We start from the raw sequence: 121896 nt of genomic DNA, 5'->3' as shown, positions 1-121896 counted from the left end.
GGCGTCCATCCTGTTGCAGCCCTGGGATCGCCGCAGCCCTGGCTCACAAATAAGGCCTGCCCATGTGTAGGCAAACACCAACAGCTGGGCTAGATAACATGCAGATTATAAAGTTACTCTGTGGTGGCCCTAAGCCAATGGAAAGAAGGCCTTAAGCTATCAGACATGAGGCTGAAGTTGGGCTTGGCAGGAATACCCGAGATCCTCCAAGTTATTTTCATAAGGTTTGTATATGTCCCCTTTTGAACAGCTTATTTGTTGAGCGCCCGACCCAAGCATATACACAGAGTATTTTCACATTAATGCCAAGAAAAATGAAGCCTGGAAAGTGCCCTTTTAATTCTGTGGAGTATAAGCAGTAACAAGGCCTTCTGCATGGCCAGATCCATTGCAATATTTGCTAGTATTTCTACTGTTGTATAAATACTTGTCCAGATTTTCTCACTGCCCTGAGAAGTCTCCAATATATATTAGACAAGGAAATACCTTACTCATTTGTTACTGTTGTGAGCGTGAGGAGAGGTACAAGTGTGTGTGAAAATGAAGAGAGCCATATTTAGGAAGAAAAATAATAATGATGAAACCTAATAAAGGTTATTTCTTACATTAATTTAGGATCAGATGGGGAAATAGTATTATTCCCCGTGTAACAGGGCTTTATCGATAAGCACCAGCCTATGATGAAAAGTAGAGGCAAAAGCAGCCATCAATGGGAGAGAACACAGGAAATGAAATGTGAAATTTCACTGAGTAAAGTATTGATGATGCGTGAGGAGGAGGAAGCAGCAAGTCTGTACTTCTTGACGAGACTGAAGGGATTTAAAAAACAAACAAACAAACAATGAGTTGATCCAGGACTGGGCAATCCAAGAATGGTGAAAACCCCGTAAGACTGAAATTGGAAGACAACAAAAGCCACATTCATAGACATGGAGGGGGAACAATGGGTTCTTGATCGGTGGGCGTAGGACCTTTTCCAGACTGAGCACCACCTTCCCTTCTAGGCAACATGTCTATGGTGGGCTAGGCAAGAAGCAAAAGTGAGGGGAACAACAAATGTTCAATTTTTGGACAGCAGACTTATTTCTGCACACTCGTCTCTGTCCTGCATCCAAGCAAGGAAGAAGCTTTGACGGAGCTCAAGGGCACATTCAAACCAGGGAAACGCAATCAAAGTGGGGCCAGTGAGGAGAGCCTTGAGGGCCAGAGAGAGAAGCCTAGAGGGCCACATTCCCCATCCCTGCTCTAGATTAAGAGCTGCAGTACTATGACAGCATACGGTAAACATAAATCAGAGGGCGGTGAAAGTGAAGCTATTGTAAAATACACAATTCTGGAGTGTTGTGAAGTAGTATTAGAGGTCAAAAAGGTAGTAAGAACGCACAGAGAGAAAAACTTACACCAAAAAACAGTTCACTTATTGGCATTCATCTGTCTCGAAAAACTATTGAGTTTATAAAGGGATTGTTACAAATAAAATAAAGTAGATGGATTTCTGCATTCTCTCAGAATGGATGGGTTTGAGGAGACCCACAGCCATGCTTACATAAGAAGGGGCTTTTCGAGCTTTTTATGTTGATTGGTTGACCATATCTAACTGCTGTATTTTAAGTAATGTTGAAAAAGATATTATCTTGAAATATGATTGCAGGGGAGGAGATACAGAATACAGCCTTTTACTTCACAGCTTGTTTTCCGTTGCTTTCAAAAGCTCCCAGATTCGCCTGCTCACTTCTTCACAAGTACAACTCAGACCCAAAAGAAAAATCAACAGGTTGTATCCAATACTAGTCCTATACAAAGTAGGCCCAATGAAGTTAACAGATGTATCTAACTTAAGCTTCATTAATTACAGCAGGTGTGTTCTGAGAAGAGCTTTGCTTAAGGAGAAGGGGGTTAATTATAAGAAGTTTTTTTTAAGGGCAAGCTACAAATTCAGTTAAGGGACGCGGGTGGCACTGTGGGTAAAACCTCAGCGCCTAGGACTTGCCGATCGCATGGTCGGCGGTTTGAATCCCCGCGGCGGGGTGCGCTCCCGTTGTTCGGTCCCAGCGCCTGCCAACCTAGCAGTTTGAAAGCACCTCCGGGTGCAAGTAGATAAATAGGGACCGCTTACCAGCGGGAAGGTAAACGGCGTTCCGTGTGCTGCGCTGGCTCGCCAGATGCAGCTTGTCACGCTGGCCACGTGACCTGGAAGTGTCTGCGGACAGCGCTGGCTCCCGGCCTATAGAGTGAGATGAGCGCACAACCCTAGAGTCTGGCAAGACTGGCCCGTACGGGCAGGGGTACCTTTACCTTTACCTTTACAAATTCAGTTGGGTGGAGCCAGCCACTGATGTCATAAAGCCAGTGGCAAGAATGTTCTAGAAGTGTGCTTGGCAGGCCAAACATCAGATCTCTTTAAGCTCTCTGCCCTCTTATCTCAAGGAACCCTTTCAGTTCCCATTTACCTGCTTCCACAAACGGCAAGAACCAAGGGAGCCCTCCACCCCACCAAACCAGAAATAGGCAGGTGAAGAAAACTGACAAAGAAACGGGGAAGAGCCGTGAGCCCAAAAGTGATGAAGCAACAGTTTTTCTAATCGAACGAACTGAGGCCTTCATCCTGCAAACCCCAAGTGTGAGTGCTCCCCATTATCAACCTCAATCTGGACATGGGCATGAGGGTGGGTAGAGTTGGAGGGGAAAGGGGGTGTTGTTGCTGTAGAAACGGGGAGAAAGCGATGCAGGGGAAAGGAAAGGGCCTCCGGTTTAGAGATAGTGTCTTCTGGTGCCGTGCTGATTCATGAGCTTTAATCAGATCTCTGTTTTCTTTCCCCACCCGTATCTTTTGTGGGTGTCTGTTGCTGTTTTTTAAAGAATTTATCTTTCATGTCTGAGCTGGGTTTCCCCACCTTGTTGCTCTGCTGTATTGGAAGGGGGGAAAATACATATTTAAAAGCAAAGTACTCTCCTATGAAACCTGTCTTTGCTCTCTTTTCAGTGATAAGTGTCAATCTGTGCAAAATTCTCTGTCCCAACCCCAAATTAAAGTTCCACATAGAGCCTTGTTCCCACATTAACATTTTGCATTCTGTGCCCGCCCCCTTGATTCCTTCTTGTGCCACACAGCCCTGGTGTTGTTATGCAGGCCAACAACATTCATGCTTAAAAATACCGTGTGTCGTAAGGATAACTTCCCTCAGCAGGCCAACCATAGAGTTCACTACTTGATGGCTCTTTTCTGGTTCTTAGCTGGCATAGGCTCCAACATTTCTCCCGATGAAAATAGGGACATCGTAAGGAAAAGCAGGGCATTCCAGTATCAAATCTGAAACCGAGACGGCTTCTGTAAATTTGGGACTGTCCTTGCAATATAGGGACACTTGGAGGGTCTGAACTGGCGGCTTGCCACATAAAGTTATGTGGCCTTGAAATGACCACTTGGGCAAGTTTTGTTTGACTTCTCCTCAAGAGGCAAATATCTGACCAACTCACAAAGGCCAGACGCTTGCCCTTTATGCTCCTGCAGCCTCATCTGATCAGAATAAAACTCGTATGGACGTGAGTTGGTAGGAGTTTTGTGACCCATAGCAGCCTCTGTCGACTGCCAAGCATTCCAAGTGGAAAATGGGCTCCAGTATTAAGAATTTATTTGCTGGCTGTGGGCCCCTCTCTCTGATTCTTGTCCTACAGGCACTTTTAACAATGCAGAGGAGCTGCTTGATCATTGGGAAGTTTGTGTGCTGAAGGTGCTGAGCTGTGCACAGCTCCTTTGGCTAAGCTTCTGTGTAAACATCATCTGTTGTTAATTCAGTCCAGAATTTTTGCAAACAAAATTTTCATTTCTCTTTCCCTCTCAACACAACCTCCCCTCCATCCACAAACCTGCCTTTTTCTTTTTCGTCTTCTCTCTCAATTATTATTTACATTCTTAGAAGGGAAGATTTTCATATGCAAATGACAAGAGCTATTTGAACAAGGTGCAAAGATTCCCTTTATGGTATAATATTATATCCTGGCAGCATATATTGGAGGAGCTCCACAATGCTGGATGTGGACATAAGAGATGCCGACCAGTCCAATAGGTACTTCAGAAAAGAAGCAAAGTGGAAAATGAGAGAGAGGGGTGGACAGCCAGGAAGTAACACTGAGCTGATTTGGATTTAACATTGCCCCCCCTTTCCCATGTTATTTCATATGTGAATGTAAGGATCCAAACCTGCGTATTGTGAATTGTGGCTTGAAGCACAGCAGGGACTATTTGGACCTCAAAATAATTGTTTATAATTTGATATCTAAAGGATAGGGTGGGTGTTTGGGTTCCAAAGATGGCATGAAAGATTCCAAATGAAGGTGTGGTTGCTGGAAAAATCAGCTTCCAAAGCTAATGTACTATTTTGTTTAGCTGGTTGGATTGTATTGTTGGTTTAACAAGATAGATTTTAAAAAAGAGTTAGCACTTCCTAGTAAAACTGCCTGAATGTGATGCAAAGACGTTTGGGTCATAATTTTGAGATGTTGAACCAAGCTGAACATAATGGGTATCTAAATCAAAAGCCTACCAGCGGGCTCATCAAACCCCCTGGTTCTGCTGCATACAAACAAGGTGGTGGTGGGTTGTCAAGGCCAACTGGAGGACTCTCAGGAAGAATGGATGGATCACAGGTTGTACAGTGCCTGAGCTAAGCCATAACCTTTCTCCTTCCTTGATGTGCTTGGTTTCTAAAGCCAGAAAATGTATATGTGTCGGGGTGGGGAGCAGTCAAACCTAATCGTACACCAGTATAGCCTGAACTAGCACACCATAGCAAGAGTTGAACCATGTGATTCTGTGGATCATGTTGCTTAGCTCTTAGAGAAGGTCCTGAGGAGTAGGACTCTTAATAAGAAAAAAATAAAACTTGCAAGATTTAGGAAATAACAAGCAGAATGACCGTGAGATCACATTGCCGTGTCCATCTTCTCTTCTAGAAGGGCTTTAACATCCCTTATCAAGATATGTCAGAATTTGGACTGCAGGTTCTCCAGGGTAGGATAGAACTTATTTCTAATCAGTGCACAGTGCATAACTATGGTACCCTCTAATTAGTAAAGCACTTATCTCCTTAAGCCAAATGAAATACAGCAAGCACCAGCTCTATTGGGGTTATACCATTGTGCTGCATTCTGTTATGTGTGTGAATCTGGCCAGAGTGACCTGTTGCGATGCGAGGGTTTCTGCTTATTTTTGCACTAGAGGTCTGCTGGAGCAGGCTTCAAGGTACAGAACAGGCTATAGCTTTTCAGTGACAAACTGCTCCCCAAAAAACTTCAGTGGCAGAATATTCAGGGCGGTCTGAAGAGTATAGCTCTTCACACAACCCAGTACTAATGTGTGGAGTTCACGGCCACAAGGTGTGATGATGGTCACCAGTTAAATGAATAGATGGTTAGGGAAATTTGCAGAAGATAGGTCTGGCGAAGACCATGACGGCTATATGGAATCTCCATGAACAGAGGCAGCATGATACTGAATTCCCATTGCAGGTGGGAAGGTGGGGAACAACAGTGAAGGACAGCTATTTATTACCCTCATGCTCTGCTCAAAGACTTCCTGATAGTATCCCTACTATGTGAAGTGGGATGCTGAGCTTGATGGACATCTAACCTGGCAAAGTTGTCCCTATTTTCTTATCCACTTAATGCAACAGAAGCATTAGGACAGAGGCGGCCAACCTGTTGTTGAGTTCCAAGTCCCATCCTACCAGGCCATAAACCATATTGGCTGGGGTTGATAGGAGCTGGAGCCTAACAGGTTAGCCACCCATGATTTAGGTGGGACTTTCATGAGGCATTGGCCTGCAATGGATGATATCCAGTGTTTGCTTGAAGGAGTGTTGTATCCTTGCTTTGTAGGACTGGCTGCGCACCTAAGGTCTGGAGCATCTCAGCACACCAAAGGGCCAGTTTCGCACATGTGCCTTCATGAGGGATCTTGCTACAGCTGGCTTTGCAAGGAAAATATAAACCTTTCACCAATCAGAATGCTCATTTGCATCACAAATGCCTGTCCCCCCTTATGCACAATTAGGTGGCATTGGCATAAATAGGAGGAATTGGGCACAAAATCAGTTTAAGCCTAATGTGTGAAAGGCTTGAAGTGCACACAATTCAGGATAGACAATTATGTTTCATTCTGGATCGTTTTATCTGGTGTTTTAATGTGTTGCTAAACACTTTGAGGTTTTTTTCTTAAAAATATAAAGCAGTATAGAAATGAAATGAATAATAAAAATAAAATAAAATAAAAAGTTGATGATTATAATAAGTTGATGATTATAATATATAGACGGAGTCATATAGAATGGGGATTGGCCCAGAGAGCACTAGTTGATTTGTTCATTGCATTGAAACCAGAAGTCAGAGTGATCCAGAAATTCAGCAAATGTTTCAGAACCTGTTACTTGTTCCAGTTGTTGCAAAGTAATTTTTCCAAGATTGGTTGTGTGCTTTCCCAGACGTACAAAACAATACCATTGGGCAAATGACACTGTGCCCAAATAGCTCAGGAAGTGGCCGGTTTGAGCTGTGTACTCGGAAAAATGATGCAGAGGGGGGCCTCAGAAATAATTAGTTGGCGCTAATCAGTATGACAGGCCTGGGTTGTTGTTTTTAACATCATATGGAAGATAAGTCTCTGATGCCTGATTCTGTTCAGTTCTCTTCGAGGCTGTGATAAGAAGGTGGTTGCTTTGTCAGGGTTACTCACTCTCTTCTGAGCAGTTTACTCAGCCCTGAGCTCGTTTAGATAAGACAAACATCTAAACGCCATTTCCGGAGATCCACGCCATGCTTTGCACTCAGGCAATGCTTAAACCTTGTGGTTGGTTACCAGAGACTGAAGCCAGTGATCTCGAAAACAGTCTTTTAAAGGCTCTGCCGTAACCCTTTCTGAATCTATATAAAAATCCTCCCTTCCAGAGAATCCCACCACCTCCGGTTCAGAGGAGCAGAAACAATTAGTGCCTGCTTTAATGTGCCTTGCATTACTGGTTCCCTGCCTCAAACACTTACACAGACTTTCTTCGGGGCAGTGAGGGGTCTAGCAAAATACTGTGCGTCATGCAGGAATCTTCCTCTTATTCTGTTTTATCCAGATCAGTGCGGAACCTAAGAACATGAGTTTGCGACATTGCTGATACAGATACCATAAAAAACATCTAAAAATAGTTTAAAGAACAGTGCAAATTAAGCATCTAAGGCAGAGAGCTTTTCATCCAGCTGGAAAATCCACTTTAATTGCCTAAGCCTAAGGTTCTGGTATGTGCTTGAATCCTTCCTGGAAAATGGTGACTGTCTGAGGGCACTCTAAGACTTATGGAGGAGGAAGCTGACAGGCAGTGCCACCCTCTGGACTGGTTGTAAGATAGGGGGCAGGCAGGTGGGGCAGGTGGCTGATGTGGGCAGGCTGAGACCCCAATGGGCCTCCCCTAAGTTCCACCATGACAGGGAGTGTTAGCACTTGCCTAGGTGCTGAAGAACGAATCTCTCTCTCTCTCTCTCTCTCTCTCTCTCTCTCTCTCTCTCTCTCTCTCTCTCTCTCTTGTCAAAGTCAGGTTGACCTAGCTGCTGCATTGCACCCACTCTCGCACAGAGCATCCACTGCCTCCGTCTCACATGAGGGAGCTGCAGTCAAATATTAAAAAGGCAGCAGGAGCATTAAATTATTCGCCAACAGAACACTGTCATCCCTCCCATAAAACTATTTTGACCTGTAGTTTTCTGTGGAGTCTATTGCTCTTAAATGTGCAATGAGAAAGGAAATTAAAAATTAATCTTTATTTCCATCTCAGCAGAAAAACCTTAATTCTCTGCATTGAAATTATACTCATAGTCCAGGACAATAAATTATAGTTTTAATTGCAGCTAGTCACGGCCAATCAAACTGGCAACCCCCACCTCTGCCTGCCTTCTCTTTCTAGATTTCACTCCTCTATCCTAAAAAAATTCATGTAGTGATGGAGAGAGAGAAATACAAAAACCTAAGAAACCAGGACACCTGGCTTCAAAAGTAACTTTTTTTTTAATCCTCTTTCCCTCCTTGTCCCCCACCCCACCCCCAGGAAATTAGTCTGAGAGCTACAGGTCACAAGTTGCTCACAGTTTATTCAGTGTTGCATGCAGATATAACATATATAGGTACTACTAAAGCACAATTTAGTGTGATGTTCTGAACTCTGCTCTCAGAGAGTGTATATTGGGAGACATCAACAAGTACTTCTTCAGCAGCTTTCCAGCAGATAAGTGACCTAACCTCAGTGCAAATGTACCGCTTATCCATACATGGTGGATACAAACCATCATTCTTCCATCCACTTTAAACTATAGTTTCATACTTGTAACAAATACTTAACCATGGTTTCCATAGCTAGATTAACCATGGTTAATGAAAACATTATAGCTGCGTATGACCTTAGCACGGCCATTTAGATTGGTGTCAAATCTTGGATTCAGTTTCTGCTTTTTATGATAGTGGTTGATGTTGTCTCTTCTAGGCTGTGTTGATTCTGGCATTTTGTGTGTGTTCCCCATCTTTACAGGCTCTTGCATATGCACAGCTCACAGGCAGAGCCAGGGAAAGTCTCTTGTGTATTTTGCCCCACATATTATGGAGATTTCCTCTCCTTACTCCCCACTTCTCTCTCTCCCTCTCCCACCCACCCTCTCTTTCCCCCCATATCAATCATTCCCCACCTTGAAAGCTTCCTTGGTTAACTGCTTATTTCAAAATCATTATTAATGAATTTGCTCAGGGATTTTGGAATTTAATTAGCCTCTTTTGAACCGCTCTCTTACCGTGTTTGACTAGAGAAACAGAAAATCCCTCCATGACTTGTTTGCTTTCCTCCTCCTTTTTATTCTCCGTCTAGAAGTGCAAAAATATAACCAGGGAGGGTGGGCTGTGTATGTGTGTATGTGTCATTGGTTGCTTGGAGCAGTTCATTTGGTTCAGTTTGGTGTTACTTTTCAGGATATAAATTAGAAGGATCCCTGGAAGCAAGCTACTTGCTTTCTGAGATGAAGAGGCAAGATAACATTGCTTTTGGTAGAAGGCACAGAAACCTCATTTTGCACCTCTATATAGCATTTGTCAAGCTGATGACATGTTGGGACAGCCCCATGGTTATTATGGCAGCCATGAAGTCCCAAGCCATCCCAGAGCTAACCACTTTGGCTGCATTGGCTGAGCAAGAGGGATACTGCAGCTGCAGTCCAAGCCTGTGCCTTCGCTTAGTTGTTCCTCTTCCCACCCCACCCCACCCTCTTCGATTCCCCTTGACAAAGGTATCTGTCAGGAAGAGTCTCTTGCAAAGACAATGGACACCCTTGAAAAACAATGCACACCCTTCAGGTAGATTACCAGTGATTGCTCTTTTCAGGTGTGTTGCCTTTCCTTTAGCTTGGTGCGTAAGGAAAGTGGGTAAATGCAGGTTCTCGAGTTCTGGTGGATTTATGTTATATATCTTTGGCAGGGTACTTCCAGACAGGTGCATATTGTGAGATCAGTGCTGCTCATCCACACAAGCTTTCCATTTATTTATTGCATTTATATTTGACCTTTCTCCAAGGAGCTCAAGGTGCTGTATATGATTCTCCCTCTCCTCACTTAAACCCCACAATAACCCTATGAAGTAGGTTAAGCCGAGAGACAGTGGCTGGCCCAAGGCCATGAGAAGAGCCTGCCAGATCAGACCAATGGCCCATTCAGTCCAGCATCCTGGATTTACGCAGAGGTCAACCAGATGAGCTTCATGGCTGAGGGGAGATGTGAACCCTGGTCTCCCTGGTTGGTCCTAATCCAACACTGACCACTGCGTAACACTGGCTCTCAGTATCCACGTAACATTGTTGGCATCAAAATGCCAACCATTTACCTGTTCCCTGGAAAATCTAGTAAGTTAGGGGGAAAAACAATACCAAAAGTCTCTTGCTAAGGATCCATTCCTGTAGCTCTCTTAGTTAAAGTTTTTTCATATGCTGCGTTTTAGCTATTTGGGCTCTGCCCCCAAAACAGCCTGCATACAGTTCAAATATAGTCAAAGCAAAATGAAAATCAGAGGTACAGTACTCAAAATTCAATAAATTGCAACACAGGTGTCTGCTACAGGTGCTGCTTGCAACAAAACAGAGTTAGTCCATAAGTAGCAGAAGCGATGAAAAGTCCTCATTGCTTAAAACCCTTGCTGTTGTTAGTGATACCTACCACTTTCAATAGCCTTACATCTTTCCCTACAAACTTCTGATATTACTGTAAGCCTTACAACAAAGGGAACAGTAAGAAAGGCTAGTACTGTTCCTCTAACAGTATACAGATGCTTGTATACTAAGACTGATGGCCTTTTAAGACTGCCCACTGAGATCTCAGTGACTCAGGCTAGAGCCACTCATGGTGCAGAGGAGGGAGAAAAACTGTACTTACATGACACTCTGAGTTAGGGACAATTTCTTTCCAACCCCATATATGGCAGCAACACAAATATGATAACAAAATTAACTCACTGAGACTGTCAAGGGGAATTCTTCTTTTCTCTCTGGCCCGAGTCCACCCAAATCTGGTGTTTCGGCCCCAGTTGTAGGGCTGATACTCTACTTCCCAATCAGAAAAATTGGCAGAAGAAGCTTGTCTTTCCCCAGGAGGGGCAATGAGGTGGATTTCGCACTTAAGTGCTTCCAGGTATTTGGGTGTCAAGAGCTGTACAACCAGGAGCACACACTGTTAATTGTTCCGCCTCATTTTGCTGAGTGGCCGTGTGCCAGAGTGCCTGTGTGTCCCTGGTGAGTGCTTTAAATGGCACAGTGTTTACTTGGAGATTTGCCTAGGACATGCAGATTGCTTCGGCATTTGATGTCCCCATCTCTGCGGCTGCAAATTTCAGCTTCAGGTTAGGTGCTCTGCCTTCTTTGAACTGAAGCAGACGGACACCCTTTCTCACTCCAGCCCATTCCTCAACAGACACTGAAGAGCCAGAGACAAAGTGCTTGTGCGGCTGCCATTATTGTTGTCCAATTTACTTTATTGGATTATCTTTCTGACGGACGTTTATGAGTCACTGATGTTTTCCCCTGCCTCTGTAACTGAAAGGAAGACTGGCCAAGGGAAAGAAGAAAGCATAAGGGGAGGTTGATCTTAACCGAGATTTCTCTAGAAACATGCATTTGTTTTCACTGCCAGTCAGCACCACGCATCAGCATCGTGGCGCACCTGCTGTTTGAGTCCCAGGCCACAGTCGGGGACCCACTGCCAATATTTGGAGCCCCTGGTTCCCTCTACTCCTCTTCCTCCACTCCGTACTCTTTGTCCATTGCATCTTTCATGCTCCCTCGTCACAAGAAACAACAGTCCATGTTCCCAACTGCAGGAAATGCTAGAATGCAATGGGAGGCTATGCCAGCATGAAGAGTAAAACTCCCGACACTGTGCAAGATTTGAAGATGGGATGCAATGGACAAAGAGTACGGAGTGCTATGTCTATTGTGTAGAAGCATGCCTGGTCCCACAATGTAATAAATATAAATATGCATCGGCCTATAAGCTCCTCTGCCTTTAACACTGGCCACTCGCTGGGTGTGCTATGTGAAACCACAATTAATCAACCCTGCAACGGTTTCAATAGGGACTGACTTCCTCACATCAGAAATGGGTGCAGATAAAAATTTAACCGGAAACAGGATGTCACGAAGAACATGCAGCAGGTGCTTTCTATTATGCTGTTGCTTTGTTTATAAAATTTATATATCCCCTTTCTTCCATACTTCCCTCCCCACAATTTCCAAGGCAGTGTTGCCTTTATTTGGCCAGAGTTACAGATGCTGGAAGATCATTTTAATAAAACAAAACACAAAACCTCAGAGTTGGAGTTTAGTGTTTAGTGCGGGAGGATGCTCTTTCAAACGTTGTGGCCGTGGTCTTATGGTGCAAAACATCTGGAGTGGGAGGTATAGCAAGTCAGGCAGCTGTAGTTTTACCTTTACAGTATTATTAAAAGTCCAGATGAGGATGTGCTTTTCCTGCTGACTACAAGACTTGCAACAGTGAGGTTCCTGGTATGAACAGGTCTGGCCATTTGCTTTGGCTGAAAAAGCGACTTATCATCTGAAAGTGACCAGAGGACAAATGTGGTCCATGGCATAGTTTTATAATATGCACCCAATCAGGAGAGCATAGATGCATCTCCCGCAGACACATAGCAGGTTATGGAGAGACCCACTTGGGTGACTGGAAAAATGTACCACCATCACTGCCTAACTCTTGTTACTCACTGTAATATGCCAATGGTTTTTACAAGCCTAGTTTTGGTTTTGTTATATGTAAACAGAGATCTGTTTGTCACAAGGCTTTAAAATAAAATAATAATAAAGTTACTCTATACCAGGCAAAAGTGACTTAAGTTTCTTCCAAGTGCTGTAATAAAAGCAAAATTTTGTGGCTGGGACATTTGGCTACATTTCAATGCAAAATCTTCATGGTTGTTTTAAATCCTCTACGTTCTTCATGGATACTTCACTATGGAGGAAAATGTTGGGAATGTTACTAAGCCTTTTGCTTCTGTCACAAATTGCTTTGTGATTTTTTCAGCAGTGTCTGGAAGGAGAATCCATATAATCACAAGGATGCAAGGTTAATATCACTTGTATCCTGCTGCCCCAAGGGTAGCAGAGTGATACTGTAAAATACAAAGCAGTACGCCACTGATACACAGTATTGATTTTGTTAATACATTACATTTGTTATCAGGCAAAGGACAAGTGGTTTCTTCTAAATAATTAATATTGTGATCTAAAGCACTGGATAAAAGAGGCAAAAAATCTCTTAGAACCTCCTCCTAATGCTTTCCTTTTTTTTTTTTTTGCTTACTCATTTCACCCCCCTTCAGTTCCAGTGAGGAATGATTTAATGTTGAGGAGGAGGAGAGAAGGAAGAAGATTATTAAACAAGAAAAAATAACTGGCCAGGAGACCATCTGAGCAAAGGTAAGGAAGGCCATTGGGACAAATGTTTCACAGAAACTGGTGCAATTTAGGTATGGAACTGGGACTGACAAATCATAATTTCAAAAATGAAAGATGCTGTGGATTAGAACTTTGAGTAAGGTGTTCAGTTTTCAGAGTTCTTCGTGCTAGAAGACTGACACAGTTTGTGAACAAGAGATGTGTAAAAATCTATAGGAACAGGATAATGATAGGCTTATATCTCTACTTATTATTTAAGAATTGTGTTGTAATAATAATAATAATAATAATAATAATAATAATAATACCCCACCCATCTGGCTGAGTTTCCCCAGCCACTCTGGGCAGCTTACAACACATATAAAAACATAGTAAAGCGTCAAACATTAAAACAGGGCTGCCTTCAGATATCTCCTAAGAGTTGTGTAGAATAAGAATAATAATTTTATTATGTCTTGGAAACATAGTCATTATCCTAGCAAATGGGTGTAGAGTAATGGCTAAGGGACCTCTTAACAATGTGTTAAGTAAGAAGCCACCTGGTTTGAATTGTGCCTCTGCTCTGCTCTCACTAGGTGGCCTTAGCATCTCATTCTCATTTGCAGTATTGATATTGGCTTACCTTACAGGGTTGTTGTACGACAAGTTTATGTATATAGTACACCTAGGACCCCTGCCTTTGGCTGCTTGAATTACAGTGGTACCTCAGGTTACATATTCTTCAGGTTACAGACTCTGCTAACCCAGAAATAGTGCTTCAGGTTAAGAACTTTGCTTCAGGATGAGAACAGAAATCATGCTCGCGCGGCAGCAGCAGGAGGCCCCATTAGCTAAAGTGGTTTTCCATAGGGAAGGGATGTGCATAAAAGTTATGCTTGCCTGTACAGTGGTACCTCGGGTTAAGTACTTAATTCGTTCCGGAGGTCCGTTCTTAACCTGAAACTGTTCTTAACCTGAAGCACCACTTTAGCTAATGGGGCTTCAGGTTAAGAACAGTTTCAGGTTAAGTACGGACCTCTGGAACAAATTAAGTACTTAACCCGAGGTACCACTGTACAGGCAAAGAGTACCCACCACCATTACCTTTTTTGCCACCCATAAGACTATAAGCAGAGTCATGCTGGATCCTGTTCTCACCATGACCAACTAGATGCCCATGGGAAGCCCCCAAGCAGAACCTGAACAGCACTCGCCCCACTTTACAAGTGCTCCCCAGCAACCAGTGTTCAGAGGCACACTGCCTTCAGCAGTAGAGGTAGAACATAGCTGTTATGAAGGGTGTACCTGGGGGTTGGCCAGGCTGGCTCCTGCCAAGGGCACAAGCCCAGGAGGGCACAAAAATTGCATATCTCCACTCTGGCTCAGAGTGACTAGGAGCCCACCCACCCACTCATCCGCACACTCCCCGGGCTGCTCCTCCACTGCTCTGGGTGGCCAACATCTCCTTGCCAAGGGTGCAAGAGATGAGGGCGCCAATACGTCTTCCAAGGGTGCAAGAGAGCCTAGTTATGTCTCTGGCCATTATAGCTAGAAACCCTTGGTAGCTCCATCCGCTGTGAATTTGTCTTATCCTCTTCATTTAAACCCATCCAAGTTGGTGGCCATCACTCCATCTTTAATCCTATAGTTTAACTATGTGTTGGGTGAACAAGTGCTTTCTGGATCTTCCAAGCTTGAGCTCCATTGGATGTCCCCAAGTTCTAGTATTATGAGAGACAGAGAAAACCTTCTTTTCCCTATCCACTTTCTCCATACTGTTAGCTTAAATAGAGGGGGAGATCCATAGTGTGAGGTTTAGCAATTTCATTAAGGGCCCACCTGCCATTGCCCCCTTTACCACTGCTGCCATCCTGTGCATGCTTACTAGGAAGTAGGTCTGATTGAATTCAGTGGGATTTACTTCTGGGGCGCAACACATTCGCTGTCTCCCTGGCATCATCAGTTCCCTCCCATCCACATTCCCTCCTGTGACTTTGCAGCTGGACACACCACTGAGGAGTCACTCTCAGCAGGCTGTGAGTAATGAGGTGCTGAGGGGAGCTCTCATCCCACATCCCAGGTTCCTCAGCATCGGCTCCACTTCTGACCGGACCTCTGAGTCTTTCAAAGGGGCATTGCTACCGGCAACTCCAGCTCACTTTCCTCTGCCTACGTTCTTTGCTATGAGGACACATGCTCTGCAGCCTCCAGAGCTAAAAGGGGCTGCCCGCAACCAATAACTTAATTGAAAACATCAAAGGAGACCAAAAAAGAAAGAAAGGAAGAATTGCACAAGATGATGGGACACTGCTGTCGAGCTAAGCTTTAACCTTGCTGTTGTTTGCCAAGGTTTCCTCCTACCATCGTTGAAAAAACAACAGTGGCGGACGTGGGAGGCTACATAAGTACAATCAGAGCAGCAGGGAGCACTTAGCATCTAGCAAACGTCAGTAGCCTCAGCATGTGTGTCTTTGACCTGTGCCTAAACAGGCTGCTAAAGGCCTTTGCTCAAGGGCAGCGCTTCTCCATGGATAGATCAAACCCCTTTGGCAGCACAAACCCATAACACATCCGCTCAGAATAGAAGTAAGGCCCGTCAAGTTCAATGAGGAAATCAGGGCAACCTGCAGAGACCCCTGCCTAACCACCCACAAGTCTCTCCCCCCCCCCACTCCCTGGCTTTTAATGAAATCTGTCTGATAAGGTACCCAAGAGTAAATACAGTTAATAATAATAATAATAATAATAATAATAATAATAATAATAATTTATTATTTGTACCCCGCCCATCTGGCTGGGTTTCCCCAGCCACTCTGGGCGGCTTCCAACAAAGATGAAAAATACACTAAAATGTCACATATTAAAAACTTCCCTGAACAGGGCTGCCTTCAGATGTCTTCTGAATGTCAGGTAGATGTTTATCGCTTTGACATCTGATGGGAGGGCGTTCCACAGGGTGGGCGCCACTACCGAAAAGGCCCTCTGCCTGGTTCCCTGTAACTTGGCCTCTCGCAGTGAGGGAACCGCCAGAAGGCCCTCGGAGCTGGACCTCAGTGTCCGGGCAGAACGATGGGGGTGGAGACGCTCCTTCAGGTATACTGGACCGAGGCCGTTTAGGGCTTTAAAGGTCAGCACCAACACTTTGAATTGTGCTCGGAAACGTACTGGGAGCCAGTGTAGGTCTTTCAAGACCGGTGTTATATGGTCTCGGCGGCCGCTCCCAGTCACCAGTCTAGCTGCCGCATTCTGGATTAGTTGTAATTTCCGGGTCACCTTCAAAGGTAGCCCCACGTAGAGCGCATTGCAGTAGTCCAAGCGGGAGATAACCAGAGCATGTACCACTCTGGCGAGACAGTCTGCAGGCAGATATACCTCTTCTCCTCTCTGGGCTAAGTGCCCATCTCTGAAGTTTTCTTATTTTGGTGACCTGCCTTGTGCTGCCCCAGGCTCTCTGCCCATTGGTGGGCTTTCTCCCAATTTACTGCCCAACATTTTGGTCAGGTGATTTTTACTAGCTTTCACCTTCATCAGAACATCGTGAAGATTTGTGTATGCTCCAGGCATGTAAGTTGAACCTCATAACTTACATAAATAATAACTTAACTTGTGTTTGTGGCAATGGCACACACACACACACACAAACAGATACACACACTTTCATTTTTGGGTGGGGAAAGGGGGGTATTTTTGCCTGCCCACATTGCCTCACCCAGCATCAGAACGAGGCCCCTGGAAGGCTGGGCAAGTTCTAAGCCTCAGGCTGAAATAGGTTCCCTACCCCTGGGCAGATGCAACCAATTAAAAATGAAGAGGTGACATGAGTGTGTGCTGTATGGTGGGTCTCAGGTCTGAAAAAGACTGAAGTCTGTTGCTACTTTACATACAGAAGGTCTCAGTTTTGATCCCTGGCTTCTTTAGCTAAAAAGTGTAAAGGTAGCAGGTGAAGGGAAAGATATCCTCTGCCTGGGAGTTGCTGCCAGTCAGAGTAGAGTAGACCATACTGGCCTGCATCAGCAAATAGTCTTACCTGGTAAAAGCAACTTGCATATGCAGCCCATGTCGTTTGTGTGAACTGGCCCAGAATCAGTTATCACTTCTTTTGCTACCCTCCCTCTTTTTTTTTTTTTTTAAAAAAAGAAGAGGTTCTCTTTCTAAAGGGTTTCATTCACAGGGAGGAGACAAATATCATTCCTATCACAAATAATTAGAATGCTTTGCCATTCTATACACCCTTCCATCCAAATATCTTAAATAGGAATGTTTCACATCTAGGAAGCATCCTCATCAGTAATAGTACCATTCAGAAAAGATGGGCACCTACTTCAGGAGAGCTGCAGGAGTGAGGGGGGGGATCACTCCCTGCTGAGCTCTCTACCAGTCCATTTGTGGGTGCATCAAAACCTTGGGTTTTGTGAAAAGTTGTTAAATAAGCTCCTGGGCAAAAATAAAGGATCAAAGGGGATCTAATTAGCTGCAGTCTGCTTATGAATTGTGGATGTTCACCTAGCTTTATAAATTGACACATTTAACATTAAAACTCAAAGCAAAAAATGATGTAATTATTCCCCCCTCCTTTTTTCTGAGGCTTAGGTTTAATATCTTTATTGAAAATTGGGTGCTTCTATTGCATCTCAAGATGCTTTATTCTATGCAATCTGGAGCGAGTCATTTTTCATGTTGAATTGTAATATGGTTTAAATGATAAGGGCCTGATTCAGAAAGCTTTTTCCTCTGCTGGTAGTCTGACAAGAAAGCTCACAGCCCAGTAATAACCTGAAGATAATCTACAATTTGATTCTTTGTGCTCCTCTTCACTGTTTCGAGAGGGGTGGCGGGGTGGGAAGAAGGTGGGATTTAAGCTTGACACTGGGACATTATAAACCACAGGCTTTATTAATATTATCACTTCTTTTGCACTTACAGCATGACAGCGCTTTACAAACCTTTTTTATTTATTATTCCTCATTCAAAACAATCCTGTGAGGTAGATCGCTATTGTTCCCAAGCCTATGGCAAGGATAGGATTTGAACTCAGGTCTCCAAAATCCAAAACCCAACACTCTATTCATTGGTGGGGAGGGTAGAATTGAAGCAGATATGTTTAATTTCTTGTAGCTATAGTTTTATTTAAAAAATAATTTCCATTTTGGAACTTCATTTTTGGAAGTTGAGGAAGCAAAATTGTTATGTAACACCGCCCACCAAGACGAGTGGGACAGCTTGCAGTGTGAATGAAGAAAGACTGAAAGAATATAGCATCAGATACAGTAATAGCATTTAGCAGATAGATGGAGATGGGATATGGGCACTATGTACTGCTGACGTAGATTATCTGTGGTGTCTCCTCCTCAGTATGACTGGGTTGGGGGATTTTTTAAGATGAAAGCAATGGATGACCTAATATATTTTAGTTAAAAGAAGGAAGAAGAGCATTGAGCAGACAATTGTTTCAGAGATTTCTCCCATGTTTTTGTTTGCTGGACTTGGTTGTGTGTTTCATTTGTTGCTCTCTGATCATTTGCCTGCACTGTGTCTAATGAATTTTCATGGATTAAATCTTTCCTGTTGGCTGAATTTGGCACCAGAACCATGAGCAGTGCAGGGAATGAAAAAAGGAAACGTCACATTACTTTAATGCTGGTCAAGAGCAGTAGATGTTGATGATGATTTTACCCTGGAGAAGGAAATCCAATGGAATAAGAGATATTCTTATGCTTCCTTCCTTCCACAAATTTTAATCCCACTTTTCCATAAGTGGCAAAATTATAGAGCAAGTAATATAAATGTTACCTTTTTTACAGCAGGCTAGTTTCTACATACACTCATTCCTTTTTCCCTATCTGCCACCCAAGCAAGCAAGACGCATTATCAGATTTTAAGGAGACCTATCAGGCAAAAGGGACGCGGGTGGCGCTGTGGGTAAAACCTCAGTGCCTAGGACTTGCCGATCGTAGGGTCAGCGGTTCGAATCCCCGCGGCGGGGTGAGCTCCCGTCGTTTGGTCCCAGCTCCTGCCCACCTAGCAGTTCGAAAGCACCCCTAAGTGCAAGTAGATAAATAGGTACCGCTTTATAGTGGGAAGGTAAGCGGCGTTTCTGTGTGCTGGTGCTGGCTTGCCAGAGCAGCTTTGTCACGCTGGCCACGTGACCCAGAAGTGTCTGCGGACAGCGCTGGCTCCCGGCCTCTTAAGCGAGATGAGCACGCAACCCCAGAGTCGGTCACGACTGGCCCGTACGGGCAGGGGTACCTTTACCTTTACCTATCAGGCAAAAACCCTCAAGGAGGGTGTGAAGCAATGCCAATGAGGGGTGTGGACTGGAGAGGGGGGCTTGGCCTGGGGGATAGTCTCAAAGGCCAGATAGAGATATCTGGAGAATTGCATCTGGCCCCTAGGTCTGAAGCACTCTGTCATTACTTAGAACCACCCAAGGTCACCCAGGGAATTTCCTGGGGATTTGAACCCGCACCTCCCTTATCTGTGTCCAGTTCTTTCTCCATTTATCCCAGACTGGATTTCCCACGTTTGCCCATGTTTGGCACTAAGCACAGAATCATGCAAAATTCATGGTTGTCCTTGGGAGATAAATAAAAGTTTTTACGTAAAGAAGGTCACTTATTATTATGGGCTTCTCATGAATTGAACGTTTGCCCTCCTTGCTGTCAATTATTACCTTGGCTTTTCAAGGGTTCTGAAAAGTATGAGAACTTCTTAAGGCTATTCTGAAGTGATAATAATCAGGCAGAGGTCCAGAGAAGCAATTGGGTGATATTCCAGTAAGTGGCCAGACTTTCTCTCTCTCTAGAGAATACCCAGAGGTGCTGCTTAATGACCCGAGCTTAATGACTATGGGTATATTCAACAATAAGCAGTTTTAGGTCCCATTGATTTCAGCAAGCGTACAGTTTGCATGAGCAAAGACCAAGGCTCACAAATGTTTGATGCAGCAACACACACGATTTATCAGAGAAACATTTTAAAGCCTCGGAGAGCATAGAATGTGCTGCAACAGAGATCCATGGGTTACATGGATTCCCCTATCACCCAGCATCCAGGATCTGAGAGCTATTCTGCACACCCATTTTTCGGACAATCATTCCACTGAAACCTGAAGCAACGTGAAGGAGCATGAAGGTTGCACAGGAAATTTTATTTATGCATATATTTATACACTGCCAACTCATAGAAAACATCAAGTACTATGAAATGTAAAACACCACAAAAACATTACAAAATAATTGTGCAAACCACTGGCAACTCAAGAACATTTTAAACATTTTGGCACAAAAAGGCCTTCAAGAAGTACCTCAAAGTCAAAGGCCAAATCTCTGCTGGAAGAATGTCCCACTGCATGAGACAAGCACCCTACATACCCAGCTTCTAGTTGAAGACAGCTGGGCCTCTGAAATTCAGGGGACAACTAACAGTGGTCCTCCGTATGATCTTGGTGACTGAGCAGTGATATAAGGGCTCAGGTGGTCGTCAAGGTATCCTAGACCAAACGTGCTCAGGGCTTTATATATTAACACAAGAACCTTGAACCTGTTCATATGAGTAGCCAGTGCAGATGTTTTAGCAGAAGTGCTGTCAGCCATCTGCCCCATCTGCAGCCTTACATAGATAGAGCACATCACAGAAACCCATTACCAATGAATGGACTATAGTGGGCAGGTTTTCTAGATACAGCTGTGGCTGGCACACCAGGCGAAGCTGGTAAAAGGCACTCCAAGCCACAGAGGTCTCTTGGACCTCTAACAACAAAGATGTGTCCAGGAGTAGCTCTAAACTACATACATGCTCTTTTAGAGGGAATGCAACCCTATCCAGAACAGGCAATTGGTCTATATTCCAAGCACAGGAACCACTTTTGAGGATTTCCAGACCAATGAAGTTTCCTTCCTCATGGTGTGATGTCTGTTTATATAGCACTCTTTTTTCCTGTATGTCCACACCTGGGTCACCATGAGTACAAGTGAGTGTAGTGATGTAATTTGTGAGGTCATTTTGCTCTGTTTGTGTGTGTGTGTGAAGCCCATCCCGCTTTGCACGTTGCTTCCCTTTCATAATTTTGATGCTCTTTCATAAGCTTTTGCAACTATTTTCAAGAACTTTGACGTGTGTTTTGCAGTGCAAATTCCAGCCATGTAGCCCATAACACATTTTGGTTTATAAAATTTTACTACAAACATACAATATATGTGTATCTGAAAAGGGGATGGAAAGTGAAACTACTGCAGCAGGATTATTATGGGGGGGGGGGGAAGTTTTACAAAAATATATATTTTGAAAATAATACTGCCCAGGACATTGCAATCCCATGGTTGCAGAGTCTCAGTCAATGTATGCTTGCTTTTATGAGGGCACCAAATGCCGAATTAATGTGATATTTCATAAGCAATTTCAAAACACGGGAACCTTGCTCACGTGCCTAGGTGAGAGAGAGAGAAATAGATATTTTCCGGGGCTTGTTGCAGCAACACAGCAGACTTGTAATGGACTCATATTGTCCCTGTTGAGAGACATTGTGCTTGAAGTGGGGGCAGGAGAGGCAGGGAAGCCTGGCTGCGGCTGGGCTGCGAGGGCTGCCTTCAGGCAGGCATGACTGACTTGCCAATGTACATGTGTTACCAAAGGACAGCAGTTTTGCAGCCTGAAAAGGCAGCTCGTTGTTCCTTGGTCACTGAGCATGACCAGTCTTCAGGGTAACTCACTGGGGGTGGAGGAGCGGAGGTAGAGAATACGTTCTTGTCAGCAGAACTACAGGGTTACTATTTAATGAACCAGATAGGCAGGTAGAACGTTAAACAGCAGTTACACATCAAAAGTGAGCAACTTGTCCTTTGTTTTCTGCACGACAGTGTGTGTGTGTGTAATTATTTACATTGCAGGGGCTTTGAATCAGGTAGGTTGGTAGACAGACAGATAGATAGATATGCTTAGATTTCACTGTCAAGGCGACCACAATTGTTAGGATTCTTCCACAGCAAATAGCCATATGCTGAAACTCTGGAAATGTTTTTTTAGACTTGCTGAGTTTTATTTTAATGGGTTCCCCCTGCCCCATGCTAAAGCTTTATATTGCAGTGTTGTATTTTTAATGCACTTACGAGGCTGTTACTCAATTTTTTGAGTTACTGTGTGTGAAACACTTGAAATATTTGCCCTCTGTGTTGGCTCTGCAGTATTAAGAACTTACATTTCCCCCTTTTATGTTATTATTACATTTCTATCCCACCTTTCCTCCAAAGAACTCATGGTGGCCCACAATCCTCTCCTGCCCACCCCCCTTATCATCACACACCCCCCCCCCGTGAGGTGGCTTAGGCTCAGGAAGGTTTTGGGGTGTTTCCTTACCCTTGCCATAACTGATACGCAATCCTTCTGCTTTTCTGGACTTTTTACTCTGGTGTTTTTAATTGATGTACTGCTTGCTTGCAATCTATAATTTTCTTATAGCTTATGGCTTGTTTGTTAGCTTCCTTGAACTGTACCGTACAAGAAAAAGTGAGATATAAGGGCGAGATCCGTTATGGGATTCCCTTCCTCACCTGTAGTCACCTGTCTGCTCTGGACAGTTCCCCAACATAAGAAGAACTCTGCTGGATCAGGTCGATGGGCCATTCAGTCCAGCATCCTGTTCTCATAGAGGCCAACTTGATGGCCATGGGACCAGAATGCAACAGCCCTCTCCCCATTTGTGGTTCCCAGCAACTGGCAATCAGAGGCTGCCTCTGAGAGTAGAGGTAGAATATAATCATTACTGCTAGTAGCCATCAACCTACTGACCCTCTTTCAATGCCTGACCCTCTTTGAAAGCCAACTCAAGTTGGTGTCTATCGCTACACCTTATACTTAGAATTTAGGGCAGAGGGGCTGCAAGGGAAAGGGGAAGATTTTTTATTATTATTGTTACTTCATCTTCATCATCAGCATTCCTTTCAGAGTTGTATGGTTGATGGAGGTGCCCTATATAATGCAGTATGCTTTGCACACTTAAAAATGCACTCTATAAATTCCCCAACACAGCAAAAGTTGGCTGTGATGAAGACTGCAGCTCTTTGCACACAATCCATATTTTTCCGTATATAAGGCGAGCTTTTTTGACCCCAAAATGAGGTTCAAAATTTAGGGTCGTCTTATACACCAGTAGTGCTGAGAGGAGACGGGTGAATGGTTTTTTGGCGCGAGCCCAAAACTGTAAGCAGCGATTGGCTGCTTGATTGTTGGGGGGTGGGAATGCCGAAAATCGCTCACCCGCCAGAACGAAGCGCGATCCCAAGATTGGAAGCAGCAATTGTAAGCGACGTGAGCGGTTGTGTGCTGTGTTCTGGCGGGTGAGCGATTTTCGGCATCCCCCCAAATAATCCTCCCCCAAAGCTTAATCCCCCCATTTTCTAAAGTTTGAGGCCCCAAAAATAGGGGGCGTTCTATAGACAGAAGACTATGATTTGTGGAAGTAAGCCCCTTTGAATACAGTGGGGCTTACTTTTGAGTAAATGTGCACAGGACTGGGCTCTGTGTGAACAGCTCAAGCCATTGGAGTCAACGAGCTCTGCAGCTGAAACCTACGTATTTGTAATTGGGAGTAAGCAAGTATCACGGAATTCAGCTGAACCCATTCCCAAGAAAAGGTGCCCAGGAAAGGGCCTTGTGTCACAGATAACTTTTCCTGGACTGGGGCCAAAGGCTGAAATCCTGTGTGTCCCTCATGAGGTGCATGTTTCATTGAACTCAGTGAGTGGCATTCGGCTAGATTTTACTCGGACTAAGTTGGACCCATTAATTACAGTGGTCTACTCTGAATAAAACATCATTTAATTCTAACCAGTGGGATTTACTTACAATTAAACACATCATTTATTTATTTCATGGCATTTATATCCTACCTTTCCTCTGCCATGCAACCATTTGCATCAAAGTGGTTCCTATGTGGTCACTCATCCAGGCACTGACCTGAGCTGGACCTAGTTAGCTTCAGCAAGGCGGTGGCTTTCATCTGCCAGGATGGGGCTACAAGGCTGCTTGTTTTACTGTCTCATCTTGCTGTTAAACAGTGAAGCCTATCCTTCCCAGATACCCAGTTCCTATACCAGACAGTAACCCCCCTGCAAAATTCTGCATACATGGAATTGCAGAATATAAATACTCCAGCCACTTTGCCCCTCTCTCTCCTGCTGTTCTCTGCCCTTGCCCAGTGGCTCTGCTCCTCACTTTTCTATGACAAGCACCCAGCACTATCTCTTCCTCCTTCCAGCGTGTCTCCCTTTGCATTGACATAGTTCTCTTCTGTAGTTCTCCTTGCTGACTGTTTATGTCATCACCGTTTCATAATGTAGAAAGAACAAGAATCTCCGTGTTGCTTTTAGAGTGCATCTGAGCCATGGGTATCCAGCCCTGTTCATCGTGCAGGCTTTCAGAGTGCATGCACATTGGAAGTTTGACAGCACTGCGGTCGGTTTTTATTTAAGAACATTTTAACTTAATTTTTTATTTGCAAATTTAACAAAGAGGGGAAGGAAAAATAAAAGAATTATAAATAGGAAATAAGAAATGATAGAAAATAATAATACCAGTGACAGCAGCTCACATTAATGATACAACAACCATCAGTGCATCCGTGTTCTGTTAAACATATAAGTTAATGTAAGCCCTCCAAATGTCCAAATAGTTATCCCTACAAAACTGATGTCCCTAAGAAATGTGTTCAAATGTAGCCAGGGTGATGGTGTCCTCAGACCATTACTTGATAGACATAGTGAGGGTAGCCTGCGTTTTAGCAATCCAAAAGCATGAACCTAAAAAACAACAGCTGGCAGTGGCAGCTGGCAACATTGTACAAGAGACATGTACAGAAAGACAGCCAAAGAGTAGCAAAAGAAGTCCAAGTAGAATCAAAGGTGTGAGAATAGGTGGAGGAAGGAGATACAAGGGGATCAGAGGTGAAAAAACAAAGTATTGCAAACTTGATATCGATTCTGAGGTGTGATGGAAGCCAGCCTAGGGACTTGGGGAAAAATAGCTCTTGGGTTTGTATCCAACTAAGGTCTACTCAAAGAAGACCCACTATAATGAATGAACCAAGTTAGTTGTGTGTGTGACCTTTCATGGATCTACTCAAAGTAGGGCTAACATTGGATATAACCCATGGTCATTTGAAGATTGACTTGTCCTGCCCTCCCTATCCTGGTGTCCAGAGGCTGAAACTCCCATCATCCCTCACCACTGGCCATGCTGATTGGGCTGGTGGGAGTTGGGAGTCCAGAAACATCTTATTTGCCATAAGAATGTAAGATGAGCCTGCTGGATGAGGCCAAAGGCCCATCCAGTCCAGCATCCTGTTTTCACAGCGCCAGTGGTATTAAAGCATTACCTGCAATGCATATCTATTCCATTGCTGATGAACCCACAGCATCCTGAATACATGGTTCCATGGCAGGGGCATAGGAACCTTTGTTCACAGTTGTTTTCTCAGATGTGATGAGAGGGAAGGGATTTAGCTGTCCCACATGCCATCAGGGAATGTTGATTTTTCCAGCCCCCAGGCAAAGGACTTTAGGAAGCCTTCTTGGATGCCTCTACCTGGCAATCTCTACAATTAGGGGTGGTGACATATTTTGCCAGAGGTTCAGAGTGACAAATGCCAGTCCGGGACTCTCAGATTCTGATAAGCAGTGTGTGTGTGTGTGTGTGTTTATAGCTACACAACAAAGCAATCAAGACCAGACACGGAAGCAGGAACAGCAGCAACAAAGGGGAAAGGCTGAGAAATGTCACGTGGGAAAGAAAGAACAAATGTACCCCAAAGAGAAGCAGAAGAAGCAGCTGAAGCCAAGGCCAAATTACCAGCAGTCAAGCTGAAGGCATCAGAAGCCAGTACAGGGCCAAAGACGGAAACAGCAAAAGAGGCAAGGTCTGACGCAATAGGCAGAGCCGCAGAGAAGGTGGCAAGATCACAAATTGCATTGGTTTTGCAATCGGCAAAAGCAGAGGTAGAGCTTAGACCTTTATATATTATTGCTGTTGTAACTGTTGTGATTATTATGCCGTCAGTGTACAAAGTGCTTTTCAGATTAACAGCAAGCAGGTTCTGCCCTTGAGAAGTTTATAATCTTAATTTCAGCAGTGGGAGTCACAAAGCAGTTACATGTACTGAGGCTGTTTTGGCTGAGGAGTGAGCAAAAGGCTCAAAGGAAAAGGTGGATTTTGAGGAGGCGTTCTCGGTGGGGGGTTGGATTAATTATGGCGAGAGGACAGAAAGAAAGAGAAACCAAAGAACTCTTGAATGGCTGGGGAAGGACTGTAGCTCAGTGGCAGAACATCTGCCAAGCATGCAGAAGGTCCCAGGTTCAATCCCCAGCATATTCAGGTAGGGCTGGGAATGTCCCTGTTTGAAACCCTGGAGAACAGCTGCCACTCAGAGTAAGGTAAAGGTAAAGGACCCCTGGACCGTTAAGTCCAGTCAAGGCAACTATGGGGTGCGGCGCTCATCTCACTTCAGGCCGAGGGAGCTGGCATTTGTCCACAGACAGCTTTCCGGGTCATGTGGCCAGCATGATGTAGGCATTGCTGAGCTGGGTGGTATTAGTCAGGTAGCTCCTTACCCATACCTTCTCTTGCCTTGGACCGTGATGTCAGTGCAATATGAGCACGTACTTCAAAGCCAAACTCATTCTCCAACATCACTGTTTTGCCTAATAAGAGTAGACCGGAGAATCCCTTAGATTCCCCCAGAGCAAAGTTCTGATATTTGCATTCACAATTCTGATAAATCTGTTGCTGACTTTTTAGCTGAGGCACAGAAGAAGAAATCCAAGCTTGAGACAAAAGGATACTCTTCTGAACAACTTGGAGGAAAATGGAATAAATGAGACTGAAATGCAATGAAGGCAGAATGTGATCAGTAGATCCATGGTATGTAGTGGGAACAAGTGGACCTTCTTTGCGTAATAGCAAATCACACCCATTAATGGTGTGTCTTCCTTGGGAAACATCAATAAACATTGATCAATAAAGACGCACAGAATTCTGAATTTTATTGTCTAAGCGTTTGGAAGGCTGGTGCCATAGTACCTTTTTCAATGCAGGGAGAACATCAGAAGGATAATGGGGCAGATGAAACAAGCTTTTGTGATGGCAGCATGTTCCTGGATTCGCTGGTGCACCGCAACTTTGGACTTCTGTGTTCATGTGTTTACTGCAATACCAAAACCCTTTTCGCAACTTCCCTCCACATACAGAGGAAATGCATAGAGAGGGAAATGAGACCATACCCACTGAACTTTGCATGTAGAGCTGAAGGCCTGGAAAGGGCCACCTGGGTGCATACGGTTGTGTGTGCATAGGTGTCCACAGGAAACTCTGTGTCATCAGGATTTGCAATTGTTTGGCACATCCATGGACACCCATCTTTTATGTCCCCAGGTGCATCTTTTCAGACCTCCAACTCTAGGGTGCAAGGCCAGTGGGGCACAGCAGTCTTGGGGGCATAGCCCCATTTCCTTCCCTACATTTGGAGGGAGTCTATAAACAGCGATGACTTCAATGTGCAAAAGGACCACCAGAGATTCAGTTCTGCAGATAAATTGTTTGGATCACTTCAAACATGATTCCTTTCAGTGTAGCCTGTCCACACATTCAGCTGCCAGTCATCAAGGGTACAATAATTTTGTAGAGAAATCAAGTGACGTACCTGTAGGTGTGGCGGTCTGAAAAAAGCTGTTGTGATTTGTTATCAAGTCTGCAGCACACATTTTCCTTTACAAAGATCGTCCTCTTGTAGGAAAACTGTGATGAGGATATCAAATGACACTCAGTGGGCAGAGACCTCAGGGTCTTGCCTGAAATCCCCAGTCAGTACTGTGTACATAGTCACACACAAACTGAGCTCATAGGGACACTTTTGAAGGAGTGTTTCACCTGCATTAAAACCTGAAACTGGATGGATTCATCTTACATCTTGACATGCTGAAAGGGTCTTGTGAATGGAGTCCATGAGTGTATAACCAGGTCCCAGGGCATGTTGCAACAATAAAACACAACAATAAAAACAGTTTAAAACAACTTACAATAATAAAAATAAGGTTAGTGGTTATTGTTGGAGTAGGAGTAAGGAGACCCAGGTTCAGAGCCCATCTGAAGGTTGTTATGAGGATAAAATGAGTTGTGGGGGTGTACGATGTGTGCCTTGCAAACCTGTCTCTGTGTTCTGATAATCCTGACCTGCACTGGTCCTGTAAGCACTCAGAGTAGCCCTGCTGGGCAGCTGCCTGAGGATACAATGATGCCAGAGAAGTAAACTTTCTTCACTGCTGTCACTGCTACACTGTAGGCACGGCTGTGCACTCTAACCTGTGTTTGATCAGCTTCGGTATGAGACTTGTACCACTTGTGCTGTAGCCACCATCCAACTTATTGATCTAATTCAGGGGTGGCTAAGCCATAGCCCACATCCCCCCCTTAGGCACCCCCACCCTAATTTGTCATTTTTTAACTTAGAAAAAATATAGTGGTGTTTTTTTTTAAAAAAAGACTTCTCCTATGGGTCACCTGCTGTGATGCCATTATGGTAAAATATATTTTAATTAAATCAAACATTTTTTTAAATTAAAAGAAAAGCTAGTCCCCCTCTGTGATGTTAAGAGGTGATTTAGTTGGCACTGGAAGACCTTACCACCATTAGTCCGTTTTTTAAATTTAACAAATACATTTTACTGACTACTCTTGCAGGTCCATTGCTGTGAGGCCAAAAGGTTTTTGCAAATTGACACCTTCTCAAAGTCTGTCCTTCTAAGAGATAGACAGAGAAGGAGAGGACCTGAATTTAACAATGAATATTGAATGATTTTTTTAAAATAAAAAAAGTTAAAATAGTGAAGAATAAGGCTTTTCAAAAACTGTAATTCTCACCCCACCTGCTTTTGCAAGTATGCCCCAGGGCGTTGATCATGGGCCAGTGCTGCCCTTGGCCCCAAGAAAGTTAACCTCATGCACTGATCTAATATATTGATATGAGTTTGCAGTGGTGATAGGCTATATGTCTGGGCCCCTTCTAATTCCTGGGTCCACCATGAATTCAATTCCTGGAACAGCCAGGCTAGCTTCCTGGTGAGGTGATGGCCCTCTAAGTATGGGCCATTATGGTAACAAAGGAAGAGACTGTGTGCCTGATGGAAAATGGGTGGGCCTCTCTCCTTCAACTCACTGATAGTTAGAAAGACAAAGGCAGAGTTGGTGTGAGAGAGGTAGAAGCAAGAAACAAGGCTGTGGCTCTGGGAGAACCAAGACCTTTGTGAGGTGTTAATGCTGTAAGTGCCTCCATCATAAGCTCAGGTTGTGTATATGTGTAAATAAACCATATATCATAAAGACACCACCATTTCTGCTGTCCCTCATTGCATGGAAGCCGAACCCTGGTTGAGTGCCTGGAACCCCCTGGAATATGAGATTGGGGTGGTGCGAAACAGCATTGATCATATACATTCTTTTTTGTTTCAGTTTGCAGCTGCATAGAAATGGCCTCAAAGAACATTAATTACAGATTTCCTTAGGCAATGACCTAAGGCAAGTTGCCTATGTAGAGATGGTGGGCTTGGAGCATTCCTCACTCTCCCTCCTCTTCCCTTGAGCTTCAGATAATGGAATAAAGTTCCAACCTCACTAGCATCTCCAGTAGAGGTCTCTTTCATGGATTCCCACCAAATTTAGCCCTTCAGGCCAGGCTTCCCCTGTTAAAGAAAGCCAGATGGGAAACATCAACGGAAAATCTCATTTTTTTAGTAAAGTGATAATGTACTGCACTTCCCTTTCATTCGGTGCTGGATTAACACCCTTGCCTAGTGAGAGGTAATGCCTGGTGCCTTAATGACTCTGAGAGATTATTAATATGTTATGGTGTGTTGTACAAATACCCAGTGGGTATCCCTTAATGTGTGAACACTGAGAATGTGTTATGCAAATGGCAAAGGTAGGACTGTCCCAAGATTTCTGTTTGGGGCAGATATGAAACAGCTGCCCTGTTCTACCCAAGGCATGCCTCTATATTTCATTGCTGAGATCAATTCTAACAATGTACTTGGTAAAGCAATTTGGGACTTCTTATTTTGAATAGAAAAGGAGTACAGGGCTTGCTTATAAGATGAGCTTTCCTAAACAGGACAATTTCATAATTGACTTCATTTGTTGGCTACTTTACAGCAGCCTTCTTCAACTTGGCACCCTCTTGATGCTTTGGAATATAGTTCCCATCAACCCTAGCCAGGCTGCTGTGAGTTGTAGTCCAAAATATCTGGAGGGTACCAGGTTTCCAAAGGTTGGTTTACAGGATTAAGACGTTAGTCAAAGACTTGCCATGAGTAAATTTTGTGTAAGAGCCTCTGGATAATTAGAGGGCTCTTTGACTTTTCTGCTTCTTTTTGGGGTAAATGAGACCAGTGCATATGGCAGCCAGTTCATCATTTGTAGCGGGTGCAGAGGAACATAGGGTTCAGTAATGGAAGCTATGAGGAAATGAGCCAAAAAAAGGATAGCTGATGCCTGGGCATTCTCTGCTATCCATATCGACAGTTTTCACAGATTGAGTCCACCTCCAACAACTAAAGTCTCTCCTACCTATAAACAAGCCTACAGACCCAGTGGTGGCTGGCACCCATTGAGACTGGTAGGGCTGGTAGGGTGAAAGTCAGGGAGCCCAACATTAGGTGGCGCTAGAGCCCATGACAGGCAGAGCCAACCAATTCTGGTTTTATCCCAATCCTTCCTGGTAAAGAGATTAAAGAGACAACTGGCAGGCAGTGCTACCCACCAGATTAGTTGTAGGTCGGGGCTGGCTAAGGGCTGAGGTTGGTGGGACAGACCCCAAAGCATTCTTACTAGCTCCATTACTGACTTAGGAAAATCTGCGTCTTTCCATACTTATGGAGCCCCTGGCTCTGTTCTTTCAGAGAAGCCCAGGTGAGGGAGAACCTTGCACTCATCTTTATAGAACCATGTGCCCAGCTGCGACTGAAGTCATTCTTCCCCTGATATCCCACCCCCTGATGTGGCCAGAGTGGGCTCTGTCTATGTTAACTGGCAGGCACGGTTGGGGGGCAAGGGAGGAAGGCGGAACAGCAGCATTTGATTAAAACTCAGCCCCTCTGGCCTTAGATCTAAGCAGACACAGCCAGTCCAACCCCCTCTTTTTTTAACAAATGATTTTATTTTATTACAGAAAGGGCCAGTATTTAAAAAAAGAAAGAAAGAAAAAAGCAAGCTCTTGATTATGTTTTCTGTTCACCAAGACTTTTCCTGTATTTGACCTTTGGATAACCTCCAAGGCTTACAAACATTTGAAAGGAGTAAAGGAGCTCATTTTATTACGGGGCCTCAGCATACATTCTTTCCAGCCTATCTTTAACATCAGTTGACAAGAATTATATAATTGCAGTCTGTGATCCCTTTAAGGCTAAAACATATTCGTTTTCCCTCGCAGAACACTTCAGGTTTCAGACTTAGATGTATACATTTTCTCTCCAGCTAGGTCAGTATGTAAAAAGACGGTGTCCCTTGAAACCGGGCCATTCCCATTCTACAGAGATGCCCCGATTTAATCGCCCACCCCCTTTGAAGTCAGAAAGCAGAAGGGACAGCAGCACCCACCCATCTCGACTGTGTGTCTTTGTTTCCTGCGACTGTTATGAGCCACTTCACGCATGGGGTGCTCCTGCCATGAGCAGCACGGGAGGGCCTAGCTTGACCACCAAGCTTCTGCCCTTGTTTTTGCGAAGCAGTACTCTGTTTGGAGGGACACGGGTGGCGCTGTGAGTTAAACCACAGAGCCTAGGACTTGCCGATCAGAAGGTCGGCGGTTTGAATCCCCGCGACGGGGTGAGCTTCCGTTGCTCGGTCCCTGCTCCTGCCAACCTAGCAGTTCGAAAGCACGTCAAAGTGCAAGTAGATAAATAGGTACCACTCCGGCGGGAAGGTAAATGGCATTTCCGTGCGCTGCTCTGGTTCGCCAGAAGCGGCTTAGTCATGCTGGCCACATGACCCGGAAGCTGTACGCCAGCTCCCTCGGCCAATAAAGCAAGATGAGTGCCGCAACCCCAGAGTCGGCCACAACTGGACCTAATGGTCAGGGGTCCCTTTACCTTTACTACTCTATTTGGATGGTGTCTATGTATCCCACCATGTTTTCTGCAGTGGTGGTGGCTTGGGCTGGTCATGTGTTGTCTTGGGTTGGTTGTATCTCATCTAGAAATGTTGGTTCACAGGAAAAAAACAATCCACCTCCATATGAATTTATTCATGCATCTGCTTGTGGCCCCATAATGTGATTCTTAGGCCGCTTACACGTTACCAGCTTAAAACACAGCGAGGTTGTTCCATGCCCCTCCTCGAACACGGCATGTCGAATTGCATTTGCACATCAAAATCCTCCACTGTTTGCCCACTTCATCAAGTAGAAAAGGGGCAATAAAGTATCCATGGGCTTACATTTCCAAATTGGATTGAAGCTGGTTTAGGGGGATACACATCCAAACATAGTATTTCTCAAGAAACTACCAGACAGATGTGGATTGTGGTTCATGTTATGTGTGCACTGCTTCCGAAACTAGCGCTGGGAGGACACTGGATGCAGAGTAAATGGGAAACTCTGCCAGGCTGTCAGAGAACACATTTTCTCTTCCCCTGCCAATTTCATGTGGTTCCTTTTTAATATTTCCATTTTTATTGCATACATCAATGATGCCACGGCAACCCAATAATTTCCACAGTACAGTTTTTCTTTACTTCTGTGTCACTCCCCCGTGAACCTGCTCTGAGGCAGTGCAGGCACACTCCTTGCTCCCTCTGCTTCCATAGGCCTGGGCACGAGAATCTGCACTGCTAGGGGAGCCACCAAGACTTTCCTTTTGCTTTGGGGAGACTGAAATGAGATTTAGATTTAGAGAGGTTCTGAAGGACAATTAGAGCTCTCCAGGCCTATTATACCCAGTTCTTGGCTATAGAAGGATTCAGAATAGCGAAAATCACATGTTTCATGGAGCAAACATATCACCTCCTCAGGAGACAGTTCCTGGGCTCCTGTAGTAATTCCTTTTAACCATCACATTTTGGTCCATTCCACACCTAGGCTTGCCATTGAATGTACATAGATCCAGCAGGGCATGAAAACCTATCTCAAAGATACACAGGTAAGGCCTATTTGCTACAGCATCCAGGTGGAAGCCAAATGACATTATTCTGCTATGGTGGCCATTATCTCATATGATGGCCATTATCTCATATCTCATATATCTCATACACTGTTCACCATGCAGTTAGGCTGTCCTTGACTACACCAATACAATACCCTTCATTTATTCCTGGCATGGAGAAAACTGCTACAGGTGCATGGCAAATGACTCAAGAATAACAGCTTACTACATGATTTAAATAATATTTCATATAGCAACTCCCAGATTTGGGTTTGGGCAATTGTTTTTCAGAATTGGGGAGCAATCGCACCCTTGTAGTTAAGAGGGCGTAAGCAGTGTGTCGGATTAGTCGAAAGGACCGATGAGTCCAACATCTTCTCCCAGCAGCCAACCAGATGCCTATGATTCCTACCCAGCAACTGGTACCCAGAGGCATACTGCTTTCGACAGTGGCACTGATGGCTTTATATACCCTCTATGAATTTGTCTAATCTTTTAATGCCATCCGAGTTGGCACCCATCGCTACATCTTGTACAAGTTCAACCATAGTTTAACTGTCCTACAACCTGGCGCAGAAAGGGTTGGGGGAAGAGGGCTGAAAGTGATACGAAACAGTTACCATGAACAGCGGTGAGGACGCATAGACACCTTTCTTTTATCCCGCTGCCACATTTGGTCAAGCAGCTTTTACAGGCTTTTAGCGTGCGACACAAAAGTACAAAGCTGGCTTACCAAATGTGGGCTGATTGTACATGCTGTTGGCAACAATGCCTCTTTCATAGCACCTTCAACTTTTCAGTCCATAGCAAGCAAGATCTAAAGGTGTGTACTGTATATACACGATGCTAGGGATTGGTTGGCCAGGGGGGGGAGAGAGAGGGAGACATACCAATAAGCGATTACAGTATGGCTAAAGGGAAGTTCGCTCAGCTCATTGCTTTCATCAGCAGGGTTATTTATTTATTTTTTTTGCAGACAGGACACAGCTGTAATACCCTCTGCTGCTCTAAAAAAGGAAAATCTCAGGTTTGCTAAGCTCTTCCCCGCTTCCAGTGGTGTCTCTGTATCAGCTGCACACATTCTTGTTTCTGTTTCAAACCAGAGACAAGTTTACAAGGCAAGTTTCTCCTCCGCGATCGCAAGAGGCTTTCTTCCCTCTTTCTCTCTCTGCGAGACAGAGGATTAGGTCATCAGTAATACCATTTGCTTCTCTCTCTCACTTGCTCTCTTTTGGTTAATCTCCTCTCCAAGATGTCCGTGTTACAAGAGAAATAAAAGGTTTTAAGTGAGCACATGATCTCCCTCCCTCCCTCACCTCAGCACTCCAGCAGAGAGGGTGGCTTTAGAAAGAAATGGCCACATGGCAGCAATGCTTTAAAAACAGAATTTCAGGCGCTTGCGAGACAAAAGGTGGGGGAGGCAGCCACAGTGGCTTGCTTTGGAGAACACTGCCATTGTCAGACCATTGGCCCATCTAGATCAGGGCAGCCTCCTAGGTAGCGAGTGGCAGCTGCTCTCCAGGGTTTCAGACAGGACCCAGCATTGAACTTGTGGCCTCATAAATGAAAGGCAGACCCACTACCACTAGGCCACGACCCCTGCTCATAGCCTAGGTGTGGGGCAAGGTGCAGGAGGGATTGGCTCCTGCCTGCCACCCACCATTAAGGAAGGATAATGTGTGATGCATGGATAGGCATAGGCCCCCCATCATACGATCCCCACACCCCTTTCGAGTGGCGGTAGGTCACTGCTCTTGAGCCTATGTCTTTGGGCTGCGCCCCACATAAAGGGGGTGAGAAGGGTTTCCCCGTTCCCTTCCCTTTCTCATTTCTCTTTGCCCTGCACTCTTCTTTCTTCTGAATCTTGGTTTGATGTGAAGAATTTCTCACATTCATTCTAGCGCTGCAACATGTGCCATTTGACACTGTGTTCAAGTCCATCAGTTCACTGGCACACAGCCACATGCTTCACTACATTGCCATTGCAACACATGTGCATTGATAAAACGCAGCAAAAATAGCTGGGCAAATAAAGAAGCGGGTTTGAATAAATAATAAACAACTGCAAAGGCAATCTGGATGCGATTATACGTAGGAATCTTGGATTTTTCTCTAAAGTTGTGAGTGGCAAGAGCTGCTGTCCATTTTCACCTTTAAGTTGCTTGACTACATATGGTGTTGTCATTGCAAAAGTTATGATGCAGTTATACTGTTGGAAGATTGGGACAAAGGCATGAGAACTGAGGCTGCAGCTCCTACTGCATTTATCTGAATGCAACGGGACTCACTTGGCTAGGGTTGCAAGGAGACTCTTATATCCCAAGGCTTTCAAGCTGCTGGTTCTCAGAGAGGGGAGGCACCACTGTTGGGTTTTAGGGTTTTAGTTTTCTCAGCCATAACTTGGTTCCGGCACCTCTCAGGTGAGCGCCATTGCCATTATAAGAGAACGAGGGAGGTGTTCATGGTGAGCATCTTTTTTCCACAACAACAGGAACCAGGGAATGCATGAACCAGGAAGTGGCATTTGCATTTGCTTTTACCATGAACTCAGTCGGCAGCCTTGGCTTCAGTTCCTCTCTGTAGTATGGCCACAATGCTGACTTCCTTGCAGGAGTGCTGTAAGGATTCCTTAGATATTGTATGTCAGGTGCTTTGAACACTCTAAAATTACTATGTACTTGAAGAGTACTTACTGCAACTTAATTTTGAGAAGGCGTGCCTAAGATGGTACTGCAAGGCTGCAATACTATAGCTACTTACCTAGAAGTGACCAGCATTAACACATGAATATCAGGGTGCCAACTTGAATAAAATATTGGGAGGGCCAGGTAAGCCCCGCCCTATCAACTGCACCATTTCAGATGCTCATGATTTGAATGGCAATGCCCATCAACTTTGGGGGCCCCTGGCCCCCTCAAATATTGGGGGGCGTGTCCGGAGTGAGCTCAGCTCCTATGCATGCAACTGTAGATGTTAAACATTGCTACCATGACTAGTATTACTACTTCAGAACTCATATACACAAAACAATCCTGTTTATTTTGTAAGTCACTCCCACTGTATTCAGGGAGGCTTGTTCCTGGGTTAAGAGACTGGAGGCTCAATCCATCCCTGAAATACCTTAAGGGTTTTAATTTTTTATGTGGGGGGAGTAATTATGCAGCGCTTCTATCGGGTACAATCAATCACTGTTTTATTTAAAAGATGTTTAACAACTGAATGTGAACTAGGAGTGCCGCAGAACGCGAATACAACAGAGTTAGTGCCCAGTGGGCTTTCCGACGAAGAGAGATATGTATAAAATGTAAATACCTGGCCCAAGGTCATGCACAAAGGCAGTAGTAATAAGGGTGACAAGTAGATTTTTGGTCTCCCGACGCTCAACTCTTAACTAGATACAGGGGCTGCTGCAACTGTATCTATGTATCTCCCTCCATATACACAAAAGAGCCTTTGTAGGGTATGCTGTGCACACATTATTGATGGTTATATCATATCAGTGGAAAGATAATTGTTGCTGTTCTGTCTGTCTGTGTGTACTGTACAGCTTCAATTATCTATCCATAATAGGGAGAGAGGGCAGCACTGGAGAATTTTAGGTAATCAACCTCTCCGAAAACGGAGGGGAGTTTTCAAGGCAATTACGAGGCATTGCGGGAGGTGGCCCAGTTTTTGAAAGGCAGAGAGTTTCCGCTAACCGGTCAGCTGAGCTTCCTATCAAAATGTTCAGTACTTGATTTGGCTTCTTAATGCTTATACCGTAAATTAAAAATACAGATAAATAATCTCTAAATAAACACACACACACACACACACAGAGAGAGAGAGGGGGGGGGATGTTGTTCTGCATTATAGAAGCAATAACATCATATTGGGCCTCTCCGCCTTGTCCCCCTACATTCAGAGGCATACTTCCTCCTCTTAGCATGACAAGAAGCTGCCAATAGCCATTTCCTCCATGAATGTGTCCAATCTGCCTTTTTCTCCTGCCCTCAGCCATTTAGCTTTTAACGAGAATAAATCAACAAACATCCATTCAAAGCTAGACAACACTGATATCAGAAACTTTATTTCTGCTTCCCTTTTTCTATTTTTCTAGAAAAAGAGGTGTCAGAACCCACCATGAACACCTGCCTTGTTCTCACCTGAGAGGTGCTGGAACTGAATTCTGGTGAGTTCTAGCTGAATAAAAGCCCTGACTAACAAACTGACATTTCCATGCACATTGCACAGAATTGTCTGTTCGTGGTGGTCCTGAATGGCTTTTCACCAACTTCTTGGGAAATAAAGGTCAAAGCAGGAATGTTTGAATTGCTAGTTCTTGCTTGACACATGCAACTTCCTTGACACATGCAACCTGACTAGCCTGTCAGGTTTTAACTTGCTGTATCACCTGCCAATGAGTGGCTGAGCAACTGTCTTCTAAATGGATCTATGTGGGCAGAAGTATCAGGACTGCTGCCTATCATTGGCTTAGCTGCAGTGATGTCACAGAGAGGCATGGCGGCCTTGCCGTAGGCAACTGAGGTTTAAGGGGGACTTAGGAGGCCATTCCTAAAGCCAATCTGTAACTTAATTTACATTTTCTCATCATAAGTCCAACCAAAGCTAACCATGCTAAAGTCCCATTGATTCCAGAGGAAAAGGATGAATCACACATTTGATTCTCTTGCAGAAACAGCTGAGACTAATAGGGAGTGGCAGGATTGTGCCACAGCTGAAAGCAACTTACTACAAATTTTTAAAAAGAAAAACCAACGAGGAAAGGGAAGGTAAGAGTGGAGGGGAGAGAATAAGTAACTTAAAAAAAAAAATTAAAGGACATTAGGGATTTCAAATGATGCCTTATTGTTGTGGGCTGAGTAGCTGAGCAGCCTGTGACTAGGAGGCCATTGGTCACAGACAGCTGACTTTTCCTTTATAGGGTGTGAAGGATTTTTGGCTTTAACATGTGATCTGAGTGTCTCTAGGTGTTAATGAGCACCATGCCCTGAACCATACAAGCAAACAAACATAAGATCTTCGTGGCTGGCCAAAACAGTTTTAATTTACAGGGATAAATCTCATTAAGCCAGATCCATTACATTCTACCTTTTTTCTATTTATTTGTCGTGAATTCAAGCAGCTATCTCAAATAGCATGACCAAACTGAAAACACATTTCACGTTGCCACTCGGGGTCCCCATCCACGTCTCAGGCTCTCGCGGCCAGCACATTACAACTCCGAGCAGAATTGCTAGAATGTGTGAAAGAGATACAGATGTCCACGGCTGTGATTCTGGCGTGTGCTTGTGACAAGCCATCAAGGTTTATAACAGGGTCATAAAGGCAAAAGAGTTGAGAACTGTGTCTCCTTAACTTTATCTACTTTCCGAAAGTAATGAGGATCAGAGGGATTAAAATGCAGTTAAGGGGTTTGTTTTTAATTCAGGGTGTCCCCCCTTTCCCTCCATGAACTTTCTTTACATTACCAATGTGGCAAACTTTTGTTTTTGTGGGACAAAAACAACATCAACAAGCACCCCTCAATGTTCTTCCAACTCATAGGAACAATAGCTAAAAGGAATTGTGAACAGGAAAGATGTTCTGGAAGATGGAGCCATATTCCCCGAGCCACCTTCTTCCTCTTGAAAAAATCACAGAACTGTTGGGCTTCGCCAACTTTTTGCCTCTATGTAGTAATTGCTCACTGCCCTTTGGAGCCCATATATAAACTTCTTCCTGCTAGCAGACTTGTCTATACCACAAAGTATGCATGGAGCTTGGCTGCAAGATGTCCCCTTATGACTACTTTGCTAGTCCCCTCCCTCCATGTTTGGCCACACCTCTGGTTCTGCAGAGAAATGCTGGATCCATCAGAAGCAGGAAATGTTTTGAATTCTGTTAGCGTTTCCCCTCAGCCCAAACAGCAGTTTTAGGCAGGGCTCTTTTCCCCAGCCGGAACTCAGTTCCGACACATCTCAGGTGGGCACTGTTGCCATTATAAGAGAACAAGGGAGGCGTTCATGGTGAGTTCTGGCACCTCTTTTTCTAGAAAAATAGCAGTGGATTAAGGGTTTCTACCATCAACCTGCCTCAGTCACAGTCAGAGTAATATCGCAAACCTTCCAGGAAGGGATTGAGTGATGGTGCTTCAAACTAGGGCGATGGGGACCATGCAACTTACTCCCCATAAATAAATTGCAAGCCTGGCTCAAACAAGTGAAAGCTACCAGCCACACACTCTGCAGTCATGTGGATGGGCTCTGAAGACAAATGGGGGCATTTACCTTGCACAAGAAACACAGAGAACCCACGCTGCGTTCAGGTTTTTAAAACTTTTTAATTTTTTATTTGCAACAAGGCCATTCCAGCAAGCTGCCTGCAGCAATTCTGCACTGGTATTCCTGAGCTGTAACTCTTCCAATCTCTCCTTTTCCTCCCTGCTGCTCTCCTTCGGTTTCATTGAGCCCTGTATCTTTCGCCTGGCTTTTGAGCTTCTTTTGCATGAATTTCCTTCCCCGCTTCTCCGTTTCCTGGATAGGCTCTATCACTTATCTGGATCATTTCATAGCACATAAATAAAGTGGTGAGATAAAGCACAAAGGGTTCTTGATAAAGTCCAAGTTTTGTTTAACAGTTAAGATAGTGAAAGTTTACAAGAGTTGTTCTGGGAGAGATCTGTGTTGTGAATAGAGCTATTATTGCCATTATCACATTGTTTAGACTGCTGGGCAAAAAACACAGGCATTTTCATACTTGTTTAACAGCTTCATCAGGCTGTATATTTTCATTGTCCTTTGGACTCAGTTGTCATGGGGATGAAAATGACACAATAAAAAGAATCACTGATTCCTTCATGACAACTGATAGGTCCAAGAAGTCTTTAATTAGCAGGCAGTAGAGATTAAGGATGTCAGACCCCCTCATTCTCCGTAAACTTCTCTCCAGGAGTCTGATTTTCTCCCCACAGGCCAATAGAGGGCAGTGCTATCCTGTTTCTTTTGATGCTAGATATTGTGTGTGTGTGTGTGTGTGTGTGTGTGTGTGTGTGTGTGAGAGAGAGAGAGAGAGAGAGAGAGAGAGAGAGAGAGAGAGAGAGAGAGAGAATAATCCAAAAATAAAACTCCACTTTTGCTACACTGGCCTATAAGCTGGACATATGAGGTAATAATAATATATTTTTGCACAGAAGTAATATCTTTGCATTTACAATGTATTTATAGTTACAATTCATACCCAATTTTCAGGATGAAGTTCCCACAATTTCAATTTGTTATGTCACTGAGAAAAATGAAGGGAACGTATCACCCCCCCATGGACCATGCTACTCAACTTCTACCCAAATCACAGAGCAAATGGGTATGATGTTGTAACAGAATGATTCTTCCAGAAAGGTTTTGATTAATGAATAGAACACATAAACATAGATGTGTTCACTTAAGTCATAGAAATGGCTGTATGGGTGTGTGGGGGTGTAATTGATGGTGTTCCCCATTGTTAAGGTAAGATATACCATCTGTTGAAGATGTTCTGATTCATTTCATATAAATGAACACGTTTAAAAATAAAAGCTCTTGTATAATTATGATTGAAATGTTGATACACTTAGCAAACAAGTTAGTAGATGAGTTCTTGTTCCTAAGTTTTGTTTGTTTGTTTTTTAAATCCATAAACAGATATGAGAAGAGTCAAAAACTGTCAATACCAATGAGCATTTATTTGGCCAATTCCATCATTTTGCGTGCACAGACACACCTCTCACTCATTCACTCTCACACACCATTTTACTTCCTGTTATTTTTTTTAAGTAAACATCAAGGGTGGTCAGAATGAATTACTTTTAATGCTCAGTGTATAAATACACAGGAGCCTTCCTCTTCCTGTTCTTGAGTCACAATCCAAAGCAAAGGTTGGCATCTTACTCCTTTGGATTGTTTGATTATTGTTACTATTCATGCTTTTAAACCATTCCTTCCATAGCCAGGGCAATTTACCAGCTACCACTTTTTCAGACCATGTCGCCATTTAAAGTCTTGGGATTCTAGGAGCTATATAGCATTTTCATGGTTTGCGATTCAAGAAAAATGTTTTATGTCGTAGGCTGTTTTGTTAGACCAGCATCCTAAAGAGAAACTGAAGCAGTGGAATTATACTAGTTGTTTGAGTGCGTCACGTTCATACTATTATCATGCAACAGAAACAACAATTTCAGATCTTCAAAGGTCTTGCAGGTTTTTAATCTTCTCACAGGTCATAGCTGAAGCAATCAACAAACTGGTGATAATTGTTTTGCCTACACTTGAGCTGGCTTCACATCTTTTAATATGCATATCCAGGAGAACAACTATTTACTGAATAGTAAACATGACTTGTGCTAATTCAATATGCAGCGATTGCAGACCATCCTTTTTTAAAAGTCTTCAATATCTTCCAACCTAAGGCACCTAAAATTGTAATTCACTACCTGTGCATCGCTCTTCACAAGTCTTTGCTTTGTGAAGTTTGTTAGCTTTGACTTACGTGGCTAACTTTCAGCAGATACAGGTATGACAAGTCTCAACAGTACTCATTTTTACTTCACTGTGGTTTACATTAAATCAGAATGAATTGTTCAGAATGCATTAACTTTTGAAATTTAAAAACAGATATCTTAAAGTTTGGGGCAAACACCAGATGCTGGCACATTATGCATACGGTAAGGCCTATCAGACTTGGGATTGCTCACATGAGTAAAGGAGCAGGCTCTGAGAGGAAATACTCATCCTACAGAGTTTACAATCTCATTTCTCTCTGATATGACTATTTGGCCAATTCCTAACAGGTAGTGGTGAGGCCAAAGCCTGCAGTCTGTAGCAAGATTCCCATAAAACCAAATTTTTGCAGCCTTTGTGGAGTGCAAAGTTACCCCAATTAATTGCAGCCAGAATCGTAGACTCTGGGTCTGCAGGATTTGTTCTCTATTTATTTAGATGAAGGCGTTATCAGCAAAAGGAGCTGATCTTGAAGGCATGTTTACCGCCAAGATGATATATCCTGCATTACGTTATCTATAAGTATTTTTGCTATTATAGAAACTTTTCCTCCTGGCTGGAGCATTTTGCTGCAGCAAATTGCAAAGCCAAAAAAAAGGGGGGGGGAGGAAGGGACCTTCATTTGGCGGCACAGAAAATTTGCATAAAATATTGCTCTAAGCACTGGAGGATCTTATTACATAGGGTTTTGATGATAATCTTTGTTGAAATAATATTTAACACATGCTGCACTTTTAATTAAGTATCTGAATAATCTCAAATTAATACCAGAGGTTTAAAAATAAGTTTTCATTTTAGTGAACTGTAACATAATAGCAGGCACCATGGCCATTTCTCTCTCCCTTACCCTTTGATTTAATTAAATGCCCCTTTGTGTCTTTCTTGTCACTTCAGAAATGAGCATGAAGAAAACAGGGCCAGAAACAATTTTTAAATGCTTTTTTTGCTTTTTGCACACGTCTCATTATGGTTGTTGTTGTTGTTGTTGCTAATAATAATGATGGTGACGATGATGATACATTTTGCTTCTGGAATTCAGTGTTCTTTGATGAGGATGTTTAATTGGAATCAACTGGATTGGTGCTTTGCAATTTGCCTGCACACTCAAAGGGCAATTACAACATGTTGTTACCTTTGTGAAGATGTTTCGGTATATTGGTGCTGAGACAAAAGTCAGTGTTTGGGAGCAGCAGTCTGTGGCGGTGAAGTTGGTTCTGGTGCGCGGGTGCGTGCACACACACACACACACACACACACACACACAACTGCAGACTGTTCAGTCTCAGCAGTTTGCACAACATAGGCATACTCTGAAGATTATTATGCTGTTGAAGTTGGAATGCAAAGTAAAAGGGAGGGCTTAATATTTCCTGAGAGGAATCAAGCGGTTGCAAATAAATTCGCGTTTATTCTATTTATTTTTTCAAATTAAAAAGCCCTGATCTGGCAGATTTGTTTGCCTTCCACTTGGGCATATTTGACAATCAGTGCTTCATTATTTCATCTTAAGAAATTCCATTTGAATAAAGGTTCGTGGGAGTGAGAGTTTTCTATTGCAGCCACTTTGGTCTCTCTCACGTCTCTCTCACACACAGGGAAGCACATTGTTTGCTCTGCATAAGGCGGTGGGGGCGGGTGGGTGGGGGGAAAGAATATTCACCATTTGGAACAGAGAGGATGTAATCAGACAGGCTTTGAAGGTTTTCTGTTAGATTCCCCCTTTATCCCATCCCATCTATCATTGTAAAGGAGACATATATAACTGCTGCAGTTTGTATATTGAGGGGAGCTGCCTGCTTTTTTCCCTTTGCTGAGATAATGACACTGTGGGTTGTTGACTGCTGTTATCTCTGATGACAGCCTTATCTGCATGGCTCTGATTCTAGCGCACAGAGTCGGGAGATATACAGTACTTATGAAACTGACCAGTGCTCCAATTATATGGGAGAAAAAGAAAAAAGAAAAATTCAGAACCCATTTCGACAGAGCAGGAAAATGTTCATGATTTGTACCTCCTAAATTTTCATTTCCTTTTTAAAAAAAACAAAATTAAATATAGAATCCTTCTGGGATAGGAAGCAGCGATCAAGGTCAGACCAAAGAGAGGCAGTGGCCCCCATCCCAGTGACAGCAATCCACGTGGCACGTGCGGGTGACACATGCAGACCTGTTACAACTCTGTAAGTCAGTTGTGGGGATCAAACTTTCAGCCTGCCCAAAGAAGGAGGTACATGTGAGTACAAAGTGGTACCCCGATTCTGCCTGCCAGGCAGGTGAGCACCACTGCCTCCCTGATCACTCCACTGAATCAGGACTAAATCGCTTCAGTCAATTCATTCAGCCAAAATGATCTCTCTGTTGGCCAACGCTAATGCAGCACAGTAGAGTTGTAAACAGAAATCTTCACAAGGCCCTGCCATGCTGCACCCCTTCCTTTTCTCCAGATCTCCAGGCACCTTAATAAGCAGTTATGATACAGCTTGACTCCATTCCCATGCTGGAAATCAACCACTTTGGTTCATCTGTACATAAAATCTTTGTTTCTGATTTAATCTGTTGAAGGCTTGGCGTACTTGAACCGCTTTATTTCTCATTTGTGAGGTAACATTTAAACATGGTTCGTATTGCAGTGATGAGGTGAACCAGATGATTAAGTCTAATTTGCAGTTACCTGCCTGCACAATAAGAGGCAGCTGCCGGAGACCCTGTAAGCCGTACAAGTTACCAGCATGCATTAGTCCTTTCAGATAAGTAGGGTCTCAGATAACCAGGGATAACACAGGTTTGGCATTACAAAATTACAGTGCATTAGAAACCTGAAGTGGCAAGCCTTGCTCCCTCTCTCAAAACTTGCTTCGTGTACAAACTTTTGTCCCGGGTACTAAGCGAAGTTCCAAAACGAGGAATGTGTGTCACCATCTGAGGGTGTGTGGTCCAAAGTCCAGAATGTCAGATGGGCAAACGTTAGGTACCACGGTATAAATGTACTTCAGAGACTCGTTTGCATTATCTCTGCAAGGAATTAGCATAACTTGGATGAATATAGTAAGCAGAAGATGTTGCAATTAATAAGGGCCCAAGCTTGCTATCTGTGCATGGTGATTCAGCTCCTTTCATCACAGAGATGAATTTACAGATCCTGCAAGCCAGCAACAAATATAAGACTCTTGTTATCTGCCATCCAGCCACTAAGCTTCTAAAGCAAATGACATTCCTGGTTTTGAGGTACTTGTATTGACTTACAAAGCTGTATACAGCTTTGGGCCCAGATCCCTGAATGCCTTCTCTCATGTTGATGGGGCTCCAGCTCTGGAATTTTGTCTTCTCTGAGATATGCAATGGCTGGTACTTACTCTTTGAAGCTGTTGATGCCAGCCTTTTGTTGGGTGCCAGAACTTAAGTCTATTTTAATGTTGGCTGGTTAGAATTTATCTGCCCCCCACCCCGGTGATGATGATGATTATGTATGTTGATCTGTTTTAATTGTAACCTACTCTAGAACTGCACTGGCAATGAAGAGTGGGTTGGAAATGTCATTCATTCATAAATAAAGCAAGCTTATAAAATAAAGTTGCAATTAATGAAGAAAGGAAGTTGAGATTCCCAACACGAAACCGAAAACTGCAGCAACAGCAGCTTGTTTCAAGGAAGTGTGTGATGTGCAATGCTTTTCTTGACACAATCTCTGCCATTTCACCAGGATCATTGGTGTTATGCAGTGAAAAATTACCAGAAATGAGAGGCTGCATCCAATGTTGCAGTTCAGCTGGCACAACAGACTGCTGTGCAGCCAACAGAGCTCCCTCTTCCTTTCCTGTCCCCTGTGCAGACTTAAAATCAGCACTAAGTGGTTTGGGGGCCCTCTGGAGCAGATTTGGGGTTCATGCAACAGAAGAAGCCCCACTGCACCAGCGGAACACTATGCAAAAAGACACTGGTTACAACCCTAGACCTGGGAGAATGGCCTGTATTGTACGCTATGAAAATGACTGTATTTTCCTGAAAATCGGTGTGAACAATCTGCAGGGCACCAAAGAAGGACAGAGCCAAAGCCTCAACATCTCTTTTGACCCACTGCTTTCTTTTCGGAGCAACAGGTTTATTGTCTAGCAACTGGCTGGAGCATTTCAGTTTCAAACAATAGAGCTGGGTTTGCAATGGTTATTAAGCCAGTTTTGCTGTAGGATGGAAACTTTCCCCTCTGCAGCCTCAAAACACATGCTCCCCCCCCCATTCCAGCACGTGCCCTCCCTGACCACAAATGGTCACTTTTCAGCAAGATTGCTTAGAAATGATGTCAGTAATTAAAACCATTCTCCCCTAATAGACTTCGACGTTCCTTCATGAGGGAGAAAGCTGGTCTCTCACGTCACGACGCCTCAGCCATGGTGGGGCTGCTCTTTCCTTTCGCCTGGCCTATAGGCACTAGGAGCAGCCTGTATCTGCAGACCATGGGAGCCGCGTCCATTTTGGGTTGTAAACCTAGGCAGGCAAAGTGAAGTCAGCTGTCCTTTCTGGAACAGTGAAGGAAATGTATTCCAGCAAAGGGCAGTTTGAAATGAAGCATACTAACATCATGCTCTAGGGAAAAACTTAAGGGAAATGGGGGGGGGGAGGCATGGCACGCAGAGGGATTGTTGTTTGGATACCAAAAACATGCAACTACCCCCAAAATGGCCTTGTTTGTTTGCAGGCTATGAAATATAGGCTTTCCCAGCATTTTACTGACTTCCACACTACTCCTGCCTGATCTGGATGGTCTATTTTCTAGACAGCAGATTGAAACTATGCAACAGGCATCTAAATATCATCATATACCAGAGGCAGCAATGCTCGCCTAAACGCTTCCAGCTACCACACAAAAGCACACTACATGATCCATCATCTGCAGCCACAATAGCTGATGAAAGTCTCTGCCACAGGACTCGGATGACTAGAAGCAGAAGGGGTCTGGTACCGTTGCCAGAGTATGGTTTAGTTCAGACTGGGAAACAAGTCCAGAGAAGTCACACTTGTCCAGAAAAGAATGTTATTGGCCCTACCGCTTGCACATATCTGTCATCAGAGACCCAGATGACAAAAAGAATACAACTTACTTGCAGCAAGCAGTTTACAGGTGTGCAATGGGCACAAATCAAAGTGCTATTTTTTACTTTAGAAGCATCAGGGAAACAGAATTGCCTGCTCTTTTACTAGCATCCCTGGTGGCCCTCCTTCAGGTGGGCTTATACTTTCTACGGCCTGATGAACTCTTCATGCAGAGGTCCAGCTGGTACCTTCCCAATTTTGTTTTAGGTGTCAGATAGTCCCATTTACCTTGGCTTTATGGAGTTTTGCTCAAGCTCAGTTTGTTCCTTCTGTTTTTTTTAATTGGAGCCAGTTTGATTTGGTAGATGGGCTGCTGGAGCTGTTTCAGTTTGTAGTGGCCTGCTTTTTCTGCAGCTTAGTTGGCCCATTGGCTATAGAATTGGTTTGGGATGGTTGTTTTCCTACCTATTTTTATGCTCCCCTCATAGGAACATAGGAAATTGCCTTGGACTCAGACCATTCATCCATCTAAGCCATGGGTTGGCAAACTAAGGCCCGGGGGCTGGATCTGGCCCAATCGCCTTCTAAATCTGCCCCGCAGACGGTCCAGGAATCAGTGTGTTTTTACCTGAGTAGAATGTGTCCTTTTATTTAAAATGCATCTCTGGGTTATTTGTGGGGCATAGGAATTTGTTCATTCCCCCCCAAAAAATATAGTCCGGCCCCCACAAGGTATGAGGAACAGTGGACCGGCCCCCTGCTGAAAAAGTTTGCTGACCCTAATTCTAAGCTCAGCATTGTCCGCACTGACCAGCAGCAAACTAGGATTTCAGGTAGGAGACATTCCCATCTCTAACTGGAGATGCCAGGGACTGAACATGGGAACTTCTCCAGGCAATGCAAGATGTTCTTTCACTGAACTACAGCCATTCTCTGTATGCTGTTGACACTTTATCGTGTTTTATCTGTTAATGGAGCCCACCCCCGCTCCCAACTGGACTCTTTGCAGTAAGTAAATGTGCTGCAAAGTGTGGGATAACAATCACCTGACATGATGTCATACAATCGCTGCTAAACAAAAGTGCAGAATGAATGGATAAACGTATAAACTTCATGCAAACTTTGTAAAAACAAATCGGGATGAATGCTCCATAAACAAGTTGTCTGGAAGAGTTTTAGGTGACCCCGGCTCTCTTAGCCTCAGCCCCCCCACTTGCAAAATTGGGGGGGGGTGAATAATACAGGCTAACATGGCTTCTTAACAACAACAACAACAACAGGGAGGTTGTAAGGAGCACTGTATAAATATAAAGTATGTGTTAATGATGATGAAAATAATGCGATTATCCACCTTGAATGACATCCGGATAGTGAAAATAAATAAGAAAGAGAAAGACAAACTCGTGAATACTTCAAACATGGCACCAAAAGCTAGAATGGGCTTGAAGACTGCATTTCATTTTGAAGAAGTGTTTTAACCAGTTTTGTACTTTAATGTTGTTGTACTATGATGTCAAGCAGAAACAGTAGTGCACTTTCATCTACCTAGCCTAATACTCCTAAGCTTTGTAAAGCACTTTCCTTCCTCAGACCAAAGGTTTTAGACATGGCAAAAAATGTATCTGTAAAGGCTATATTCTTCTGCTATATGCCGAAATGTTCTTAAGTTCTGAAGAGATGCTCCATGTTTCCACATCCTTCTCTTGAATTTTTCCCTATATAGAAGAATTTTGTTGCCGGTTTGAACATATAATGATGGCAATCAAAGCAAACAAGGCAAACAATTTCCACAGCCAAATTTCTAGACAGAGACACAGTGAAAATAAGCAAGGTACACAAGGTGCTGCTGGGGGGGGGGCAAATCTGTCTGCCAGGACATATATATCCCCTTAGCAAATTATGATAAAACACTGAAAAATAGCACCTGCAAGTCCAGTAAAATTTTATGTAGGGTGCTTCCACACTGGTTTACTGTGGATTTGGTGCTGCTCATGAAATTTTTTCAGAGTTTCCAAATGGCATCTTCCTCACCAAAACATCTATACCCCGTCCCCCCATTTAATCCAAAATAACTATCAGATTTTCTGCAGTCTTGATTAAATGGGAAAATAATATGGAACAACATTTTGAGGTCATTGCACATAATATGAACAACGCCCCTGTGTGTGGAAGCGACGTTAGCTTATTAACGTTTTGTTTTATTATTTTCAGAATAATTTTAGGAAGTGGGATCAACTGGGTTAGGGAGAGATTCACATGATAGTGAGCAGGAACTTGAAATTCAACATATCCATTGTTTTATCCTGGAAGAAAATTCCTTAAGAAAGCAAATAGATTGGGGGGGAGGGGGATCCATCACTTATAGTAACTGGCAATCTAGTAACCCAAATAGGTTCAAATGCTGTAGCTCTTTTCTCCCCTTTTTTAAAAGAAAAGTTAAGAATGTGTTTATTTTAAACGATACTTCTTTCATGGCAATTTCTAATAATTGATGCAATCAATGCAATAAAACCAACAACACTTTATTGGCTATTTACAGCAGTGGGTCCGAATGCAGTACTTGCATGGCTTCAGACCAGCAACATTTGGCAGCAGGCGTTTTTGGAGGCCCAGGAATGCCCCCCCCCAGTACTTTTCTTTGAACTTTAGGCCAGCTTTTAGCCCTGGCCTGCCTGTATTTATCTGCGCTGACAGTGAATGGGAATTGGAAAATGGAAAGGAGAGAATGGCTGCTACTTTTTAAAAAGCTAATTTAAAAGCAGGCGCAGTCTTCTGTAAAGATGATTCTGATTGTCCCCAGCTCTTTTGAAGGGACAAGGTTAAATCCATTTGTATTCAGAATGTGGGATTAGACACTCACACAAAATGAACAACATTTTCCTTATTTATTCCATATTTAAATGGCCCCCGGAAGTATAATCCAGTCGATTCCCAGCTGTTTGGGAATGCCAAGGGATCTTCTCCACTCCCACTCCCCCTCTTCCAAAATACATCAGCAAAATTCCTAAAATCCCAGTAACTCTTTTCTGCCCAGTCCCCCAGCACAACCCTGAAGGAGGGGGATTGCATGTCATCCCTAAAGTTACATGTAAAGTAAGTGCAGCTTTATTCCAAAGTGGCTCGGTGGAGTGGAATGCAACCCAATATGGTGCATTGCCCTAATACCAGATGTCCTTGCATGACCTCATTCTGTTTGTTAGAAAAGATGGATTGTATGCATATGAGCAAATAACTACCGTTTTTTCCAAGCCTCTCGATTTTACAGGGAATCTTCCTGTAAAAGCACCGCTGCGGCCTGGAAATGTCTTGGGGGGAAAGGGTTAGAGCATTTTAGAATTTTCATTTATGTCCTGCTTCTGCTCCAGTGAGCACAAGGGCAGCATACATGGCTCTCCCCCCCCCCTTCATATTCACAACAACCCTGAGAGGTAGGCCTGGCTGAGAGATAGCAACTGGCTCAAGGTCACCCAAAGAGGTGTATGTTGAGCAGGGGATTTGAACCGTGGGTCTCCCCACTCCCAACTTCATCTTCAGAAAGTTTGCCTGCATGCGTTAAGAGGCTGATTGCTACTATGGGGTTATCAATTTGATCCTGCAAAGAACAATGGTACCTTGGGTTAAGTACTTACCGTATTTTTTGCACCATAACACTCAATTTTTTCCTCCTAAAAAGTAAAGGGAAATGTCTGTGCGTGTTATGGAGGGAATGCCTATGGGTGGCATGCCTACGGATTTTCCTCCTCTAAAAACTACGTGCGTGTTATGGTCGGGTGCGTGTTATAGAGCGAAAAATACGGTAATTCATTCCGGAGATCCGTTCTAACCTGAAACTGTTCTTAACCTGAAGCACCACTTTAGCTAATGGGGCCTCCTGCTGCCGCTGTGCCGCCAGAGCCCAATTTCTGTTCTTATCCTGAAGCAAAGTTCTTAACCTGAAGCACTATTTCTGGGTTAGCGGAGTGTGTAACCTGAAGCGTATGTAACCCGAGGTACCACTGTATATCCTCACTCCACCCTTAAAAAGCACATTTTAGCCATTATCACGCCTCCAGTGAGCTGTCCCATCTAATTATCCTGTCCTTCTGGATGGAGAATGGAGTATGAAGATAGTTTCATCTTTGTCAGTTTCACATAAGGTAAGGGAGGTAAGAACTGATTCTTTGGAAAGTTGAAATGGCCACTACAAAACCGGGGAGAGAGTCACCATCCTTATAAAAATTAATAATAAAGAGAAAAAGTCAAAATTCCATGGAATGGCAGGTGCACGGCTGTGGAGGAAGAGGGCATTTCATGTCACAAAATTACGTCTATTAACTGCTTTTCTGCTTCTTGTGCTCAGGGCAGGGTTCAATAGAAGCTCAACTGTTCAACACCACAATACAGTGGTACCTCAGTTTACAAACTTAATCTGTTCCGAAAGTCCGTTCTTAAACCGAGGCGCGCCTTCCCTAATGAGGCCTCCCACCACCAGTGCCCTTCCACTGTTCAGATTCCATTCGTAGACTGAGGTAAAGTTCTCAAACCAAGACACTATTTCCAGTTTTGCTGAGTTTGTAAACCAAATCGTTTTTAAACCGAACTGTTCTTAAACCGGGGTGTTGTTGTTTAGTCATTTAGTCGTGTCCGACTCTTCGTGACCCCATGGACCAGAGAACGCCAGGCACTCCTGTCTTCCACTGCCTCCCGCAGTTTGGTCAAACTAAACCGAGGTACCACTGTATATTAAAAACAAACTAACTAAACTAAACCAAAAAAAAAAAAAAAATACAGCAACAAAACTGAATTTTAAATGTCTTTGTAAACAGATTTAAAGTACAGAGTGGGGGCCCAGTACAGTGGTACCTCGGGTTACAGACTCTGCTAATACAGAAATATTACCTCAAGTTAAGAACTTTGCTTCGGGATGAGAACAGAAATTGTGCTCCTTGTGCAACTACTCTATTCCCAACTTGGAAATGGAAAGCAAAATACTGGTGGACAACAAAAGAGGTTTAAAGATGCTCTTAAGACAAACATTAAAAAATGTAGTACAGTTGTACCTTTGTTCTCGAACGTAATCTGTTCCGCAAGTCCATTCGACTTCCGAAAACATTTGAAAACCAAGGCATGGCTTCCGATTGAGTGCAGGAGCATCCTGCACTCAATCGGAAGCAGCGTCAGATGTTCGGTTTCCAAAAAATGTTCGCAAACTGGAACACTCACTTCTGGGTTTGGAGCATTTGGGAGCCAAAACATTCTAGTCGCAAGGCATTTGAGACCCAAGGTATGACTGTATAAGCACTGATAACTGGAAAACACTGGCCTGCGAACACTCCAACTGGAGAAAAGCCTTTACCAAAGGTGTCATGGACTTTGAAGAAGCACAAACTCAGGGTGAAAAGGAAAAATAAGCTAAGAGGAAGGCACGTTTGGCAAACCCTCACCGTGATCAACTCCCGCCCGGAAACCTGTATTCCCACTGTGGAAGGGCATGTGGATCCAGAATTGGCCTCCAGTCACTTATGGGCTCACTGTTAAGACCGTTTTCATGGAAGACAATCTCACTCAGCTAAGAATGATCGCCAAAGAAAGCCCACTTCTGCGTAACCCCTTGTATTATCCAGATTGTGCTGCCTTCACAAGCAGGCAATTGCTGGGCTCTGCAGTGTGGACCCTTGCCTCCAAACAGAACATCATAAAATCTCCGGGAGAAGTGCTCAAAGCATAATTAGATGCATTCTCAATCCTGCAAGAACTGTTCTGAGTGAATCCTCCTGAACTGAAGTAAGATTCTGTTATGCTGCTCTTGCCTCTCCCCACCCCACCAAAAAAGAAGCTGAAATCTAAATAAGCCTTCAATCCTTGTATCTTTATTTCAATTCTTTCTTGTTCCAGTCAAGCAGTAAATAAGGAAGCACGGATACTCCATGCCTACTGCAGTACAACTTGCCAATGCTTCTAAACTGCTCCTCTGAGCTCCTGCCAAGGCCCCTTATTCAGATACTGTGTAAAGCCTCTTGTTTTTTCTTGGGTATATTCCAGTTGTTCCTAGGTTCTTCTCAATTCCCCCACACTGGAGTTTCAGTTCTGGGATCCTATCTGATTGACTAATCATCCCTGGAGCATAAGGAGAACTACCCTAGAAAACATCTGGGTCTCTAAAATGAAGCAGCTCCCTGTGACATCAATCCTTAAACGTGTAGAAGCACTGCATAGACATCCTTTTAGGACGTCTCTCTTTCCAAGAGTTACAATGCATTTGGACACATTTTGGGTGGCAATGCACTGGAAACCCCACTTTGATATGACATGGTCTCTGAGGCCAAAGATCTCTTACTATTGCCGTTTCTGAGTTCTTACTAGATGGAATGGTAAGAATGGAAGAATTGTAGTTATTATTATTTTACTGAATTGTATTGTTTTGATGAATTTGTTGTTTGCTTTATTTATGTTACTATGTTTGATATTGTAGTGTTTACAATGGTTTCCCCCTCCACAATGCTATTGCAATTATTGTGAGCTGCTTTGAGCTCAACATTTGTTGTTCAAAAAGTGGAATAAAATATTAAATCAAATTGAATCAAAAGCTAACTGTACTGCTTTGACCTGGTTTTTGCTTTCTTAGGAATTATTCTGGTCATATGCAATTTTCATTTGAATAAGTTTTAGTCTTTGTAACCCATGCATGACCTACAAGTAACATTGTCCCTCATGCAGAGAGGGTCACAGATCACCAAGCTGTATGTCTATCGCTGCATGCAACAGGGTTCGGTCTTCAAAAATAACCAAAATAGTAAGTTAAAATGGATTATAACTCATGACAGTGTCTACATATCTGGATAGGCTTGCCTTAAAAGGGGGGTTTTTTTAGCAGGGGCCAGAAAAGAGTGCAAAGTGTGGGTGCCACCCACTTTTGTTGCACTGTAGTGCAAGAGTGCCCCTCCAGAGGGTAACCACATGGTAACACTGGAGAGGATGAAGAACAATAAATAAAGCAGGAGGATGTGTGGCGGGTTCACTATAAATCCACTACTAACTTTAACTGCATGACGTATGTATTGAGGAAAACAGCCACCATGAAATGCGCAAGTCTGGAGGGGCCCATAAACCCCACAGAAACAAATCGGAAGGAACGCGCACTGAGCAGCAGATACCCTTAGCCTTCGCGCAAACTTTGTGAAAACATTACCTAATCAGTATAAAGGTCGCCTGGGAAAGGGCGAACTGAGGGAGCTTTCGCTTTGCTATTTTGTTTTTGTTTAGGGAAACGGGCGCGCGGCCTGCCTCTGGCACTAGCTGGCTAACGAAGCTTAAGGGGTTTTGAAGGGCTTGAATGGGAGTAAAAAAACCAGCCGGGCGAGGAATTTGGGCTGAATGCTCCCACACGCTTCATTGTGCAGAGCGGGAGGGGGGCGGCGAGGGCTGCAGCATGCAAGGCCAGAAGGGCCGCCCAGCCTCCCTACGCGAGGAAGAGGCTCTGTCTGGAGCCCACGCGCGCCTCCCGCCAGGACGCGCCGAGCTGGGCCCGTCTCCTGCCCCAGACCTCCTTCCCCTTTGAAGTAAGCCACGTGCGTTGGCAGCGCCCGGCCGCCTCGGCCTGCGGGCCGCGGATCATCCAGGCATTGAAGAAGGGCAAGAAAAATGCAAAGCCCTGTCCCGAGCACCATTAGCCCCTTTGCAACTTGCCTCTCCCTTGCTAATTCCTGGCCTTGTGGCTCCACGACGGCAGCCGCCGCCTTGCAAACACCTGCAGCTTTCCCTTTCTTTCTTTCTTCTAAACCGTAGGGGTATTCAAAGTCTTTCCTTTTTCCTACCCCCTCCCCTCCCTCTCTCTGGCGAACTTCGCTTGCTTCCTTTTCTTTGGCCCTTTCACTAACTAAATACAGCTGATCCAGACCCGGCCCCTCCGCACGTGCCAGATGAATAAATCGCACGCCTCGCCCCCTCCCGGGTTTAAATCTTCCCCCTGCTGCTGTGTTTGCTCATTCTCATTGCAGCTGTGGGGTTGCTAGAGAGAGAGGAATGACCTATGGGCTGGCTTGCTATATTGCTGGTGTGCAATCCCGCAGCCCCTTTGAAAGCAAGGGTTGTAAACCCTCGCTTGCTGGCTTTTTCATGTATTGTGCTGTAGTACTTGCCTTTTGTTGCAAAGTGCAAACACAAACACGCCCGCTCTGCAAACCGGGAGGGGTGGCGAAGGAGAAGGCGCAGGAGCCCCTTTGCAATATATATTGCCCTGTCCAAAGCCTACGGGTTAAAACAAACATCAACAGTGCGTCAAATAGTTTGCCCGTAAGACTCTTTTGTTATGAAGATAAGCTTGTTATCTCTTTCATTCAGATTTTAATCTGACAGGTCATTTGCATACTGCCAGCTGACTTCAGGGTGTGCATTAGATCCACTTTGCATTTAAATCTTCTGTCACTCAGCAAAATTAAAAAGAGAGAGTAAAAAAAAGGCCTTCTTTCAGTTCCATTACTTTTTGTTTGGGTGTAATCGACTAAAAGGAAGTGCCCCCGCCTCCCCAGTATCTTGAACATCTCTTTTTATTTTCATGGCAAACCCAAAATAGAGATACTAGTTAGATTTAGATTTGAAATGGCTGCAGAGTGAGAAGTCTGCAAAGTGCATGATGTCTCCAACCTCACACTTGCAGAAGCAATAGACAATAAACTAAGTACAGTATCATAGGTGCACTGAAGGTAATGTGTCATCACACTGTGGCAAAAATAAGAGCAGTCAGATATTTGGGCAGCCAATGGAGGGAAGGTGTGCACTCCCCCTTCGGAAGTACAGTGGTACCTCAGGTTAAGTACTTAATTCGTTCTGGAGGTCCGTACTTAACCTGAAACTGTTCTTAACCTGAAGCACCACTTTAGCTAATGGGGCCTCCTGCTGCCGCCACGCCGCCAGAGCACGATTTCTGTTCTTATCCTGAAGCAAAGTTCTTAACCTGAAGCACTATTTCTGGGTTAGCGGAGTCTGTAACCTGAAGCGTATGTAATCTGAAGTGTATGTAACCTGAGGTACCACTGTACAGCCAGAGATCATAGCTCACCAATCTCTTTCTTTGTCATGTATGGAGGTTCCATTGTTAGGAGGTTGAAAAATGAGCTAAACATCAAACCTACTCTCTAAAAAAGAAGAGTTCTCTCCTAGATGCCTACCATTTTGCCTTGCCATGAAATTGCCTCTTCCTGGCTTCCAAACAGAGAGGACTTGCAGACAGCTGTCATTAAGCATGGGAACTTCCTCAAACTTCTTGAAAAAGTGTTTCTATCTCTATAAATTAATAGATCAGAATGTTCAAAGTCACATAAATCCAAACAAATGAAATGCATGCTGTTAAATTTATGCTCAATCTGGCCTCTGTGAGGAGCTTCACAAAATTTATTCTTCGTTTATTTATTTTATTTTATTTCTCCAAGGAACACAAGGTGATGTACATGGTTTCCCCCCTGCTCATTCAATCCCCACAACAACCCTTTGAGGTAAGTTAGGCTGAGACTTGGTGGGTGGCCCAAGGTTACCCAGTGACCTTCATAGCGGCGTTGCAGTTTGAACCTGAGAAATCATTTAAACAAACACTACAAAAACCATTTCATAATAACAGCAAAACAATAACATAGTAACACCATCTAGCTTCCCTACAAACAAATCTGGAAGCGATCAGGGACAATGCTGATCACCATCAGACCAAACTGAAGAAGGTACTTAAGAAGATAAATGCAGTGGCACAGTCCTGAAACATGACTTTTGTACAACGCAGGACTTCTCCACACTGGAGTTTACTGTGTGTTTGCAGATGTTTGCATTCCCATTCAGTTTGGTTAATCCACATGATGATACCCTCAAACAACAGCCATCTTAATGCTATTCCCCCTGTAAATTCAAGCTTGCCTGATATGGTGGTGTTCTAGTAAACTGGGGAAATTGGGTTCCAAACTACTCCACTCTGGGCTCTCACTAACATTCAGTGTTTTTGGGTGGGTGGATCAGTTGTCACTTTTTGCTACTCTCCTTTTTATGTTCACTGCTTCTCCAATGATTTCATTGCTTTTCCAGTTGAGATCTTGGAAGATTTTTGTTGTTGTTTGCACAAAACCAGAAAAACTGCTCAAGGAAATTTACAATTCCCTGTGTGCTTTTGCAAATTCGGGGGGGGGGGTAATTTTTCTTAAAAAGTAAGGTGTACACACAGCTGTCTGCACACATACCCTGTTGGTACTTAATCAATATAACGGAATCAACAAGATAGAAGGCAAGGACAAACACAAAAGGGAATGCCTGCTAGTATGAACCAGGCCTGCTATACGCCAGGAAAATTCCTGACACGTTCTGGTTTTCAGGTGTAAAAATGGCGCTTGGGGGGAAATTTTGCTGAATTGGCAAAATGTCAGGGAAAACCCGGATGTATGTCAACATGATGGAAAAAGCAACGGAAACAGTTCCAAAAGCTTAAAATCACTTTTAGGGGGAGACGTCCCAAGGTTTGTTTCCAAGAAAAGCTCAACAAATTTGCGGGTGTCAGGAATTTCACTTTTTGAAATATGGCAACCCCCCCTCGTATGAACAGGAAAGACTGAAGTTGCTCATCGTTTATACACTCAGATACATGCTGGTGTGGACTGTGCTGCTCTAATTTGAATGGGGTGGGAGAATGCATTAACGGCTAAATCATGCTCAAAGTTGGACACCCTTTGCCTTCTTCTGGTTCTTCTTCCCTCCCTTGCATCTGGCTTAGCACTCCAGTTGGAAAGCAGCACCTGGACAAGCAGAGTGAAAGTGAGGGGCCGTGTCGGCACCAACCAATTTCTGGCGCAAGGAGGGGTGGAAGGGGTTTTTTTTTGTCTTTCCTTGCCTGGGCGAGTTCCTGTGCAGCTCTTTCCACATGTGCAGCCCACATGCCCAAAGCTGTAGCACAGAAATTACGTGTTAAGAGGTCTGCTGGATCACTTACTCACAAGCAGATCTACTCATAAGGAAAGGTTATGGCTGGCTGGTAGGGCAGATGCCCATCGCTCTCAACAAACCTGTTCATAAGGAAAGCAGCTGCTATGACCAGCGATGAGAGCAGATTTCATATTTTGATGAAACTTGTATAGCATTGTACAGTGGTACCTCGGGTTAAGAATGTAATTCGTTCTGGAGGTCTGTTCTTAACCTGAAACTGTTCTTAACCTGAAGCACCACTTTAGCTAATGGGGCCTCCTGCTGTTGCTGCGCCGCCGGAGCATGATTTCTGTTCTCATCCTGAAGCAAAGTTCTTAACCCAAGGTAATATTTCTGGGTTAGTGGAGTCTGTAACCTGAAGCATCTGTAACCTGAAGCGTATGTATCCCGAGGTACCACTGTACTGGTATTCTAAGCTTAAGTTGGTGATCAATGAGGGCAAAATGTTGTGCCTGCCAGTATTGCATTGGGTGTGTGTTTTAATCAAAACTCTAAAACTCTGGCTGCTTTATGTGTCCAACTACAGAACTTCCTTGTCTGGTGGTGGAAGATATGGTGAAGCTTTGGAGGAACAGCTGCAGCTTACTTAGTGGCAGCAAGAAGCCCATGTTGTCTCCTCCTTGTGAGCAGGTAGAGGATGGAGCAATATCCATTGCTGTGTCTCTTCAAACCTTATGAGGAGCCTTGCAGGGCAGGGATGGTGAACCCACAGCCCTCCAGGCATTGCTGGTAGACTACAACTCCCATCATCCCTGTCCATTGGACATGGTAGTTGGAGCTGGAGGGATGTGGAGTACAATAACGCTTGGAGTTCTGCAGGTTCGGGTCTATATTAAGCAGTATAGAAATTAAACAATCATTCACAAGAAGAGCCTGTTGGATTAGGCCAATGGCCCATCTAGTCTAGCATCCTGTTCTCACAGAGGCTGCCCAGATGCCTGTAGGAATACCTCAATCAGGAGCCAGCTACAAGAATAGTCTCCCCTCCTGCAGTTTCCAGCAACTGGTATTGAGAAGCATTACTGCCTCTGACCATGGATCCAGCTATCGCAATCCCAAGCAAGTCACATAAAAGTTCATTGTGGTGGGAGCCCAAGCAGACAAAATTTTGGTGCTCGCTGGGTTACATTTATTTCTATCACCTTTATATTATTCAACTTCACTCATACTGAACTTAAGTTGAAATTTCTGATCCAGAGTTCCTGGCACCGCCTCTGGCTCATTCAGTGTTCATTCAGTCCTCTGGCATTTTAGGAAGTAGCCAGAATTATGATGATGATGATGATGATGATGAAGAAGAAGAAGGGCTGTTAATTTAGATGGCAAAGACTGCAACCCTCAGCCACCATGTGCACTCTCAGGAACTCACAGCATGGTTTTTCCTTGCAAACACATCTATAAAAGGGGGGAAAACTGTGGCTCTGTAAGTTTTGGCTTTCATAAGTTTTACTAAATTCATAACTATGGTATGATTATTTATCACAATAATATTTTGTTTTGTTTCTTAAAAAGGAAATAAATACTGAGCATTCCTTCTGATTTGTTTGCAGGGAAGTTCTGTGACATTTTGTCAAGCAAGTGTTATCCCACACTCTGCAGTGCATTTTCCCATCACCTTCCTGGTCACAAAATAATCTGGGTTTTTTATTTTCTCTTGCGGGTTGGGGTGCATAGATTTGCTGCTCGAGAATGCCAAATCAACTTTACCTGCACAACTGGAATTTAGCAACAGTCTGGAAGAGCCCTGATTCTTCAGCAGACTATGGCACTCTTTACTCAAGGAAACACAAATGGTCATTTCCCTGGTGAAATTTGGATGCTGGCTTAAAAGGGAATCCTTCCATTTCCTTTTGACTTAGCTGCTCTCTCTGTGTTTTTGATTGGTACTAAGCGAAACTCTCTTTGCTGTATATTAATGCCATGCTACTTAGATTATGTATTTTATTTTAACTTTGGTTGTTCGCAGCTCTAGGATTCTTGTTGTTGCAACATAATGTTGGGCTATAAATACTTTAACAAATAAACAAATATTTCCAAACTTCTAAACCTTTATTCTATAACTAGCATACGGGATAGAAAAGTGTGTGTGCGTATTCTCAAGATATCTCTATCTATTCAATATACACACAACACAGAACTGTTGAAGATGCACCAAATCTGTGCTGTCTAAGATAGGATGGGAATGGGAAAGGTCACTGGTAGTATGACTTTATGATTGATCGGATCCTAAGCCTTGGGACTCCTCTAAACATCTTTTTAATGGTGCATTCATAATGATTCATGCTCATGATGCTATCAGGGTGGTCACACCTGATTCCACTTCAGATACTATTTGTACCTGCAAAGGTTTTGTAGCATGGGCATAGCTGGAGGCAGCTGCCTCCCTGCATTCAAGTAAATTTAAAAAATGCTTAACTAACTGACCAATTGCATCACAAATAACTCAATTCTGCCCCCCTAACAAAAGCCTGCCCCCCTAAAATAAATCCTAGCTACGCCCATGTTTTGGGGTAGTATTGCTTCTTTTCCAACCAGTGCATATCCTCTAACTTCCTGCTGAAATCTCATAACTTCTGGGGGGCCTCTAGATGGGCATGTTCTTGACATGATAATAGTGCAGTAGTAGAGGATTCCTTCTGCTTTAGTTTGATCTGTGATGCTTCCATGATGCTCCTTCCTCGATGCCATCACAATACTGTTATCTGGAGGAGCTGTGGGACAACAAAAGCAGAGCAAAAATAAACCAGAACATCTGTGGTATAAAAGGTTATGGGATTTAACAGGATGTTATGGGATATGCACTGATTAGAAATGAAGCAGTATGACTGGTCCAGAAATTTTGCTGGTGCAAACAGTATTGAAAGTGGGGTCGTGTGTGACCTCCCCAATAGCATCATGGGTACAAAGCATCATGAATGGACAATAAAGAGGGACGCTTTATACCACAAATGTTCTGGAGGTTCTTGGTCCCACTTTCATTGTGCTGTAGTGCCTCTGGCCCAAAATCACAGAACAACTAACTTTTATTGTGTCACAAACATGTTGCAGAATGCACGTGCAACAAAACCATCCATCTGGAAGGGCCTTTGGGATGCCCCTGCTGCTTTTTCAAGCATCCTTGCTCAATGCTACAAGCTTCCTGTCCTTCATTCCCTTCCCCCTTCCTTCAGCGGCAAGGCCACCTCCGTCCTTGCTGCATTTTCACATCTGACAATTTTTATTAACACAGGAAATTGCCTCAGAATTGATACCGATTTGGTGTTCTGGGCCTAGAATGGTCATTTCAGTTGTTATCGAAAACAGTGATGGCGGAATGAGTTCCAGGGACTCCGGACTGAAAAAGACGAATTGGATTAAATTTAAAGTGGAAAGTGAGAGATTGTAGTTCACATGCAATTTACGGGAAAACAATCAAATGTGTAACTTGCAGCAACAAAATGTGTCAGCCAGAAACCACAACATCTTTGAGAAATCATTTACTCATGTGAGCGCTTTCCAGTGCTTGATGCCCTTCCAACGCGTACATTGCAGCTGACAGAACATGAAGGAATGGTTTATGGCAGGGGGATCATTTTTTTTAACACTCATGCTAACATCTGTCCAACGGAGCCCCTCATTAATGATATGATGGAATGATTCTGTAAAGACTTGAGAAGTTTCAGCCATCATCACCAAGCTGATGATATAGTCAGCATTGTCGCTCAGCTTGGAAGAGATGGGAAATGGTATTGAAAAGGCAGTGTTTAGAATTCTATCGTGGCCACAATCTTGCCCATTGTCATATGGTGCACAGCAGGCATTGTGGTGAAGGGAAGATACCAACACAAAACCAGAAACAATACACAGCAATTTCTGAACGTGTTAAACTGAAGTGCAGTACAATTCCCTAAAGAGTTGCTTGTTCGCAGACTGCTGTTCTTTAGTTCATAACATACGTTCCTATAATACACAGCTGTGGAAGATATGTTTGCATCCCTCTGAGGTCTGCAACCACATTAACAAATGCTCGTGGTGGAGGCTGCAGATGCTCACAGTAGTTCTCTATTTGCTGCATTTTCCTCAGGTCGATTTGTGCACTCTGGTCCTCTGCATTTTTACACTGAATTAAGCCTCATTGGTTTTTATTCAAATGGAACAATGAGTCACAGCAAGGTTTGGACTCATCCTAGGTGCTCCCTCTAGTTCTCTGTGGTGGCCAGTAGGAGTTTGGAAGTTTTATTTCCCATTTTAGATTAGCTACAGTTAAGCATTATGCCCCAACCATCTGTGGTAAGTCATAACTATGGTTACTTGAAACAAGCCAACTTCAAACCATGGTTTATGAGGTTTCGACTAGCTACGGTTAAGATGAACCACAGTTTAGGGCCCACACACAAAACTAAACTGTGGTTTGCTTGAAATCAGAAGCAAAAGCTTACCATTTTCTCCTTGCAGCCTTGCAAGGAGGGGCCAAGGCTCTTGGATGTAACAATATACCCATTGTTTATCGTTACATCTACTGGGTCTTTGAGTTTAGTGAGGATTACTATAAAGCAAGTGTGCATTGGACTGCAGACTATTGGCTTGGTTCTGTGTATGTTTACTTGGAATTTAGTCCCACTGAGTTCAACAGGACTTATTCCTAAATAAGATTGCAGTCTTCACTGTGCAAAGAATGTGTTCACATGTTATATATTCATTGCTTTGGAACAGGGCATCCACCAGAGTAAAAGTTGTGGTGCTGACCCCCTCTAAAGCCTCAGCTACTGTTCACATGGGTTTAAAGTGCCCTTTGCCTGGTAATGAAAGAACAAGTATTTCCCAACTTCCCTGTCAGGGAGGTCAGTCTGGGAGTGACTTCTTAAATAGCCAACAACTGCCACCACATTTGATTTGAACTCCCAACTCTGCAGCATTTTGTGAAGAAGACACCAACTGCATTCAGCAACCTTCAACTTAAGGTAAAGGTAAAGGTACCCCTGCCCGTACGGGCCAGTCTTGCCAGACTCTAGGGTTGTGCGCCCATCTCACTCAAGAGGCCGGGGGCCAGCGCTGTCCGGAGACACTTCCGGGTCACGTGGCCAGTGTGACATCGCTGCTCTGTCAAGCCAGAGCCGCACACGGAAATGCCGTTTACCTTCCCGCTAGTAAGCGGTCCCTATTTATCTACTTGCACCCGGGGGTGCTTTCGAACTGCTAGGTTGGCAGGCGCTGGGACCGAACAACGGGAGCGCACCCCACCGCGGGGATTCGAACCGCCGACCTTTCGATCGGCAAGCCCTAGGCGCTGAGGCTTTTACCCACAGCGCCACCCGCGTCCCTTAAGACTTACCAACTTAACTTCTTAACTTCTTAACTTACGTCAACTTAAGAGTTACCAACCAGATATCTTAAATCAGCCAATCAAAGGTATGCTGTGAGGTAGCACAGTTATTCAGACAACCTCAAACTTCTAATTCCACATTTTATAGAGTGTTTTAAGATAAGTGTGTGGGAGAAATGCTCACAAAAGAAAAACAAACAATTAATTAATTTATAGGTAACCACACTGACCTATGTTACTTTTAGAAACTTTTAATAAAGCACAACAGCTTCCCCATATTTGCAGAGGTGCACAGGATGTGTTTGGAAGTTGAAGAGGCAGAATTCCTCAAGGCATACAAGGACAAAAACCATATTAAAAGCACCCCCTGTTTATGCTACGTCCCCTGAGGGGAGGACTGAGGATTGCACTCAACTGTGCTATCGAAAAAGCCCTGTGCTGGATATTGCACACTTCCCATTCACAGAAACTAAGGGAAGAGAGCTGTGAATTGGGAAGAATCTCCTCTTGGGTTCCCTCTTGGAATTCACTAAGGGGAAAACACTGTCTTGTCTTGAGTATTTAGGCAAAGATCAGGATCTTTATGTTTCCTTTGAGGCAAAGGGTGCCTCCAGACCATCACTATTTTTGAGTGGGGTTCAGGTTGCACAGCATAGTGCAGGTGGTGCAATTATGGTTGATTAGGAGGTATTGTGCCACAAACCTGTTTCTGTAAAAGATCATACTTTTGAAATGAGGAAAGTGATGGGGGAAATGCCCTGGAAAGTGTGGGATAACACTTGCTTCAACGCTATGTCATTAACCTCACAGCAAGCAGGTCAGGATGAACGCTCACTAAACAGGTAACCTCATCTAGCCTCCCCACAAACTAGGAGAAATCACCAAATAGCCAACGTCATGCCATGTTATGTAACACCTGCTTTGATGCAATGTCGCCAACTTCCCATGCAAACAAATCAGGATGAATATGCAAAACCCATCTAGAATCCTTAAAGGGACAGAAGGGCTGGACATAGCTCTCCATCACAGCTCAAGTCTTGGTTTGTGTGTGAGTGTGTCAACAGGCAGAGCCAAAGAGTGAATGGCCCTTCAGCCATTCCTTAGTTTAAGATGACTGAGCAAGTATATCCTACAGTCAGTTAAACGAGCTCTGGATTAAATTGGTTTCCATTTTGGTACTTAAAAACAACAACACCTTTCTGCCTTTTATCCTGTACATGCACACCTACACGCTCTAGAGAAAGAATATCAGCTTCATGGTATTGCATGCCAGCAATGCTAATGCTTTCAAGATTCCTTAAAAGTTTATTTAGGCATTTCAAAGAAGGAAGGAAAGAAAGAAAGAAAGAAAGAAAGAAAGAGGGAGGTATCTCTGCAGTCTTAAGTAGATGGGGTGCAGATGGGTTCCAGAACTTCTGATTTGGGGCCTTGCAGAACATTGGTTTCAAGTTAAGGAAGAGGCAAAACATTAAATGCTATGATTGCAAGATGCCTAACAAACTGCAGGAAATAAGAGCTAAGTCAAGAAAAGATCTGAGTTCCACAAAGAGAGCCCCGTGGTCTGTGCAGAAGAGAATTGGGCTTCAGCCAGTGAGTTACTTAAAACATACAAGAAACAAAGACAAATGATTATGACCTCGAGATAAAACTGCATTACTCTATATCCAGAAAGTTGTCAGTCATCTGTATATGAAACATAGATTCATATGTTTACTTGCCCCACTGACGTCTGTGGTTTTCCTTCCCTTCCCTTCCTTGAATTACAATCCCTGTATGATCTTGCCACTCTGCTAAATCTCGCTTCTCTGTTGTTGTGTATTTACAATTTTACTGAGCATTTTTTTGCTGTATGGTGAAATTGCACTCTGCAGTGCTAATATTGAATACAGGTGGGGATCTGCCTTCTCAGGGTGTTATAGTGCCTTTGGAAGGTAGGCGCTATGTTGCATTCAAACCAAAGATTGGCTCTGTCAACAGTAGGTAGGGAAATTTCTCTGTGCCTTGTATTTGGGCAGTGCAGAGATAAACTATCTTTTCTACACCCTAAAAAGGCAAAAAGGCTGTGCATCTATACACTAAAATGGCATGTCAGAATAGGGCTTACATAAAGGAAACCCAATGCATGTAGACCAAAACTGCATGGCCATCCCCATGATTTTGGCCTACACACATTGGATTTTTATGCATATATATGTATTCCAGTGTGCCATCCCTGTGTGGCAGCTGGTGGTTGTAGAAGCAGCCAATGTGCCAGGGAAGGCAGGGGAGTGTGTGTTCCCATTGACACCACAGGCCAGATGTGAGGGGGAAAGAGCATGTAATCCTGCCCAATAATTTTAACAATTGCAGGGATAGGCAACCGTCAGCCCAAGGCTCCTTTTGGACATTCTTTGGACTCTTCCAAGAAATGGAACTTTTTAATCACCCTGTGTTAAATGCTGAGCCCACAGCCCTGTCTCTTTAAGAATTTGTGTGTCTGCCAAAACCCCTTTCTGCCATAACAACAAAGCAGGCAAACTGCGGTGTCTCTTGAGTTTTTCTGGAAGACATGAGAGACATTTTCCAGGAAATTGTCATCCTGCCTATATATTGGGCCTCAAAAAGCACCAAGTATGATTGGATGCTTGCTTCTCTGTCCCTCCTGCCCCAGTCAATCAATGCCCCACCAAAAAAAACTCATCATAAAAATGGAGTAGTTTTAATATTGCCTCTGTCTCCATGCCTGAAAAAGCTCCGCCAATTACCTCAGCCTCAAAACTGGTCCTGTACATTTTTGGGGCATGCAAGACTGTTAACGCCTAGTTGCTGAACTTAAGTTAGGGACTGTTACAGTGTAAGGATTAGGTAGAAACAACTGTTTATTTCCTTTTAATGCAACCTCGTATTTCTCCTTCTCTCTTATCTTGAATCCTTTAATAAATTGTTGAATTAGACGCCTGAAGTTGACTGAGCAGCTACTGCTCCCTCGCTGAATTGGCCTAGCCCAAGCGTTGGCTGCTGGTGTCTCAAAGAGAATTAAAGGGAGATGCCTATGTCTGTGCTGCCTCTCCAAAAGATTGCTGGTCTGAGGTCCTGTGTGCTCAGACTAAGGCAACACACTTAGGCAGTGCTGCTCAGCTTGGTTTGCCTCGCAAGGAAGGTGAGAGTGTGGTCTCTTCACCCCATACCTCTGTGCAGATGCTTTGGGAGGTGCCTTCTTCTTCTTCCAAACACAGCTGAGACACAGCCAAACGTTCCACAATGTCTCTCACCTGGTTAGTAGCAACAGAGGACCCATCTGTTGGAGATGCACATAGGAAGACGTTTATCAGAGTTCCTACTGCTTTCAAACTGGGGGAGGAAGGTGGTTAAAGAATGTTGTCACTGGGAAAGAGCCAAGGCCCAGTGTTGCTGGTCTTTTTTCCTAGAGCCACTCCAAATACAATCCCCATTTGATTTTTGTTTTTGTAAAAAAAAAATTAAAAAGCCAACCGGTTGGGTGGTACTACTGCTGCTCCTCATCAATTATTATTTACACAATAAGAACACTACTTGTGGCTAAGGACTGGCAAACCTGCCAATTTCATTTTCTCTCATTTCCCGCCTCCACATCAGTTTGTGGGTTAAAAAAAGAAAAATGAGAATTCACCAACATTTTAAGTGTGATTTTCTCCTGTTATATGCACATTTTTCTATGCATTTTTACAAACCAATCTTCCCTAATTTAGTCCATTTTTGTTTGTTATATTCACTGTTACATGCATTTCTGTGCACATGCATTTTGTATGTATCACTTGGCTAGAGAACGACATTGCAAAATTCATAGAAGAAAAATTCAAACGGACAGCTGTGTTTCAGTTTGCGTATTGTTTTGGAAAGTGTGGATTCTATAGGTGCCCCTTGAACCGAGTTGATGTTTACCCTCATCGCTGCCTCTTGCACCTGGCTGCACAGCCAAAGTCCAAAACGATTTCGGGTCACCTTCCTTCCGTCCGCGTTCAGGGGAGAAACTTTGCTGCGCAGTCAAGGGAAGCCTTCCAGGATCAAACTCAGCAGAGGCAAGTTTTAACTGGACTTTAGAAACCTGGGCGCACTGGAGGCCAGTGGGCTGTGGATTGCAACAGACGGGCTTGACTGCTCGAGGCACCGTTTGGAAAGAAAGCTAACTGTCTGGGCGCTCACCCTAGTGGTTAAAATGAGCTTGAGCCACCTTATCTAATCTCTCTCCTGATATTTGCTGGGTGAAAGCATTTATTGCATCATGTTACTCCATGAGTACTTGCTGGCTGCCCCTGCTTTGCGAGTGTGTGTGTGCTTGTGCCTATTGATGTAGAGGGCGATAAGGAAAGGAGGCCTCCCCAATTTTATGGATCAGTCAATCCAAACTGGTCTCACTGGCAGATGGAGCCGCGCTTGTTACCTGTGGGCAGTGTGTTATCAGGGGTGTAAATCAGCAGAGCAAAGCTCTGTTTATATACATAAATTGCCCCCATCTGACAGTTTTAATACTGTCCTGACTCTTTTACCCTGAGCCAGGGGATAGACAAACGGATCGGCAGCCAAGGTATTGGGAAGCCGAGCAGCTGACTCACAGAGGAAAAAGGGCCTGGCATTCTTTCAAGCCTGGACTGTAGCAGCGAGTTGACTTTTCTGCAGGCTTGACCACTGATGCATGTGTGCACCCCTGGAGGGGGAGAAAGGCTGTTGAAATAGACCAGTCAAGCAGGAAGTCATCTGTTCTCCCTCTTTGCTAAATTAGTACCTGGAGAGCCAGTGACTAGGCACAGAAATGGGGAACTGTGTCTGTTTCCCTACGGACATGATTCCTAAACTGAAGGTTTGGTTGAGGCGAGGGCAAAAAGCAGCAGTGCGTTGCTTCATTGCAGTGAATTGTGCAACTTGGAAGTTAAATGTCTTGCCTGACTTGTCTTGTCCTCCTGCCTTTCCTTCAAGCGCTCTCCCCGCACCCCCATAAAAGCTTTGCGGTTGCCTGTGTTCGCCCTGAAGGAACTTTCCAGATAGTCATTCATTCCTCTGTATTTGTTACACTGGTTGCCAGGGTGTGTATGCGTGTGCCCAAATATACTCTTGGTCTGGCAACTCCATTTTGGAGGGACTTGCATTATTCCAGCGATAATTTGCAATATTTTGTTATGGAGAATGAGATTCTGCCGCACCTTGTTATGGGTACTGCAGTTCAGCCCAGGGTAACTTCCCAGGTTCCTGTTTTATCTCTCTCCAGACAAACCATGAGCTCTAACCAAAGTTTGCCCTATGGTTTAGAGGGCGTGATTGTCTGGAAGAGCTAAACAAGGATTCCAGGTCCAGATGACACACTCAGGTGAAATATGGCTTAGATCAGTGCAATGTAGCAGCAGAACAACTGGGGAGGAACAAAGGAGTGGTGATCCAGCACATTTGCTTGTGTGCACTAAGCCATGGTTTGGCTTAGTGTTTTGTTTTCCAATGAGGACAAAACGAAACTTTAAACTTTGGCATGCCCCGCCCCACTTTGTGTTGATTCAGTTTTGAGTATGCCTGTCGCTTGCCAGAAGGTTAACTTTTCAAACATCATGGGCATATGAACTTTGTTGTTGTCCCACATTCTCATCCAGCCAAGGGTTCAAGTGGTGGTCGTAGATTGCCCTGCAGCCACATCCTAGGCAGCTCCATTAGTCAGATGAAGTAAATACTGGCACTCTCTTCAGCCTTCCCCAGAACAGGTGATCAGTGCTATCAAACCACAAGCATCATTGTCGATAGTCCCACCCACCCACTTCTCTGGAAGCGTGCTAACAGGTACACTGCTGCATGCTTGTAAATTACATTAGTATTCCTTATTTACTGTTGAGCAGAAATCGGAGTGGGGGAAATAGGTCTCTTTAAAAGCAAAACAGAAAAAACCTAGAAATAATTGTAATTAGAACTGAAAATTTTTGCAGCCAGCCTGACAGCCTGCTTTGACAAGTCTCCTGTTCCCTGAAATGCCCTGGATAGGGTTTTCATCTTTCCTCCAGAATATTTTGACATTTGTGCTTTCCTGGCTCTGTTTCTGAAGCCCAATGGAACCTGCAGCCTAATGAAAATGAGGGTCATTATTTTTTTCCTTTCCTTTTGGAGGATAATAATAGCTTTGACAATATAAAAAAGAAATCAGAATTAATCTGTTTACTCTAAGCTGTCTGCTTCCTGACCTGGCTTCAGCACCTGAGGGGACAGAGGGAGAACAAATTAGGGTAAGATTTAAATAGAAAACAAGGAGAGTGTGCCGAGTGCACTCCCCTCCCCTCTCAACACACACACACAAATGTTCCACCCAAAAAGCACCAAGCAGAACACTCAATAATTAGTTTCCTGCATCAAGCCAAAGTTTAACAGCAGTCAGCCCAAATCAGGGCTAGCAGATCATTCAAAACCTGTTTTGCTGAGGCATTTAGATTGGGCAGAGGTATCCCTCTACCCAGATAGGAGCCAACTCCTAGGGACTGGTGTCCCTTCAGCCCACCCCCCATAAAATATTTGAGAGGGCTGCCCCCCAGTTGATGAGCATTGCCATTCAAATGGTATGTGTGTACCACGTATTGTGATCAGTTTTGTGAGGCAAGGCTTATCAGCTCCCCCCAATATTATATTCAGGTTGGCACCCCTGCTGCCCAGCCCTGTCAAGTCTCCAGCAGACTCCCATTGGATGCCACTGGCATCACTTTGCCAGTGCAGAGCTCCCCCTTCTATCCAACAAATGGATGAGTGGAAGTGCCACTGGCTGGATCCCCAGGCTCAGCCTCAGAGCATTCAGCCAGGCTCAGAGCATTGTGGGAAATAAAATGGCTCCCTTAGTCTTGCCACTGGTGCTGCTTGGATTTCTGGGTTCAGAAATCTGTTTAAGGTGGAGGCCCAACACGTGAAGCAACTGTGGCTTCTGCTAGAGTATTAGGGTTCTGCCAACCACCCAAAGTTGGAAATAATGCTATAGTTGTTTCCATTTTGTTCATTCCTGATTTTTTCCCTCTCTTTTGACTTCCTAATCAAAAGCTTCTTGTGTTGAACTTATATTATTTTGTTGTTATTGTCTGTTTTTGTTGTTCAATAAAATAATATAAAAGAGATGAATAGTGCCGATGCTGACCCTTTGACCCTGATTTCTCTGACAGTAAGAAGCAGGACAATGGAGGTAGATGACCTTCCTGTTTTATGTCCTTCCACCACCCCCACCACCCAAAAAATATGGTATTGAGAGATATACTGCCTCTGTACATAATGGATCCATTTATTTATTTATAAAAATATTTATATACCGCTATTCATTTTTTAAAAAATGGAGTGGTTTCAAACAGCGATATAGAAAACCATACAATTAAAAATATACATGAAAAAGTTAAAAAAAAGAAATTAGCACTGTATTATGGGAAGTATGCATTCTTCATTGCCTGCATGAGCCCAACGGAATACAATAATTCTGAGCAAGTGTTTAAAAGTTGAAAGGCATGTGCTGAATCTCTGTTGTCAGAGTATTGCATAAGACTAGGTTGATGACACTAAAGGCTTGGTTCCTTCTTGCTGTCAAATGAGCCTCACCACCTCGGGGAACTAACATGGCTCATAGGGGTTGAGAGTGTCAACCTCCATGAATTTGATCTAATTTAAATAACCAGCAGTTATGTGGGTGTTGGGAGGGGGTACAGACCGCCACCCCCAGAAACCAGTACATCCCAGAAATCCCAGATATACAGTTTATTCAGAAGTATAGAAACAGGGTAAAGGGTAGAAACAGCAAGTAAGCATGATCAAAAATTAAAATAAAACACCAAAACCAGAGTATCCTTTAGGCAGAACTTACTCTCCTCATGCACTGTTGGTTTGGGTGGCTTCTGATGTCCGTGGCAGGATGAGGGTCCAGAGGGTTGATGGCAGTATTGCATTTATAAAGTCTCTTGTTCAGGTGAGACCTGTTTGAAAGGTCCAGTCACAAGATGGGCACCTCAGAGAAGTGAAGATGCTGCGTGATGGTGGTGGGTAGTGGAAAACAGGAGAGGGAATGAAACAGGGTGACCCCTGCCAGCATCTGCAGAGCACTGGGTTGGCAAAGCCTGGCTTAATGTAATCCCATTACATTCTTGGAGATGTCTTGTTACCTTTTACACCTCCTCACAAAAATGCAGCTGTGCTTTTACTACTCACTGTACTTCAGCTCACCCCTCGATTCACTTCACTCTGTGGCTGGCTGAACAAAAGATATGCTGCCTTAGTTCAGAACTTGCATTGTGGGACAATGTGGGGCCTTTCAGTGATCATAGAGGGGTAAGGAACCTTTTCCACTTCAAGGGCCACATTGCCTTCTGGGCAACCTGCCAGGGGCCGTAGGCAAAAGTGGGAGGAGCAACAAGCATAAATCTTACCGTCAGCTGGTTTCTATACGCTCACAGCCCCTTCTCTATCCTTCACACAGGCAAGCAAGAAATATTATCCGAGTCCCAGGGCACATTTCAGCCAGGCCAAAAGACTCATGGCAAATGCAAAGCAGGTCTGGTGAGGGGTGCAGCTGAGGAGGCTGTGTGGCTCTGTGAGAGTCCCAAGGGCCAGAGATAAAAGGCTGCAGGACTGCATTTGGCCCTCAGGGCTGAGGTTCCCCACCCCAAATTAACTCAAGAGGGAATGCAAATGCAACTTAATGGGAAGGGAACCTTTTTCTATACCATTTGTGTGATGTCTTTGGCCATCACGTCTGGGACTAAAAAGAAGTTCATATCAGAAAATGAGGTAATGAGGGAACTTGAATCCCAAGAGGCCCATTTGGCTTTTTTCTGAAGTTAACATGAAGACATTCCTTTTCCAAAGGCATTTGGAGAGGTGAGAGTTAATCTTAAACAGTGTTGTGTAAACTTATTTTCTTTTTCTTTTTTTAAAATAGTTATATTATTGTTTTCATTGTTCTACGGATTTGTAACCTACTTCTAGATAAAGCCAGGTTGGAAGTCTACCAAATAAGTAACACAGAGGACTGGAGTCCAGCTTTTGCAGGAGAACCTCTGAGTTTGAGTTATGAACTTGACCCTGGGAAGTTTCTTAGGCTGATTATGAAATAAATGGTGGCTAGATTTGGAACTGAAATACAGGGAGCACATAACTGCCTGTGTGCAAGTTCAGTTGACTCCAGTGGGACTTAGATCTGAGTAATACAAGCCTAGAAGTACACTGTCACTGTTCTTTGTGCCACCTGCCCAACCTGCCTTAGACTAATGACTAAAAGACTAAGTGCTGCTCTTTGTTTTGATACTCTGAATAAGATGCAAAGACTCCAATGAGAGCAAGGACTCTTCACAGGAATGCGGTGGCCTTATATCTTTGGCTATACATCTTAACTCATAAGGAGCATCTCCACCCCCATCGTTCAGCCCGGATACTGAGGTCCAGCACAGAGGGGCTTCTGGTGCTTCCCTCGCTGCAAGAAGTGAGGTTACAGGGAACCAGGCAGAGGGCCTTCTCAGTAGTGGCACTCGCCCTGTGGAAAGCCCTCTCATCAGATGTCGAGGAAATAAACAACTATCTGACTTTTAGAAAACATCTGAAGGCAGCCCTGTTTAGGGAAGTTTTTAATGTTTGAAGCTTTACTGTATTTTTAATATTTTGTTGGAAGCTGCCCAGAGTGGCTGGGGAAACCCAGCCAGATGGGTGGGGTATAAATGATGTTGTTGTTGTTGTTGATGATGATGATGAATATACTAGAACCTTGCATGGTTGCTTCTTGTGCTAATCCTTACCATAAGCAGAGGACATCAACCTTCACCTAGCTTTCTGCTCCATTTAAGACAGTTAAGCTGTAATCCCACATGACTTCCCCCAAAGAATCATGGGAGCTGTAGTTTCCCGTCACAGAACTGCAGTTCCCAGTGCCCTTAAAGCACTGAATGTACTTTAAACACATGGCATGGATCTGCCGTCTTCAACCATAGATAAGATTCTCCCCCTATATGGGGACCTTATGAGGATTTCTTTGCATGTGGGCACTGTGCCTGCACATGAACGGATTGTCCCACGAAAGTGCTATTTTAATGATTATTGATTAGCAATAATTACAGATGAACTGTAATTACAGTGATTGCTGATTTCCAGCTGGCTCATATACACTCCTAATCAGCTGAGGAAATAATCACTCCTTCCAATAGCAAATGCAGGTGCTGAGTGCTGCCAGGATTGAAGCCAAAATAAGAAACAAGGGTGGGGGGGTTATCAGCATGCTGGGGAGAACTCTGAGAGGTCTCTCTGTTTATTTCAGAGCATTTTTAGCCCAACTGCCATCCACCGATCCCAGGGTAGGTTTCAAAAAAGGTGTGTAAAAGAACTAGAAATAAAGATTTAGTTGGGTTTTTTTTAAATGATATAAGCAAGAAGGCAACCCCTAAAACAACAGCCCCATGAGAACAGAGCAAGCTCACAAGTAAGAGACAGAATATTGACTGTTTATATTAAATTGAAGTAATTTGGTCTGATTTGTAATAATTTGGAAATTAATAATAATAATAATAATAAACAGAATATTGACTGTTGGGAAAGAAAAATAGAAAAAAGAGCAGGAGGCAGGGGGCAATGGAGTTTCCACAAGGATGCCATGGCTGGCTGGACCTCTGAACCACTCCTGTTAGGAAGCAAGGATATACAGCAATGTTTTGTTGCCAGTTCCCCCTGTAGCAGGGCTTGATCCATAGCTGTTTTTCCATTTTCTTGTGAGGAATCCTATTTGGAATAAGGGAATTTCCCTTTAAAAAAGGGAAAAGTTGACAGCTATGGCTTGATCCCAACACCCTATTTGCTGAGCACCCTATTGGGGAAGGACCATACATCCATGACAAAGCATCTCCTTTGCATGCAGAAAGTCCTAGGTTTGAGCCCCGAAATCACGAGGCAGGATTTGGAGAGTTCTCTTCCCCAAACCCCGGAGAGCCTCTGCCACCCAGCATAGACAGCCCTGAGCAAAATGGCCCAATGATCTGACTCGGTATAAGGCAGATTCCTACATCCCTTCAGTGCTGGCTGTCCCTCCAGCAGACACTGCAACACGCTGGGGTAGGAGGGAATGGCGAGAGGAAGCTGTGCCCTCCTAGCTGCATGAGGATTTACCGTCTCCCTCCCGCCCCCGTGGAAGATGATGACATTCACATGGATTGACCCGCAGAGCCGCAGAAGTCCAGGTGAAGTCTTAAGGTGTAAGTCCCCCATTTGGACGAGCTTGCTCTCGGCTTGCCCTCGTCGGCCCACAATGGTGCCTAATGCCTTTTCAATTTGGCAGCCTGATGGCAGCAGTGAACCAGCAGCCAGTGGGCTTGTCAAAGGCATTCCTTCACTTTAATCCTATTGACAGAGGCTGCTGCCTGGAACAGGAACTGCAGGGTGAGCCATGTCAACAGCAGATTCTTATTACAGATAATATTGATGGGGCCTTTACTTGAATAATGAAGGGAAGAGCCCTCTGCTTTGACGTTTGTCTCCAAAACCTAGAATTACCAAGAGTTTAAACAGCGGAGGGGAGCTTAAGATAGTTGCATCTTAAAGGATCTGCTTTCTTGTCGCTTTCAGGGCTGGGGAAAGGAGTTTAGCCCATACGCCGCAAGCTCCGCACTGACCTTTTCACTCCTCTTAATAAATGTTACAGTTAAATAAAGTCTGATGGATTTTCCTATCTGCTGTAATGTGTTATCCACTTTCCAAAAAAGAAAGCTCCCAAATCCCTATTTAATATCAGTGTTACTCATTATCTTTGTTAGCTGTGGGGCAAAAGGCAGGGCAGGGACAAGACCACTCAGCCGGCATTATCCGTGGAAGTTCTCGCCACTGCCTCTTTTTATATGGGCAAGGCTCCGGGTGTATTATTTGGGAGGCAGTGAAACCAGGTTTGCATCAACCAAGCCACAGTTTGTTGTGAAATTCAGTCCAGAAGGATGCCTTGTCCCATCAGTGCAAGCATTTCTTGGAAGCACCTCCGTCTTATCTGGACTGAGCTACAGTTTGTTGGCTCTCATCCAGTCCATTACCAGGACAAGACAATGGCCCAGCACTTCCACTGCCTCACTTGAAGATGTAAATGACAAGCAGAGCTAAGTGTCATAAGAATATTGCTGACAACGTACTCCAAAACTCCAGATGACCCCACTCAGCAGTTTCATGTCGATGTTAAATAGCATAGGGGATACAGTTCAGCCCTGAGGAACTATACCCTTCTTTTACAAGAGGGGAAATGATGACAAAAGAGGGAGGAGCACCAAAATAGAGGGAATGGGGCACTGTTATTTGTTAGGTACTCTTTGTCCCACCTGTTTCTTTACATGGCAATGGAGATGGGGAGATGTAGAGAACACAGTAGCCTGTTTTAATGCAGATAACATATCCAGAGAGACGTCTACTGAGCCGAGAGGTGTGCACTTCACAAACCCCTGAAACCACAGAAGGTTTCACTCTACTATAACTGCCTGCTAGGACTGAGTTTGGGGCAGTTAGTCCAGAACTCAAAATGGGTTATAGACCACAAGTGGCTGGTCTTCAGCGCCGTCATCTGCTGTTCCAGTTTTAAGAAATGAGTGAATTGCAAACAAACTGCCTTCCCTCCCAGTGGAGATTTATGCTTTCTGACTTCCTGACGACCGAGGTGTGGCATATAAACTACTCCTTGCTTCTCATAATAACTGGGGACAATTGAATAGGGCTTGCCTTGACGTCACCAAGTCTCCTTGTACAAGGCGTTCGCGTCCCAAAAGGAATAGGACTGGGGACTGGCTGGCTCGAGGGAGGGTTTCTGAAAGGACTGAATGGCTCTGTGCCACCAGGGGCCCAGGCTGGCTGGAAGAAAACCGAATGGTTCTGATTACTCCTTTTTAAGAGAGCAAAAGTATTCAGCATTTGGGACACAGAGGGGCAGAAAGGTTACCTGCTGAGGAGCTTGCTGGAAAAAATAGCACATGGAGGTCCTTCTGAAGCCCAGCCAATCTCCCATTGATAGGTTTGGAGGGCCAAAGACAGCTGCACCAACCTGGGCCTCCCAGCCAGCATTGGGGGTAGGGGAACTTCTGCAAAGCTGAGGGCAACTAAGAACACAGGAAGCTGCCTTTTACTGAGTCAGACCATTGGTCCATCTAGTCCATTGATGCATCTCACAGTGCACACAATGAGTGTGTTAGTATCATGTTAATAATGACAACTAGGAAACACAGGAAGCTGACCTATAACAGGATATGAGTCCATCTAGCTCAGTGTTGTCTATTGACCGGCAGCAGCTCTCTGGGGTTTCAGACAGGAGATATTCCCAGCCCAGCCTGGAGTTGCTAAGGGTTGAACCTGGGACTTTCTGCTTGAAAGGCAGATGCTCTATCACTGATCTCTATGGGCCTCTGAATTACAGTCCTTCTCCTACTGCCCTAAGGAAGCAGCAGGCTCGGGCACCAAAGGTCCCTGCCCCACAGGACTGAAAGAAAACAACCTGCCTGCTAGCCTGGGTTTAGGAGGGCATTTTTTTTCTGGGCACACGTATGTGTTTTTCAGTCTGCTGCAGTGTTTGAGCAGCAGGAGCTCATTTGGACAAGCTCAGAATTTGGAGCACAGGGAGGGGTGATGGCAGATATTTCTTGATGTCTTCTTGACAGCCTCTCTGTGCTATTGCAGGACTCAGTAGTGGCATCTTAACAGTCAGGGCCAGCCCACCCATGAGGCCAAGTGGGTCAACTGCCTCAGGTGGCAAGATCCACTGGGGTGGCAGATCCTGATGTTGAGCTTTCTTATACACACACACACACACACACACACACACACACACACACACACACCTTGTTCCTGATGTAGCTCTTCCCTCATCCCTTCTTCCCTGGCAGAAGGGGGGACACCATTTTGGAGTTTACCTCAGGTGCTGGCCCTGTTAACAGTTTCAGGTCTTCATTTTGTCATTTTCCTGGATGTCTCCCTATTCCTCTCTAGTCAAAACCAGAATGCCATCTGCCCCATTGCAATTTCTATGTATTGAGGAGCCCTCCAAGGGTGTACTGTCCTTTGGGGTGTACTTCTGTGAGTGTCAAGGGGTGCTGTGTGGAGAAAACTGTGGGGTGAGGTGGAGGTAAACACCTGGCACTTCTGCACACCACAAGCAATGCCAAATAGATTGGCAATAGCCAATGTGGTGCCCTGGAGATGTTTTCTACAACTCCCATCATCCCTGACTAATCAGAATACAGTGGTACCTCGGGTTACAGACACTTCAGGTTACATACACTTCAGGTTACAGACTCCGCTAACCCAGAAATATTTCCTCAGGTTAAGAACTTTGCTTCAGGATGAGAACAGAAATCGTGTGGCTGCGGTGCGACAGCAGCAGGAGGCCCCATTAGCTAAAGTGGTGCTTCAGGTTAAGAACAGTTTCAGGTTAAGAACGGACCTCCGGAACGAATTAAGTACTTAACCTGAGGTACTACTGTATAATAGCCTGCTGGATCAGACCAATGGGCCATCTAGTCCATTATCCTGTCCTCAAAGTGAAGAACCAGATGCCTGTGGGAAACCAAGGAGCAGAACATGAGCAGAAGAGCAGCAACTGGTATTGCTGCCTCCAACTGTGGAGGCAGACCATAGCCATCATCTCTAGTAGCCATTGATAGCCCTCCTCTCCATGACTTTGTCTAATCCTCTTTTGGCCATGCTGCTGGGGCTGCTGTGAGCTGGAGTCCAGCAACATCTGGAGGGCCCCACTTTGGCTTCCCCTGAAATAGACTTCTGCTGCCGCAGCAGCCGTGACTGTCTGCTTGCCGTGGATCAAGAAACTCTCACTTCTCCCGACAGGTGAGAAGCACTATCAAAGCTGAGCATCTTTTATTTCTCTTTCTCTCTCTTTACATAAGAGAAATGGGATATACGAGCTAGCATTTATGTAGCCTGAAATTTGAGAATTCCCAGCAATTTAAAAAAGCAATATTCCTAGCATAGTTGGAAAGCTGCGAATGTATTAAGTAACATTTTGTATTTCCTCCTGCCAGGGTTCTAGTACAATTATCAGATCTGTGTGGATTAACCCTTGGATTTAATAGGAATTTAGCAGCTATTTAATATGTGTGACACTATCCTTGCATGTAATGTGTCAGTTCCTCTTTTTTCATGCCTCTTGCCTTCACGTAGCCATTCTGAAATATAATGGTATAGAATGACTGTGGAGAAAGCAAAGTTCATTGGTTGTGCTGTGTGTTCAAACTTCCATAGTTAGCATAATACCCAGAATATGCAAGTCTTGGCTTCATTTGAAACATTATATAGTTGATAAGGAAGTCATGCTATAGTGTGTGTGTGTGTATTCAGTCACTTAAAAAAACCCCTCTACATAATTAGCCTGCCAGATAAGAACAACTGTGACTCTCTCCATCAATGTATGTGTTTGATTTTTTAAAAGTAAAGCTTTAGATTGTACAGATGCGTTTCAGAGATGAAGAGCCACGTGGCACTTTAAAAGGGGTTCTAGTGACAGATCATCTCCTTTAAGTACAAAGCCCCCACAAAACTGGTCCCCGTGCCGAATTGGTTCTCATAATAGATTCTCACAGAAAATGGAAAATGTACTAATTAAAAAGAATGCTGACAAGGGAGAATTCTGATGAGAAAGTTCTATCTGGAGCTTGTTAATTGCAGGGAAGGGACTCTCCCCAGTTTCATAGGAAGGATTCGGGGGGGGGGGAATGCCCTAAGAAGCAAGAACCTCAACAAGTCTGAGCCAAACCTCTCCACAGAGTTCTAGCACTGATGTGAATGAAGCTGTTGAAATAATTTGGGTTAAGGACATGAGCACTTCCCTAAACTGATTTTAGGGACCTAGGAAGCTTCCTTCTACCTAGTGTTGTCGTCAGTGGTGGTTAGTGCCCAGTGGGGCTGGTGGGGAGAAGGCAGGGAGGCCAACAGTAGGTGGCGCCAGAGCCAATGACAGGTCTGAGTCAGCATAAGGCAGCTTCTATAATCCTCTTGCTGTGGTTACATGAGGTCCTTCCTGATTCCATTGTCCCAGCATAGCCCCCTTTCAGAGCTATCTTTCCTTATTCCCCCATGAACTGATGCTATTCTATGACTGTGCTGGACTGATTTATAGCTACTTCCTGATGTCTTCTGTAAGTTCCATTCCAATGTCCTAAATGTATCCATCTTACTGTATTAGTCCCAATCAAAAGCTTGTGGTGCTCATTCCCTAATATACCTGCAAAGTATTCCCTAACAGTCTTAAGAATTCTAGTTGCAGAGATCGTACAGAATTCTTCTTCCTCCTCCTCCTCCTTTTCCTCCTCCTCCTCTTCTTCTTCTTCTTCCTCCTCCTCTTCTTCTTCTTTATTACAACGTATGAAATATAGGTTACTATTATCTAGGGGATAAGAAGGGTTCCTTTGCATAATATTATTATGTTCCATTGGCAAGTGTGAGGTGAAGAATCCACTTTGTTACTAATTTGATATAAATTGCACACATCTTTTAGCACACTGTTTTGACCAAAGCTTTGCAGGGCAGGATTTTTCCTGTGAATATCTTGCTTCTAATATCATTTTGAAGATATGGTGTGCAGCAGACAAAGAGAACAGAACAGACTTTCCCCTTAAATGAGGAGGACCCAACTAACTCTTGGTCACCTAGAGTTTCTGCTTTGCATTCTCTTGCTCTCCCTCCTCCCTCCCTCCCTCCCTCCCTCTCTTTGTGGCTGTAGCTGGCAGCCTGCTACTTCTTTGGGTACCCAGTCATGTTTTCCTGCATTCTCCCCCCAATGGAAAAAGCCAGAATCCCTTAGGATGTCTCCGTATGCTTTTCTTCCCGGTATTTTCGTCTGGGAACCACAAAAAACGCTCAAAATCTAAATAGTAGGAAACAAAATGCAGACCTAGAGCACACTTCAATACACTTGCTGAACTAAAGCACAGTGCAATAGGGATTTATTTGTAAATAGAATATGAAGGGTGTTTATTCCTTATTGATGAAGTGATTTATTGCACGAGGTCATACAAGTCATTAATAAAAGCATATTGGAAGGAAAGTTGCACCAGAGAAAAACTGTTGGTTTTTTATGTCCTGTTAATTCCAAGTCATGTTATTTGTGATGATCTGACATGCCAAGCTCCCCTCAGTTATAGGTAATAACATTTACTGAGTCAGACTATTTGTCTATATAGTCCAGTGTTGCTTACTCTGACTGGCAATAGCTCTTCTAGGACTCAAACAGAGGTCCTTTCACAGCCTTAACAGAGCTTCTTTTAAGTTGAAATGCAGGGAATTGAACCTGAGACCCTTTACGCTGGGATCAATTAGTACCAGACAAGATGAATGGAAGGAAATGGCAGGTTTTAAGGGTCTGTGTGTCTGAAAATGCACCATGGGAGTTGGCACACCATGCATCTGACTTCTCAGGAGTTGGAAGCCAGCAGCATCATTAGAGTCCATTCCAAATTCTTGGTTGCTGAATATGACCAGATGGAAATGGGTGTTGGCTGTGCAAGAGCAACAGGTGGAGGATATTTTAAGATTCTCATCTTCAGACAGCAGAGGGAAATAAAGGGGGAATAAATGTGAGACACTTCCAGGCATCTCCTGCCCTCTTACTTCCAAGCATGTCCACCTGGAAATAAATGCCATTCCATGAGTTGCTTTGGAAGGGAGTCTACCACGCCTGGGGGAAGGCTGAGCTGCTGCCCATGAGGTTTGGAGGTTTCTGGGAGATCTGACAAATAGAAACAGGAACCAGATGGGATTCGCGGCTGCTGGAAAGGAAGAAAGATCCATAACCCATGTTGAAAAGTGAAGACACTTTAGTTTTCTTTTGGAAACATTCTTCCATTGGTAGTCGTTTTCAGATTCCCCCACTCCCCCCTTGCTTGGCTGAGCAGCGCAGGAGATTTCCTGTTTATTATTATACAGTGGTGCTTTAGTGGAGAGGCCACTGGGTTCTTCAATGGCCCGTGTATTTTATTTTTAGGAAATATTTTCTTGCAGAACAAGAATCACCGTATGCCCTTTGTTTGCTTTATAGTATTCTTCATGTTGTCGGCCTGTCAATCCGTGTCCTAATTTCATTCCCCTTAAGCATTTTGCATGGAAATGAAGCACTGACTTGCTGTTTGTTCCAGGGGCTTGGACAGAGATAGCAATAAGGATAGCAATGGATTGGGTGTAGCTCACTTCCTACAACCAATTCACCTATGTTGAACATGTGGGGGGGGGGATTGTGCCCACCACATCACCTCCAACCTCTGCGTCTTTATTTGAACCTCTGAACAGAATCAGCCTGTGTATAAGCTCTGTGTATTGGCTCTTTCTGGCTACAGACTGTGCATTGGTTCTCTTCAGAGCTCCAGTTATGGGTAAGATCCTATTCAGAGGTTCAGCTAAAGCAGGAGTGAGGAACTTGCAGGTATTGCTAGACTATAACCCCCATCACCTCTGACTATTGACCATGGTGCCTGGGGCTGATGGGAGTTGGAGTGGAAGAAAATCTGGAGGCTCCCACTCCTGGATCAGAGCAAGCCAGAGGCCATGGTCAGCCTTCACACTTGCATTCAATGATGATTCTTCGCCTGAATTCAATTTTACTCTTCTGAAACACCTAAACCCAGTGCCCTAAATATGGACAACAGCCTATCCTGCCAAATATGAGAAGAGAGGGGAAGAAACATTATTATGAAGGTTGTTACCCCTTTTTCTAATACTGTAGAGAGATGGGGGAATTGTTTTGATCACCAGAGAAAGTTAAACATGACCAGGTTCAATTGAGCTTAATAATGTACTTCAGGGTAGTCAAAATTTCCAAATAGTAAGGGATGGTAGCAGTTGTAGTCCAAATTATCTGGAGGATTTCCTGGAGGAGCTGTAGTCCGAAACATCTGATTTTCTAGATCCATTTCAATCAGGATTCAGGCCTACTTTGGGCACAAAAACTGCCTTGGTAGCCCTTTACGGTGACCTTTGTCAGGAGAAAGACACAGGGAGTGTGAGGGCACTGTGTGTTGTGTTGTTTCTGCTCCTACTTGGGTGGTGGGCTCCAGAAGGTGGTGCTTGGAAGATATTGCTCTGCCCTGTGGGTTCTCTGGTTTGGGATACTACAGTGGTTGGTCTTGTCCTTCATGCTGTTTAACATCTACATGAAACCGCTGCGTGGGGTCATACAGAGTTTTGGAGCACACTTTCATCAGTATGCGGAACACACATAGCTCTTTTTCTCCTTTTCATCTTCTGCAGGTGAGGCGGTGGATGTGCTGAACTGGTGCCTGGTTGCGATAATGGACTGGATGAAGGCCAATAGGATGAAGCTTAATCCAGATGGGACCGAGATGCTGCTGAAGCTTTTTGTTGGCTTCTGCTGGGCCTGTTGATGGTTATTGAAATGGTTTTATTGAAATGTATTGTTTTGGTTATATGTCTAGGGATGGTGGGAGTTGTAGTTCAGCAACATATAGAGGGCCAGTGGTTTCACACATCTGTTTTATGTTATGCCTTTTTTGTTGCTTAACCTCTTTGTAAGTCACTGAGAGATTATTATTTTTTTGCAGTGAGCAATGGAAAAGTCCAACAATAGAAAGTATCAGTTAAATGTAAAATGACCTTAGTCAATTTCCCATTTCACATCCTTGTGAAGACACTATAGTTGCATACACACCACACATTTAAAGTACATAGCTCCCCCCACCAAGAATCCTGGGAACTGTAGTTTACCCTTCACAAGACTACAATTCCCAGTGCCCTTTTCCATGGACCATGGTCTCCACTTCCTTGAGGAATGACTTCTAGGGGGTGACCCAGAGGTCCTGAGCAATGAGATTTTTCTGCTATGTTCCAGATCTCCTGATCCTTCCCCTATTAAAAACAACAACTAATGCCCCCCACCCTTTTTGTTTCATTCAGTCTTGCAACAAACCTATTCCATTGAATGAAAGGTGGAGTGTGAATGTTTAAATACAGAAAATAAATATTAGCTAGGGTTCCGTTATTATTTTTATTTTGCAAAAGGAGAACTGAGGTTCAGAGATCATGGCCAATTAGCAGCTGGGCAGGGTGGAATCATGCAATTCCCCCACTACAAGACTATTTTAGATACCCTTCCTGTTGGGAAGCTGTACTCTGGAATACTGCTTGACGAATATTTCTTGGGAAGTTCTAGCAATGTATTGGCTCCCCGGAACAATGAAACACATGCTTCAGTTTAAGCTAAAGAGAACCCCCCTCGTTGTATCAACTAGGTTACTTAGTAAAAAGCATGTGCTTACATACTTCTCTAGGCCTGGGGTGGGGTGAGAACTGTTTCGTGCTGAGCCCCATTGAGGTGGCCACACCCGTGACCCATCCTCGCTTAGCACCGCTTTGTGGAAAAGTCCCTTGCCTTTGCACACTGCAGAAAGATGTTACGAAATCCTGGCCCTGACAGAGAGCAGATGCATTATTGGGAAGCCCTCGGGTCACAAGAGGGCTAATAGTCACATTCCTGGCTGCAATGGCAAAAGATTTACACCCCATGCTCGCTTGCCTCACCCTGCACCAGGCTGAGGGCTCCCGGCCTAACCAGCCCCCTTGGCTTTAATTGTTGTGTTAATGGCCCTTTTATTTGAAGCAGATCCCCTGGCTTACAGAGGAGAATGTCATTATGTTGTATTTTAGATGTATTTACATTCAACTTGCCACAGGGATAACATTCTAATTATTTTCTATAGCTGACAGCACTAGCGTCTGCTGGTATTATAGACCCCCTTAGACCTGATTACATGGTCTGTTTTTCTTCAAATCACCCACAAATGACACTGTGGAGCAGGTTTATTATCGACTGGCGTACCTTTGCTTAACACGGCCCGCTCCTGAAACAAATGCACAGAGAAGGTAATGCATGTTTGGAGCTTGCGTCTTTGTCTTCAGGAAGGCAGAGGGGCTTAGAAAGGTTAAGCCCACAGTTAACCTCCTCTTCTTCTTAAACCTTTAGCACATACCCCTAAAGAGATGGAGGCACCACTGCATGGAATAAGACCGGTCTTGCGTAGCACACTTCCTATATCAACGGTATCCCACGGCAATTGACAAGGAGGGCCGTGAAGCCCAGAGGTAGCTAGTTAAGTCATAAATAACAATAGCAAGTTGTAAAGTCGAAGGGAAAGGACCCAAAAGGGTGGTGTCAGGTTGGTTTAGATCACAGATTAGGAGGAGGAACCTTCAATAGGGCAAGGTGACAACTGATAGGACAGAGGAGCAGTCACATTTTAGAAGAATGGCTTCAGTTTTTCTTTCTTGCCCCTGCGAGAGGGTTAACAGTTGCACTGTGTAATTGGTAATGGCTGGAGATAAGAGGCTCAAGGAGCCTTCAGACAAAGGCATTAAGAGATGTCAAGGTGACAGAAGATGGAGGTCTGTTTGAAGACTTCTTCAGTCAAGGGTGATGAGGAGGGTGTGGCGTCTTTAATAAATAATGAACACAAGGAAAGGGAAAGAAGAATCTGGGTTGAAATGTCTATGGTGAATTGATTGTCCCTTCCAACAATGATTCTATGATCATCTATGATCTATGATTGTGGCTGGCCTGCTTGGGTAGGTTAAAGGCTAGCAGCATGATCCTGTACATGCTTATTCAGAAGTTAAGTCTCATTGTTTCCAGTGGGGCTTACTCCCAGGTATATGTGCATGGCATTGCAAACTCAGGTTCGGTATAAGCAGGAAATACAATTGCATCCTCTTGTTTGGGCTCATGTGTTTCCGGAGCCAGCATGAGATTTCTCAATTAGAAATAATTATTTGATTTTTTTTAAAAAAAACCTTTTAAAAAAACAACAATGGTGATGTGTCATTCCGGAATTTCCTGACTCTAATGAGCCCAGTAAATGAACGTGTCTCCTCCTCCACCCCCAGTGCTTAATATGCAATTGTACCGTTGCATGTGTAGGCTGACTGGGGATGAAATGCATCAGTTCATGATGCAAAATTCGTGTGAAATGTTCGAGAAAGATCTATGGCCAGAAGATTAGAGCCTGATCCTCAGATATAAGTTCTATGGAGGTCAAAGGGAGTTACATACAGCAAGCGAGTGAAGGATTTCAGGTTTCAGTGCCTTCCTGTTCCTGCTAATAAAACTTTCCAACACTTTCATTTCCCCCCTATATGTTTACCTGAGGAAAAATGTTGGCATAATCTTTGAACTGAATATTAATGTTAGTATGAGCATAAGAGTAGGTTTTAATACCAAAGATACTGTATAAGTTAATGAAGCTGGAAATTGGGGCAGGGAACCAGATGCTGTTGGACTACAACTCCCATCATTACTGGCCATTGACCACGCTGGCTGGGGCTAATGGGACTTGAAATCCAACAGTATCTGGAGGGGCACATGCTCTGCAGCCCTGCTGTTGATTGGCAGGAGTCCCCAAAGGGTAGCACCACCTTGCTTTGCTTAATAGCTGTTTAATGGTCCATATGTGAGAGAGTGGCAGGAGAGGCACTGTTGTTCTTTCAATGGATCTAGGTCTGGGAAGCCAGTATATGGTTCCTCACAGTTCTTCCTTTTTTCTTCTTTGCAGATGCTGGTTAAACAGCTAAAACCAGGAATCTATACGGCAATTGTCAGCCTCATCTATGAGTACAGTTGACTGTCTGTCTACCCACCCAGTCTTAATTATTATTAATTTTATATGTGTGTGTGAATGGTTTGCAACTTTGAAACTTGCCAGCAAAACATCTATAGGGCTATCTAAGAATGACAGATTATGAAAGCCAATCCTTTCCTAATTTGCTCAAGATTAATGTTTAGAATTTCCATTGATTTTGACTAACCCCTGCTCCTCTCTTCTTGCATTTGTGCTGAAACGTGGTTTAGACATGGAGTGCAGAAATCAAGAGGGGAAAGTCTTACATATCTGCAGGGCATTTGTGGATTTCATGTTCAGTCAGTTAAATTGTGGTCTCTTCGCCTCACTAATCCTATGCAAGGCCCTGTTGTGCATTCTTTCAACAAAGAATTGTTGAACCCCGGTCACTTGAAACCCCAGATTGCCTTTGATCATAAAATAAGTTGACAAGCGGTCATGGGGTGGTGGGAGTTTTGTGTGTGTTTGTGGGGATTTGAATTCTTCTGTATTTGAAATGTTTTGTCTGTGAAAATGTTTTATACGTTTTTATTCTCAATGTTATTGTTGTTAAATCACTCTGAGAAGTTTAATAGGAAATCATCCAGAAATGGAAATAAATGAATGAGTTTCTTTAAAAAAAGTTACATGGAGCATTCCCTATTCCTCACCTCCTGCCACAGAACCACCGGCACTGCACCACCCAAGCCTCTCTGCAGGGCCGTGCGTTGTCCTCCTCAACAATGTGGGATGGCATGTAGGGATGTCCTAAGCACAACCAGCCCAAGGATGACAAACAACCAGTAGCTTAATTCTTTATTGACAAAGCACAAACTTACAATAGCATCTGAGGTGCACTAAACACACACACACACACACACACACACACACACACACTTCTGGTGACTAAGCAGCAGGTGCCCCTCCTTGGGCTTTGTCAGGAGTCCAGGTTCCCAGCTTGATAACACAGTAAACATAGCTAATTAGAAAGGTGGATTTATTGCAAAATAAACAGATAGCTCTGGACGGCTCTAACAAAGCCTCCCGCACCATTACTCAAGATGACCCTTCTGAAGCCTCCTTCCGGTATCTACAGAAGATATTGAACTTTTGCTTCTTATGCCTTTTGTTTTGCTTCCTATCTTGCAGTCCTCCCATTCGCCGACTCCTCAGACTTAGTGGGTCATCTCCTGCCTCTTCTCCATTCTCCAAGAGGCTGTCTCTTAACTCTTTCCTGCCTATTTGTGCTTCCTGCATTCTAGCCTGCTCTCCGCTACTGTCTTATCAGCTTGCATGTCACGGTTAGGAGGCGCCAGATTATGCAGCTGCCAGCTCTCCCCTGTCTGACTAACATCAAAGCAGCCTCTCCATTCCTGGCTGCTTTCTGCAGTTAGCTGCAAACCTTCACTTAGAGCTGGCTCATTCCTGACAAGCTTGTGCTCTGAGCTGGTCTGTTGGAACATTGGTGTGGCCATGCCTACACCCAAACTTAAGTACCTTTGTCTGACAGCACAAGCAGGAGCAAGCCGCAACTTCCACTTGGAAATTGTTGCTGTGCCAGCCTCTTCGAGCTCCTTCTGGTCCTGGGGGACAGCCAGTAGGGGATGGAGGGGATTCTGCCCCCCGCTCTTCAGGCACCGTCTCTCCTGCTGCTCCTGGAATGTTTTGTCTGTCCTCGCCCACATCCTGCGCCACCTCCCCCTTCTCCAACTGCTCAGACTCCTCTCCATCCTCCAGCTCTGACCCCTAACTTATGGGAGGCACAGAATCCCATAAATGGCTACCTCCTTCCCCTGGATCAGCCTCTGGCCCTTGCTACCTCTTCCACTCACTCCTCAGAGTCAGTCCTTCTGATGCAAGTCCCTGACATGGGGCAAGGGAGAATTACCCAAGTCAGATGGAATTTTAGCGATAGTGCAGGGGGCTGTTGGGCAGAGGGGGTGGCACAAAACTTTCCACCTTCCATAAATTAAACTTCCATAAATTAACTTATCACACTTCTCCACTGTGGCTTGGAGTAGCTAGGAACTTGCATGCTCCCCAGGCTGCTCCTCCACTGCTCTGGGCCACGGAGAAAATCACTGGTGGAGGGCTAAAGGTGACGAAAAGCAAACTGAGTTTCTGGTCCATGGTGAGGTGGGGCACCAATGCATCTCCCTGGGTGCAAGGGATTGGGGGGGCACCAATACAGCCCCTTGCCAAGGGCACAAGGGAGCCTAGGTATGCCTCTGTATGTACTATTATTCATTTAAATGCATAGCTTACTCTCTCCCTAAGGCTGAGGGCAAGTAACATTCTTTCTCTGTGAACAGGGACAGCTGGTGCCTCCAAAAAGTTGTTCCAGGAAGTCTGTATGTTTCCAACCTAAGGCTTACAACAGTAATCATCTCCCTAGCGGGTAAAATGCCTTACATCAAAGTCCGCAAAATTGAACCTAAAATCTCACTTGTTTTCTTTTCCGATTTCAACATTCATGCCCTAATAACATTACAGACTCGAAAGGCAAATGACCACACACACACACACACGGTTCCCCACCCCCCTTAAAACAAATATTAACTGAAAACTGAAATAAAGTTTGAATTGTATTTTGCTTGATGGGTGAATCCCTTTCCATTTGAGCCGAACCAGTTCACCCTGTCGTATTTGACATTTTAAAGTGTAGTTCCTGCAATGATGAATGACCACATAATTTGACAGCTGGTACAGAAAAACTGTGTTTCCCAAGGATCCGTTTCTGAGATCATAGGAAAGAAAACAGTGAAAGTATTATTTGAGGTAATAAAGAAGATTTTGTACTGGATTCCTACCCAGATAAGTAGTGTGTGAGGGGGGTTGTATTTGTGTGTCGCTGAGGTATGAACAGACTGTAAGTTTCATCAAAATGAGAAACTGAACCATGGGTAGTTCCAGACTGTCACTCCTTTGGGGTGGGATTCAATCACATACAGTGGTACCTCAGGTTAAGTACTTAATTCATTCTGGAGGTCCGTTCTTAACCTGAAACTGTTCTTAACCTGAAGCACCACTTTAGCTAATGGGGCCTCCTGCTACTGCTGTGCGATTTCTGTTCTCATCCTGAAGCAAAGTTCTTAACCTGAAGCACTATTTCTGGGTTAGCGGAGTCTGTAACCTGAAGCGTATGTAACCCGAGGTACCACTGTACTGGCAAATTCCAGTTATGCAGTTGAAGCTGATTTGGAGCTCTTGTGCAACAAACCTGCACAAGACTTTTTGCAACAAGGAGAGCAATGGGGAAATGCACTTGGAAAATGTGGGGTGACACCAGCTTTGACACAACACTCTGCTTAGCATGCACCAAGAAATGATCTTCTGTTTGCTTTTCTTAAAGTGATAATGGAATCATAGAATCATCAAATAACAATGGTCTCTCCTAAGGCTATGGAAGACTATCTTGGAATTCAGCTGTACAGGTTATAGTGACAAGAAAGCAGAAAAGTTCATTCGTCGGGGGATGCAACTAAAACAAAGCAGGAGTAACATGTGAGGCAAACCATTAAGGAGTGCTGAAAATGCATTGCAAATGGGCTGGTACTCGCCACTCATCTCCTATGGCTTCTCTTTTTAACCATTGTCTCTGCTCATTACCTTTATAGCTGAGGAAGAAGGGGTTACTTCAGTGGCAGATGGCTCCTTCTGCACCTGTGTCACCCTATCAGCTCCCCACCTAGGTAATGGATTTCTTCAGACTCCATTGACTTCCATGTATACCTTGTTCTTCCAGCATGCTTCTTTTGCAAAGTGTAGATTCAGTGCTTATACTCCAGAAGGGCAATTATAGACATTGTTTTCAGAAGACTATGGGGTATGATTTGGCTAAAAATTGGGTGAAGAAAAGAATACGTCATATGCATTTCATTACAGCCCTCCCCCCTCAGCCTTTCCCCAATAAAATTGAGCACCTGTTAATCCCGAAATTCCCATGTCCTCTACACATGCCTTAGGACTGAAGGGCTGGGTGGAGATTCTTGCTTCATCTCATGTTTGCAGAAGTCATTGCAATCATTGGTTCGAAAGAGGATACGGTTTTTTGAAGCTTAACCATCTGTTGGGGGGCTTTGTCTGCTTCTGGCTGTGGTGGCCTGCAATTCTCAGCAGTGTTAGACTTTACCAGTTTTGTTTTTAGTCTAACAGACTTGTGTGTTTCTATGAGTGGTGCAGGGTCACCGAAATCTTTGAAAAGATGGATCACCAACAGTCCAGCCTTTTGGAGCTTGTCTTTATTGGCTAAAATTTGTTTGGTTGTAGACCAGTCCCTAAAGGTCACCACGGCTCTATTTTGGACCTTGTCAAATGAGAGAAATTTTACGTTGATAATATTTTTTGCTGAGACAAGGCCTCTAATGGCTAAGCCAATTTTCTTGAGAATATTGGCTCTCCATCATGCAAGCGTGGGGAAGCCTCTGTATTTGGAGAGGGGTAGGAAGAAGTGTCTACCTTTTTTGTTACTTCTGTAGCTCTCCCCCTCTGTGGCATTTTCTGCCATTCACAGAGAACTTGAGGGAAGGGGGCTCCTGCTTGCTATAGGTGAACAGGCAAAACAGATTTGTGGAGCCCTGGCCCTTAGTGCCAGTTATCAGCTGTCTGCTAACGTAAGCAGAGAGGAGCTGGGCAGCAACTGGTATGTATGGGCAGCTTTCTTTTTCATCCCAAGGTCCCTGGAAAGGAAATGGAAATGATGTCATTCCCTTCCCACAATTAACCCCAGGGGCATTTGCAGTTTCAGTTCACAGTGTGATGATCATTGGCAGTAGCAGCTCAGTTGCCGCGTTGCCCTCTTCATTGAGTCATGGTTTGCTTGGGGTTTTTTTTGAAGAGGAAAGGATCTGGGTAACTGGAGAGAATTTGAGTTTGGAACGGGATCTGGATCATGCATGTGGGAAATTAATTGGGGCTGTGTGAATTGATCAGAATGATCTGACTCGAGGTGCTAATTTGTAGGGGGGAAATGATTTGGGTGCTTTGGATGGGGAATTAATTGCCTTGCTTTCCATGAAATTCCAAATTTGCATATATGTATATAAATCAGTACATGCAATATTTATGTAAATTTGTGTCCGTAGGTCTGGGCCCAGCTCTTTTCAGGTCCTGGCAATGCCCCTGGTAGGCCCATTTTATATCTTTTCTTTCTATCATCTATCTATATCTATCATCTATCTATATCTATCTATCATCTATCTATCTATCTATCATCTATCTATCATCTATCTATCTATCTATCTATCATCATCTATCTATCTATCATCTATCATCTATCAATCTATATCTATCATTTATCTATCTATCATCTATCCATCCATTTGGATGCAGCATTTGACCATTGTTATAATTTTGGGCAGATGGCGCTCATGCTGCCCTTCTGATTTGCCTTGGATTCATTTAGGGCAGGGGTAGGCAACCTAAGGCCCATGGGCCGGATGTGGCCCAAATCGCCTTCTCAATCCGGCCCGCGGACGGTCCAGGAATCAGTGTGTTTTTACATGAGGAGAATATGTCCTTTTATTTAAAATGCATCTCTGGGTTATTCGTGGGGCCTGCCTGGTGTTTTTACATGAGTAGAATGTGTGCTTTTATTTAAAATGCATCTCTGGGTTATTTGTGGGGCATAGGAATTTGTTCATTCCCCCCCCCCCATATAGTCCAGCCCACCACATGGTCTGAGGGATGGTGGACCGGCCCATGGCTGAAAAAAGTTTGCTGACCCCTGATTTAGGGCTTCAGTGCAGAAAGGGAGCAAATAAGTTTACTCCTGTGGTGGTGTCTGTCCTGCCTCTGGGATCCTTTGAAGACCTCCATTTGTTTGGACTATTAACAGACTTTCTGAGTGGATATTTATCTTCCTTGAAACTTTTATAGCAGGCGCACTGTGAAAGAAAAAAGAAGAGAAAATCCCTTAGCTGTTCTTTCTAACGGAGCGTTGTGCCAGGGCTCCTTAAGAGAATGTATTGCGACGCAGCCAATGCTCTTTCCTTTATTTGATCAGCCTCTAATACCTAACAGTTTTGTAAGTAAACATTTATAGATCAAATCAAAAGCCTGAAAAAGGAAGCACCCTGGATAGATTAGAAGCTAAACTGATCTAAATTAGAAGAGATACAGAGATAACCTTGCCTGGCTAAAAAGCATATACTATCGGTTGCACGCAGATAATTAAATGAATGAGCCCTTTTCTATCGAACAACTGATGTGCGATTGATAAACTTAATTAATAATTAACTTTTTAATTAAATATCAATTTAAAACAAGTGTGGTAATATGCCATCCGCATTTAATTTAGCTGCCTTTTCTTCCTTAAAGGGCCATCATTAGGGTTACAGGTATCTGTTTTAAAACGCTGCTGTGCGCCTTGGAGGGGATGAATGTGTCCACTGGACACTCGCCAAAGATGGTGGCGATAAACAAGAACAACCAAAGACAAAGGCAGTGTGCAACTTCGGAGACACAATGGAAGCCGTGAACGGACGGCATTTTGCTCTTCACTTCAGCCTGCTGCAACAAGATTTCCGAATGAATTTCAGCAGAGTGTCTTCACTGCATTTCCGTGTGGACCAGGTGTTTCTTGGCTCCAACTCCCATCAGCATGGCCAATCAGGGATGATGGAAGTTGTACTCCAGAGAAACCTGGAAGGCCACAGGTTCCCTATCCTGGACCTGGCCAGTGGGCTATCATGTGCTCTGAGGAGCTTGGTTGAAATTCTACTGGGTGTGAAGAACAGTTTGGTCTACAACTCATTGCTATAACCATATACTGGTGGTCAGGGAATAGCATTCGTGGTATTACCCCCTCCTTTCCCACTAAAGACTAAACTAGATGTCTCAGGACAGCCACATTTATTTTCTTCATGTGTCTCAGCCCTGTTCATATGTAAAGCAGGGGTGGATGGGATGCTTCTTTCACATCAGGGCTGGGGAAATTGTGGCCTTCTAGGTGTTGGTGGGCTACAACCCCCAGCAAGCTCTTTTCTACAAGTGCTTTGATTCCCTAAAGTCCATTGCCTCTTCCCTTCTCAAGCTCACTGAAATATACAGTGGTTTGAGAAGTAGCAGGCTTTAAAATTAATCAAAGTAAAACCTGGTAAAAAATATGAAAGAGGAGGCTAAGAGTATATTACACAATATATCCAGTTTAAGACTGGGGGGAAAGGTTAACTTAGGGGTATGGTTAACAGCAAAGAATATTTGTTGTTGTTTAGTCGTTTAGTCGTGTCCGACTCTTCGTGACCCCATGGACCCCAGGCACCTCTGTCCTCCACTACCTCCTGCAGTTTGGTCAAACTCATGCTGGTAACCTCGAAAACACTATCCAACCATCTCGTCCTCTGTCGCCCCCTTCTCCTTGTGCCCTCCATCTTTCCCAGCATCAGTGTCTTCTCCAGGGAGTCTTCTCTTCTCATGAGGTGGCCAAAGTACTGGAGCCTCAGCTTCACGATCTGTCCTTCCAGTGAGCACTCAGGGCTGATTTCATTAAGAATGGATGCGTTTGATCTTCTTGCAGTCCATGGGACTCTCAAGAGTCTTCTCCAGCACCATAATTCAAAAGCATCAATTCTTCGGCGATCAGCCTTCTTTATGGTCCAGCTCTCACTTCCATACATCACTACTGGGAAAACCATGGCTTTAACTATACGGACCTTTGTTGGCAAGGTGACGTCTCTACTTCTCAAGATGCTGTCTAGGCCTGTCATTGCCCTTCACCCAAGGCAAACATTTGTATAAAGATAACTATTTGAAAACTTTGGAGGATATAAACATAAATTTACAGATATGGAATAGAATGAAACTTTCATTGCTAGGTAAAGTGTCAACCATAAAAATGAATGTATTACCAAGGATGTTATTTTGTTTCAATCATTACTGGTGACTGGCAAGACAGTAGGCTAGTTTCTACACCATGTGTTGGCAAACCAAGCCCCGGGGGCTGGATCTGGCCCAATTGCCTTCTGGATCCGGCCCGCAGACGGTCCAGGAATCACCGAGTGGATCAGTGTGGATCTGATTCTGATCGTTGGGACTGCGTCATTCCCCCCCACACACACACACTGCGGCGGCGCCTCCTTCCTCCCTCCTCCTGGCTTCTCCCCGCCCTGTGGAGGAAAAGGGCTGGGCTTTGATTGGTGCCAGCAGCAGCAGCAGCAGCAGTAGTGTGTCATGTGGCCAGCATGACTAAGCTGCTTCTGGCACAACAGAACACCAAAACCAGAGCAGTGCACGGAAACACTCTTTACCTTCCCGCCGGAGCAGTACCTATTTATCTACTTGCACTTTTTGGTGTGCTTTTGAACTGCTAGGTTGGCAGGAGCTGGGACCAAGCAACGAGAGCTCATCCCCTCACGGGGATTCAAATTGCTGACCTTCTGATCGGCAAGTCCAAGAGGCTCAGCCCACAGCAGCACCCGTGTCCCTTTTGTGTAGAAACTAGATAAACATTATTTTCTTTACTTCTCCCACTTCGCCTGCCCCCACCCACCACTGGCAAGTGGCCCCCAGAACATTGCCCAGAAGGGAATGTGGCCCTTAAAAAGTGGAAAAGTTTCTTCTCTCCTGTAGTTAAGTTATTCCTTAGTCAGTCAGTTTCTCCGTCCCTGGTGTCCCTTTCTTACCTCCAAGATCTACTTGAGACACACAATAATAGAGGACGGTGTAGGTTTTATTTGTTAGAGAAAACTGGTATGAACCCTCTTAAGGTAAAGGTAAAGGTACCCCTGCCTGTACGGGCCAGTCTTGACAGACTCTAGGGTTGTGCGCCCATCTCACTCAAGAGGCCGGGGGCCAGCGCTGTCCGGAGACACTTCTGGGTCATGTGGCCAGCGTGACATCGCTGCTCTGGCGAGCCAGAGCCGCACACGGAAACGCCGTTTACCTTCCCGCTATAAAGCGGTCCCTATTTATCTACTTGCACCCTGGGGTGCTTTCGAACTGCTAGGTTGGCAGGTGCTGGGACCGAGCAACGGGAGCGCACCCCGCCGCAGGGATTCAAACCGCTGACCTTTCGATCGGCAAGCCCTAGGCGCTGAGGCTTTTACCCACAGCGCCACCTGCGTCCTATGAACCCTCTTACCTGCAAAAATTTGGATCGGGATAAATTTTGCACATTTTTGCCAGTCAGTTAGCTTCACATGTGATTTCTATTATCAGGAACAAAAAAGAAAGAAAAAATGCAATTCCTCACTATCTGGTCATCCTATGTAACTTACTGAAACTTTTTTTTTAAGTATTAATGGAGGATTTAGACTTGGACAGAGATCAATTTTTCTCTTACCCCCTCTAATGCCATGTTTGCAGGCACTCTGTTCTGTGTAAGGCTTACAGATTGCCTCCTGTCGTTGTGCTTTTCTCCGTCAGCTGGAAAATGCAGCCCTTTCAGTGGTGCCATCTTGGATCAAGTAGGGAAATTTTGCCATCCAGCGAGGATGCTTCACTGATGAGAAAGGAATCTCTCCCTCTCCCTCACTGCTGTCTCTCATTAGGGAATGCACTTTGCATCTGTGCATCTGACGGGAAGAGGCATCCGAGAGGTTTGCTACTGGCTGCCGCTTCATCTCGGAAAGCCTCCTCTGGAACAGAGGAAATAGTTGGGAGACGAAATCACAGGAAAGGAATCTTTCAAATCCTTAATGCTCGTTGGCTTTTTCAGGGATACCCAAAGGATACAAATTATTGGCACCAATGCCTTATGGAAAAATTACAGTAAACTGCACAGGGTGCAACAACAAGAATCCCGGGCTTTTCTCCATTTATTGTACAATATCTATCGCCAACCCAGTTTGTATATTTTGCTTTCTTTTGTGTAATCTTATCACTGGGTCTGAAAACGATGTGATTTTTTTTTTTGGTTGGTTCCTTTGAGTAGCTGCCAAAAAAGCACTTACATTGGGAGTATTAGTGTATCATTTGGCTGCTGCATCACATAATGGTTTTTTTATGGCAAGTATTTAACCATGTTTTCATCCTGTGGGAAAGAGTGATGAGTCTGTTTGGTTAGAAGAAGAAGAAGAAGAAGAAGAAGAAGAAGAAGAAGAAGAAGAAGAAGAAGAAGAAGAAGGGGAAAGGGGGGGAGGCTTGTGGTAATGTGGACATGCAAGAGATAGAAACCTAATGCAGCAAATTGGTTTCAACACAGAGAAATGAAGTAATTCAGATCCTGCATTCATGCTGCAATAGTAGCCTTTGACTTTCCCTTTCTCCCCTTCCTTCCTTCCTTTCTCTCATTGGGAAAAAAGGAGCAAGGCTTACGGATGTAACAGGTTACGAGGCAGAGTTTGGAGTGTGGAGGGTAGCATAAGCGACCTGCACTTACGGAGGAAAATACCACTGAGTGAAGGCTACTCGGTCTCAGCCCATGGTCTGAAGATGTGTGATGCAACCTTGCTCAAGCTAAGTGAGTCTGGCTCTGGTCATTGCCTGGATGATGAGACACTGTCTAGGAATCCTATGTACCCTGCCTTGCATTCACTGGAAGAAAAGAGAGTAGAAATGTAACACGTACATAACACGTCTACATAGAATGACTCTTGACTTCCATAGTTGGCCAACTGTACTGTGGGAAAAGATCTAGGTGTCTTCTTAGGTGATCAGAAGCTGAGCAAGAGCTGGCAGTGCAGTGTGGCAGCTTGAAAAGCCAATAGTCTACATAGAAGCATAGTGGTCTACATAAGCCCAGAAGAGGAGGCTGCTGGAGCAGGCCAGCTCTTCAGCATCTGGCTCTCACAGTGACCAGCCAGATGCTTGTGGGAAGCCCACAAGCAGGACCTGAGCGCAAGGGCAGTCTTCCTTCCTGCAGCTTCCAGCAACTGCTCTTCAGAAGTATACGCTTCCAGCCATAGCGAGCCATTTTCGTCTATATCGCTGTTGAGGCCACATCTGGAAAGCTCCATCTGGTTCTGGACACCACATCTTAAGAAGGATTTGGACCGATGAGAATGCAGTTGTGCTGCCGGCCTGCTCACAGGGGTAAAGAAGTGCAGCACCCTAGCCTTTTTGGCAGCCCCCTCCTCCTCCTTTTGAAATGGCATCTGAGCAAGGTGCAAGCAGGCCATTAGACATCCCAATGCAGATTAGATATCCAAATTGCAGGGCTTCTGTGCAAATAGTCTGTCCAATCAAAAGAACATAAGAAGAGCCTACTGGAGCAGGCCAATGGCCCATGTAGTCCCGCATCCTGTTCTCACAGTGGCCAACCAGGAAACCTGCAAACTGGACCTGATCGCAACAGCACTCTGCCCACCTGCGACTCCCTGCAACTGGTATTCAGAGCGATAATGCCTCTGATCATGGCTCATTAGTGGCTTAGAATAGTTAAGTAAGGGTGTATGGCTTGTAAATTTTTTTTTTTTAATGTTGCTGTATGTCACCCTGCCCCTTCATGGATCACCGCGTGGCGAAGGGGCTTGAATAACTCCAAGAAGCTATGAGCTATGCCATGGGTAGGCAAACTAAGGCCTGGGGGCTGGATCCGGCCCAATCACCTTCTAAATCCGACTCCCAGACAGTTTGGGAATGAGCATGTTTTTACATGAGTAGAATGTGTCCTTTTATTTAAAATGCATCTTTGGGTTATTTGTGGGGCCTGACTGGTGTTTTCAAACAAGTAGAAAGTGTGCTTTTATTTAAAATGCATCTCTGGGTTATTTGTGGGGCACAGGAACTCGTTCATCCCCCCCCCCAAAAAAATAGTTCAGCCCACCACAAGGTCTGAGGGACAATGGACTGGCCCCCTGCTGAAAAAGTTTGCTGACCCTGAGCTATGCCGTGCAGGGCCACCCAAGACAGACAGGTCATAGCCGAGAGTTTAGACTCAATGTGATTCACCTGGAGAAGGAACTGGCAAACCACTCCAGTAATTTGCCAAGAAAACTCCATGGACATAAAAAAAGGAGAAGCTCCATGGACATAAAAAAAGGAGAGCCAGTGTGGTGTAGTGGTTAAGAGCGGTAGTCACCTAATCTGGGGAACCGGGTTCGCGTCTCCGCTCCTCCACATGCAGCTGCTGGGTGACCTTGGGCCAGTCACGCTTCTCTGAAGTCTCTCAGCCCCACTCACCTCACAGAGTGTTTGTTGTGGGGGAGGAAGGGAAAGGAGAATGTTAGCCACTTTGAGACTCCTTCGGGTAGTGATAAAGCGGGATATCAAATCCAAACTCTTCTTTGAGAAGAAAGTGAGTGTTTCCAAGGCATGCTCTGATCCATGGGGTCACGGAGAGTCGAACACGACTAAGACAACTAAGCAACAATGTCACCCTGGTGTTTTGCAAGAGCGTGGCATATACATCATTTTATAAATACGTTAAAAAATAAGAACACATTCAGACAATCCAAATATCAGTGCTATTTTTCTATAAAAAGGGGTAGTGGAACTCACCAAGAATACCTCTCTTGTTCTCTTAGAATGACAATGGCGCCAACCTGAGAGGTGGCGGAACTGAGTCCCAGCGAGTTCCGGCTGAAAAAAAAGCCTTGCAAATATCCAGGGTACATTGGTAGTTATTGTTAAGCAGAAAGGGAAAAAATTACCTCAGGACTGCTGCTGTGTCATGCTGTGCACGACTGTTGCATAGTAAAATGTGTGCCCTAAACTCTGTAACCACCTGAAGTTATCAATGCTTGCTGTAGTTATATGCGTGCTGAATAATCTTTGTCCTACAGAGCAGCCGAGTTCTCTTCAGTAGCTGAGTGTTGTTTTCCTGCAGTCAAGTCGGTGTATATCTCACACTCCTTCAGATGGATGAAACAATCTGGTTTGCAAGGTTAGTGACCGATGCACCCTTGACCTTGCTCAGGTACATTATAGGCATTTGACACTATGAATTAACCAGAGACAAATAACTCCTACACCATTATCCTCTTTTAACGGTCCCCTCACTGTTGTTGTGTCTGGCCATTCAAATCCATTTGTTTAATGCCAACAGAAACTTGACACTGATGGAGAGAGCAAAGTGAGGGAGATAAGTCTGTAATTTCAAAAGTGACATCTTAATTGGATGGAGTAATGCCCGTAGCAGGGACCCTGTGGGACAGTGGCCTTCGCTGATGTCAAAACTGAGAAGGAGCACAGCAGTATATAACCTGTATCTGGATTTGTTGAGCATTTGCGCAGATCTCTTTGGAACTTGGTCCTTCAAGTTCGAAATAAAGATCCAGAACTGAATCTAGTGCTCATGGGTGTCATGTCATTTTTCCAGGAGTGGAGGGGAAGTAAATGCCTCAAATAAATAAATAAATAAATAAATAAATAAATAAATAAATAAAACATATGTAACTAGCACCAGAGAACAGGTCTAACCCTGCTGGTGGATTGGGTAACATAGTGGTAGATGCTGGGGGAGATCTAGGGCTCATCTGCACTTATTTTTTGCCCTACACTTTCTAAGCACAGGTCCATTCTCTTGAGCTTTCTAGGCACTTTCCCCCTGAAAACCTCCTCTTTAATGCTGTATTGGGACAAAAGCAAATTCAGGTTTTCTGTAGATTGCCATTTGCTCCGATTCAGCAGGAAAGAGTGGGGGACGTGCCAGGAAGAAAAAGGGGGCCCCCTCAAAAATGGTGATTTAAAGCACAGACCTGTGCCTAGAAATGTGGCACAAAAGGAAGTTTGGATTAGCCCCAATAGAAACTCATCTTCCAAGTCTACCCCACTGTTGTTTCTCAATGGTTAGACCACCTGGACCCAGCATCCAAACAACCATCTTTGTCACTGGAAGCTCAGGTGGCCTCCGTGACTAGGAGCCACAGCTGGTACATCAACTATAGCCACGGGAGCCCAACTCCTAGGGGTCTTCAGGCCCCCCAATAAAATATTTGAGGGGGTCATGGGAGCTCCAGAGTTGATGTGCTTTTTTTCATGAACACCTCCCTTGTTCTCTTATAGAATGGCAATGGTGGCCACCTGAGAGATGCTGGAGCTGAGCTCTGGTGAGCTTCAGCTGGAAAAAAAAAGCCCTGCTCATGCCTATTTCTTTTTTTGTGTGTGATTTATCAGTGGCAACCACAACGCTCATAAGCATATCCCAAAGTTTTCAGGAGGCATCTGAGTTTTTGCTGTTGGTTGATCCAGACTAAAGTTTGGATTTTTCTTTGGACACACCACTTACCCTACGGATATCTGGTTGGAAAGATTTTAGTCTCAAGGTCTATCTATTCATCTAGAATGTCCATATAGTTCCTATCAGTTCTTAAAGCCTTATCTGCCAGATTCAAATGTTTTAATCTCTCGGTGCCTAATTTATTTGCTTTGTAAAGATGAAGGGAATGAATTGACCATGGTCCAGTTTGTTCACATGCATTCTGTTGGGATAGTGAAGTCTACATCTCATACTTCCTAAAAGGACCCTACTCAAACATCTGCCTACAATCACCCATCCCTAAGCTCCTTTAAGCACCTATGTGTAGGTATGTAGTCCCTAAAGCCTATAGGGCAGGTGTTCAAAATCTCAGGCCCAGGGCACAAGTGACCCTGCAGGTGTTTCTACCTCAAAACTCTATCCAGACCACCTCTCAAGGCCAAAGCCTTCACTGGACGTGCTCTGTGCCCTCCTATAGTGATTCTACTTGGCTGGAATGTGCCCTTGAACTGTAATAACACCTCTCGAAAGCCTGGCTGGAGAGTGGCACATGTCTGAACACAACCAATGCTGGTATGTGGCCCCTAGAAGATTGTCCATGAGTGCATGTGGCCTTCAGGGTGTTAAAGGTTATCCATTCTTGCTGTAGGGGATGTTGAAATACTCTACAAATCTAGAGTAAGGTAAAGGTAAGGTAGAGCAGGCACAAAGCTTGTCATCAGTAAGTTCAATCTCTCTGCGTTCATTCTTCCTCCCCTAACTTGCCCAAAGTAGGTTTGGGACCTTGCCCATTCTGTATCAAGGTAGACAATAATGGAGTATTCAGAGACAGGAGCAGAAGTACTTTACAGGGTTAAAAAAACAACAACGGCTCAGCAGGACCTACATTCTTGGCAGCCAGGACAAATATCCCATTTGTCTAATGGTTGGGCCAATGGTGACCACATCTGCAAGAGAGGGAACTATTCTAATTGTCTTTCAAGGAAGTCCACAAAAGTTACTTGCATATTCCAAAAAAAAAAAATTATTTTGCCTGCCAGCCTTCCAACAAATGTGGCAGCTATTTGTGGCAGAATATTTAGCTGGAAACCACTTCCCCAACTTTTTGCCAACTAACTCTCCCCCTTCAAAAAAACTAACCCTCTACACCCATTTGCTTGGTAACTGCTTTCCCTTGCCACAGGCAAACAGCTGGGTGACTATTTTCAAGGCTGAAATGTATGTGGCCATATTGTGAGAATTGACTGTGTCAAATCCACAGTGTAGGTAATGGTCAGGTTGCCCTTTTGCTGACAGGTGTTGAAGTTCAGCAAGCCCCCAATGTGTGTGTGTGTGTGTGTGTGTGTGTGTAGAAATTCAGCCCATCCACACCTCCGTTTCTAAATCTTACCTTGGGCTGGAGGGGAAAGAAGGCTCCAGATTGGAAGCGATAAATCCGGTGGATGCCTTCGGAAGGCACACAGAACCCACTGCTGTCAAATTAGTTAGTATGCTGCAGCTGCAGCTCCTGTGCCATCTTCATTCACCTTAGAAATGTGGAGTTTGAATGGTTTATCTCTATTAATCACCAGCTCAAGCAGCTTTGTGCACCATGGGCCGCAGATAATTAACTTCACTATACTGCTTGTCTTATCAGTATCAACCTCTTGTCCTCCTGTGAAATAGTTAAAACCATCAGCCCCTTTTTACTTTTCCATTTAACTCTAATGCTTTAACACTGATGTTCTAAATGGCCCGCGATTCATACTTATTAGACAAACCTTTCTTTCGGCATCTCTTATATTTTTTGATAATTGGCCATGTACATTTCTAAGGAGCTCAACAGCTTTTCATGCCACTATACTAATAATTAAAGCTTTTCCCACAGCCTTTCAGATTTCTCTTTACCTTCTTCCCTTTGATAAGTATAATTTGCTGTTTAATTTGAAAAAAAGAGAGACGGGGGGTGGGGAGAAAGAGAGAGAGGGGGGAACAAGAAGGTAGATGAATGGAGGAAGGCTTGCTTGACAAATAACTCACTCTCTTTTATTATTTTTTAACTCATTGTCACTGCCTCCTGTTTCCTCTTCCTTTGCTCCACAACGAACAATGTTTGCCTAACATCGGCACACTGTATTAATCCTTGGAGCTTGTGAGGTCTGTACTCAGTCCTTTGCACATATTCTTAGGGTTTGTTCACATTTTAGAGCGCACTGAAGTCTGTTTTTTTCCTGTTGTGCTTCAAAATGCTTCCCTCTTGCTCCCTCCCAAGATGTTCACATCACCATGGGTTCCTTGTGGCTGATTCGTTTCAATGTGTGTTCACACCAGTGGACATTTACAGGGCAGTACAGTCGTACCTTGGTACTTGAATGCCTTGTTACTTGTACATTTTGGCTCCTGAATGCCACAAACCCGGCCGTCACTGGGGGAGTAAAGCGGGGGGCAGGGGAGTGCACCGCCCCTGGCACCATCGGAGAGGGGGGTACCATCACGGCCTCCCCTTGGACATGTGCTACGCACCCCCCGCCATGCCAGGCGCCATGCCCGTGCAGGCAGCACACCACGCCCCCGGATGCATGCCACGTCCCCTTGGGACACATGCCATGTGCCCTGTGGGCAACGTGCCATACCCCCGGGACACATGCCACACCCCTGTGGGCGGCGTGCCACACCCCCAGGACACACGCCAGCCACGCCCCTGTCTGCTTTCTGCCCCCGGTGCCGGAGCATGCAGCTTCATCACTGCCAGAAGTAAGTGTACCGTTTTCGAATGTTCTTTGGAAGCAGAATGTCCAACATGGTTTCCATGGCTTCCGATTGAGTGCAGGAAGCACCTGCAGCCGATTGGAAGCCACACCTTGGTTTTCGAATGGCACCGGAAGTCGAATGGACTTCTGGAATGGATTAAGTTTGAAAACCAAGGTACAGTGGTACCTTGCGTTAAGTACTTAACTCGTTCTGGAGGTCTGTTCTTAACCTGAAACTGTTCTTAACCTGAAGCACCACTTTAGCTAATGGGGCCTCCTGCTGCCGCTGTGCTGCCGCTGCACGATTTCTGTTCTCATCCTGAAGCAAAGTTCTTAACCCAAGGTACTATTTCTGGGTTAGCGGAGTCTGCAACCTGAAACGTATGTAACCTGAAGCGTATGTAACCCGAGGTACCACTGTACCACTGTACTTTTTTCACCCCATCCACCATTCATGCATGTATGTTTTATTGATCTCATCTGCACACACTCAGTGGTTTGAGAGTCAGACAGTCACATCTGGATGTGACGTTGCCCCTGTGCTCTGAAGAAGCATTTTGAATTTGGTTCGTTCCCACAATGACATCACCACTGCAGGACTACCCACAGCAGAAGAGGCAGCTTTGGAAAAGGGGTTCATGCTTTAGCGACAGATGAATTTGCTTCAACTTGTGGATTCCAATCGCTGTAAATTGGGGGTGGGGGGTGGGGAGAGTGCCCCATCAGATTTCAACCACTTTTCCCTCCAGAAAGAAATAGGATGCATTACTGAGAATATCATCTGGACATGGATTATGTGACCATACCCTTGGAAGTCCCATTGTGTTAAATGGGGCTTAAGCTTGCCCCAGGCTGTGCACATGTTAAAAAATGTTAATGTGCTGTGCACATTAAAAGCACATCTTCCCCCTAAAGAATCCTGGGAACTGTAGTTTACCCCCTCACAGAGCAACGGTTCCCAGCAACCTTATCAAACTATTGTTCCCAGGAATTTGGGGGTGGGGGAGTCACATGCTTTAAATGTGCTTTAGAAGCAAGTTGTGCACAACCAAAGTATGCATAGAATTGCAGCCTAAGTTACCCTGAAATCTTAGTTCTATGGTCTAATGGCTCCAGTAGAGAAGTTAGGTCATATTAAACTGAACTTAATGGTCTGGATGAGAAGCCTGCCCTTTAGACGGTGATTTACTTCCTTCAAATGTGGTGAGTCCGTTCTGCTATATTTGGGAGCCCTGTTGCTCATTCACCTGAGTTGGGGCCTGAACGCCTGACCCATAGTCCTGCCCTGATGGCGCCACAAACTCGCTGCATAATGCCTCTTGCATAAGTGTCTTCATTGCCAACATGTTGCCCCTTTGAGCAGCTATATGATCTAGGTGAGGGGGTTTAGCTCAGGAGCATGCTGAAGCTTCAATACCCAGCATATCCAAATTGGCCTGGGAGAAACTCCCTGTGGAATCCTGAAGAGCCGCTTCTGCTTTAGCTGAGATTCCTGCATTGCAGGGGATTGGATGATATGACCCTTAGGATGCCTTCCAACTGTACAGATTTATGCAGACAGTACTGAGCAAGATGGACCAGTACTGTAGTTTGAGTTGGTATAAGCATGGACTGGTAGCCAAGCATTTGTGCTTGGACATGCTCAGTTTATACATACCTCTGGGTCAGATGAGTTGACTTGTCAGCTTTCGATCCAAAGCATCACAGAGAATGGTCCCCTAAATATCTGGTTTTTCCTGGGCAGGATAGGCAGTGTCTTCAGCCCTCCTTTTTCTTCTCTGTGAGAGCAGGATGCTGGACTAGAGGAACCAGCAGACTCGTCTTATGTTCTTATGTAAAACTCCTGTTTTGTTTACTTCAAAATACCTTGGAAGTTGAATGGAATCCATTCCGGAAGTCGGTTCGACTTCCAAAATGTTCAGAAACCAAAGTGCATCTTTTGATTGGCTGCAGGAAGCTCCTGCAGCCAATCGGAAGCCGCAGAAGCCCCATCAGATGTTCGGCTTCCAAAAGAACGTTCAAAACCTGGAACATTCACTTCCAGGTTTCGATCATTCAGGAGCCAATTTGTTTGGAAGCCAAGGCGTACAGTTGTACAGTCATACTTTGGGTTGAAGTAGCTTTGGGATGAATATTTTCGGGTTGCGCTCTGCAGCGACCTGGAAGTAACGGAGTCCATTACTTCTGGGTTTCGCCGCTCGCGCATGTGGGGACGCTCAAAATGACGTCACGTGCATGCGCGGAAGCGGCAAATCACGACCCGTGGACGCGGGTTGCATTCACTTCAGGATGCGAACGGGGCTCCGGAACGGATCCCATTCGCATCCAGAGTTACCACTGTATAGGCTTCTGTGACCCACCCTGAGATCTCATGACAAAGGGCGGTATATAAACCTAAAAAAATAATAATAATTTAAAAACTGTTTTGAAAGCCAACTCTGTGTGTGTGCATGTGTGTATGCGTGTTCTAACATCCTGATTTTAGAGACCCAACTCATCATTTTGTTAGGCACCAATCATAGGGAGTCTACCAAAATTTTCTGAACAGTATATATGTATGAAAACAATAGGTAGTCTGGTGACAATAAAGCCACTGGCCTGTGACTGCTGACAAACAACACCCCACGTGTGTATGATTGGCAGTTTCCTTCATGATGCCAGAAACAAAGAGATAACATTGTCTAGAGGCTTCCAGCTGGCGCAGGTAGTATTGATTCAGTTTTCATAAAATGCTGAGTCTGGGTCAGAATCAGCTACTTGCTGGGTCAGGGTGGAGGAAGTCGTGGCAGAACAAAACCGTGCTGGCAAGAGCCTGTATGGCACAATCAAAATTCTAGCTAAGGAGGTCCTGGCTTCAACAGATACCTTACCCCCACCAGGTGAGCGTCTACTGTTAATCTCAAGTGGAAGTCGTACTAAGATGCTGGTGTGGAAATGTAGTGCATTGTTGTTGGTTTATTATTTTTTACAAGGACTGGGTAAAATAAGCCGCATGTGCAGAACATGTCTCTGTTCTGGATTTGTTGTTGTTTTTGTTGTCGTTGTCATCGTCTCTGGGCTTAGAAGATAGTAACTGCTGGAATCTTGGTCATGCAGAAGAAATAATAATAATAATAATAATAATAATAATAATAACAACAACAACAACAACAACAATAACAACAACAACAACAACAACAACAACAACAACAACAACAACAACAACTTATACCCCGCCCATCTGGCTGGGCTTCCCCAGCCACTCTGGGCTGCTTCCAACAGAATATTAAAAAACAGGATAAAACATCAAACATTAAAACTTCCCTAAACAGGGCTGCCTTCAGATGTCTTCTAAAAGTTGGATAGTTGTTTCTTTCCTCAACATCTGATGAGAGGGCGTTCCACAGGGGGGGCACCACCACTGAGAAGGCCCTCTGCCTTGTTCCCTGTAACCTCTCTTCTTGCAGTGAGGGAACCGCCAGAAGGCCCTCGGAGCTGGACCTCATGAGGTGATGTGAGGGACTGCACTGAGGTGCAGACATAAGTCTGGACTGAAGGATCCAAGTCTCTAATCTGGTATCTGATCACTAACATATGTAACCAAACTTGGCTCTTTACATTATTTAATGTCACATCTATGATTTTGTATATGGATCCAAAGTGATCGACATTGACTTTAGCCTATGCTTTTTTCTGTTTAGTCCAGGGGTAGGCAACCTAAGGCCCGTGGGCCGAATGCGGCCCAATCGCCTTCTCAATCCAGCCTGTGGACAGTCTGGGAATCTGTGTGTTTTTACATGAGTAGAATATGTCCTTTTATTTAAAATGCATCTCTGGGTTATTTGTGGGGCCTGCCTGGTGTTTTTTACACGAGTAGAATGTGTGCTTTTATTTAAAATGCATCTCTGGGTTATTTCTGGGGCATAGGAATTTGTTCATCCCGCCCCCCCAAAAAATATAGTCCGGCCAACCACATGGTCTGAGGGACGGTGGACCGGCCCACGGCTGAAAAAGGTTGTTGACCCCTGGTTTAGTCCTACAGAACATGAAGAGGGAACCTCAAAAGTTGTCAGAGTTTGATTGTATACCTATCTGGAATGTAGGACAAATTGTTTCTTGGTATGACACACACACATTTGTAATATGGAAGAATTGTACATGATCTTCTGTATCCATGGCATCATTTTCAGATATGTGGGAATGCGTTGTTATGTTCTACAGATTCTCAAAGATTTTAAGGTTGTTGTCCCTTGATCCAAAAGAAAAAGATTCCGGTAGTAGGTGGCTAAGTCTAAAGATGGATAGAAAACTCCTCTCCAAGTTAGGCTTCTAATTGGTCTTAGAAAACCAGATTGTTTTCTCCAAAGACTTGGGAAATAGCTTGATTTATTCCAAGCTCAGTTATTTCAGATGGAGCCTGTCATGTCTACAGTGATTCTTCCCCCAATGAGCCTCCAATCCTGTGACTCTTCCGGAGCATCCAGACTCCTTTACCAACCACGAAAGGTACATTTCAGTAACACCACCAGTGGCTGCAGAAAGAGATGACCTATAGGTTCAGCTTCACATCACAGGGCTGCACTGATGGGAGAAAACACCTGTTGAAATTCTCTGTGCCCTATTGTGAATAAAACTGTACTAAGATCCGTACACTCTGCAAGTGGAATTCAGCAAAAGTTCATGCATCCGCTTGATTTGCTTCTGTTCTGGAGTTATACAAATTGGGTGAATGTGTTGACTGTGTGTGTAGCCATGGAGTGTATAAGGAGCATTGTGGTTCATATAGAATATGAGAAGCCATCATTGTTTAGCAGTAAGGTGGAATAGAGTTTGGAGGTAAAGGTCTGGAACCATGGTTGAATAATAAAGATCCACTGTTTCATGACAGTGATCAGTTTACTCTGACCTGTACTCTCATTAGCCTGACAGGGCTCTATTTAGCAGGTTCTGAAAGAGCCTGGCTCGGGGGAATGTGTGATATCCGCTGACCATCCTAGAGGAGGATTCCTACACGTGCCTTTGGAAAGTGGTCTAGCAAATCTTCACATACAGTAATTTGTCTGGAAAAGGCAGGGAGGAAACATTATTCTTTTCTGAGAAAATAAGAAGGGAGCATACGTTTTGTTCCTTTATTAAATATTGATTAATAAATCAGTAACAACATATAAATATTCTGAAGCCCCTGGGTCACTGCAAAAAATCAGAAATACAGAACTTAAAAAGCACAATTCTCTTATTATTATTATTTTTTAAATCGAACAACCAAGTCCTTCCATTAAACAAAACTATTTATTAAAAGAGCTTTCCTTATAGCAATATAACATATCATAACAACAACCACAATGACCCACATTAAAACTGTCATGCATGAGGAATATGTCAACTATAAAACCCTAGAACTCTGCCACTGTAAAAATTACTAAATTTACTAAAAGTTTGGTAGGAAAAAATAAATGCATTTGCCTGGCACCAAAATAATAATAATAATAATAATAATAATAATAATAATAATAATAATAATGCACAGAGAGTACCAGGGAAGCATTTCTGGAGAGAAAATTCCCCAGGTGGTGGAAAAAAGCCCTCTTTTTGCATTGCCACCTCCAGACTTTGACATTTGGGGTATTCTGCGGAGGGGCTCTATAGATGGACCTAAGAAGTAGGCAGGTTTATGTAAGGGGTGTTGCTTCAAGTACTAAGGTCCCAAGCCATGCAAGGCTTTTAGGTGAAAACTAGCACCTAGAATTGGGCCCGAAAACACATAGCTTAACTGCCTGAGGGATGGTATAATAAGTTCAAAGCATCTGGTCCCTGATAATGACCTAGTTGCCAGGTTTTGTACTGGCTGAAGTTTTCAAACTGTCTTCAAGGTAACCCTATTAACATAATCCAAATGGGAAATTACCAGAGTTTAGATCAGTGTTCTTAAGCTATCCCCACCCAGAAAGGGAAAATGAAGATATGGTCATATCTTCATTTATGACCATAAACTATTGCTTCTTGAGTGAATGAAACCTCTGCCAAATGTCAGGCGGAGGTCTTCATGCAAAGAGACTTCCATTTTGACTCCCCACCCCAAAACCCAAACTGCCTATTTTAATTATTTGATAGAATTGGAAGAAATTTGCAGGTTTAGTTGCCCCTTCTGAGGGATTTTGCTTGGCAAATTCTAGACAGGGAGGAGAAGGGAGCATAGCACAAGCAGATTCTATAAAATTTGAGAGTGGGAAGCAAGAATTGAAAGTAAACAAAAGGAGAGCCTAATAAAATAATGCTGTGAAATTTAGTTAATACTTTCTTTCTCACTAATATCATTCTCTGAATTGCTGATAGTTGGCTTTGCTATTATGTCATTTTCAGTGTTGTGAGTATTGTTTTGATAGCCTATATTATGTTTTCTCTGTATGCTGCAGCTTCTGGACAATTTCTTGGGAAAGTGGGGCAGAAATGAACGAATGAAGAATATTACCTCATGTCTCTTGTCTTGAGTTGTCAGTTATTTCACCACCTCACATCACCAAAGGATGCAATGTTGATGTGTGCATGTGAAACTTGGTACCCTACATCACCCCAAAGCAGATACTGCAGATCCACAATATTTTGAAATTTTGATCTGGCTGTCAGAGCTGCCCGAGGTCCCAGCTCACAAAGGACCAACGCCGCTTCGTTGTTAAGTATAAAAGTCTTTATTGAAGTTCAGCTTCACTTTCACAGCCGCAGCGTGCAGCCCTACGTCTCAAACTCTAGATCGCTGAAGCTCCGTCTGAATCTCCTCCCCCCTGACACCAGTTTAAGACTCTAGCCTTGCTCCACCTCTTCCTCTGCTCTTTCCTCCTCTGGTTCCGCCTGTCCGTCGGGGTCTCGCCCTTCCTAGACTCTTCTGACGCTGAGTCCCCTGAATCTTCCCCCTCCCTCCGGCGGGCTTTAGGACCTGGTTCCCAATCCGGGTTTCCTGCTGTCCCGCGCGCCTGTACATTTGAACTTGGCGCGCGCGCCCAACCTGCGACCTTCCTCCTAACCGTTGCACTGCTGCTGTCACTGCTCCCCCCTTCGGGGAGGCTAGCTGGAACTGACCTCCCCTCCGTTCCCCCACTTTCCGATGGAGGCGTGGTCAGCCCTGACTCATCTTCTCTCCCCGCTGGAGGAGACGCTGGTCCTGACGCATGTGACTCTTCCCCCCCACTACGCTCTGGTGGGGAAGCTGGTCCTGATCCCCCGCTGCTGCTTTGGGAGTCCCCGCTGGCCCCTTGTTTCTGGTGCATCCCCCCTGGGACCCCCCTTGCCCTGACCATCGGCGCCCCCTTCTGGGAATCTTCTGATTCGCTGGAGAAGCTCATGGAATCTCTCGGGTCAGTGTCATACTCCCCTACGCTGCCCTCGGATTCCTCCCCTTCGCTCTCCATTTCCTCTCTCCCCTGTGCTTCTGCTCCTGAGCCCCTGACACTGGCCAACAGAGTTCTGGAGTTTCAGTCTGGCCAAACTGCTGCACTGTGGGAGCGCCCTCCCATCAGATGTCAAAGAGATAAATAACTATACAACTTTTAGAAGATATCTGAAGGCAGCCCTTTTGGGATAGCTTTTTCAGGTTTAATGTTTTTATATGTGTTGGAAGCTGCCCAGAATGGCTGCAGCAACCCAGTCAGATGGGCGGAGTACAAACATTTATTATTATTATTATTATTATTATTATTATTATTATTATTATTATTTTGTTGTTGTTGTTGTTGTCAGACATCCATTTTTGGTGGACAATCATCTTCTTGAACAGCCATGCTACTCACCACCGGTATTCTCAGATTGGGGGGAAATTGTGCAAGGAAACAGCACAGCCTTAAAATGTGGTTCAGAAATCATGCATTGATGTTCTTGTAGCCACCCGTCTACCACATCAACTAAGATTTTTGCCCAGATGTGTTGTCCTTTCTGGTGTGATGCCTTTCTGAGCTGAAATCAGCATCTTCAGGACTTCTGCTATTGAATATTATCCCTCCACCTCCCACCGACAGAGATTATTCTCTGAATACAATTATCCTCTATTCTTGTTTTGTTCTTACATCTGATATAGCAGAGCCATTCTCTTTCTTCCTCCACAGTATCTGCTGCTGCCTCCCATCTTACTCATTGCTTGCCTTTATGTCTGTCTGTCTTCGTTTGCCATCTCTCCATCCTCAAGCTGCCTCAGTGTGGCTTTCTTGCTTCATAATAGTTTCTTCACTGGATGATTTCCCCTCTTCGGTGTTCCGTCCGATGCCTGCCTGTCTCTTTCATCTCCCTCCTGGTTTCTCTCTTTTTCCTTCCAATTCTCTCTCTTCCACCCCAATAGTGCCGGAACTTCTTTCTTTTATTCCCCTCTCCCCACCTCCCACCCTCTATAGTCCCGTTATCTGTGATTTTGGCAAAGAGCACATTTATTGGGGAGGAATATCCCCATGGCAACGCGGCAGATGGTGACTTTTGATTAGCTTGGCTCTTTCCCCCCCTCCCCTGCCAAATCACAATCCGTCTTTGAAATTAAATCAGGCTGCGATAGGATCAGTTGTTCTGGAGAGGGGACGAGAGAGAAACAAGACTGAAGTATTACAGCAGGAGCCAGGATGTAATGCAAATTCGTGTTTTTTAGCCTCAGCTATAACCCCCTTCCACACACACGCAAAATTCCCCTGTTCATTCTGGGAGCTGGGGGAACCACAAAAGGCAGGGAAATATTCAAAAATGAAAAATAAAAGAAAATAAGCTTTTAAAAATGTTGTCAGTATGCATGGCTTCCTTACTCCCCTCTTGTCTTTGCTGCAATATTTTCTTCTGTTAACCCTGACATCATCCAGGACTCAGTCACTTTGGTGCTTCTTGGTTTGTTCCTGCTTTTATTTAATACTCTTCGTTATTATCTTTATACCAGCCTGAATACAACTAAAGAACACACCAGGAATTTGATTTTGGAGGCATGGCTAGGGTTGCCATATTTTTAAAAGTACACCCACAAAGTTGTTCAGCTTTTTTTATGAAGACCCCAAAATTGTTGAGCTATCTTTTGGAAACCGCTGCTTTTTCCATCGTGTTGGCATACATCCGGGTTTTTGGCAAAATCCCCCCAAACACCATTTTTACACCTGAAAACCAGGAATTTTCCTGACATATGGCAAGCCTAGGGATGGCTGGCTTGTGGAAGGTGTATGTTCAACACGGCAACATGTGAGCAATTGTGGGATCTGTTCCATTTAATGGCAAGTATTAGTAAGAAAGCTATTCAAGGAAATCCAGAACAGGGTTTTTTTAATGTAGCTGATTTCTTGGTAGAGGAAAGGCAGGTAGATGCAGTTAGCAGGGAACAAATGGAGGTCACAATTCTTTTGCAAAATGTGACCGAAGCAAAACAAATAGGCCTACTTACAAAAAACAAAACCCCAAAACATCCCAACTTGACAATAATGCAAAATCCCAAGAAGCTCTAAGGGCAACCCTAAACACACTTCCTTGAGAGTAAGTTCCATAGTGAGACTTCTGAGTAAGCATGCATAGGATTGCCTTGTGTTTCGTGTGAGCAACTCCCAATTCAAGATAAATAAGATGGCAATATACACAGCAGGTACAGGACCCCCCTTTCCTCTCTGTCCATCTACTCCTGTCTCTACTTTCTCATTTCCTTCTTCAAATTCCTCACCCTAATATTGCTGGTTTTGCTTTGCAGCTCTATACATATTGTCACAAGGACAAAATAATAGGAAGCTGCCTTACGCCGAGTCAAGCCAATGGTCCATCTAGCTCAGTATTATCCACACCTGCTGGCAATGGCTCTCTAGGGTTTCAGGAAGGAGCTTTCCCCAGCCCTCTCTGCAGAAGGCAGTCATTAAGGTACCCTGGACTCAAGTTGCTTAGGACTTTGTAGAATAATACAAGACCCTTGAACTGGCTCACTAACAGATGGGCAATCAGGGCAGATGTTTTAAGAATGAGGTCACATACCATCTGTTATCAGCTTTCATCAGCAGTCCAGTTGCTGCATTCTGCACCTACTGAAACTTCTGGATCAGGTCCAAAGGCCACTCTGCATAGAGTGCATTGCAGTAATCCAGCCTTAAGGTTACCGATGCATGGGCTATAGTGGTCAGACTAAAATTGTCCAGTAACAGCTGCATGGGGTGTACCAGACAGAGCTGGTAGAAGGCACCACAGAAGCATCTAGTGACAAAGATGTATCAAGGGGTACCCCCAAGCTATGTATCTTCTCCTTTGGTGAGTACCACCACCCTGTCCAGAACAGGCACCCTGCCCATCTTCCAGACATGGGGACCACCCAGTTGCCTTATGTGGATGGAGTTGCACTCTCTCTGAAAGAGCAGGTTTGGAGTTGGGGGGTGATCCTGGACCCATCTTTGTTGCTAGAAGGTCAAGTAGCTTCAGGATCTAGGAATGTCTTTTATCAGTTGCAGCTGATATGCCAATGGTGCTCAAAGGCTTGCACTGCTACTCATATACTACCAGGCCCAGTCCAAAGTTATTGCATTAATTTACAAGGCCCTAAACAACTTGGGACGCGGGTGGCGCTGTGGGTAAAAGCCTCAGCGCCTAGGGCTTGCCGATCGAAAGGTCGGCGGTTCGAATCCCTGCGGCGGGGTGCGCTCCCGTCGTTCAGTCCCAGCGCCTGCCAACCTAGCAGTTCGAAAGCACCCCCGGGTGCAAGTAGATAAATAGGGACCGCTTACAAGCGGGAAGGTAAACGGCGTTTCCGTGTGCGGCTCTGGCTCGCCAGAGCAGCGATGTCACGCTGGCCACGTGACCCGGAAGTGTCTCCGGACAGCGCTGGCCCCCGGCCTCTTGAGTGAGATGGGCGCACAACCCTAGAGTCTGGCAAGACTGGCCCGTATGGGCAGGGGTACCTTTACCTTTACCTTTAAACAACTTGGGCCCCTTCATGGATCACTGCCTTGTAGTGGCAAAGGGTCTTGAATAATTCCAAGAAGCTATGAGCCATGCTGTGCAGGGCCACCCAAGACGGACAGGTCATAGCTGAGAGTTTAGATTAAATGGGATCCACCTGGAGAAGGAACTGGCAATCCACTCCAGTAATTTGCCAAGAAAACTCCATGGATATAAAAAAGGAGAAGCTTTGAGAAGAAAGCGAGAGTTTTCCAAGGCATGCTCTGCTTCATGGGGTCACGGAGAGTCGAACATGACTAAGACGACTAAACAACAACAACAAACAACTTGGGTCCAGGAAACCTCAGGCCCTCCCTGAACCCTTATACACCTGCTTGATGGTGGAGGTCTTGGGGAAGTCCTTGTTAATGGTGCCCCATGGCTCAGATGCATGGCTCATCTCCACAAAGATATTGTAGGGGACCAATTTTGTGGAACTTCCATCCAGTTGAAGTCAAACAAGACTCCTTCCTGTCCAGTTTCTGGCACTTACTGAATACTTCTTGATTGCAGCAGGCTTTTCAAATGAATTCTTATTTTTATAGCTTTCACTCATTTTTAGTCATATTGTACTGGGTCTCCGGCTTAGAGACAACCGGGATTAAGTTGTATACAAATTGTCAAAATAAGAAAGTTAATGGTCATTAATTGCATTTGAGAAGAAGCAGAGGGCGATGGCTCTGCTGGCATATTCCTCATTTGCTTGCACTCTCTCCTGCTTTGTCGCTTATCTCCTTGGTTTGAAATATGACATTTTCAGGGTTGGTTTCTTTTCAAAACAACAACTGTGTGCAATTGTACTGATTCAGATCCAGCTCCTGGCCTAGTGCTGCCATGGCCTGCACCTGCTGCTGGGCTTTGTCTGCCCTTGCTCTTCTCCGTGCCAGCTCTCTTGACCGGCCAACATCACATTCTTTCCCTGTTACTGCACTTGCACATGCTAAATACTCCTAATACTCCTAATTTAGGAACACTCCAGACAGCAAACTGATCTTATTGGCTCCTGCATTGTTTACTTCTCTGGTATGTGAACTGTGGTTCTTTATTATTTTAATATTGTATTTTAATATTTTGTTGGAAGCCGCCCAGAGTGGCTGGGGTATAAATATATTATCATCATCATCACCAAAAGGGTACCCCAAAAATCCACAACACAGCTGAATCGCAGCCCAATGTAGAGATGGTTGCATTTAAGTCCATAGAAATCAATGAGTTTAAGCTGATTTCAATTACTTACATAACTCTGTATTGGATTGTGGCCCTGCAATTTATAAAACATGCACCATTCTGTATGTTTCATCCTTTCCCCCAAGTTCCCATACCTACAAAAGGTGTAGAGAATTGCTACACTCTTCGTTATGACTTTAAAATACTTCTTCTAAAAGGAGAAGGGAAATTTTAAGGTGGGGTTTGTTTGTTTTTGACTTAGAATTACATGTATAGCTAAGTTAAACTACGATAGCATGGTAGGTGTTGACAGATTATGTAAAGAAAGTGAATACCGAAGCATTTATTTACTTCCCCCCAAATTACTAAAGCGAAACACAATAAGATTAACAGGCAGCAGAATCAAAACAACAGGAAGCACTTTTCTACACAATGCACATTCATAATCCATGTTATTCATTGCCGTGGGAAGTTGTAAGGTTTGTAATATAGCTGGATTCAAGCAGGAATGGTCCACCACTGGCTCTCAGCCAAACTCATAAGGAAGTGTCAAAGGTGTCCCTAAAACCTTGAAAGGCTAGAATCTCAGAATGAACAATAATGGCAGATCTCTGAGCAGTCATTTGGTTTTCTCTACAATGTTTATCTGAAACATTCAGCATCCATCTCTGCATTAACCTTTTCACCTACCGCTAAACTTTTGACCAGTGAAATCATTTAATGGGATTTTGAGCTCTCTTGTGAATTTGTGGACACATCCAAGATGATGGCATCCATGTTGCATGTTCCATCTTGGGGGAGCCCACCATTGCATGCCGTGACCCTCAGCCATGCTGCATTCAAGATGGCAGAAACTAAAGACGTTGTGTATTGTACACACACATTTAACCAGCCCCATCCCTACAACTCATGGCAAATTACCGCACCAGTTATGACCTAAAATTAAAATTATCTCCCCCATATGCCATTATCTTGCTTTCACCAGTACCCACAAAATTAAACAACTTTCCTCTGCCCCACAAGCCTCACAAATAACATTAACAAATGATAAGGTTTCTGTAGTGTATTTGGCCCTCCTGGCTTACCATACTGGGAAGTGTCTGAGCTCAGCTCTCTGGCACTGCATTTTTTGTTTCCAGATCAAGAGTTCCTAGCAGACAGTTGGCTGCACAGACGTTCTGTTCTTGGTGAATGGAGTCACCAGTTGGTTATGCTCACTTTTTTCATTGAAGGTTAGGCTATCAACCATTTCTAACCATAATGATTTTTATGATGTCTCTGAATACCAGTTGCTGGGAATCCCTAGCAGGGAGAGTGTTGTTGTGTCCATGTTCAGCTTGCAGGTTTCCTGAAGGCATCTAATTGGCCACTGTGAGAACAGGATGCTGGACTAGATGGGCCATGGGCCTGAACTAGCACTATTCTTCTTATGTTCTTATGTGTGGTCTGCTCTTTGTGACACTTAACTGATGGTGTGATCATTGCGTTGTCATCATGGGCAGACTTGGAATTCTAAAAGCACCTCACAGCAAAGAACACCGTCATTTATCCCATATCATGTGAAGAACGAAAGAGCCACCATTCCCTGTAGAGGTTCTTGTGCCATTGGCCAGACTCCTGGGCACTGAAAAGCTGAATACTCAACGGGCAGAGCATTTTACTACACAATGATAAAAAAAGTTCCACTGGTTGCGTTTCTACTTGCCATGCTAACTGTTAAAGGCACAAGGTTCGGATGAGCCAGAAAAGTGCCAATCTTACTTCTGCAATGTGGAAAATGTAAAGGATTCCGTTACAAAAAGCAGGATAAGTCCGCTCTTCACACTGAAATGCTCTTACATAATTACACCCCAGATAGCACCCAGTTTGCCCAAGGCCCTGTTCCGTAGCACAATTACCCTGCTTGTGGAGCCGAACTTCACCTGTGTACCTGGGCCTTCCATTACCATTTCTCCTTGCGTCAAAGCAAGAAGAAGGTGGTGCATGGGATCAGCTTCCTAACAAAAGCATGTGTGGCCACTAGCTATATCTATCACCTGCCTTTGAGATGAAGAAACCTTTAGGGGACTCCCCCCCCCCCGCGCCGCTGCAAAAAGAAAAAACCCTGACCACTTGCTTTTAATGTACAAAACATCAGAGGTTGTGTTGGGGAGGGGGGATGTGCTCTACAGGGGAAACACGGGAGTGAAGGGATCTGGCTAATGCGCCTGTCTATCAGATTAGGACGTCAGAAAATCAAAGCGCTTCCATCACTGTCCGAGGAGAGGCTCTCGCTTGTTGCTTAATGTGATCGCAGCCCCGCCGTTGGCACTCCAGGGAGAGCAGGGCACTGCTACTGCAATGTGCAGCAGGCTGTGAGTTTAAAATCCTATTAGGCAGGAACTAACAGTAGCAAAAAGAAAGCAGGTATCCCCTAGTGGGGATTTAGAGATGTTTAGACATAATTGGATTTTCCAAGCAGATGTCATTATTGTTAAACAGTTGCCCACTTGATATATTCAAGTTGTTGGCTGTAATTGCTAAAATTAGCAGGTCTGTGCAGAGCAAAGGTCAGTTGGTTAATATTGTGATTTAGTATTTCATGAAGTAATTCCAAATGCTTTAATGTATTTTTTATTTCGGTTTTGTTTTTGCAGCCCAAGTGCTCTTTAAAGTAGTTGTGGGGCTGCTAATAAAATAATGTCTCGGGCTCCCTGGGCAAACTGCTAACACTCATAGTCTAAGTGCAGTTGGGCTGAATTAGCTTTTGTGTGTTTTATGGAGGTCTCTATGCAACAAAGACCCTGCCTTTTTTTTTTATTTAGAGCAACAGTCATTTCATGAAGGGCTGGCTCACACATATGACAGCTGCTTCTCTCGCCCCACCGCCATGATCCCTCTTGGCCATCCTCAGATGCAGAGTTCATACTGAGAAACCAGAGCTCTGGAACGACAGCATTCATGACTGCGGTGGCTCCTGAAAGTTTTCCCACTGAAATTTCAGAGGAAACAATTTGTGGAACAACATTTCCCCCACACAATCCCTGTACTCCATGAGCAGAAGGGGTTGTGCAGAGGAAGGGGAAATATAATCCCCAGGAAATTTCCCAGCTTGGTGCTATCTCCTACCTCTCTCACTTACGTCATCCAACTATAGCTAGGTAGTGGCATTCTGTTTTTGATGCTTCATGAGTTGCATATTAGCAATGGTGCCTCCCAGGTGTAGTTGGACTGTATCTCAGGTCTTTCTTATGGGCTTCATGTAGGCATTTGCTTGGCAACAGTGAGAACAGGATGTTGGACTGGATGGTCCAACAGTCCCTGATGATTTGCCATGCTGGTTAGGGCTAATGGTCCAAAACATCAGCAAGACACCAAGTTAGGGAAGGTTGTGTTAGAATAAGAAACTGTTTTTGGCATGCCTAATATTTTGGTACTTAGGAGTCATGTTCCTCAATAAGAGATAAATGAATCCCCTTTTACTGGACAGTACTGATCCAACAAAAGATGCCATTTTGCTGTGTTTGTATCTTTTTCAAATGAAGTATGCCAGTATTTTGGAAAACTACAACTCATGAAAGCATTCTCATTAACAAAGGTATAGCTAATGTTGAAGCTCCTTAAAAGTTGACTTCCTGTGAGAACTACATTCTCGGAGAAGCTTTAGCTCATAGAATCGTAGAGTTGGAAGGGACTTTGAGGATCATCTCATCCAGCGCCCTTCAGTGAAGGAATATGCGGCTGTCTAGGCACCAAACCTGCAACCTTGGTTTTGTCAGCATCACATTCTAGCCAACTAAGCTATCCAGTGTTTGGACTATATGGTGAAATTCCAATTGTAGGATATGATTCTGCCGTTTCCATGTAACCCCACATGCTGTGTGAATGACCCCTGAGTTCTGCTGTTATGAGGGAGATTTCCCTACCTCTTCGAGCTCTTATCCCGGGCCAGAATAACCAATTTCACAGGGTTGTTGTCGGAATAAAAAGAGAGGGATCCTGTATGCCACAAAGAACTCCTTAGGGCAAAGATGGAATATAAACATGCCAGGAACATTCAGTTGCTTTCTTTCTATATATATTGCGATGACAGAAATATCTACATTAGTGCCCACTGTATCATTTTATTAACTTTAAAATGAACTTTGTAAATTGTTGATACCTAAGCAGCCTTCCAAGTAATATTTGCTTCGTAATTGGATTGTTGCCTATTATCTAATAGAAATATCAGAGAAAGAGTAAAAAAAATTGAGTTATGTTCACTCTCCTATTAAGTTTGACATAGCTAACCTTTCATCTTTGCCCTTTTAACCCTGTCCTTTCCAACTTGTTGCTTCCTCTTAGCTCAGTGTTCTTGAATCTGTAGCTGCCTAAGTTTCACCTGCTTTATTCTTGTCTCCAGAAGAATGAAGACAGACCTTGAAAGGGCTTACAAGGAATTAACTTGGTTATTGTTGTTAATATTGCTCTTTGAAACAAGATGAATAAGTAATGCAAATATTTTCCAACTTCCAAGCAATTATATTGAAGGTCACAGGTAGGGAACTCATACTTGAGGGTTTCATTTAGAACCATAGTGGAAACTCATTGTAGTGTGAATGCTGACATGTAGTGACCACCTGGATTTCAGACACGTCATTTTTTTTTAAGAGTGATGATCAAAGAGATTTTTTACATTAGAGATTATTGCTGATCTATACAAGTCTGAGGATATAATTTTCGTGTCAGTTCAGAGAAAATTTCATGAGTCTTTGGACCCCTTAGTCCTCATATCTGTTGGTGGGCAAGGAAAAATAAAATAGGTATAAAAGGAGAATTCCTGGATGCCAAGGCCCAGGTATGTCAAAGTTAGGGATGGGGAAAGAAATTCAATTCAGTTTGCACTTAAAAGTGAACCTGCCAAATTTACATTTTCTGAAACAACCTATGAACCAAAACACAAACATCGTTTGAAATTCACAATTTTCTGAATTTTGCAGTGATGTCCTCCAGCTAAGTAAAGTGCAACAAAATGTTTATTTTGGGGTAAGATCTGTATATGGCAGCATATATTGGTGAAAATAATGTACAAATTGCATCATATTAGACATGCTATTGTGTGTTTCAGTATTTGCAATAAAATGCTGATAAATTTTCATGAAGAAAGCACAAACTGATGTGGAAATGTGAAGAACTGAGGTTGAGACTGGAAAGATGAGAAACCGAGAGTAACCAGAATTAACAGATTTGCCTATCCTTGGTCACACTGGTTTCTTCAATAGAATTTCGGAGTTATTCAAAATAAACCACATGCCCCTACATTGGTGCAAAATTATTCAAAGTAATTAAGAAGTCTTTACCAAACATGTCTTGAACTCAATGAAGGAGTTTATTAGTTGGATTCCGGTTTTACGGAACAAGACTCCATTTAAGATCGTACAAGCAGCTGGATATTGCTTTTGGGACAGGCATGAGGAGAGGTGTTAGCATTTCAGCTGTTCCCTTCCATTTACTCTTATGGACTTCAGCTGGCCATCCTCCTCGATTTCCACTCTTTCTTGCCCATTCTCAACAATTTTTCGTGTAGTGACTCTTCGACCGTTGACCACTTCGGTAGAAGTTGAGACGGATCTGAAGTTGTGCGTTCCACTGCTGTCATCTCCAAAGGACCTGCAGACCATAGTGTGAAAGCCAGGACCGAATGAGTTGAATCCAAAATTAGTAAAGGCACTTAATCCTGAAAAGAGACCCAGGGGTCCTTGCAAGCCGCTTCTGTTCTCCTCCCTGTTACTGTCATCGTCAAAGTGGTTGTCCCAGAAGTCGTGCTCAAAGATGTCCATTCCTCCAAAAAACTCCCTGAAGATCTCATCGGGACTGCGGAATACAAAGTCAAAATCGAAAGGGCTGTGGGAGTGGCCCCCAGAAGCGCCTCTTCCTCTAAACCTTGGTTCTTTGACAGGCCTGTCATAGAGAGCGCGTTTCTGAGGGTCAGACAAAACTTCGTAAGCCTCAGCGACTGCTTTGAATTTCTTTTCGGCTTCCTCCTTGTGGTATGGATTCTTGTCAGGGTGCCATTTCAGTGCCAGCTTGCGGTAGGCCCTCTTAATATCTTCTTGCGAGGCATTTTGATGCAGCCCTAGGACTTCGTAATAATTAACCATCCCAAAGAAAAGGCTGGCTGGATTTAGAGATTATTTGGTGAGTTTTCCCTGGGGACACAAGGTCCTATGCGGTTTGGATCCAGTGGATCCCGTTGTTTTGGTTGTGGCGCTTCTTTCCTCACAGCCCAATGGTAATGGTTTTGGTGCCAAAGGGAAAGAGAAAGGCTGCTTGCTCATATTGTTTGATTTCAAGGCGCTGGCTGCTGAGTAGTATTGTGAGGTCAGAAGCATCTCGGCCAATCAGCACACAGTTGACTTTTAGTGCATTTGAGGCCTGCTGCCGTCCTATCAGTAGGTGTGTTGTGCAAATGAGCTCTCTGGAAAGGTCATATTTCACATCTATGATGCAACTTGTTGCAGATGCCTTAGACTATAAACTTTCCAGAGGAGGCATCTCTCTCTTAGGACTATTCCAGGTGATCCAACTATCTGAAATACCTTAGCCATGCTAGCCCCAGTCAAAGGAGAACAGCATATATTCCTACAATACCCTCAACACCATGAGTGAATGGCCACTTTGTTCCCAAGAAGATAAATTGCACTGCAGAGCATAGCATCATTCCTGCTGGTCTGCATCTAGGTGCCCAGCATGGCCCTAGCTTCTTGGATCCTTTAGCTTCACTCTACAAGTGGTTATATAAAGCAGAAGATTTTGACAAGCACAACTGAGGCAGCAAACCTGGCCTACACTAGCTGGCCCCTTGAGCAGGGGAGAAACTTGCCCCCATTGTTAGACTACCTTGACAATAGATTGACCAACCTCAGTTCACAAAAGCCCCTCAGTGCTCATGTCTTTCAGGTGCTGGGAATGATGAGATAGTGATACTCTGGGTGGTTCCATTCAAGGGGGATCATATAATTCAAACGTTTGAGCAGTACCAGTAGTGAGCAACTTTGCTTATGACCAGGATTGGTTCTACGATGAGGCAACTTACTCAGGCAAAGAGCAGCAACAAGGTGCCAAAGCTTTGTGTACCATGTGGCCTGCCCTTCATTCCCTAGCCTAGACTGCTGCCCTTGGGTGAAGTGGAAGACAATGCCCCATCACCAGTGTGGCACTGGGGTGTGTGGGTGCGCATTGTCTTCTCCTCTGCCGGTCAAATGCCTTGGTCCATGACGGTCTCCCAACACGAGTGATTAACCACAGGCAATGTCTTAGTTAGACCACCCTCTGATAAGCATATGCTTTTTGTTCAGAACGTATGCACTGTACATTGAGTGGGAAGGCCCTTATCATATGAAAAGTACACTTCTGTCTGCCAGCTGCCGGGCTCCTGATGGGTAGAATGTGACACTTGCTGGTTCCACATCCACATCAGCCGGTTGACATGGATGGAGGAAAGGGAATGGTACAGAGCAGAGTCACTATCCTATATGTAGTGCTTATATTCACTTAGATACTGTGCATCATCATCACCGCCACCATCGCCGCCAACCAGTTCAATCCTGCTG

At 44.3% G+C, this 121896-nt stretch overlaps 1 protein-coding gene and 2 long non-coding RNA genes across 8 annotated transcripts; 2 read left to right on the top strand and 1 right to left on the bottom strand.

The window, feature by feature from the left end:
* The first annotated feature begins 205 nt into the window (after positions 1–205).
* LOC128408362 (uncharacterized) lies at positions 206–26960 on the top strand. Of its 6 annotated transcripts, XR_008329050.1 has the most exons (5): positions 1266–1280; positions 1652–1774; positions 12897–12993; positions 25646–25937; positions 26737–26960. It is a non-coding gene; the product is annotated as an uncharacterized LOC128408362 (long non-coding RNA). The 6 variants fall into 6 exon arrangements; XR_008329052.1 differs by lacking the exons at positions 1266–1280; positions 1652–1774 and adding an exon at positions 206–224; XR_008329051.1 differs by lacking the exon at positions 1652–1774 and having other exon boundaries at positions 1262–1280.
* A 10839-nt stretch (positions 26961–37799) lies between these two features.
* LOC128408361 (uncharacterized) lies at positions 37800–86034 on the top strand. The gene is made up of 3 exons (XR_008329047.1): positions 37800–37897; positions 82101–83948; positions 85412–86034. It is a non-coding gene; the product is annotated as an uncharacterized LOC128408361 (long non-coding RNA).
* A 33619-nt stretch (positions 86035–119653) lies between these two features.
* Positions 119654–120648, bottom strand: DNAJB8 (DnaJ heat shock protein family (Hsp40) member B8). The gene has a single exon (XM_053377971.1). It carries the CDS (start codon positions 120442–120444, stop codon positions 119767–119769), a length of 678 nt encoding a protein of 225 aa, XP_053233946.1. The 5' UTR covers positions 120445–120648; the 3' UTR covers positions 119654–119766.
* Between the last annotated feature and the right edge of the window lie 1248 nt (positions 120649–121896).

The sequence above is a fragment of the Podarcis raffonei genome, chromosome 2, assembly GCF_027172205.1.
Source record: "Podarcis raffonei isolate rPodRaf1 chromosome 2, rPodRaf1.pri, whole genome shotgun sequence".
Taxonomy (NCBI): Eukaryota; Metazoa; Chordata; class Lepidosauria; order Squamata; family Lacertidae; genus Podarcis; species Podarcis raffonei.
The sequence above is the reverse complement of the archived record's forward strand: the minus strand, read 5'-3'. Positions and strand labels throughout refer to the sequence as shown.

Coding starts and splice junctions, on each gene's coding strand:
- DNAJB8 (XM_053377971.1), bottom strand. CDS start 120,444: ATGGTTAATTATTACGAAGTCCTAGGGCTGCATCAAAATGCCTCGCAA.